Raw genomic sequence first — 144,179 nt, 5'->3', positions numbered from 1 at the left:
AATCAGCCCAGAAAGACTGATATATGTCAGTGATTTCCACTTGTACAATGTCTTAGTTTTGGCCCTGGACTATACTATTTTTTGCGCTGGAGTGTAACACACTGAAGTCACTAAAGATTCCAGCAGCAGCCAAAGGTAAAGCTAGTTATGCTTTTAGGGCCATGCTGTTGCCATGCGTTCATGTTAGCGGTGGCTTTTAGTGAACCTACGGATTATACTGTTATTTAAAACCAACCAAAAGAAAAAACCCAAACCGAATCCGAACCCTTTCTGTTAATTACTTCAGGCCCTATACCAAGCATTTAGTAAGCAGTAACAAATTACCGAAGTGTTCTAAATACTTTAAAGCTGTAAGTGATGGTATTTACATCCACAAAAAGAGCTAGCAGATTAAAAGGATACATTTAGTTGTATTTGCAGTTGTGAACATATATTGCGTTTGACTGCCAAAATTAAGTAGACTCATCATCAGAATGTAATTCTGAAGTCAAATATTTATAAATTTTTCCCCTTCTCCCAAGGAGAAATTACTGAGAACAACTGGAATTAATGGCACAATGGTTTCTCAGGTCTTAGAAGAAAAAGGCTACTTCATTTAAATCAATCAGCAATAGATATTTTGAGCACATAAAAAAGTTAACATCACTTTCTGATGCTCACAACTTTCTGAGGTTTAGCTGCTATACCTCTAAAAGAAATTAAAAACATTTTCATCCTTTTGCTAGACAGCACCTTCATGTGTGAAAAATTTTGGAAATGGGCAACTATATCAATAGAAACACCTCCCATCCACCCTTTTCTGTTGCCTAAATTAATTGTCAATAATAAACATATTGGGGGGGTTGCTTGTTTGTGGTGGGTTTTGTTTTGCTGTTTTGTTTTCTAAATCAGACTTTCTTTTCATATTTTTTAATTTTTTTTTTTTTTTTTTAAAGTACCACTTTTTCCCTTTAGAGTTGAAACTGATTATCGATCGTTTACAGCAGAGCTATATAAACTCCTTTGGCCAACATGCATAAGGGCTGGAGACCCTGTAATGCAGAGGAACAGGAATAACCTATGGGGAAGTGAAAAGACACCATCAGCCGCTATTGGTGGGTGTTGACTTCTTTGTAACACAAGACCACAGACCCAGTGGGGAGTCTCTGAGTATCTAAAGCAGCTGATGAGGTAAACACAAAATAGATCAGTGTCAGCATTCACTGGGTAGCCCTGAGTTTTGTGAACATACACCACAGGTGTGCTGCATTTTTTCAAACACACCAACCTGACCTTGTAACACCATGTCAAACAAAGCATGCCCAAGGGCAGCGGGCTTCACTTGGGCTCTGACCTGGCCACTTCTGCAGTGCAGGTGTGCTCACACACATTCAAGTAGTGACCAGAGGGCAAAGCAGCTGTGGAGAGAATTAGGGAGCTATTTAAGCATCCTGCTTATGTAAGGATCTCCTAAGACCTTAAAAAGTTGACATTCTTAAATCTTCTCTTGTTCAGGGAACATTGCGTTCCTCCATTCAGTCGTCAGCTTGTGCACAGCTTTGCGGTTTTATAGTGTAGCTGTTGAGTGCCACTCAGTTTTGGGTCTGTAATTTATACTACTGCCTTGTCAAGAGAGAGGAAAAAAAGCCCTTAATATACACAGAGGTGCTCACAGACAAGTAGAAGACAACTAAGAAATCTTTATATTGTTGAAAACTAAAAAGACAGCAGCATTAACAAAGCATGTATTAAAACCCAAACAAACACTCACCCCTGTTTCTAACACATGGGAGTACAGAAAAGTTCTTTTGGTTTGTGGTTAAAATTTTCCAGGTTAAAAGCAACAGAAACAACTTTCAAGTAAATTTTTGACTTCTGTGTGTTCTTAATCAATACACTTTATTAATGAAAGTTGTATTATTTCTGAGAAAATTGTCTTTAATGAATATTTAAGGATCTTGTGAGCCAATCAGAAGCAGTCCCCCTCTCTCCAAACAGTCCTCTATCTTTTGCATATATTAAGTTTTCCACTCACTGTAGGGTGTAGGGATACGTAAGCATGATACCGCCCCTTTCTAAATAATAAACAAGGTATCTCTCTCTTTCTTTCATAGACCTACACAATTTACTCATAAAAATTCTGGGCAGAAAATGGTAAATGCACAGCCCACACCAGCTTTCAAAACTGCATCTATATCCACCCATATTATCTGGATGCATCTTCCATCTCTCCTTGATAAACCAGACACATTTGGCTACTTTATTAGCAGCCTCCACAGACGTGACAGAGACTGTAAGAACAGTGCAGACTGAGTTCCCTCAAGGGCTTATCTGAAAATTTTTATCAAACATTTATCAAAGAGTAACAAAACCATATTATTAGAGAAAATTTTTCCCTTCCTCTAGACCCATCTTGATGGTTTTAACCAGTTCTATTTAGCTCTATGGGACAACGACTAAACAACCAAAGCTTGTTTCTCACTTCCCTCCCCTGAGGATAAAAACCAAACAAACCCCAAAAACCTCTTCAAATTTCAGTGCCTTTTTTTGAACAGCAGTAATAATAAAAACCTTTTTGTAAAGAAGAAAAAGAAAATATTCTCTCTATTGCTTTCTGTTTCTCTGTTGTGATTTGTTTTGTGAAATGTTGCATTTTCCAGCACTTCGTTGACGAAATTAAGTTATCACTGTTGGAAAACAAGGACATAAAGAACTTACTGAAGTGCGATAAACTAGTTATTCAATATTTGTGAAATTCAAGGATGTGCATACATACCAAAGGAAAAATAAAGCTTTCTGTCCACAAGATTTTCTGAATCTTCACTGATAAAATGAAAACTACTGTTTATTTATTAGGTTCTATACTGTTATTAATTATATAGCTCTAGATTTATTCTATGCTATACATAGTTGAATTTTGTTAACTGAACTACACTTAAGAGGAAAACCAGATTGAGTTGGAAAAAATTTTTCTTAAAATTATTTCAAACTTTTTCAGTTTTTCTCACTACCTCTTCTTCATGCACACATCAAAAGATGAGTATTCCCCAAGGAAAGTGGGGGTGGGAAGGAGAGATATACTATAAAATAAAGCGAGCTAAACTATAATTAAATGCAAAAGATTATTCAAGCCAAGCAGGTATCTTCCTGGAACAGAAATCCCAGTAAGCCCATTATGGAGCAAAACAATCAACAGGATGAAAATTCACTCATTTTTTAAAGGCTACAAAGAAAAGAAGAAAATCTAAAATAATTCGTAGACATCCTTGTCTATCAGTCCAATGGGTGCAAAGGCACCGCACAGAAATCAAGGCATTGTGGGAGAGTTCCTGCTTTGGGGAATTCACTAACAAACCATGCCGCCTTCTCATATAAAGCAGCTTTGAGAAAATTTGGATGAATAGCTATTTGACTCATTATTTGCTAAACAGAATGCTAGTGAGAAATAAACACCTATTCTTTTTCTTCTCATGAGTGTTTCCAGAGATAAAGTGTCCAAGAGGAGGATGATGGAAGCAGCCTGTGATGCCCATTTGACCTGACACATAGGGAATCTGAATGTTTCAATGCGTTAATAAGTAAATGCATATAAACTATTGTTGCTGTTTATGTTGCTACTTTTTAAAAGTGCTTTTTTATTCCTCCTTTCTGTGAACTATTTCAAGGGAGACTTACAGGAACAAAACCACATCAGACTTAGTAATCAATGTAATTATACAGTATTGGATTCCACCATTCTATTTACATACTTGTCCATAAAAATGAAAGACTCATTGTAATTCCCTTCATCTAGAGGTACGGCTATAAGAACATACAATCTCTTTCTAATGGAAATCAGAATTACAATTAGATCTAATAAAAAAAAAAAAGCACTAGTAGAACATTTTTTCTGCAAAAGATGCTGACACAGTAGAATCAAAAGTTCAAAAGGACACATCAATTCTGTTGACATTTTTAACACAAAACTGAGAAGGCTAGATGGCCTGCCTGCCTGCCTGCACAGGCTTCTGCTGCCGAAGTTTGTCCTGGCCCATTGCCCCTAAAGGTCTCCCCACTTTTGCAAGAAGACAAACTTGCTGGAAATCAACTTCACCTCTGCAGGATGTCCCCCAGATCTCCAGTTGGTAACTGGGTAGTCTGCAGTTCCACTCAGTCAGACACACAAAGGAATGCATGCATTTTATATACATACACATATACACACGCAACTCCCTAGTCTCTCAAAATAAATTTTAACTTGAAGAGTTAAAAGAAACGCCACATTTGGGGATAACTGGTTTTTAAATACAAATTAGTGAACTAGTTTTCTAAGATAACCTGCTATAGATTATGTTTTAAGATACTAGCAAGGAGAATGAGATCAAGGTGTCTCTTGACATTCCAGTTCAAAACTATGTTCATAATCTGGGGTAATTCTCACACTTTTTATCCCACGGGAGGATATTATCCTCTGAACTGTTGCTTAAAAATGAAATACTGGTGCCAAAGGTCTTTCCCCTCTTTGTACCTTCTGTGTTAGATTTGGTGTAATCAGAACATATCTACCAGACTAGGTAAAAAAAAGATAACATAGCCAAAGAAAGCCACATTTTTAAAAAGCGAGTGGCTTAAAAATCAGTCGGACACTTACCTGGTTAGTGCTTCAAGGATTCAGCACCTGTACACCTGCCGAAGAAAAGCAACATTAGACACAGAGGTACTACAAATAACCTAGAGCCTAAGCACAGATCTGCTGAGCGATAGGAAAACCTAAGTGTTCATTGTAGACACCTGTGGTGGTCCATGTGACTGCACCCCTCCCCCCGTACCTTGCAAGAAAAAAGTAAGCTCATTAAGGAAATGAGTTTATAGATTCATCATCTACTATTCAAAGCTAGACTCAACCAGTAATTACTTACATATAACTGTCTAAGCAGAAAATTGATTATTTTTTTTTTTTAAATTGTAAAACCACTGTAAATATATAGCACATGAATGGTACAAAGAGTAAATAAGTCAAGCAGTCATCAAAAGATTAGTTTTACCCCCTGCTGACGTAGAGTTGTTTACTGCCCAGGTAAGTGATATGGCGCCTAATCTATCAAAGAATTATCTTGAGAACACTACTTGTGATAGTGACCAGACTGCCTTGGAAAAGCGGAAAGGAGTCTGGGAGTAAAAGCCTGAATTCTCTGGACCCAGGAGCCTTCAAAGGGAAGACTGACTATAAAAGCTAACACATCCTACTGTAAAGCCAAGATGGAAAAATGTGGGAAGCTCTAAATCTATCTGAGGATTCGCTCTTAGGGGTGCCTTTGAAAGCTGTCATTGACAGAAGCTTTTGAAAGAGACTTCTTTAATGCATGTCTCAGAAGGAGCTGTTTTTAAAATAAGATTCATAACAGGCTGCTTTGCCTGTGATGGTAATACTGCTAATATGTAAGTAGCCAAAACACCTCCAGAATCAATGCCTAACTCTCTTTTGTCATCTCTTGAAAAAAATTACAACAAAATTAAATAAATTAAAATACCCTGAAAAAAACTATGGAAACCAAGTGTTGTGTTTTACTGTTTCATATCTGTCCTCTACTTTACCAAAACCAAAAAAATGCAAAGCCAGAGAAAAATACAATCAAATATAGTGCCTCCTTCTTTCCCTCCCGAGAAGGTCTTACCAGTACAGAAGAAAATCTTTCTCTTTTGCTTTAGAGCACCTGGTTCCCACTTGCTAGCTAAAGGTAATTAGCCTTTAATTATCACCAGTTACATTTTCACCTGTAAATCACTGGAAAGTCAGACTTGCCCAATTAGCATATCCATCTCCCACCTGCAGGCAGTGAGGAAACACTTCTGCACTTCAACTGAAGGATTAACCTTTAATTTACCGGCGTCTTAGCTGCATTCTCAGCCAAACCCACAAAATTAATTTTGTGCGTGTGTATGCAGATTTTGAGGTCAAATGATCTATTCTACTGGAAACTGATGTGAAGGGTTTCTATAACCTTCTACAAGTTAACCCTGGGAAAAACCTTAAAGCATTTTCACAGAAATACACATCGAAGTGAAAAAAAATGAATGCACAAACTGTCCAGTCCTTTCAGTTTTCTCTCAATAGTTTAATATTGCTAAGTGAGCTGGAGGAGATTTCTAGACATTGTTGATATATCAATGAAAATATAAAGCATGAAGTTCTTGTGAATCCTCCTAAAAGTTTCTGCGATACAGGTAATGATCTCAAAGGCAGGTGGTCTGATTCTCACTCCCAAATAAACATGCTTCAGCTCACCTTTCAGCAACCAATTTGCAGCTTTTACTGGGCTTATTATAAAATTTATTCTCCAGCTTAATTTTTGCTTGCACTGCTATTTTTCATAAATATAACAAAATTATTTTTTGCATGTATACAGATTTGATGATGTAAATGTTCACAGGCTAAGGCTTTAATTGTGCAAACAAACACATCCTTATGCAGGTGGCATGTTCCAATGCCTTCAAAAGGACTAACAAGGTGTGTAAACACATCCTTAAGGTGCATATTTTCAGGAGGAAGGCAAAGAACTATGAATTACTACAGAGCAGGACATTGTGGCCAATGCCTGGAATAATATGTGTACAGCTGAAATATAAGTAACATACACCACGCTAATTTTTAATATAGGAAGTCCTAGCTTAGGAATTATTATTTTTTTACATTTAAAAAAAATAAATTGAATACTCTTCACATAAAAGGAAACAAACCATAACGTGATCACAGATAAAAAATACCTATTGTTTAAGTTAACAAAAAGAATGGAGAAAATCCTTCATCCCTGAATCTATGAACCTTAGTTGTTTTGCACAGACGAAAACCAAAAAGCCTCCTCCCAAATGTAATAGGTGAACTGAATTGCTATGGTCAATCTCCTAAAACAATAACCTTGTGCCAAAGTAATAATCCTACTTTTTGAGTATTTTTGTTTCTCGTGCACTACAATGTATCTTTATGTCACAATTTTGATTCAGATAAGACTCTGTTGACAAATCATGCATAAAATATGTATAAAATTGCTTATAAAATATGTATAAAATTGTTTATAAAATATGTTTATTAGATTGGCTGTAATGGGTTCAGCACAACTAGGTCACTGTATCATTTTATTATATTCATTTTATTTATAAAAAACATAACTATAAAATAATATGGAGACAAAAATAATATAAATCACAATTTTGAAATAATATAAAAAACAAACTTAAAAACATAGTCATTCTGTGTTCTCTTTAATATGCAAATAGATTTTCCTTTCTACTACATGTAAATTACAATTTACCAGTCACAAACAAAGCCATCGGTGCTGAACAGGTATTCATGATAAAAGCTACAATTTATCACAGCTCAAATATTTCTAAACATTTTCTAAAAAGAGTTTATCTTTTTTTTCATCTGCAAACAATATTCTGTATTTTATCTCTTCATAGATGCAAAATGTTGGCTATACTTCTCTTCTGTGCTAAAGTCTTGGGACACAAGGATAAACAATAGCTCAGATACTAGTGCACCTTTTCAGCCTTCTAAATTTCTTTTTACCAGTTTACTTCAGATACATGAAATTTGATTTCTGAAGGCTTAGACAGGTATTTAACCCACAAGGCTTTGATTTCTTCTGAATTAAATTTCATATTTGGTTTCAACAAGCGATTCCATCCGTAACTTGAAAAACCCTCTTCACAGAGTTTAATCAAAACTAATTAAAAAAAAAAGTTTTCCTGCGGGAACTTAACAAGACAGTATTTTCCGCTGAAGATAATTTAATCAAATATTTCTGAGCTATATTCATCATTCCTTTCTGTCTTGCTGCATACTGATAGACAAGAGCATTCTGCCAAGATACGTAGAATGGAATATGTGTAAAATTAAAATACTTTAGAAAGGCAAAATGGCTACTTACATTGGAATGGTGGAGCCATTTTTTTCCATGGCTAATAAGCTGAAATTTGCCTTATAAGAAGATCAAACCAGAAACATTTCTGAGTTGAAATACTTACTTAAACCAATGACCATATTTTTCCCCAAATGGAGATGTAGAGATGATGCAAAAACGATAATACTGTAGCAGAGCGCTGATGTTAATGCTAGGATGATACTTCATCATGCTGCCAGATGAAGTGAGGACTGACAAAACAGTTACCCGTATATTTTGTAGATATCATAAATTTGAAACTACAATCTATAACAGGTAATTTCTGTGATAATGCCTGTGGAAAGCACGTCAGCTGTTATAGACACATCCTTGACCTACCATCACCAATGGTGGCATTAAATAATCTTACTTAATATTCAAGAAAAACACATTTGTAAGGTGTAGAATGCCAAAAGAACTCCAGTTTATTTTGGTCGGAGTCTAAATCATTCAAAGATTCAAAAAGATAGTTGTAAGACCGTACTGTAAATAGGAAAGGGGCTAGCAGTCTGAAAAATATTTTAAAGAATTCTAGAAAGCAGATATTAATTAAGCTAACATATAGAATAAAAATGAATAAAGATCTTAGGAAAGCACTTACTGAAAAATCAATGAGAAAACACTACACATATATTTTTTTTTTTAATTTTTATTCCAATTCTTAGAGGAGAGAATTTTATTTTCAGTTCTTAGGACTTTTTTAAAAAAATTAAGCCTAAATCAAGCCATATGAAAGTTACAAAGATGTGTATTTCAAGGCTGAATGTAGTTTCAAATGTAATATAGCTATAAATCCAACCCCTAATTATTAAATTTCTAGAGTAAGAAATTCTAAATGTTTCGAAGTCTCTCATAGTCTACTGCCAGAAAGTAAATACTTAAATAATCCAGCTAATTTTCAGTTTCATATTATTCTATCTCACTTATTCCTCCTCCTTTACACTATCCACTCAGAATTTTGACATCACTCTCTAGCATATACAGACATATATGCACTAGATACTGCTGCCATCCAGAAAACAGCAACGATACCATATATTTTAGGTAACATTGCCATGACACAGAAAAGAGGGTTATGTCTAAAAATATAAATTTACAATATATATAATTCCCTGTTACATAAGTTTGCCATACACACTTAGAGCTAGCAGACTGTCTTTTTATTTGTAGGAGAGCCATCATATTTGCCATGAAGTTTCTTCAAAGCGAAACACGACACAGTTCCTTGTCTTACCTGGATGCCATAGTAAATACATGGTATTCGAAGCACGTTTTCTATACCAAGACAGAGTATAATTATAATTCAATACATTTGGCTGGAAATCAAAACAGCTACCCCCTACCAAAAGCAAAGGCACCAAAAGCATTTGCTTTGACTTAAATGATTGCAAAATTTCAGCACATAAGACAATACATCAATTTCTTGACACTTCCTTCAAATTGGCTTTTAACGTGCAAACCCAAAGAAGGTAATTTATCTTTTCCCTTCTTTAACAATCCCTTTTTAGTTTACTATTACTAAGCTTTCATTAGAATATTCTGCATTAAATTCAATCCTTCCTCCCTAGTAAAGAATCCATAACTTTTTTGATGCAACTGTACTTGTAGATGCCTAGGGTAGAGCTAAGAAACATGAAGTTCATGCTTTCAGAGTTACTTTAATTAAAGCTTATATAAAATCAGGCAAATTAAAGTAAGCTTTAATTACATATATTTTAAGTATGTACTTACTACCTTACATTGACAGTCCAATAAAAACATTTACATGTGAATTTCTTCAATAATCAACCTTTGTAATCCTTGGCTGTCCCAAGTCATGAGCAAATCTCCAAATGTATAACCTATTAATGTTATGATATCTTAATAAAGTTGCATTTTGAGACTTTATAATTCAGTAAGTAATCAATAACGCGTGCCATTCAGGTAAGTAGCTTTTTCTCCCTGAAAATGAAGGTGAAAAGAAGTCCTCAAACAGTAAGTAAAAAAGGCTTTATCACTGTGGTGTCCAATATTAAAGGAATGATTCTGTACTACTTATTTGTGGCACAGAAACATGAATTTCTTCTCAGTGCCCAGTCATGAGAAAACACATGACTGATGCTCATGTGGACAACACATTTTCCTATCTGGAACATCTGAGATGAGCATCTGGGGTTTTATCAGTGCTCAGTAAAACCCATTATTGATGTACTTATTTTCCAGCAAAGCCTGATCTGGTTAATTGCTTCAAGCACCGAACACGGGCATCTTGGATTCTGCCTACAGCTTCACCTGCTAAATGTGCAAAGCGACCAATCGTTCTTTTTCATATAGGTTAGGCACTTGTATGATTCAGTCAACATACTAAATAAAGAATAAATGATAAAATGCTCTGTAGTATGTAAAAGATGACAAATATTACCAAATCCATCAAACAATTCAGACCAGGTTCAGGAATCTTTGTGAAGGAAACATGCATCCATGCCCTTGTGCTTCTTCCTCCAAACACAGCATTCACGCATATATGAAGGTTCTTTTCCAGGACAAGCTGACTACTACAGACAATGGACAAGTATTTTATCATGGTTTCTTTTAAATGCTACAGAAAGTAAAAAGAGGCTTTTTATTCTGAGCTACTAATGCTGCACCAAAGCACATAATTGCATTCTCAGCCCAGTGAACTCAACCCAACTGTAATTAAACAAAGCTGCTAGTTATTAAATCAAGGATTCTGATTTATTGAATTTTTGTTGTTATTGGTGGTGGTAGTGGTGGTGGCTTCCCTTCTGGATATTTTATACGTTATACATGCTACTATTTGAGGATTAACCAGTAATAAAAATGCTGTAGATCATTAAGCATACTCTGCATTAAATTTTAAAGTACTATTTCCATTTACTTTGGCAAACTAATAATGAGGAATATATTGTGGATTTCATCTGAGAGTTAATAGGATCATTAAACTTGGAAAGCTCGGTATAACTGAATAAAAAATTGTTTTATTGTCATTGTAAAGGATGAAGAAAGAAAGAAACTTAATGGAAAAGATAACTAGCTGAACGTCTTTTCCCTTAACACCGTAGCTTCGCCTTTTACCTTCTCAGCTGTTTTCTCTTTGGAAGGTAACGTTGCTAATGGCATCAAGAGGCTGTGACTAGAACCGTCAGGAAAAACAAAGGATTTCCAGAAAATGATTATTATTAAATGATGACATGGGAATCATTTAGTATTTCTTTCCTCATAAACACACAACTCTTTTCTCGATAAGTGTGAATAGCCAGTGCTTTTCCCCACATTTGTGGAATCAGACCTGGAAAGGACACTGGTATACCTTACATCTTCTGTCCAGAGGGACAGTCACCTACATCTGTGCCATTCACAGTAATGGCTGCCTAAAAGTGAGGGCTCCACAGTAATCCCAAAGTTTCACTGCCCTTGCCTTTGGAGAATTGTGGGGTTTATTTGTGATTTTTTGTTTCGTTGGGTTTTTTGTGTTTTTTCCCCCAAATTTTCTCTTTTTTTTTAATGTCTAAGCTGAATTTCTACCTGAAAATTCTTGCCTGATTCATGATGGATACAGAGTTTGTGCTATTCTGCTCTGAACAGTTTTCAAAAACATAAGTGTCCTTTACTATTTTGGAAACTGATATAATTTATCTCTAAGATTATTCCCTACTCCTCTCCTACCCCCCCAGTTTTCTTTATATTAAATAACTCAACTAATTAATTTCTGTAGGTCATGCTACCTGGAGCTCTGATTTTTTTTGTTCTTCTCCTTTGGACTTCCTCCAGTTAGCCTACATTGTACATCTATTTTAAGGTCTGAAAGGATAACAAATCTGACATCCTTTAAATTCTCATATTTTACTCAAACATTTCTTCCGGAATGACATATGCTCTTGAATTAAAAATGGGAAGAAGTGAGGTGATATTTTCCCTCAAATTTTTTGGTGACTTAAAACTTTCAAAAATGTCCATTCAGTTTTCCACCTCAGTGTGTGTAGGAACCCTCAGGTCCTATAAAAGCCTACTTCCCTATTTGCAGACAGTCATTCCATTTAATCCCCAGACTCCATCTCTCATCAGTATCCTATAAATCCTATAGGGTGGCATAGAAAGAGAGTCCTATAAGATGGCAGACTGCTCCTGTATTTCTCATTTCTCGCTTCCTTTGTTGTTTGTATCATCTTCCAGCCACCGCCTTTGTTGTGTTTGTCTCTGGCAGATTAAAGAGCTTCTTGGAACCTTTCAGCATCTTTGTCTTTCTAATACCATATTTATACATTATAATAAAGTCACTTCTCAGCTCCTTCAAAAGAGTGTACCATTAGTCTATTAAGTAGTGAAAGATTGGACCTTTCCTTTTCTTTTTCTTTTTTCCTTTCCTTTTTCTTCTTCTCCCTATAAAGTTTGCCACTTATGTTCCAATGCAGAATAAAAGCAAACGCTGCAATACTCCAGCAAAAGGGTATTTCTTACTTTTCTTAATGTTGCTATGGAACAAGAGGAACTCAAGAAGGGGAAAGAAAAAGAGAGGAGCTAAGAGTCTTGCATAATACTTTTCTTCCAGAATTTATGACTGGCATTGCAGTTATCTATCAACTAAGCAGATGAGGTCTTAGCTTGAATTTTTACAGACTAAATGAAAGGGCAGAGATCTTTCTTTAACCTTTATATAAGGAACCACTGTGAATAACATAAACTGCAAAGGACTACAGAATGTCTTTTTCTGTAGAACTTGTAAATGGTAAATCTTGTAAACTGGATCCTTGGCTGTAACACAACAACTTTTCATTTTTTTAGCAAATGGGACCTAAGCCTCCATTCTTGGTAGCATATATAATTTTTTCCTTCACAAATTACAATAACATGACCATTCAGGGTAGGATTTGAAACATAGTGCACTGTATTTTATTAAAAAGGATGAATGAATAATGACTGATGAAGTGAATAATCTTAAACTGATTTTTGTAATACACAAAACAGACACAAGTTATTACATAAAAATTAGTTCTATATTTACATAAATAATCAGACTTCTGTTTTGCTAGCTTATATGAAAATAGTCTTTTTGCCTATGAATTTAGTTTATACATGTGTTTTCTAACTAGGTGGAATTAAAAATATAGGGCATCAGTAGATTTTTAAAATGATTGAAGACTGCGTACTATGTTTACACAATGCTACTGGTTTAACTATGTAGGACAGAATACTGAATAAAAATAGATGGTATGGAATTTAAGTACTTTTGTAGATAACAAGGAGAAATAAAAAATGCATAAGAATAAAGCTCGTGAAGGGTAAAGCATGCCAAACATAGGATTTTCTTTACGGTTTTGGACATATTCCCTAAAATAAATCTTGAAAAAAGCCATTCTAACTTTTGTTGCTGTGTTGAAAATATTAGAAAAGAAAGGACAAAACTAAACTAGTTCACGATTACTTAAAGTGTAGGCAGTCTTTCACTGTCTATCCCTTGTCATTGGGGCATTATGCAAACATACTCCTGACAAGAGGTTTCTCCTTGTTCTTGTATTAGATGTGAGCACTTTCAGAGGTCAATGGATTCACTAAAACTTGATATAGTAGACTTTAATCCAAGTAGCACAAACTGAAAAGACTCACACAGATGCTACCCACAGGTCCTGATCAGAACCACTGCTTTGAAATCGTGTCCCAGTGTTACACCTAAACTGACTGAAATACAAATGCATTTCAAAAGAATTGCTGAGAGCAGCACAACACCACCGATCTAAAATGAGGAACACAATCATCACAGTATATTCATATAGTTATATATTAGGTATATGCAAAACTGCATCAGTTTTATACATGAGAAGGAGTTACGTAGCTCAGTGTAAGGCATAAGGACTATTGTAGAGAAGTTGCTACAATAAAATTATTCATAAGAAAAGCTATATGTGCTACATGAGAGATTGTCAGTAAGCATCTATCGTCTTATAAAACATGAAAATACAATTGTTGTAACTGTATTAACATTGAGGAATTTTAAAGGGGCGATTTGTAGGAAAAAAGTTATTTTTGAGGGGGAACCCTCTCCTGTGAAGGGAGATAGCAGGAAATAAGAAAGGAGTAGTGTGATATTGGGGGCCTCTAGAGAAATGCTATTGACCTCACTGTGAAAGCATCTCTATTTTTGTCCACAAGAGTAGAAAAATGTAGACTGAAGTCAATAAGAGTTCACATCTAAACTGAGAAGTTAAGACGAGGTGGAAGCCAAGTATAGTTCTGTACTTGTCCTCAGCTGTAGCTGAGGATCAGAGTCCTTGGGAAGAACCACACTGCTGGACTGAATTATCCTGTCCATATCAAACCTATTCAGACTATATGAACATTAATTTCAGTCCACATTAAAACCTTAGTTTTGCTTCCTAATTCCGTTCTCAGGAACCTGAATTCCAGTTGCCTGAACTTTAGTTAACTGGGCATAAGGTTGCATAGGAAAGCATGCATGACAGGTGAATCTAGAGTTCATAAGCTGTTCTAGCATTCATCTTATGTGTTTTTTCCACTTTCTTTTTTCTATTAGAAAGAAATATTTAGTCTCATAATAATAGGACCTGAGCCAAACAGTGGTGAAGTCTTCAACAGCATGAGGGAAATTACTGAATTACTGTTCTCCTCTTTTCTCTGTGCTCACATACAAACTTATAGTACAAGAATATCACAAAATTGCTACCCGCATGGGACTCTCTTATCTTGATTATTTTTCTTACCTTCTATGTGGATTATATTCTATTCCTGCTAACTATAAATCAAGAGGAACTTTTCCCCTTTTTGCACCAGCTTTGACTTCTGCCAATTAAACGTATTTATGACATCAGCGTAACAGAGCTGACACAGCAACTGTGAGCAAATGTCAGATTTACAGCCTCTCAGCTTCCGCAAACTAGAAAAACAGATGAATTATAAAGGATGCATTTACTGCTCAATAATAAAAATAAGTTATAATTGGTCATTTGGGGAGAAAAATGGATTAGAAAGATAGAAAGTAATTTAAATAATTTTCAAATAATACACTTGTAAAATTTAACTGAGCACGAAGGTGCATCTTTATTAAATGTTGAGTCATCCACCTTTCCATGTCCCTTCAGTCAAAACAGTATCAGCACTTTGCACACCAAAAAGTCATACAATGGAACGTTAGTTTTGATACTGACACCAGGAAAAAAAAAAAGATAAATGTAAACATTCAGAAGCTTTTTCTCGGAGGGGTTGGAATAAGTGAAGAGGTAATCATATCTTACCACTTTCAATAATATTTTTCGTAAACATGACACACGGTTTTAAAAAAAAAATAGTCTACATAAGCAGCAGTTACACAAGTTATAAAACTGAAAATAAGTTAAAAAATTGGAACTATTTTCTACTTACCTTTCTTTATTGTATAATAAGTACAAAGCTAAGTATATGCTTGTCTTTCTCCAGAGAACATAATGCTTTTGGCACAAGATTTTACTCTGTAGAAATGGAAAAAATTTAGCTGTCAGAATCTTAGAAGACCAGCTTTTTGCAAGAATAAAAGGCTTTAGATTTTATATGGCATTACATTCTACGGTACTAAAAGTTCACAGACAAATTGTATTTATTTTTGGACTCATGAATATAAAAATGAAAAAGCTTTCATATTCTAAAAATCAATAACTGACTTGTTTTTATTTCTAAAAGTCACAAATTTATTAAGCAGCCTGACAGGAATTACAATACTAGATGCATGTAATTTGTTAAATATAGAAGTGCGGGTTGGAATGAAAATTTGTGCTTTGATCAACAGCAGCCCAGGTCAGCCTTGGCTTTGTCAAGCCAAGTCATTATGGTCTTCAGGGATGGAGATGCCAGAACGTCTCTGGGTTGTCCCCTCCTGTGCTGCACTATCCCCTGACTGACCAGACCAGACCAGACTAGAACAGAATAGAAAGAATATTCTTGCTGCCTGTTCCTTCATAGGAAGTGCAGCTTTCTACTGGACCCTACTCAAATTCTTGATGTGCTTCCTGAACTGGGCCCCAGTATTTCAGGTCCAACCTAAGCAGCAATACTGAGTAGAAAGTAGAGATCATTTTTTATGACCTCCTGGTCATGAATCTCCTAATTGTAGGTAGCTCAGCTTGCCTAACTGCAGTGAGAACTTACTATTGGCTCATCTCCTCTGTAGTATCCATCCCCCAGATCCTTTTCAGCAACCTGCTACTCGGTCAGTCTGGTCCCAGCCTGTATAGATGCATGGGGTTATTCCACCCATAAGAAACTCAAGAAACCTTCAAATGCACCAAATAACAAACAAACAAACCAACCAATAAATAAAATTCCATGATAAAACTACAGCTGTACGCTACTACATTGCAGTGTACAGGACTACAGCGACAATCCATTTTCCTGTCCTGAAACCTCAATACAATAGTGGTATTGCCTTGCAAAAAACCGCAACAAACTAAACCATCATCCTTGCAAATAGAGTTCATAAAGTACATCCAAGTTCAATGTATCTAGAATTAAGGAAATGATGCTCTCGCGGCACAAGTTTTGAAAACAGCTTCTTCCCTTTTTAAACAAAAAAGAACTCCACATTCCCCACTTCCACTGAGCTCTGGTTTGGATTTTCACTACAGCATGAATTTCTGAAACAAGAAAGACTCTTCAAATACCACTGAAGCCAGGCAGAAGACAGTGTAAAGCACAGAGTTACCATGCCATACTCCCACACAGATGCCATAATGCATTCTGTATCAGTTTGCATTTCTCAACAGATAAAAAGTGCTCCATGAAGTCTGCTATACGTAATCTGTGTAGAGCTTAAAAATGGCGTGTACAAAACTAGCTATGAGTACAACCAAAATATTTTTCCCAGAAGAAGCCTAGAATCCTGGTTTCAGGAACTACATCGTCATCTAAAAGCATAAATACATTGATTTATCTGAACGACAATATTATAAGCTTGGATAATAATCTGGCAAATGCATCTCAATCAAGGAGCATGTAAAACTGAGCTTCAGCTAGCTTTCAGATTCACAGCTACTGTGATTTCTTAGAATGGAGACATAGCTGAAATAAAAAGTTATGACTGACACATTTTTACAGCGGAATGACCACATCAATTCACACAAAATGCACTGATACAATGGAAATCACTGTATTTAAGCAAAATGTATCAATGATTACAAACCTAAACAATCGCAGAAGATGGAGGAATACAGAAAAATACTTGAAGTTGCATCAACATATACATCCTACAATGGAGTAAATATTGTAATAAAGAAAGTATGCAATATTATATAGTGAAACTTTTCATAGATAATGTAATATTAGGGAAGTAATAAAAGTGTTAATAGGGGTTGGTGTCATCAGTTCCTTTAGCTACCACGATGACAGATATGTTTGGATAAAGTGTTGCAATAGTAACTGTTGCAATAGTACCTGGTAGCAGGAGGTGAGAACAAAGCAGGGGAAGTATATAGCATCACTGAGTTAAGTTTCTACCTTACCTTCTGCAGTGCGGGTTTGGATAACCAGGACTTGTTAGATGAATGGTAACATGACACAGAAATTCTTACGCTTGGAATGCAATTGTTACCTCATTAGCAAGTAAAAATTTGATGTTAGCAGCAAGGAAACACATACAAAGACAAATAGTATTGAATGAACAGGCGTGAGAGATTTTTCAAAGGTTTCTCTGGAGGGAAAGAATATATTCTGTGTCAGACAACTTAGGGACTCCTGTGTCAAAAACAGAGTTATGAACTACTTTTCAAGTGTGCCCAGTAATGTTGTAATCAAGTGGATAAGAATTGAAAACTACTTACCAGGAATCATCAGAAAATAAAATATTTTTTAATTTGTTTAGGGGCTTAAAGAAACTTCAAAACTGATAGCAAATTGTTAGCTATTGCAAGAATCCAACCAGCAATAAAATAAAAGAGAGACCTCCAGGGTAACTTATTTCAGACTTAAGTGAACCAAAACCCACACTACATAAAGTTCTTAAATTAGAAGATGAAAAATACCATTCAAAATCTTTGAGAAAAACAAAGTAAAAGGTCTATTGAACTAATGGCAACCACTGCGTTATTTTTTGTGGACTATTAAAGAACGAATACAAAAGTTCCATTTTAGATTTTCCTAAATCTATGTTAGTATTCAATGCCCCACCTTCACAGAAACATATAAAAAAATGAACCTCTGAAGAGTATGATTGTTTCCATTTACTGTGCTTTGGAGGATATTTGTCTTCAATTTGCTGTCACCACTCCCGTGACAATACATCTATCCACACACTCAGTTGGGAAGAACCTCTATTGCCTACATTAGCATCTTGCCCCTATTTAGTAAAAGCATGGCAATCTGTTGTTCCTGCATATGTTGAGTATTTGTAGGTTTGGGTTTTGCTGTGGGTTGTGGGTTTTTTTGGTTTTTCTTATATTAAGACACGTTTTAGTGCACAATATTTTTGATGGCATCTCAAAGTGCAAACACTTTAGGGAAAAGCTGAATCTATTCATTTTTTATTGATTTGATAACCAACAACAAAACATTTTTAGACTTGAGTCGTGAGGGGCAAAGAAAGTCTGCAAAATAATCTAGCAAGCAAACTGCAAAGATTATTTCTCCTACTCCTAAAAATTGGAGGCACCTAAGAGTGTCTTCTGAGGTTTTATAATATTGGTGGAGGTAACTGTAACTTTATCATGGAATATATTACTAATTAAAGCAGGATCATAATGCCCCTTGAAAGCACCTGTTGTTTAGCTTTAAAATCTCGTTCAGTACAGAAAAGAATGACATTACATCCTCAGAGCTGATGGATTTGAAAACTGCAAATACTACTGCAGATCCATGGAGCAGGAATGGCCAGAAGTCAGAATTTATGTTCGATGGCAGTTCAGAGAAGTCATAAAAAATTTACTGTAGTTTTGTTCTGTATGTGTAGTGTATGACTGAATGACAAAGCATTAAACCGTGTCCTGGATTTGACATTTAGAGGGTCAGAAAAGGATATAGCCAAATGGGTCATGTTCAGCTCTGACCTAAAGCTTTCCTAGCAAAAAGATATCGCCATGGAAAGTGGCTGTTCACTATTCAAAGAGCTGCATAAAATAAACTGCAGTTCCTCGGCATTTAGAAAAAATACTTATGAATAGATGTTGCAAGAAAAGTGTAGGTTGTTCAGAATTTTTTCAGAATACACAATGGAGAAAAAATTAACAGTTTTTAAGCAATGGAGAATACATCTACCTTAGCCTGCTAGTATTTCTAACATTCTACCAATAGTTGTACAAAGCAGTTACCTAAAAAAGATTTACGCTGGTTTTATTATTTTAAAGTATATTCACCTTTGAATCACATGAACTGCAACAGACTTCACAGAAAGTCTGTTTTATTACAAACAATGAAAAGATGAAAATTAAATGTAAGTGAACGTGATTGACAGATAGATACCAGATGACCAGAAGACTCAAGTGATGGGTATTCTAGATTTGTAAATAAAATATGCAAAGAACAACAACAAAAAAAAACAACAACAAAAAGAAAAGTTCTGTTTCTGCACATAAAGTTTTAATTTATGGTATATTCATTATAGTCGGTCCATTTTTAATTCCCACTGGTTTGGGTGGTTCTTTTTTTGTTTGTTTGTTTTTCTTCTATTTGTCTTTGATCCATTTGATATGGGGGAAACAACAAATGTGGCTATAAATCTTACCTCTGCTATTTAAACCAGCTGGAGGCCCAGGTCTGACACAGTACAGGACTTCAACCCTGCTGTAAACTGCAGTCTTAGAGAGGCTTCAAAATTTATTCCACTATCTGGAATCGTGAAAATCCAACCATATTCATTCTTAGGCAGAAATTTTAAGAAAACTATCTATTCCACATGTGGATTATCTGGTTTAAAAAAAAAAAAAGGTTTGATTTGCAGATGAAAATAAACGGGAAGCAAACAGATTGAAAATCTAGAGCTTGGCAGGCTATAAGGATGGATGGATGCATAGTAATTAATGATTCATTGTATATCTACTTATATTTCTTTAGAAAATGTTAAACTGGTAATTATGGGGCAGATTCTGATACTTTGTTTATGTCAAATGGTGTTGCTGAGAGAACCATTGAAAAGTAATACAGTGCTTTGTTACACTTATTTATTACTATTGTGATGGCTATTGTTATTACATTAAAGTTTGTAAACAAAGGCAGATTTTTAGGAGATCTTTGATGAATCTCGGAGCACAAAAAGCATTACTGAACCATCTCTAGGGATTAAGGTAGCAAATATTTTTCTTGTGAATTTCCAAATGCTTTATAAAATCATATAGATCGAAAATGTCATGAGAATACTTCTTGCTCTAGTTTGATGTCAGCCTTTGAATTCTATTCATAAAGTAGGACGCCATACAATAAGGTGGTTAACGAAACTTTGTCAATTCTTAAGAAGTTGGGAATTGATTTGATTTTTAGTCTCAGTACAAAGTACAGCTTTAATTCTGTTTTTTATTAAAATTTGTTGGTGTTTTGCTTTATCCTACTCTTGTGCCTCTCCACAGATCACAGTATCTATTTGTGTTCTTTTTATTTTAATATTTAAAACAGAAATAGCAATGGTTTTACAAGAAAGGGGGTGGTTCCCCATTTCTTCACATACTTCCCTTTCTTTTATCTTGCTTCGTACAGAAGGAGATTCTATGAATTAAACAGACTGTAAAACATTGCAAAATATTTGATACATAGCACATAACTGTAACAAGATCATCTGTAAATTCCTTGGATTCCAGGAAGGAAATGAACATTTGTACCTCATGCATCTTAGAGATAAGAGAGGAATGAAGCTTCTGAGGTTATTTTCAAGTCAGTTATTTGCAGTTCTTGGTGTTGCATGTTAATATTTTAATAGATGATAACTTGTCACTACCAGACTGCAGTTGATTAGTAAGTTTTTGTACTTGTGCATTTATTTTTCTTCTGTTATCTCCAAATATCTACATGTATAGCGTGCCATCATGTATTCTGAAAGCTTCCAAAGATTGTAAACCCAGTCGAGCTCAGTTTTTAGAATTAACGGGAATTTTGTTAGCGTTGTCAGAACTGTTGGTCCTTGTCTGCCTTCTGCTTCTGGCTTTGTTGTTTATGTATTACCTGTGCACTGTTAGTTCTGCTTGCCTGGTTAGTTAGTTATGCAAAAACCAGAAAAAAATAGTCTTTGCTAATATTTAAATCTTCTGCATATAAAATAAACTGTGTGCTAAGCTAGAGGTCAGTTCAATATTCACAAATGGGTTATAGCACCATTACATCTTCATGATTAAAGCCTGCTGAGATTCTACATCAGTGAGCAACATTGCTAAATTACTCAATAGCCAGTCATACTGTAGTGGCAAATTCTTGCTCCAAGTGCAAAGGTATGAATTCAGGTCAATACTTCGGTACAAAAAAAGGTAAAATCATAAAGAGATCACATCTTTCCTCTCCACATCATATCATAAAACCACTACCCATTTTCAAAAGCTGTATGCTCTTAGGAAAGAGACAAACATATATGTGTACTTGCAACATAACTATCAGACGGTGAAAAAATGAGTAATGCTAAGTTAAAAAAAAAAAAAAAAAAAGAAATTCTACTTTGCCTTATCTTTAAGAAATTGTTTGATTTGAAGAACAGACATATTACTACTGGCAGCACTGAAAGAAATAAGTCCTTGCACTCTTCCCACCTTCTGCTTTGGTAGTGTGAAAGAAACTTAAAAGAATGACATCTCACCGAGGAAAAACCAAACAGGTGGCTGTAAAATATTTCTTTCCTTCATGGGACCATGTACAAGACACAGCTCAAGATTCTAGGAAAAATATTCTCATGGAAATTACAATGACTAATACAAAACTCATTACTTCCCTTGCAAATACCAGTGCCTTCTCAAAGAAGACTTTCTAAAACTGTCAGCTATCTACATATACACAGAGCATGGGTTTGAGAGAATGGAAGAGACTGGAATCACAGAACGAACTTCTGGAATTTAACAGAGAGTACTGCAAAGCCTGAGCTTTATGTGCTTTTTCATCAGTTGAAATATGAAATGTTGGCTAATCTGTTACATGATAGCATGATAGCTTTGGCCACCTTTTAGGTGGAAGAGATCATTTGCCACCCTGAAGCTCCATAGATGCAATAACATGAGACTGTGCCCACGCTGAAAAGTCCATTGACGTTTCAGTGTAACTTACTATACAACATTATTTAAATAACTTCAAGATTTGGCTTACATGCTACCAGACATACATGGAAGTGAAGTAACTAAGAATCTGTCCAATCCTAACCATGCAGTCATATCCTAAGTATGAATTAATAGGAGCTAACACATTAAATTGTGTAACTGTCAGTCTATCAATTATTCTCACTCATCTAGTCTGTAAAAAAGCCATATGTATTTGCTACTATGTGCTATTTATCAATTATTATATAGTTAAAAATACTCTTAGAAGTCCAAAGTATTGCTGGCATTTTTGAGAAGAAACAGTTTCCAAAGAAATGTGCAAGAAGTTTTGTTTATATGTATGAACAATATTTGGAACTACAGGTGGCAGTCTTTTTAATGTGGTTTCAAGACTGAAAGAAAAAGGGCCAGTTAGCCTGTTTCCTTTCAATTTACATTCAAAGTCTAGACAAATATTTCATCCCTGTTCAGAGAAACAAATGCCATCGTATAATCTCTCACAAGTGGTCAACACCTTTGCAGGACTGATTGGTGAAGCTGGAAGACACCTGCTTTTCCTCCAGTGCTTCACCATCAGCAACAGCTTCACAACATCTGTTTTGCTCTTCTCCCTTTCATTTCTTCTCGTGTCTTTGCCTACTTTAAATACCCAGGGGAATGGTGCTTTAAGTCTAACCATCTGTTACCTATCCATTAAAAATAAGTACAAATAAATATTAAAGCCTTACTAAAAAGCAAGTGTGTGTCTATCTACTGATTTTCAGAGTGCATTTTTTTAAAATATTATGTAAGTGGAATGAGTGAAAAAATCACTAAGCCGTATTTTGAAGGTATTAAACATTTTAAAGTTATGTATTTAAAAACAATAGCTGTGAAAGTTAAAATTAAACACATAATTAAGGTCTGTATCCATAAAAAGCCACACAAATCTCCAAATCCTGTTGCCCATAAATAAGCGTCGAAATGTTTAATGCTTAATTACCTCAACTTTTGTCACTTTATTTTTAGTCTGACTCCAGATCTCATTCTGTCTTTTCTATTTGAATAATAAGAAAGCTACTGTCAGAAGCCCGAGAAAGGTAGTTATAGGCTGTCAAGTCACTTCATTTTCTCTCAGAAAAATGAAATAGATCAATCTTTTTAGTACATAACATATTTCCTGGACCGAAACATTCATGAAGCTCTTTTTATCTGAAAATCTCCGTTGCTTCATGATGTATGGACACAAGTAGATAGAATACTCTAATAATTATATCTCAAAGCTGTGTGCAGGTATATTTTCATTTCCTGCCACTGTTTATACATTATTTTTGCTGTTACGTTCTCCCTCACAGATCACGTGCTGCATTGAAAATACAGGCTATACTGGATATCTTTTCTCAACTTTAAACTCTTTTAATCACGAGTATCAATCGAAATTAAAATTTGCCACCTCGTAAGATCTAGGTTTGACTATTATTTTTTTACATTGTCTGACAGTGATTTGTACCATGATTTCCCTTCTTTTATTCTACTGCTTGTCTTGTTTCCTCTCTCAGTTGGTATGTTGTCCTTTTTTAACCAACAGCAATGGAACTGTGATGCCTGGGGACAACAAATAAAGGATCCAACAAAGTGGGTCCTATTTAACAATTCTTCATTATTGATCAATTATTGATTTTATTGATAAAAAGTGTCTGTATTTTGTCGCACAATCTTGTACACAAGTGTTCTCAGTATTTTAATTATAGACAACATATGACCTGACAGAGAATATTTTATGCAAAATAATATAGAATAATATTTATGAATAATTAGAATGCATATTTTGCCCTAATCTCAAAAAAGTTATATATTACATATTGGTGAGCTGATAGTGAAGAGAGCTAAATCTATATTTGTACTTTCTCCAGAATGGGACCTTTATTGCTTATAGATTATTCTATGGATTGAACAATCACTGTGAATAATTCAGTTTATTAGTAAATCATCTTTTCATGTGCAGAGAATTTTTTAGTATGTTTATTTGGTATATGCACAGGAAGATGTGAACTACTCTGCACAATTCTATATTAGCTTTCTATACTTATTGCATGATTAAAATACATTTGTCATTAAGGTTTTGCAGCTATAATGCAACACTTGCTTATCTATTTCTCATTTTTGGAAACACAACTAGGTCTTATGAAAAATTTTACAGCCAGTTCCAATAATTTTTCAACTTTCAATGAGAGATTTAAATAAAGTATTCACATAAAGTAATGCATATAACTTCAAAGTACCTCATTCATTTTGCCAATATTACTTCAAAACATATTGGGGACAAATACATTGGAAAATCTTTTTATTGATAAATTGATGACATTAGATAATTTTTTCAGCTTGTTTCTGAGATAATGGTAACGGTCAGTTACTTGATGGTTCACCAAATATAACCCTGAGCTTTTCAGTGTCCTGGCATGAGTGACATTATTGCTCTTAGATGTACCTCCTTACAGCTTTTGTATTATCAGTTCAAATTATGGCTGACTTGCATTATATCTAGGTCCTGTATAGTCTGATGAAGCTAAAAAAAAAAATACGTGTACGTAATATTTAAAGCTATTTCAAGACAATTTAGTTGAGATATTACCAGAGTGCAAATAAATATTCACTAAAGAAAAAGTAAGTGATTACTATCAATCATAAATAGTGCAGCCATTTACTTGGAAACTACAGTTTGTCACTACGTAATTAATCGCCATCCTCTCCATCCATCCCTTCATCTTCAGGCATTTTTACATTGCACTGAGTTATCAGCCAGTAGATATTAAGACTATTTTGTTGCGCTTAGCTTTTATGTGTATTGGCAGTCTATTTTTTACAGCTTTTTAAACAGATGGCTTTATATCAGTAAAGCTTAACAAGACTCACAGCAAATAGAAATAAAACCTTCACTAGCAATATTGCTTTTCATTGCCCAGTTGCTGCCAACTAAGATATATTGGACCTATCTCTCATTAAAAAGCCAACAAAAAATGCAGTTTCACAATTCCTAAGTGTATACTTACCAATTTACAAGACTACAAATTCTGGGAGGCATTTTGTGAACTGTGTAGTTACAGATTTCAGTCATGAACGTTTACTGTAAGAATTAACACGAAAGGGACTATTGGCGAGTTCTGCTGCCAGATTTGACTTCTGCTCTTTTGTGAATACCAATGGGAATTTTAGTTCATGTGATCTAACAGGCCGTGAGTTTTGTGTTTAGGGTGTTACAGCAGATTGGAGAGGACACATCATATGCGCATTGTGTGATATGACAGATACCAGTAATGACTGGCAACTCCGTCTCTATTCATAATTCCAGAAGCTGTGATTTTAAATAGGTTTTCAGAACTAGAAAATAAACTTTGAAAATTACGTCTATGTTTTTATTTGGTATGTGAGGTTTCCTAAAGAAATAATTTTGGGTACTACTTAAAATGCAAACATACATCCAAAACCATACATTGCACTTCTCAGACCGATCTAATACATTACACTTATCTCTTACACTCAGACAGAATCAATTCACAGTTCCTAAATCAGTAATAGATACTTTGTTTAACTTTGAAGTTCCTGATGATAATGGTTCGGCAACGCTTTTGAAAACCTACCTGTTTTTTCCTTTATGTCATTCCACTCAAATAATGCAAGGATAATTCAGAACAAAAAAAATAAATGTGGAAACATATTAGACTGCAGTCCAACATTTTAGTAAAAATCATTAAATACCAGTGGAGAAGTGACACATATATACCCAAGATTATATAATATCAAATAGTATTGAGATAAAGGAGTGGATCCTTCAATTCTATGGTTTTATAACCATAGTCTGATATAGTTTATAACCACAGTCTGACAGGTGTTCTGTCAGACTATATGTGACCTAAAATCCGTATTATTTAACAAATGCAAACAAGATGTATTTATTTGCAGAGGTGAGAACACATGATGAGCATATATATCTGTCGCAGAGACCATACTTACAATTCATCTGAAGAAGTCTTTTTATCTGATTAACCGATAAAGATTCTTCTTAAATAAAGACTCTTCCTCTAAATTCAACATCAAAAGTTTGCAAATTATTCCTCGTGTCTCTTTGAAGATCACCTTGAAATTCTTGGGGACTTCGTGAAATATTTCCCAAGTTCTAAACATAGCTGCCAGTCAACAGTCACACACTTGCATTTGACACAGATATAAATCAAAAAAATCCTCATAAATCTCAGTGGAGTTATGCTAGATTTACACTAGCATTCCTGAGATACATGTAAGTTTGCATCTTTTCCTAAGTCTTAAAAAAAAAAAAAAAAAAAAAGGGAAGCAGAACTTTGAACATCAAAGACTTAATTTGCAGCCTCTAATTTCAGAATTGTTCAGGGAAATCAGACGATCTAGTCACAATATTGCAAAGAGGGAAACCACAGAAATTCGGGGCCCCATTACCTGACATACAGGAAAGCTATTCCTGTACTCCTCACGTGCCATGGCAATATTTGTCTGAGCAATGCAAGGGACCTTGAGAAGTAGGCCAGTTTCTAAGCACACAGAGAGTTAGTGAAGCTTTAACTAGCACAGCATTTCATTCAAGAAGTCAGCTTCAAGACTTCATTTAAAATTATCAGGGGCACATTATCTGGGAACACAACAAGAAGCAATTATTGGTTTAATTAGCCTGCATTCACCACGTTGTGCTCCTTCTCTTTGTTGGATTGCCAGGCAATTTTGTAAAATCATTAAGCAAGGGAACTATAATTCCATAATGACCTAATCTGCAGCTCCATCCTATCACACTGGAATATTTTAAAGTTATTTATGACTGTCCTCAATAAAAGCTAAGTCCATTGGGCAAGAAACACTTTGGGTCTCCAAAATTCCAAATAGCTTCCCTTATTGAAAGGTTTTTGTTGTATTCAGTAATCTATTCTCTTCTGCACTTGAAAGAGAAGTTTTGTTGTCAAAATAAATCCACATTGCTATGGAAAGGCACAGGACACACTAAAGGATATCTTTCTCTCCCAGAAAAAAAATAATAATTAACTTATTTCATTTTCAACATAACCTTTGATACAATTGACAGGAAGAGAGATTCAGAGCAGTGTAAAGCAAATAAACTCAAAACTTATTATATAGATCTTTTTACTGAGAAGGAAATTGAGTTAACAAAGTTATTTTTCTAGTTAATCGCTCAGATTTTGACAATAGGAGAGATTTAAGAATGCAATTCGCGGCATTTTATGATTTCTTATTTCTTGCTTTCATCATCATCATATCAGGTTTATGTTCTTTCACTCTACCTTCAATGGATGAGACTAGAAGAAAGGTTAGATTTATAAACTAACAATATATCTCCATAGTAATATAATATAGTATCATTGCCTTCAAAAATCCCAAAGCTTCATCATAAAGCATCCAGAAGATTGCATACGAAACATTTGGAATAAATTAAAAAGTTGAAATTATCAGGTGATGATAGCTATTTTTGAAGATACCATTTGCCTAACTAAATTGTTTCACCAGGCTAAAACAAATTTGGGTAGAAAGCTGTTTTGCTAAATAGAAAGATAGAAAAACTAATTAGGACAAAAGAAGAAGAATAAAAAGCACCTTTCATATATTTTGCTATAAAGTAGAAGCTCTTCATGATATTAAGACTTGGGAGTAGTTAACAAACAGTGAAACTGCAATGGCATTTTTCATTTTAAAGGAACTTCACTAGGAGTACGGCATTACCTACCATTTTATGAGCGAGATATGTCAAAAAGTCTGTGGCAATTTAAGAGTTATGTAAAATCTAATATCAAAAAGCAACTGAATTTCTGATTAAGGAAAGCAAAGTTAAAACAGAGAATTTTGCATTATATAAATCAAGCAAATATGATATTTATATTATTAATAAACAGAATAACTTGATCAGAATGTTTTACTCTACTACTGGTCTCAGCATGTTGACCTGGAGTAGGCTATATCACCTAATCCTGGTAGCATGGGACTGCTAGTATTTTAACATCCAAAGCACAAACTCCTACAAAGCAGAAAGGAAACGGGTATGTCTGAACCACCATTATGGAATTATTTAAACCTAGGAGGTCTGATTTGAGCTCATTAGGTAACACATCCAGTGTAGATAAAAGATAATGTCTTCATAAATGTGCTTAATAGATTAAGTAAAACCTACTCTCTCTGTTAGGTTTTACCTAGAGCACTTTAGCACATGAAAATGCATCAGGTTTTGTTTACACTATACACTGAAACACTGAAAATGTGTTCTTTAATACTTGGTTCTTAATATCCTAATATCGCTTCTTTTTAGCCTTGAAAATTAAATGAACATTTAGTTTAGACTCTCGTAATGGTTTACATTTTAAAGCGATGTGTGCTACTATATAATGAAATAAAGGAAACTGCTGTCTATGAAATTCCCAATAAAACAACACAGAAAAAAACCTGCAAATCACAGACCTCACCATTGCAGGAACATAAGAGAAACGAGGCACTAAAAGCACTCAAATGTAAAATAAGAATCCTGGTCAGAACAAAAATTTTTAAATGCTTATCTATGACACTTAGAGATGAAGAAAGGAAAAGAAAACTATAAAAGAAATTATATACGGTTGTACAGTTTTGCTACGCAGAATTGTAAGGCTGTTTAAATACACTCAAAGTTCATTCATGCTTTCAAAAACTGTACTGCAGTGGAAGTGCAAGAGGGAATCAGAAGCAAGAGGAACTCCAGAGAGAAGCAGGGAAATGACAGAATTGTACAAGAACAACATACAAATGTAGAAAAGATTAACTATGCTCTTCTTTCTCATGGTATAACATAAGTAAGTAGTCAGTTCTGCAGAGGTAATACCACTAAAATTTAAACAACTTATGTGGACCTTGTAATTAATGAAGTGACTGTTGGCTTTTCCATAGGTATATATTTTACAGTTACAAGCTTTGATGGATTTTTTTTTTTTAAAGTCATTTTGCAGTATATATGCGGCTCTTTTCCTGCAGGAATTTTCTGAGCTCCAGATATAAGCTGATTTTTAGGCTGAAGTTCTTACTGTATGGAACCTATAGGACCTTTAATATCTTTGAAATTTCCACTTCCTGTCAAATCTGACAGGAATTCCTCTGGGGGCTCAGATGGTACTGGGGACATGGATGCAACGGTCGTATAGCTCTTTTTGTCTTAGGAAGTGTATTAAGCAGAAAAACGTGGTTTATGTGGTGCAGGTACAGGAGTTAGGATAATTGTCAAAGTCTAGAAGGAAGAACACAATAAAAGTAGAGCATCTTTGCTATTTAGAGTCTTTATACTTCAATAAATCTAGAAAGCTATCTAGAATGTTCGATTGGCATGAAGAACTTTAATAAAATTTAAAAAAAACACCCAAACAAGATTATAGATAACATTAAAGTACTTCCACAAATTTTTCATTATAAGATTACAAATCATTATATTGCATAAATTTTAACCAGTGGAACTGTTTTCTGATCCTGGATAACAATGAGCACGAAGCCTCACATGTCTAAGGTAACTACTGCAGATGCAGAATACCACTTGGCATGGCCCCTTCAGCTCTAGTACAATTATCTCTGCACTCTGACAGCGCAACTCTACTACAAGTTGTAAACACATCTGAGACTCACAGCAAAACCTTGCTTCCTAACTTTGATTTCTACCTCTACCTTTGAGACAGAGGGAACTGATCAAAGAACAACATTATATAGTTTCCGTTTTTAATACAATAACCTCAAGGCAATGTCGGTTTTCAGACTTAGCCGGTTCCACCTCACACACCATTGCACCGATCTAGGCTATGTGCTGCCTCGGTGAAGTGCTTTCGCTGTGCAGAAAGGAAGCTTTCTTTTGTTGACTTAGTCTGCTTTTTTAATCACTTTTTGCAGTTGCCCCTGCGCTGCAGTTTGGCAGACTTGGATTCGATCTCCTAAACTGTTTTTCAGTCCCCTTTTACATTGCCATGCCAAACCACAACATCTGCATCTCACATGACCTTCTGCACTGTGCACGTACATCTTGTCAAAAGCAACTGTGACAAAGGAGAGCCTACACCAGGTGACCTGCACTTCCACATGGTGAGAGTTGGGTGATCCAACTTTTATACCTGTCATCACGGGATCCCGTACTCTTCTCAGCAGTGAGGATATTTGCTTTTTTCCCAAACAGTAGAGAGCATTGCACACTATAATCTGATTTCTTACCTTTTATTGCCTACGTTACTTCCAGTGGAAAAAGAATAACATCCCTTGGTAAGATCTTACCGCCTTGTACCCTCAAATCAATGGGTGCGACTTTTTCCTCATGAAGAGCTTTCGGAGATGCCCTGGACATATACCACTGCCAGGGCTCACTTTGGTGCTAAGGGGTTCGCAGTTATCGTTTGAAGCTCAGCCATTCTTGACACCTATCACTCACAGGAAGCCAATTTGCTGTGAGCAAGTACACCAAAGAAGCTCTGTTAGAGTTGCAAGTTCTCAATGTTGTGTTTAAAGTTGCATTTGCCTATGATCTCAAGAAATCAATGGAAGCTGCATGTCACAGTCGGGCATGCACTAGCCTTTAATTTTCAATAATTCAAATAGTATAAAGACAATTCTTAACACTGAAATCGGTAACCTGATTTTTTAGAAAGAAATATTTGCCGTGGTGTAAAAGGACTGAATTTATGATTTAAATTGACTGCTTGCACAGATGACTTTTAGATAAAGTGTGCTAAGAAGCATATTATTTCCACGCATGGCAATTTACATGTGAAATTTCCATTAGTGATAATGGCAGTGGCACGTATAAATCTCCAATTCCCTTTAACATTAATTGCAGTCATCTATGTAAGTACTTGGATTTTCAATGACATTATATCCATAGCTCTACAAAGTCAGAAGGGATCACAGCATGGAGAGGCTAAACATTAAGCACTGTCATTACTGATGGCAGGTAATAACTAAAATCTGTATCTACACCGTTGTTGAAATATAGCATCACATAACTTTGAAAAAATACTAACGAAATATGCTTGCTTAATTTACCAGACTCTTAAAGTAAAACTAGTTGACAGAATTCTGGATTAAGCTGATTATAATTTTAAGTACACTCTGCTAATACTTTGAAAGTTACTAATTTACCATTTATTTCAGTAGGTATGTGGAATTTGAATAGGTATGTAGAATCTTCTTTAGACTTTTCTAAATCTTCAAGAGGTAGTGTTGGATTTCTTGTAAAAAGAAATTATTGTATTATTGTATTTCTTGGGTTTTGTGTGAACTTTCAGGGCAGCTGTTGAAAAATGTAAGTGAACCAACAGGCTAATGAGAGAGCAACTTCTGTGATTTTTGACAGAGTTCAAATAGGCTTCACATTAGATGTTAAGACATTAACCAGAAACAACTCCAAGTACATTTTAGTTCAGCAAATGCATTATTTAAACTGAATGGAACTTCAGATATTTCTGTTAACAAAATCATCAGAAGTTTGGAGTTCTTAAATTATCTGTCATGAAAAATCACTAAGGTGTATTTGGAACAAAATAAATCCAAGTTGTACATGATATCTTTACATAAATATTACGTGACACCTGATATTTGCTTATTTATCTCCAACATGCATCTTTCATTAATTTACTTAATTATGAATCAGATAAGGAAACGACCACTACCTGATCATGATACGAACAGTAACAAAAAGTTATTGGGTTTGCATTCAGTGTCCAACAGAGTCACAAGACTTACTTAATCATCTTACTCAAATCTCTAGTAACGAACAGTGGAGGCAGAATGCTTTTACAATGCAAATAAGAATGAAATGCACATTCGTTTTATTTGCAAAAACACAGGAAAAAAAAAACAACTTCCAAAATCCTGTGGAAACCTATACTACAATAAACTGGCTTACTGCTGAGGGGTCTGCAAAAATTCTTAGAACCTGAAGGAATTTAAAGCAGTGTACCTATGACAGAAGTTATTCAAATGAAATGCTAAACAAGGTTTCTTTCAATCTTCATAATAAAATCCTCAAAGTACAAAACTGATTATATTGGGATGATCTGTGACAACAAAAATGTCAGTCATGGTGTGCTTTGGACTCAAAATAGGCCCTGTCTATACTTGTAACTAATTATCAATACTTCAATCCTGAAATACACCGTTACCAAAATGTTACCAAGATGAATTTCTTCTCATGTAAAGCTAAAGGTTTAACAGTTAATCATCCCAAATATCCCTGAAACATATCTAAGACTCATTACCTGATGGTGCCTATTTCTCCCTGTCGACTCTAAGAGGATCTTGGGCAAGTATCTTAGAATTTGACAGCAATTTTTGGATGTCAGCCACTAGGTGAGAGAACTGCCACCCTTCTTATGGAGTTAACGTCTATCAGAGAATTATTATTTTATAAATAGTTATTCTAGTTCTCCTGGGGGATGTAAAGTCTTACCAGAGAAAGTCAGTCTGTGTTCTTTAGTTATCGTCTTTAACTACACCTGAATTTAACTTTTGCTAGCAGCTCTGCGTTGGTTGGAGATAACTCATCAGATCTCTGACAGAGCGCGCCATGCTGGCAAGTTTTTACAGTAGACCTATCTTTAGATTAGTTTTAACATTAAATTAAATTGCATCAGCCAGTCATGGTTCCCTCGAGGCTGATTTATGAAATTGGGATTACCTAAAGTACTCCTGCTACAGGTACATTTCCTGCGTCTTTCACTCTGCAGAAATACATGGAGGAGAGTGGGGACAATTTAAACATTTCATTGTAAGTGAAAGTCCTCAGCAGCCCTTTTTCAGCTGTGTACAGGCAAGCATGGGAGAAGTGCACTGTGAACGAGGATGGCGTTAAAACACTGTATGTAACGTGGGAGGCAGCATGGTAAGATTCAGCCAGGCAACGAACCAATACCTACATCCAACTGTCCCATCAGTACATACACACAAATACAGGCCAACCAAGAAGACTCAAATTACAGTTTTATTAAAGTCAAATTTTGTTAATTTTGGATGAGAAAGATACAATGAAACATCCAGCTACTCTGGATGAAGCAAAGGGAGATTCAGGACTCTTTTTACCATTAATTTCCAGGAACTGTATTTTGTTTTCTCCCCTATTTCCCTCCACCTCCACATTTTTTAAAGCATTTTTAAATTTCTTCACTACCTGATGTCTAAACCTGTTTACACTTTTTTCATTACAAACACTTAAGTATTTTATCACACTCCCTTGTAAAATTACAAAGTAAAAAGGAAAGCAGTGTTCATCTGTCACTGTTCGGTTTTAGAATGCATCAATTAGTTGTGGAGTAGAGTTAATTTTATGCTGTATTTGAAAACACTACCAACAGTTACCTGTATGTTTTTCCAACGTGGCATGACACACAGATGGAGATAAATTTATATACTTGACACACTAAATTTGCTTCAGGATCCTAGCAACTGAAATGAGGCATAAGTAGGTATCTTTTATATTTTAAAAGGTAGAACTGCATTTCCTACTTTCGTAAGTTTTGCCGAGAAGGAATGTAATGCAATACACAGCCTGTGACAGAGGGGGAATGAATTTCTTCAGGGGAGAAAGCAGATAAAATCTTAATCAGATGAAATATTTCCTCCTAACTGACGAACAACTAAGACTGAAAGTGTTCTCTGTCTTCTACACAGGAAGAGACAGTAAACTACAAAATTTTTTTGACAGTGTAAATAAACCAGTACTTGGGGAAATGAAAAGGAAATATGGAATTCTAGTTTAAGTAACTGCAATGATTTTTTCCCACACTCTTTAGGATTTTTGTAAATTTCATGGAATGAATAACTACCATCTATGTTAGTTTCCACCTTCATGTCTGATTGAATATTATTACAATAGTGAAAATATATGCATTTCTTCTTTATGGAAAAATTCTATTATGATTTTTCTCAACATGTTTGTCTGTTTATAAACACTAAATATTAAATACTTGTAAAGATTCATGTAAACAATCAAGCAATTAAGAAAAGAATTCCAGAAATTGCCCTGAAAAATACACAGGATGGAATCTATGAGATGATGCAAGTTCATCAACAAATATTGTATTTTTGTCTTACTCATTCATCAGGTTTCAGGAGATCTTTTTTCCTTATTCCGTAACTTAAGGGTTGAATTCTTAACGAAATGCTCTTAGCTTTTTCTAGTTGGCTTTTCTGTTAAATATCTGATCCAGAGTTTTGTATATAATTAACACATCAACTGCTCTGAGAGGCAAAGACTTTTCTTGGAAGCATAAATATTTCTTTACACGTCCAATGTTTTTAACAGGGCTTTTGGAGGATTTGCTTTGTTTTGATTTTTTTGTTTGTGTTACCATCTGCAAAATAGATGTCAATATTAGAGTTGTGAAATCCAAAATGTCTTTTGAATGACTTTCTACAGACTATGAAGAGGTCAAATGTTAAGTTAGGCCTTATCTTATAAACCATATGAAGATACTGACTTGTGTCATGCAAATTCAGAATTCGGACAGCAGAAGAAGGGATCCCCAGGAAGCAATATGGCTACATCTTTACCTAGATCTTCTGAGTTGTATTCGGTTCATTGTCTACACTATATTTTCTTAGGGTTATAAAAGAAGTGCTGCAAGTACGTCTGCAAGAAGGTTACAGTATTGCTGTAGTGTCTCTAATAGATTATTTTTATATAGACAATAATTTTGGAACATGCAAGTGCTGTGGCACTGTGAAGGCCGTTTGGAATTCAAGATGCTTCACAAACAGCAACATTCATAAACTGTGATCTGTATCCGGTAATGTTCACCACAAATGAGCTTGCTCACTACTCTGAGTATCATGACTTTAAAGTCGCCTTCTAGCCTCTGGGGATATATATGAGATACAGCTTATTCGAAATTCAGAAATATTGCAGATGAATTACATACTCCCATAAACGCATTAACTACAACTACATATATTGCCACTATATCACATACTGAATTAAATAAATTGAGAATTTACTGCAGCTTACATAGAAATAAAAGCAGAGTCTATTAAATCAGCCATATTCCAAATCAGATACATAACCTACCTAATCAGATACTTAATATATTGGATCAAAATCACTGTACCTGCTGCATCAAATACATCACGCATTGAATGAAACATACCATCCAAAGAGCATATCGATATTAAACTAAATCATGTTGAACGGCTATGTAATTTACTAAATTAAATAAATTGGGCCAATACAGTAATCACTGAGCCTAGCATATCAGATCATAAACAAACACAAAGCTTAGATGTTTTGAAATAACATTCCCAGTTACATCTCTGTAAAGAGTTATCTTTAAAAAAGGTTTTCCAGAGTCTTGGGAAATTAATTTTTAGTCACTGAAGAAACACCTGACTAATTTAGGTATCACACTTGAACAAGAACTGCTATAATTCCTAGATATCCAATGCCTTCAAAAATTATCAAACTAATGGTAAATCAGAGATTCATAAAATTCATATTAAAAATATTCCCTGAGAAAGTCTAGAGAAGATAGCACATTTTGGCTATTTTCCCCACATCATTTCTTATAACAAAATCATAACGAAAAGCAGCAAACACCTAAGTTCAAGACAAGAAAACAAAACTCTTATTGCAGAGTTATTTTTAAGAAATAAATGACATGTTAAAGCCCAGATTGTAAGTTTAATGTGACACAGACCTGAAGTCTTTGCTAAAATAACTTTTCAAAGGCCAGGCACTAGGTACTCAAAAAATATTTATCTAAGGCTAAGTAGTAAAGCATTACACTTCCCGCATTAAATTTAATCAGAGTTCTGCCAATTAGACTGTTTTCTGTCCGGTAAGTTCATAATGTTTTATCGTAATTAATACTGTATATCATTTTATAATAAGCATTTCTGAAGACAAATCTAAATGAGTATAGACATTTTATGCTACATTCAATATTCTTCAATTATAAAACAAAGAACAGATATCGATTTGCCTATTGGCTTTTTTTTTTTTGAATGGCTTACTTCATAGAAAAGACACGCTATGTTTCCAAATGTCGTGTCAGTACTCTTGCCGCAAAAACAAGGATGCCCCATTGCCAAGCTCTAATATACATTTGTATCCAGTTTGGAGACAAAATAAGGTTATTCATAAAGTGAATCTATGGTTTTTAAATAACTAACCCTTACAAAAACTCTGTAAAAGAACATAAAGCTAAATGAATAAATGAAGATTTATGATTAGGACAAAAATGTTTTAATGGGCATTTTTTTTGTGTTTGGTTTGATTTAGTTTTTAAGATTCTCTAAAGCCTGAAGTAAGCAACATGTCGTCGCTCAAATTCATACAGAAACTCCTGCCTTTTATGAATATACTCGAAACTCCAAGCTCATGGGAGGCCCATCCATGTAGTATTAGCAATTCAGAAATTAAGATGTTTAGCTGGGAGCTGTGGACACATGTTTCCTCTGCACTGCAAAGCTACAAAGTTATTCTTTTTATCACACAATAAATATTTAACCTCTGTTTTCTTTAAGTGGAACAGTTTCAGCCAAGAAACAGAAGAACGATTAGAACTTTTATCTTTTTTTTCTCATGTTCCCTCACAGTTCCTCTGATAGTTAGTATCTATGGAAAAACATAAAATCCTCTCCAACTTCTCTCAGCTCCTGAAGAGGAAACGACACTGTTGCTCATTAAACACTTTCAATGCTTACCTAAAAAATAAGGTGGTGTTCTCTGAAAGCAGTAACAAATCCTGGGCTGTCAATATATGGACAGATAGCAACTTCGCAGAAACCTTTTATTCTTAATTCCCCTTGCCTGAAGAACAAGAGATCAGCTGGAGTTTTTCACCCACTAAAGCATCATCTATAACGCAAACCAGCAATCAATGCCAAAAGCAGATGTTTTATGAAAACTTCTCCTGCTTTCTCAGCTTCAGTCCCCTTAACCCATGCTGAGAAGTTAAAGTAAGAAAGAGGAACACTATTGATGTAAAGGGCAAAGCTGAGGATAAAAAAGCCGTGTCAGAATTAGAAAAGGTAAACTACTTTTTACAGAGAAACATTATATAGAGTTCTTCAATACAGTAGCTTGAACTCAACAATTCTGTAATTCTCTAAATTAGAGTGCTTTCATGCAAGGTTCAGAGTCACTGTGTTTTGAAGAAAATACATTTGAATCCTTACAGGCAATTCAACACTGCTTTAGAAAGTCACCTAGTAAAAGGTCAATTGTGAGAACACTGGCGTGCCCATAACCTTTCATTTCTAACGAAATGCTCTGCAGATTCCCAATGCAGAAACAGCTTGTATAGATCCTATAAGTTTTGTTTCCAAATCAGTCCCCACATAATACGTTTCGAGAAGCTTTTGAGTCTACTCCCCCGCCTCTTTCAGGAAAATCAGTACCCTTGGCTATCATCTTGCCTGTGCCTTAATAGCCAAGGAAGGTTATGTTTAAGTTTTGAATACAAGCCCTACTTTTCAAAATCGTATTTCTCAGCAATTAGTTTGTTGTAGGTTGATGTGTGGTGTGCAGTGTTTCAGGACGTAAAAACTTTGTTGTGTTCATGTTTTTCCTAGAAATATACTGGGTATTTTTACATATAGCAGGAATAAAAATAGGGACGATCTCAAAATGCAATCCACAAAGCAGAACTGTGCGTGTAATCCTGCTGATTTTATGGGTGTTTCTTCTAGCTCGGAGGCCCCATTCATGTGGATCTCACTGAAGGCGTGGTGCCATCATTAATTGCAGCTGCAATTGAGTGAAAGACTTAATTGCTTTGCCTTATTAGTAGTTTGGATTCAAAGGAGTTTATCCGTTGCTTTTTACATTAGATGGATGCTAGTAACCTGGAAAAAGGCAAATATTCAGACACTGACTAAAGGCAGGACGCAGGAAGCAGTTTTGCAACAGGATCGTACTTTGTAAGTAAAATATGACTTAGATGGGACAAAAGTTCGTCAAGAAGCCATGTTAGTTCACAAAGGGTTAAGTGTCTAAGAGCGTGATTTAGCTGATAAATCTGTTCCCTCTTCATGCCAGATTACCAAGAAAAGGATCAAAAAGGAGAGGAGGGACAGGAAATTCTTGATAAGGATTCTGTAACTTTGGCATATGCTTATGCATCAGGAAAAGGGCTATTGCGATACAACCATAATGGGAAGTTCATGCCCAGGTTACAAGGAAATATGAAGACTAAAACCTGGATTTCTTTTACACAAATTGTAAGCTGTAACCAAACACACCCCACCACAAACTGAATGCATGAAAATGCCCTGCTTACTGATAAAGTGTGTCAACCATCTCAAAAGTTCTAAAAATATGTAGAAACTCTATAATATATATCTATAATATTATATGTCATTGCCAGTAAAACATATGAGAAAAACCTCAAGGATCCAGTGAGAGTTATAAAAGGAAGAATCCAGGATATTATCTGTCTTTGCAATATTTTAAGACATATGGCCTGCCTGATTGATTTTATTTTAAGCCGACCTGGAAAAAAAAGAAAAAGATATTCCATAGGGAGCCATTAAAACTGTAACTTAAATAATCCAATCATATCTTTATCTTATACATATACCTATATATAATCTACATCGGTATATGTATCTACTTAGTTATATATAGATATATACATATTATTTAAGGTAAGACTTGGGAAGGCCAAATTCTTTCCTCTGTTAAGCATAAAGCAAAAGCAGAATTTGTATCAGAAAATTATAACTGGCCTTTAATTTTCATAGAAACTTAATTTGAATCCGATAATTTCACTTCGCTATGGCGAGGTTTCACGCTGGCAGCATACGCCCACCCTGGGAGGGGCAGAGGACCGGTCTTTGGGCTGGGGAGGGCCCACGTACCCAGGCAGTACCACGCAGCATTTCACACAGCGACTTAGAGGCATCCTCTGATATCGAACACTTTCAGACCGAAATAAAGCGTTATTTCCTCCTCTGCCTGAGCATCAGCCCTGGCTGGAGCCGCCTGCTTGTAGCCAGGAGCTGCAACCTACCTGTCAAACACAGCACCGGGAGCTGCTCTCCAAATCATGCATTTTAAAATATTTTGTGGTCTGCTTTTTTCACGCTTACAGGAATTATGAGATAGAGTCTATCTACTAATCTACCTAACTTGTTAGGTTAACGGTTGGACTCGCTGATCTTAAAAGTCTTTTCCAACCTAAATGATTCTGTGATTCTACTTAGCTCACAAAAATAGGATTACAAAATGCAGCAAAGAAAAATTAACATTAAAAAAAAAACTTGACTTTTTGACTTTCCCCATAGAAATAATTTGAGTCATTTTTAATTTCATCCAGGCTGAACAGATAGCATACTAGGTAGTCAAGTGCTGTATTACAGCAGTCTAGAAAAAAATGCAAACCTACATTTTACATCTTCCCCCCCCCCACCCCCCCCCTTTTTTTAGACTACATATTCAAGACGCTTCAGATTGGACATTAGGGCATCAATACTTTTTGCTGAAGTGGTGTTTGATAGCAGCGTATTGTACTTTTAGGTTGGTGACATGGGTCACAAAAAATAATCCTAAACCATACATAAATAAAAGAAAACATTATAAATATTATTCAAAAATAGACATACATTTTAATAAGCAGCTAATCAAAACTGGTTGTAAGGCATTTTGCAGACCCTTTGGGAAAGATGAGCACGGCTCATTAAAACAGGATGGGGGAAAAAAAAAAAAGCTGTATTTAAATCTGTTTGATGCCAAGGGTTTAATCACAGAGGAGAGCCCCTTCTTACTGTATGAAAACGTTAGGAAAATAAAGGAATATAAAAAAAAAATAATTTGGTCTCCAGATACATATTTTTCTATTAAGACATGCATGAATATATCTTTCTATATTTAACCACCCCATGATCTGCTTTTACTGTTTGAAACAGCTGCATCATCTGCTTTATAGAATTAATAAAAAAAAGAAAGAAAAAAATTATTATAAGGTACATACTGAGTTTTGGGAATAAAAGCTTCTGTGTATGGAAATAACACGCAGGCACACAGAAATACTTTTATTCCATTAAAATGAAATTTTCACATTTTACTCCTGAACCCCTGGAAGGGCAGGGAAAGAGATGGTCAATATTTCAGCCCCAATTAGATATCTGTAGAAAAACTTGAGGCAAAATTGATTCTTATCACAAAATGGGGAATAAGGCATGATTGAAATGCATTTTATATAGAATATCAGACATCTCTACATGGAGATGGTTTTAAGCAATTAGGCTCAAGTGCTGCTATCATCTACCACAAATTTTCTTTATATCTCATCACCTTGTCTATGTCTCTTTTCTGTTCTTCCTCTGCTATAAACTGTTGATGAGTCTTACCAGCGGTCTTTAAAAATGGAATAAATTTATGCAAAGTGGTTTGAATAAGTTCTTAGCAAAATGATACAGGCTGTGAGGGGAACCCTAACCTCCGGGCTGAAAAATGGTACTTGTAAGCAGGTGAGTCATTACCTGTGAGAAATGAAATGGCAGCAGCTGTTTGGGGAACTTTCACATGAAAAAAACAACCCAAGATCTGGAGCTCTTCCAGGTCAGGATGCACAAGCTGGCTACTTTTCTGTTTACTTCCCACAGAGTGCCAAGATTAAGGCTCATTCCTTGGAGATTTAGCATAAATACTTATCAGCACTCTTTGCTGAAGTTCTCCAGGGCTTTGTGTGGGATTTTCTTGTTTTGACTTAGAGTATCACATGTAAATTCATTCTCGTTTCCTTGAACATCCTTGTTTATACTGATAGTGCTAAGCAAGGTTTTATACATCTCTCTCAATTCCTGATAAATTACATTTTATTGTGATAAGCGGGAGACCACTAAGCCTCCTTAGTAGTAGTTTTTTCTTTTTTTTTTTTTTTTTTTTTTTAACTGTCATGCATTACATTTAAAAACAGGGTGAAGCACCTGGCTCATTGTTAACACCTGAAAAAGCACAAGAAGTGCCATTTAAAAACTGAAGCTCTGTTAAAGCAAACAAGCTACTAAAACAAAGGACTCGAGAAATCTGCTGTAGGAATTCTGGGGAACAAAAGGCATGGCTGAAACTAGAGAAGGAGACAGTCAAATTCCTCTCTCACTCATCATGTAGGCTCATGTGCAAAGCACCAGACAGGTTCATGAGAGCCTGGATTGTAACTCTTGCTTTGGCATTGACTTTCCTTGTGATGCTGGGTAACCTCTTTATGCCTCAGCTACAAATGTATCCTCCTCTTGTAAAACGCTTTAAAAAGTACAGTGAAAATTAAGATATAATTATTGTTATTATTAATTTTATTTCCTTTACTAGGCACCTCTAAGAGACAAAGAAATGAGAGGAATATTTCGTTTCCTGGTTTCCCTCCTGAGAACTCAAAGCATGAGGCATGGGGCTGAAAAGTAATAACCATTATCTTCTGATCCTTCTTGGAGTAGGATCTGTACCAAAAAAACCTTGACTGGATATAAAAAAATATGTGAGGGGAATTTTTCTCTTCTGTTAAAAGAAAAAAAAGCTTGGTGTTTGTCTGACTTATTTCCTACTATTGAGAAAACTGTACGTAGAAGAAAATAAATTTCTTCTGAACATTATTAACTGCTAGATTTCTCCTATGTTCATCACAAATGCCCCGTTACGAATCATCCCAATTCTCAACTGCATCATTCTCCCATTTCATGGAAAGATTCTGTAAGAGACGTACCATAAATTCCCTGATGAGGGCAGAAGGCCCTCCAAGCATTCAATGGAATGCCTCAAACACTCACAAGGAAGCAAATAATGCGGGCCTGGCCTTCAATGAACTGATAAGGCTCACGCTTCTGGTGCCTGAAAGCATGTCTTGTGAAGACAAGATAGTTCTGCCGCTCGTGGTGAGCTTGCTAGTTCTCAGTTCTCAAGGCCATTGTGTCCGATGAGTGACCTTTGCTTCATAATCTGTGAAATGCATATGAAAGTGCACATCCCTGCATATGCTAATGAAGATTATAGAGATCCCGCTAAACATGTATGACTGTGGCTCTCATCTCTCCACCCAAATCATGCTACATGTCACCTCGGAGAAGGGAAAAACCTGAGGCAAGGCTGTCCTTGGCAAGGGGGGTGGACTGTGCTAATTCAGCAAACTTAAAAGGGAAAGATAAGTGCCCCTGAGGGGGAACAAAGAAGAAACAAAAGAAGAAGATTGTGCCTGGGAAGATTCTTCCGAAGAAAGAAGACGGTACCTGGGAAGATTTTTCCAAGAAAGAAGAAGATTATGCCTGGGAAGATTCCCTGAAAAGGACGCTGGAACCAGGACCAGTGATCTTTTTCTCTCTTTTTCTCCATCTTTTCCTTTCTCTATCCCTCATTTTCTCTTTTCTCTTGGAATTGTTAAGTAACGGTTAGAGTTGTTAAGTAACTATCTTAAGTACAACCTTAAATACCGTTTGCCATAAGTTGTCCTATACCTGTTGTTAAGTAACACAATGCATACCTCACCATTTGCCATAATTTGTTATATACTTCACCAATTATCGTGGACTTGTTAAGACCTATACTAACCATTTTGGGAAGCTAATAAATGTTTCTAAGTGGACCTTGAGATTTATCTCACCATAGTCTGCGCCGTTGGGAATTTACGAATCTGAAGTCACTTACCCCCTCCTCTTTCCTGAGAATGGGATGTGACAGATGCCTAAAGAGAGAAGTAACCTCTTCTACATGTTTACACAGAAAAAAATTAATCTAAACCAAGGGTGTGACACACAGAAAACACATTGAATTTCTTGGCATTTGATTTTCATTCAGACACATCTGCCTACGAAAAGAGTTGTCAGCTGCTAGTTGACAGTGGGGAATGATTTCAGAAGTCTCTGTCTAAATCTTCACTGGCATTTTCCACCAAACTTTTCCATAAGAGTTTGAAATGCATCACCCTGTTATTTAATCCTCATTCTCCCAAAAATATCTCCAAAGAATTTACTTATTAGCATTTGAAAGAAACTGTTACCTTAAAAGAAACCTTTACAGCCAGAATTTTGAAAATGCATAACACATCTTCCTTGGAAGATTCACTTCTACCACAAAGATGAGTAGATAGTGCGTATTTCACTGGGAACGTTAAAGTCCTTCCCTTGGCATTTCCAGACATTGGAGGCAGTAAGGATAGATAATGACAGTTGTCTTTCTTGCAGTGCCTACAGTTTTTCTTCAGTTTGATAGAACAAATTCTTCTGACCCCTTCTAGTTTCTCTGTACTGAAGAGGATGCAGAGAGATAGGAAGAATTGCCCTCTATAAAATACTAATCGTTATAAGGGTGAATTAAGTTGAAATTGAAGTCTGAGTTGCTCAAAATGTGCAAGACATAAAAGAAACGTATTTTTGAATATCTGGAAATGACAAAAAAAAACATGAGCTGAAAATTAATTTTGTGTTAAATAAAAGAGCTGGAGCATCCTAATAAATAGGAATCAAATAAAGCAAGGAACAGGACACATGCATGCATCTATTGTTAAAAACAGAATACCTGCTAAACTGTTTGGAATTAAGATCGCCAAAAGCTGTTTGGAATGACACAGTAAGGTGTCATGACAATTCCCATTATTGTTTCTTCAGATGCCATAGGCAATATAAAAGCAGACAGTATTTAAACGTGTAGGTTTAACTTTCTAAAGCACTCATATTAGAAATCCTGCAATCATTATAAATATACAATTTTTTTATTTATATCTTCTATTTTACAACAAAGCCCAAAATAATGAAAGACAATGATTGTCTTTTCCATTGCAGTGTAACCCCCTATACACAATGACACATGTGCACTTATTTACGGGGTTTACTACCAAAAAAGATTGAAAATGGCCAAAGCATATCAGATGTCTCTGTCTTTATTCACAAGTCTGAAAGATATTTAGGCTTTTATGTATCAAGTCCACTCCAGAAGACTGGAGCTGAAGCAAACAAAAAGTTCACATGCGAGCACAGCATGCAATACTTTCTCTTCTGGTAAAATAACTCTACGGAAAAAATTACTTTTTCTAAATAATTCCCTGTCAGTATTAGAATTTATAAAACCATTTGCTCCCCAGACAATGCTGTTCCCTACATACTGAGCCTTTGGGGGACATTCTGACAATATTTGTGTTGAGAAAGTGGAAACTATTCCAGGCTCTGGCTGCTAGTGCAGACCCCATTGCAACACTTCAGCTTCTTACTGAGGCAAGACGCAGAAGTACACCTCCTTTGTCTACGACCTTGCTTCCCAGATAAGAAAATCAGGCACAGAAGGAGAAATGATGTTAAAAATAGCAGCCAATTAGCCAAAAAATGTAAGTTCATATTGGAGCTGAGAAAAAGTGTTACCAAATCTTTTCTTTCTTTGAAAAAGCATAGCTTTCTAAAGGCAAAAATTAAATGTTAAATTGAAATACGAGAATTTAAATGTGTTTTTTTCTTCCACAATTTTACATAAAAACAAAATCTAATTTTACATAAACGTGTTTCAAATAGCTCTTTATAAATATTTGTATTTGTTTTATAGAAACACAAGCAAGATTCTGTGCCTTCTCCCATTTTCAGGATGGATTTTTTTGTTTGTTTTTATAAGCTGTACATATATGACTATCTAGTAAAGGAATGATGAACACTGAAAAGCACCATGTCTAGTTCAGGCCGCCAAAGAGGGAGAATTTCTTTCGTTCATGGAGCTGTGGCAAAAGCTTCATAAGCCCAACATTGGCAACGTTCTGGAGATGAGTCTCTAACAAATAGTAAAGAAAAATAAGGAAGAGTAAAGAAGAAATTGTGCTAAACTCTAGCAGGGGTAAAATCCAAACTGGGACAGGGGCATGAAATCTTTGAAACCTTCTAAGCTGATCTACATTTTACATGTTCTTGCATGCAAACAACACCAAACATTTTCTATTCCCAATGTCCTCTGTAAAGCTGATGAACTGCAGATTTTTTTGATGTGCTCTAGCAAAATGTGATTAAAATTAACATTAGGTAAGCGACTTAAACCTGTCAGGAAATCAGGAGGGAGCAGAAGGGATTTCTGAGAGAAGAAAAAGCTGAAGATTTTTATTTTAGTGTGGTTCACCTTAACGGATTAGCTTTTCCCCTTGTTTGACTGTACCGCTGTCAGAGATGCAGTGAACTGCTGCTCCTGTGTACTTAATAAACTTCCGATGTGTTCCAAAGACCCACTGAAAAAAAAATGTTCTTTTTCAATCAATCCAAAGAGGTTTTTAAAGACCTGTATCATTAGGGGAAGTCACAGTTTTCTGCGTATTGCTCAGAAATGGACGTTTTAACTGGATGACAGCTGAACTCCCAAATATTTGGATAGGGCCAGTTTATCCTGTAGTTTGTAATAACTTGCTTGGTACTCTTTTGTGTTTGCGTGTGTGTGTGTGTATATATATACACACACACATATAAATGTCTAAAACTTCTGAAGAGTAGTAATCGCCAAACTCTTTTAAAGAAACAGCTATATATCACGCAAAAGGAGTGCTTGTATATTTATGTGAACATCTCCCTATTACTACTGTTTCTCTTTCCTACGGAGTGTCCTCCTGTTATAAATGATGCGCTTCTTTATACCTAAGATAAATAAGTAGCACACATTTTGCATATAGTAAGTTGCATTTGCAATGTAAATTAATAACACAGCCATCATGGAAATAAGTACCAACTATTCAGGTGACAACGAAAATGCACTTTTCAGCTGATTCAGCTCCCACCATGCCTTTTGTTAACTTTCCCTTCAAGAGTCCAGTCATCAAATAGACACTTGCCTGTTCATTTGATTCACCCCTGGGCTCATTTGTGAGAAAATTAAACAGGAACAGTCTTATGTAAAAAATGTTATAAGGTTACCTTACTCTTTGGTTTAACTGTTGGCAAGGAGAAAGCTTTGCCTCCTCAAGTACTCCCGTTCCCAGGAGGACCATTAACACACAAGTCCATTCACGCAGGAGGCTTCTGCAATGGTTTGTGTCCTTTGACTCCCTGCCAGTATCGACCCAGTCCCGCTGAAAGGAGTTTCTTCTGGTACAGGGCCCAACTAATTTCCATTCCCATTCAGCTCATTCATTTCATGGCTCTTGAGGCAGAGCCTCACGCCTACGCTTTGTCTCTGCCCTGACTATGAGGACTCGGCAATTAGCAAGGATCTATCACAACGTTAAGAGTGGGAAGCAGAAGTCAGAGGGAGAGCTGCGGAGAGCTCAGAGGCCTGCCATCACCCTTACAAACAATTAATTTTTTAAGTATGAAGAGTGGCCATGGCAGTGATGAAATACATTACTGGTCTACACCCATAAATGCTATATATTTGAATGTGCACACACCCAAGTTCTGTCACTTATCGCTAGTTCCTTCAGTGGTAGTGACAAATTATTTCAGAGTAGTATCTTTTTATATGTATTCCAGAAGGTCTGTATGGAAATTAATTTGTTTCCACAGGGAAGCGGAAAATGTAACACTTCTTTTATGGAATAAGCTTACTAAAAGTTGGCTCTTTTATTACTGACTTTCTCTGTAGCCCAGAACAGTATGTGGTATTTATTGATAAACGTGGTGAAAAAGTGAACAATTGCCACTAAGAATAACCTTCTCTGGTCACAAAGAAGTTCCTATTTCTTTTATAAGACAAATAAAGATTGTTCAAACTCTCCAAAAAAACAAATTTTCATAAAGCTAGTGAAAGTAAGGTCACACATTTACTTTTGTTCCACTGTTGTGTAGAAGTTTTAGCAGGGTCATTACCTCAGTCTACGGAGAAAAGGCTTCACTTGCAGAGGCTGGTTCTGAATGGAAACAGTTTAATTTGAGGGATGTAGCACAGTATTTGGTATTATTAGGATTGATCTTCTCCGTAGATATCAATAACCTTGATTTGAGAAATGTGTTGAACTATGATGAAACCTAAAACAGAAGACGACAATCGATACGAAAGGGAGAAAACAAAACATATAAATAAATAAATATAATACATTGAAGAAAGCAGAAGCATGGGGAGCTGTATGCTTTATATGAGTTTTATACAACAGTGTTAAATATTTTGGATACACTTTGCTGTTAAACAAGGTTAGAAATTTGGTGTTTCTTCTGGCAAAGACGTCTTTTTATTTGTACTAGCAAACAGAAGTCAAAAGCAAAATAAACGACAGTGCCTGGACTGGCTTGTTGGATTCCAAAAATATTCCCTTAATTCAGTGTCTTTTGATATAAATGCCAGGAAAGACAATTACACTGTTATTGCAGGCCCCATTTAATTTCTCCAGCAAAACCTGTATTTATTTACAGCCTTCTTATTTTGTTGCTTTCTGTCCCCATCCCTAGTTGAGTATAACCTGTTCTACTTTTGACGAATGTTAGGACATTTGATAGCTATCAGTGAGGCATTTGTGCTTCCTTCAGAGTTTAAAAACAAACACACTGATTGTCTTCTCCATTTCTAACCGCAAAAGAAAACAGTGATTGATACATATTTAAAGTACTAACCTTTTCTGCCAGATAGTATAGATATATTTCAAATTGACATGTTAAGGTTGCTGGAAAATGTTAAAGAGAGTTTTGTCTATCAAGATTTTCGGGACAAGAGCATTCAGCACAGAATACCACTTGAAGAAAACTTCACTGTGTTTTGTTTCAGTAGTATGAATCGTTTACAAAATCAAAGTTTTAATTACCTTTGAGATACACAGTACTGATTTTGCAGATCTCTCCCTGTTTTCATCACAGCAGGAGGAGGTGAAACAGCCTAATAAAGACAGGTAAGCATAATTGTTCATTACACATTCAAGAAGACTTCGAGAGGGGATTTCATTTGCTGTGGAAAAGTTGAGACAAGCTTATGCTACAAGACAAGCTTGTAATAATAATTCTCTCACGTCTTGAAGCAGCGGTATGAAAGGCGAAGACACTCTAAGGTAGCGCTCCCCTAAACCCTGGCTTCCAGGCAGTGTGTTATCAGACCCCTCTGGTGTGGCTCCCAGGTAAAGAACATTAAAAGAATTAAGACTGAGACTGACAGGGAGAACAAAGAATGATACTGATGTCAGCGTGACGCTTGCTGAATATTGTTAAACAATAATAGGAGAAGCTTGGGAGTTGCTGGGCAAAAAAGGTGTTTGTTTGGATTTTTTTTCCTAGTATATTTGTCAATTGTAAAAAAGTTACCTATTAACAACAGTAAACTAAAGAAAGACATTTCAGAATAATACATGGAAATGCTGCACTGGTATCAGATCAGATCTTTTTATGCAGAAATCATATGAAAATCCAAAACTCTATAAAAAAAAAAAGTAATAAAACAAGTACTCAGTGGACTCAAAGAAATATATGTTTAAAGACATTAATAAATACAACCTCAAAGAGCAATCTCTTGAGAAAAGGCATCAGTCAGTTTTGTAAGAAAATAATTCATTTTCTTCTGGAAGAAATGGACAATTCAACTCTTAATTAACAGCATTAACTCAAAAGAAGTATTAAGAAAGAACAGAGAACAAGAACTGAAATGGAATCATTATGTCTATAGAAGAAGATTAGAAGCCAAAGTATTAGAAATTTGTAAGACAAATTTGCAATGTATGATGATCAGAGTATATTTGGGAGAAAAGGGGAGAACAGAGCTGGAAAGGGAAATGGAATATTTATGGAATGATAGAACAATGAACTTAAATGGAACAAAATAATCAGCCCAGTCAGTGGTCTGCTAAATTTAACTCTGAGTGGAATCCTTTTCATTTATATTCATGGTCTTTCAGACTTTATTTATTGGTACCGTAACATGTTTCAGGCTATCACCCTAAAAATGAGGTGAAGAAAGAGTAAAGCTAATAAGAACAAATATAAAAGATAGTGGATGTCAAGCATCTAGTGCAACTAAAGGACTGTTAAATAGGGACTAAATGGATAACATAAGAGTGATGCATGGGTTTGATGGCTGGCACAATCATAGGATTTTATATGGAAATAGGTTTCAGGCAACCACCCTGAGCTGATCTGTCCTGGATACTGCGTGAAGTTCATGCTCGTACTAGCCAGTGACCAGACCTAGGACACGGACTGTTGCTGTGCACTGAAAAACAAATGACACTGAAACTGTGAAAATACTCTCTAGCAGAAAATTCACTCCTTTCAACTAGCATTCTCCCAAACAGTTCCTGGCCCCGTTTCAGGAGCCTGAATAATACCGGCTCCATACCCACTGTCAGTTTGCATGTAGTTATTTGGGTTTGGCAGCTGGCACCTCCATGCCACATTAGCTTCAGTACCTGGGAGGGGATCCTGGACTTGTTAGCACAAATGTAGCCTGAGAGGCTGACTCCAGAATATACAGCAGCAGCATTTACGCTGTTATGTGTCTCTCCTCTTCCTCCATCAAGCTGGGACTCAGCTACAACTTTGTACTACTAGACAACAGTGAAAGGAACAGGTTTCCTCTGACGCACTAAGTATCTTTTATTTCCTGTTCTCCTTCACATTGATCGATGTTAATTCTAAAATTTTCCTAATGTACTCTTTTAAAGCAGTAAAAGAAAAAAAAGAGTTTAATAAAACTGTTCCTTCATATAAATTGTGCAGTTCTAGTACTTCATTAAAACCCAAACCTGCCTGTGCACAGGAAAGGTGGTAGCATTTGGATTCTGAGCCAAGGTGACAACTGCAATGGCAATTTTAGTATATTAAAAAAGGTCACAGTGGTGTCCATAATGTGTGATGCTACAATGATCATTATTAAAACATCCCACTTTTGCCCACAGACATTTTTGCCTAGGGACATTATTGTAGGATTCTCTCTCCTTATACACCATTAGGTATCGCTGGTAATTCATAAAGCTGAGAATAATTAGGCAGTATAAAAACAACAATAAGACATAACAGAGATATCACATCTATTTGATAATCCATACAGGACCATCAATCTGTTGTCGTAGAAGTTATAACTTTATTCAGCCACATCTTTCATTTTTAGATCCTTAGAACAGAATTAAAGCTCTCACTACACTACGTCCTCAACAGATCAGGTAAAGCAATCTACTGCAATACACAGCTGCTTTCCTGTCAATGGCAGCGGGGAAATGCTCGCCTTGTCTTATTTGCTCACCTATCCTACTCCTCCTCTTTTTTCTTTCCTTTCTCCTCTTTCCCAGACCAGAAAGTATACTCACACTTGTGATGATAGCTATTGCTTCTCACTGGTGACTGTGAAATATTGAAAGCAGAAGTAAAAACTAAAATAAAGCAGATAAAGAAATCCTCAATCAACCCCAAGGATAAAAAACAATCAAAACGTTGGTGGAAAGCTTTAAACTTGGTTCTAGTAATTGACAGGCACTTCTACCAGTAACATAATGTGGGTCAAAAGGATGCGTTCTCTTTTCCAGTATTGTGGTTAAGAGAAGAAAACACTGCTACAAATTAAAGTTATTGCTTTGGGAATGAAAAGGAAAGCTTACCAGATTGTTTTCTTGTTATAAAATGAGATATAAGAAACTACTTAAGAATTACGTATCTTCCTCTTTTCCTCCATATACGTATATATGTCTATTGAACTTTTATAATTAAAATTAATATATATATTAAACTTTTATAATTAAAATCTCAGAGTTTCAGATTTTCTTAGGGAAAATAATTACTTATGAAGTGAAATGCCTTCTGTCCTATTTCAAACTGAAGGACATTTGAATCTGAAAACACTGCCCTCATCCTTGTTTTAAAATCCTGATTCCCAGGCTGGGTTTTGGCCTAAAACTGCAGGGGCACATATGACGAAGTTTATTCTCGGAAAAAACCCAGTTTCATTGAAACTAGAAAGTTTCATGAAACAGACTTGATTTGCAGAAAATTTTAATGGGAATACTTCTGAGATCCAATGCTGTAACCTTGTCAAATTGTCATACACAAGCAACGATGTCAGTAATCGCGAGGGCTCTACTGATTTTGCTCTTAACTAAGTCAGAATGTGTAGTCACGAATGTATGTATGCATGGCTGTCCCTCTACTGTTTTCCCCTGAATCTCTATCTGATTCAGGCAGAGGAAATACCTAAATGTACGTGTGACTGTTCAAACAACGTACTCTGTTACAGACTAGCTGTTTTAAAGGAGGAACAAATCACGATCGTGTATATGAAACTAAATGTAATTTACAGCATTATACTCAAAATGGATATTTCATTTTATCAGAAACTTTCTGCCAGCTCTCCCACCAAGATACCTGCAATGCATTGTAGTAGGTAAGACACTGAAAAGCCAAAATATTATCAGGTATTAGTCTACCTGATAAGCATAGTCAAAAGCATACTTTTATTCCTCTTCAAGCAGCCTAACTTTTTACCGCCTCTCAGCTGGAGACTATTGCCCTATAATTACATGCCTTTCAAGTGAGACATGGTAATGGACTGTGTACGCTCTGCTTGTCCATCACAATGCATTTTTGACCACTAGATGAGAATAAGCCAGAACTTGTGAAAACGAAGACACACATTCAGAAGAAACGTGTGGATTTATGTCATGCATGCTTTAGAAAAAGGAAGTTTTACTCTAAACATATCTTATGTTATTTTTATATTTTCCCTCATGTTTCTACTTCTTTTATCCTCCTGCACGCTGTATGCATGCACTATACAATACAAAAATCTTTTAAAATTATCTAAATACAGACTAAAATAAGCTAAAGTAATAACAACAAATATTTCCAGTTTAGATTCAAAATGCTAATGTATTTATTTTTTTACTTATGTATTTGAAAGGTTTAAGTCAATTCTTAGTACTTAAACAGCTACCAAAAGCACTGCTCTATTATCACTTCAACATTATAGCACATGCTGAAATCTCCGGATTCTGGGCACTATAAAATAGGCACACACAGAGTTTCTAGCACTGAAACAGAACGTTCCCAGACCTGTAGCAACATCTCTGCTTTGTTTGCACATGTACAGCATCTAGCACATAACAATAAATTTCATTTCTCACCCTTACTTGCATCACTGTCATGAAATGAATGAATGAACACGGTTATTTCCATTTTCTGAGAATTCAGTTACTCTAACACACTTAGTAACTACAGCTGTGTTCATGAAAATATAGTCTTCTTCATGGAAACTTTGAAAAAACACCTTATTTTACCGGAAAAGACACAGAGGCATAAAACATCTAAACCTTTCTAATATTTTTATAAGTCAGGGAATAGAACAAAGGATTCTTTAGTTTCTGGTATTTGTCTCACATGTGATGGCACAAATATAAAAAATGGTAACTAACCAAGAAAATATTTTTTGAAAATTGATTATTAACAGAAATGATAATACATTAGTGGTGTTAAGGATTAGTCTCTTAGAAAAACAATTACAACCGTTAGCAAAACATTCCTTAAAAAATACTGAAAATCAGGAGAGTATTCTCTACAACTTCTGCATTCTCACTACTTAAAACATATCTCATTTGTAGTTCAGCTCTAATTAATTTATTCCTTGCTCAACACTTAAGTAGCTAAGCATCTTTTAATAAGTCAAATGAGAAATACTGTACCTAGCATGAAAGTTTCTAAAGATCTTACTTCTTAGTTGTACAATTAAGCACTCAATTTAAAAAAAAAAAATCTTTTGAGATGTACCGTTATTATTACTTCCATAGCCTGATACCACAATGTCCTGATGTCAACAACAATTGATACCACAATGTCCAAGATTATACTTGCAGTAAGGTATAAACTTCTGTTTTCTTTCACTTTAATGTCCTGCGTGCCATTCTTTAAAGCTCTATTTCCAATAAATTACTGTAAGTACTTAAGTAACAACATTAATAAATAGCAAAAGTACGGAAGGGTTGCCTGTTGTATATTATTGCTTTCTCTAGTCCTGGCACTTTGGGCTATGTTACTGAATCTAGTGATAAATTTTTATAGCTATGATTATATCTACAGTAAAACAAAATTTATGTACTTTTTATTTGGTCTATAAAAATGCATAGAAGGAATGGACAAAATTACTTCATCTGGTTTACTGCTAAGGTCAGGAATTTAAAGATCATCTCTCTTACTACTGTGGTCCACCCCAACTGCGTATACTGAGAACAGGGAAGAAAAATCTCTTCCCTGATAAGCATGAATGGACAGTTTGTTTTAGCCTGTCTATAATATAATTGTGTAAGATAGGTGAGAAAAGGAAAACGGCTGAGTTTCAAAGCATCCTTTAAGACTGCATCGAATCTAATTGGAAAAAAAGCTGTGAAGAGACTTCTAATGAATAAAGAAGCTAAGAGTTATAACTTCATGTTTCCTGAATATACGTAATTTCATATACCATGTATGAATTTTATGTGTATTGCTTTAACATATTTTTCAGCATAAGCTAAAACTCAACTGTATTGTTCCTATATTCACTTGATCACGCAAATTTCAAAGATATAAGACAATTCATGCCTGTATACCCAACAGGCTTCTGGGGGTCTACATGTCTAATGTTTATTTGTAAACGCAGCACAGGGGAGGCGATGGTGGTTTATGACATTTATCCATTTTTATCAATTTTAGTTTAGGCAAAAAAACCAAAGTTAGATTTATTTCCTTTAATTAGTTCTGATAGAAACACTTCCATCACAACATATTTCTAAAAGTCGACCTTGAAATCAGTGGATACTCAGTCCTCTCATACCAACATGCCACCAGAGTAGCATTTTGCTAACTGTCACAGGGTTATTGAGAATTCAGTAAAACTGGTAATGACACTCTTGCCATCCAAGTCACATATTCCACCTGAAATTCCAGAAGGCCATGGTGGCTCTATTTGACCTAGCATCTATCTGTGCTCACAGTGAAACTCAGCTGACCCTCCAAAGAATGGAAATGAGCTTTACAAGCGTGTCATACTTACAGAAAGGTACCTCACAGACAAGTACTTTTAGTCTTACTGGAAACCTTGGAGTCTTTTCTTTAGCATAACATTTTATGGTTCATAATCTCCACGTGTTACGTGCGATGGACAAAAACGAGGAGGGAGGGGAAGAGCAAAAAAAGCTAAAATGATTCCCCTGCTTCAGGGGAAGATCAGAATATTGGTGAATCAAGCAGTGAATAATGCCCTTCCAGCCATTTAAGCAATCTGAAAAATAAGAGATCACTACTGCGCCTGGCACATCCCTTTGTCAAGCACCTTCCTTTTCTAGGAGAGAGCGCCTTGCCAGTTTGCAGCCCCCACATACTTCTAGTACGCAACAGAAAAGCTTATGCACCATTTCTAACTGACACAGCAGAAGTGTGAGATGAGTGAAAGATATTGTATGCCTGGATTTTGCTTGTATTTGGGAAAAATTCTGCCTCTGATGAAAAAAGCAGCCCTGTTTCTGATCAGGCTGAGCTTCTGTGTGGTGGTCTGGAGAGGGGAAGGACTTTGTTACTGATGGTTTATTTATGTTCGGTTATTTTTAAATGGCAGCTGTCCGAAGCTGTTCAGTGTTTGGAGCGTGAAATTAAGTCTCAGGAGAGATGGATTAGAGGACAGAATGCCAGGGAGACAATCAAAAGTTCATGATATAAGTGGTTTACCCTATAGCTCTGAGAATCTATCACAAAGCTTCCCAGTCTGTCATTTGTTAGTTATAATTGTTTGGTAAGATCCTGCACTGTGTGTATCTATCTATCCATCTATATATATGGCACGCCGCTTCCTTTCATACTGCTGGCATTCACATGCATGCAGGTTGAATGCTGAATACTATGGAATATTCCCCTTAACTACATTATGTTTTGTTCTTTTCTAATAAAAATATTTAATAAAGACAAAATTACCTTATAAACCATGCAAATGCCGAATATCATCTTACACCACATGCATTTGTCATGAATTCTTGCCTGACGCACAATCCTTTTTCCAGCCAGTAAGTCTGCTGCCGTACACTCCATTTTTTCTATTATATTATCTTTAAATAAAATCTTAAATGATACTATTCTTTCTGAGACATTTTTTGGAAGGCATGGGGAAAGAGAGACATTCTAATTAAACGTACTCATTGTTGATGGCAACCGAACACTTTCACTTCCAAAAACTCCACTAAAAAACTTCAGATGAAACATGATTCTTAATAATCAGAGACACAAGAGCATTGTAGAGCTGATGGTTCAATATTATTCCTTGACTTGACACCATTGGGGTATACTTTTTCCCCCGAAATATATTTGATAAAGCAATAGCAATCAAACTGCTATAGTAAACTAATAGATGTAATGAAACTCTATTGGCACCCAGAGACTTCTGAAACTGGAAGAAGACAATAGATTAATTTGGAAATCACTCTTTCATTAATTCATTTGCATTCCTCTTTTCATAATTCTTACAAGCAATCATGATAGAGCACATGTGAAAATGACAGGTGAGAAAGCAGGTGGGATCATTTAGGATATTATTCATCAGTACAAGGAAGAGTTGTTGATCTTCGGGAAAGCATCATAACATGTCATTTCTGATTTCTCCCTCTTATTCCCCTCCCTTTTTGTATTTGAACCTTTATAAACCTCTAGATGCTTTATTTTTTGGGAGCGGGCATTGGCTGTCACTGGGAAGAACTGCAAGAGGCATGACCTATCAGTACTTTAGCAGACCGTAATGGTTTTTAACGTGGAATGCAGTGATGGGATCCTCCTGTCGGCAGGGGCGATAGCCTGGAAAGCTGACAAAGCGGCATAAGCAGTAATCATAGACTCACCCAAGTGACTTCGGCTGAGTAGACTCCATCCTAACACAAAGAAAGGGAACGAGTCTCAGAAGGAGCACAAACTGATCCTCACAGAAAAATATACATACGGAAGGCAATGACAAGGTTAACATTTGTGCATTTTAGCATGTGATTAGTTTTTGGTTATTAAAAAGATATGTTTGAACAGGATGACTTTCTGACTCTTATAGGGACAGCATCTTTATTGGACGCAGCAGGGCCACCAACTCATATATGGTGCCTGAAATGGAATTTTTATCTATTTTGATCTGAATAGAGCTATAATCCACCAAGGAACCAGAACACCCCAGCAAACGCGTACTCAGCAAATAGCTCCGAAGTGCCACCTGCCAGCAGGCATAGCAAGCTCAGTAACCAAAGCTAAAAGCCTCGTCTGGCTCAGTCTTACTGCACAGCATGAAGGAGCAGAAACCACGGATGAAGACTGTAAGGAGTGAATGCACAACTGACTAACAGCTCCGTTAGATGTTGCTCCTGGAGACACTGGCAAACCTGGGACTGATCTGCAGGCCACGGCTTCATTGATAACTCACCTCCTTTGGCCAAGTGCTGATCTAAGTGCTCTGCCTGACCTCTGAAAGGCGTCTCCTTTTGTTCGTGGCTATCAGGGCACAGCAAGGGCCGGCTGCTCCCGGTGGGGCTGGCCTTGAGCCCTGAGGCTGAGGAGTGAGTTTGTCCCCATTACTAAGAAAACACAGCTTTGTCATCAGTGCAGACCACTCTTACTTGGGGGGAAGGGAGAGAATTCCAATCCAACAGTTTGGTCTGACGCAAAGTTTGATCCCTGACTTTGCGTGTTTCGTTAGCAGGCTGGGAGATCATGATTCACGCAGCTCTAGTTCCAAAAATTCTGCATTTACTATTTGATGCATTGATCCTTTCACTTAATAGCTAGCCCTTAAGCCATAATAACTTACAGATATATGCATTTATTCTACAATACTCTGAAAGGTCTTTTTAAATATTCATTCTATTCTGCTAAATAAGCAGCCCTCCTTTCCAGGAGGCCTGTGATTAACGCTCCTTTCATCCGTCACCACTATACACTGCCTTTGGCAAAGCCTGATCCTCTTGCCACTCCGAAAATGTAACTTGAACCAGAACTTATTTTCCATACTTCTGCTACTGACAAGCTTCAGGACTTTAGGCAAATCACTTGACCTTACTGCATCTCACTTTCCTCTCCATTAAAATGGGGATAGTGCCTAGCTTCATAAAGTATGTCAGTTCTACAGATTAAAATAAAATGCTATGGATGAACTTAATATAATTCTTCTACACACAATGGAAATTTCATCCTTTAAGATGATGCCAATGACAAAGCTGTCAAACCAAAACTGCTCCTGGCAGACAAAATCTTCTATCAGCACCGCGTCCCAGTGCCATCAGCAGGGCCATAAATAAGGGAAGGGACACATTTGTTCAGCTCACTTGACAGGATCATCATCAGTAGCTGGACTTCCAGGGCTGGTTTTGTGGTTTTGTTTTTTTTCCCCCCAAAATGAACGTGGCACATAACCCGGGTGTTACTTTATACAGCTAACACAGGAAAATATAGGATGTGTACGGAGAATTTTCTATTAAAAAAGCAAGTTGACAGCACAATACAGTGTTCAGAAAGAGTTCTAATAATGTCTGCTAATGGTGGTTTAAAATGGTGACCTGCCTATTTGACTAACTATTCTGAAGGCTGTGGGATAATTATTTCAAACTGGCATCAAATTTAATTGTATGGTAAATTAATGAGTAAAAGGCTTCTTACTGTTGTTTAATAAGTATGGAGGAAATACACTTAACTTTTCATATAAAGTAGTCAAATTGCATAAGCAATAAGTGCACATTAGATGTCGTATTTATTACATCAAATCTGTGAACACTGTTAATACATTAACATTTAAAAAGGTAGCCCATGGCAAGTCAATTTCACAGCAATTAAAACTGAAAAACTGGTAATTGACATTTGATAAGTGTGTTAATTGATATCAAGCTTGCAATAGCTAACATGTTAAATGTCAATTAAATCCATGTGTTTTTACAATTAGAATTTATTAATAAAGAATCTAATTACAAAATGTTGGTTATGTCAATTTATGTTAATTATGCAACAACTAAATTTATAGTGGAAAAAGTCCTCAACAGCACACTAAAATTTTCCCTAATTTCTAACGTTTTACATTTAACGTGTTGTCTGTTTTTTCCTGTTCTAGCTGCAACAGAGGGGGGGGGGAAATTAGATTAATAGTGTAGAATCACTGTCCAACCTCATAATATTGAAAAAAAAATTAAGATCAGTACTTCTTGCATAGTTTTGATGATGACCACCTATTCAAGCCTCTTTATAGCATTTAAAACAATTTTTCTATAGTTTCGTGAAAAGTACAGTTATGAAAATATTCTGTATCAAATGTGGTAAGTATTCAGTAAACCCAAGAAACCTGGTTTCCTCATTGTTCCTGTGCTGTTGCTTTCATTTATGGGCCAGCGATTCTGGGCACTAATCATACAACCCTGCCTGGACTACACAGATCATAGGTATTTCCATATGCCCTAAGTTGGAAAAATGCCTATGCAAGGCAAGCAAGGCAAAGTAGGGGATGATGGGGATCATTTTCTAAGGTTGATGTGTAGTCACAGAGATGGACTCAGAAATGTCTAGATATTCTAACTAGAACAAGTTGGAGTATTTATCCATCCCTGCATGGGACAGGAAAGTGACCAGCATGAAGCCTGCCCCAAGCAGAAAGCAAGCAATCTGGAAGCAAATACAAGATTTTACACTTGTTCTTGCATAAGAGCAGAAACATTTGATACCTATTCTCTCTGACGGAGCATCCGGAGAGCAGGATATGGCCCTAATGTACATCACATCTTGCTGCAAGAGTCAGCAGCTCATCATTAGATGAGAATAATGAGCAAGCTCCCACCCAGCTGCAGTCCACTCCCCAAATTCCTGGCTAAGCATCTCTCAGATTGCTTCCAGACTATCTATGGAGATCCGTTCTACCGCATGTTTCTGGTTCCTACTCCTGCTCTTCCTAAAAAGCCTTCCTACCAGGCTTTTTAGGCTGTCATGCATTGATGGAAGCCAGGAAGAGGAGGTATTGCCACCAAGGGCTTGAAGAGAGGGATGAAACTAGAGCTGCTGTAAGTGACAGGAGGCATCAGCCAGAACCATGAGCCACAGTGGGAAAAGCGGTCAGCCTGGAGAAATTAATGTAGAGAGCGAACGTCAGGCACCGTATGCAGGGGAAAACACAAGGTAGAGGGGAAGGAGAAGGAAAAAAAATAATAACAAGAGATATTTAATATCCTCGAGGCACACAGAGGGAAATGAGAGAATGACAGGAAAGGGAAAGAAGCTGGGAAAAGTGAAAGGGTGGAGAAAAATGAAGAAAGCAGATTTCTATGCTATTTCTTTTTCATGCAAAGATTTTTTTGCATTTGTGAAAAGGTAAAAGAGTTCAAATCAAGGTGAAAAGGACAGCAATTTTTTTTTATGACATCATAAACTGCAAATCTTAATGACAAGTATATTGAGCTATATTAACAGTTTAAATTCTGTAAAAATAATTTCCCATTAATTTTCACCATTTTTATATCTTTGACTTCCTGCCTGTTAACGTGGAGCCTCTGGCTGCTGCTTTGGAACTTGAGCAGATGCTCTCTTGTGCATTGTAAGATCACCAACAACAAAGGTCCCTTTACCTAACAAAGTTAAAATCGATTCTCTATTGGTCTTGTTTGTTTGTTCAGAACACTTGTTTCAATTGTCACTTCTGCTATTGCAACTTCTACAGCTTACTTTGCTTTTAATTTGACACTAATAGGGAAAAATTGATTTTATTTCCACTTATTTCCCAGTTTGTCACATGTTCGTCTCCATTTGGGACAACATGCAATGCTGTCTCCCTTCGCTGTGAGAACGAAAATTAGGTTTACACTAAAGAAAGATTTTGTCAGGAAAGAATGTTTTGGCCTGACAGTATCTGTAATTAAATTCTTAAAGAGAGGAATGCTGAGCTGAAAGTATTTAAAAATTAACCTCCTTTGAAATCTGAAGTGCAACACCTTTTGGTACCTTTAAATTAAAATTGATCTAGTAAAGCAGAGTAGCAGATTTGGGTTGGGTTTTTTCTTTGTTTTGTTTTTTAAGATCTGAGTCCCTTTGTCAAACAAATTTGAAATCCAGAAAAAGTCATACTTCGCAATTCACACACATACCATAGCACCATTCATAAAAGACAGAGAATGACAGGATGGGGGGGAAGGGGAAGAAGAAAAAAACAAACACCCCAGAGTTGAGAGGAAGTGGTAAAAAGCCGCTCTATAATCATACATAATAACAGTTTCCAATATTTGTTTAAATACCTGTTTAGTAAAACCCCATGCCTTTGCCATATGGTTGTTCTATAGCTATGTATCGTACGCACAGTTAGCGGAAACATTTATCCGTGGCCTTTCCCTAACATCACGACAGAACCCCCACCTTCTCAGTTTAATAAAACAATTTCTCAGAAGGCTTTGTTTTATTTAGTTCTGCCCCTCTAACTGTGCAGAGCAGTAGGTTTGGAGGCTCTCTTGAGCTTACTTGCAAGCGGTTGCGTTATTTTGCTCGTACCACACAACATTTCTCTGTGTGACCACAGGCAGAAACAGAAAACCTCTGCCTGCTGCCTTTACCCTGAGTGAGGTCTGGACAACTCAGGGTCCCTCATCAAGGTTAATATATATAGATATATGTATATATACACACACACACATATATAAAAAAATTTACAGAAGAGATTACTATCTCAGAAACTATTATTTAAGGATAGGTAGACCTCCTTGATTTATAACGACATGAACAGCTCATCATACAGCCTCAAAGCCTTTGTCCTCCTTTCATTCTTAATTCCTGCATAGCATGTAAATCCCAAAAGCTGTGAACCCTCTGGTGTGAAGGGGAGGAACAGAGGAATTTTGAGATGTAAAGCATAACCCCATGGCGTGGGCTAGACTGCTATAATGGTACAATGTGCTGAGAGGTTCGAACCTATTTTAAATGCATTAAAAAAAAAAAAAAGCTGCTCAAAAAAGCAACAGAAAACACTTTGAGGTATGGGTTCACAGTTCATTACAGGAAATAAATTTAAAGATCCTCTTAAAATTCTCTGGAAAAGATTCCTAGTTGCCCAAAGGTCATAACATTTGCCCAAGAAAAATTTTCGTTTATTTAATATAGATATTTTTCCCACAACCTATACAGATACTGCCAACTGCCACTGTCTTACTGTCCTACTCCTTAATAGGATCTGTTTGCATAAAGAAACAGTCACCGAAACAGAAAAAGTGGACCTATAGCCTTGGGACTTCTGTACTTACAGGAGTTATGCAAAACCCGGTTACCTGCTCTACCTGGTCTGAAAGGAGGCTCTTGCTCTTGGGTTTGCAAACTAATCTCTTTGCAAGCGGCTATTTCAAGAGCTCCCTCTTCTTACCCGTACTCTTCTTGTAAAGTCTCCTCATGATTAGTGAAAACCAGTATGAAATAAATCAACACGTTCCTAAATAAATTTTCCTGGAATACCTCTGATCAGATCTAGACAGCTCCATCTGAAGATGAAATCTGCAGCTTTGATTCCTGTGCAGCTTCGAAGCACTACAATAGCTAGCTTTTTGGGCCACTCTTGCATCGGGAAGGCTGAAGGAAACCTTCAAAGCTCCTCTGTAGCATCCTTTATATGGCATTTCAAGTATCCTCATGAATTCTGCTTCTGATATAAAAACGCTTGAGATACTAAGCTCCTCCACGGATCCAAAATTCCATCTTATATACTACAAGGCAAGACATAATCAATCAAAAAACGTTACAGCTTTTAGCAGTGGAATTCCAGTGAAAATGCATGTAGACCTATAATATTCAAGTAGTTATTTCAATTTAGCAACAATTTAATAGCACTTAGAATAATGGCTTTTAAAAGTTCATTTTTAATTCTGCTGATTATAATAGGGGTGATACCAACATAAATACTGATTACTCAATCAGCACTTGACAAATTCTGTCAAGAAAAAGATATTTTTAGCATAGACTTCAGGCTTATGTTCAGGTTTATTTCTTTCTTTAACCTGGACACCCCCCTGTCCTCATATACGTCACCTAGATCTTGAAGGCTCTTTCTGAAGAACAGCTAAAGTAAACAGCCTTTCATCTTTCTGTGCATAGATGCAGGTTTTGCCCAAGGTCTCGTCACCCATTTTCATTTATTGCAGCTTCCATCTCAGGAAGAATCAGGACCCAGGAAGAATCAGGCATCAGGACCCAGACGGTCAACGCTAAACCCAACACCCTAAGTTATCTCCTCTGGCTACATTACTTGCCTTTTTGCATCCTTTCTTTTCCAAAGACCGAAGGATAAACCATCTTCCTTCCTTCCAAGACCTTTCAGCAACATTTCTCAGTTCTGTTGAGGGTTAAGAATCAAAAAAACACATTTCTAAAAAATTTTGTATTGCACAAAACAGGAGGCAGATAAAAGGAATTATAAGATCCATTAACGTAACATCAATTTTAAATAGAATTGGCTTCCTTCAAAATTTTCTTATTTTCATCCCTAGATTTATTCTTTTTAATGACAGAAAAGTAGAAATACTTTTCAATATTTTTTTTTCTTTTTTAAAGTCTTTGGAATAATTTTCTGGAGTTTAATAAAGTTGTTCAAAATACTTGCAACATTATTAGGCCCAGCATTTAAAGTATTCAAATGAATCTTCAAAGTGCTCAGCTTATGAGATTTGCAAAATTAACTTTGTAATTACAGTATGCAACAAAATACAGTGCTGATAGGCATTTTCCAACTGAATGGAGTTCATTTCTAGCATTAAACATTATGTATCCTGTCTCAGATAATTTTGGCTTTCCCGAGGATGGATTCTGTAATAGAGACAGATTTCCCAGCTATTACCTCTAGAGAAAAATGTCAGAAACTACTCCATTGGCTGCATAGTGTCAACCTGCTCATTTCAATATCTACCTAGTTTTGAGAAGTGAATTTTGAAGGACAGATCCTGTTTACACAAACTCGAGTCTTGTTCTATTTAAAAGCCCTCTTTGAAGGCTGCCAGGGTCGTCATCTCCTCCCTCCAGTTTTGACTGAAAAAAGAACCTTTGAAAAATGTAACTTTCTGCTCTATAATTAGGGAACTTGGTTTTGTAACGCATCAGGGAAAATGTGCAATGGCTTTTTGATTTTAAAACAAAACTTCTTTTATCTTAGTGCATAATAATTTTATTTAGAGTCTGGGGTGATTGGCGCTTTTTTTATTTTTATTTTTTTCAGACATGGCATTCTTACTGTTAGTAAAATGAGAAAGTCAAATTTAAATCTTTATAAGGAGCTGATTTGAGCAAGGATACTAATTTGCTTTTCATGTTGCTTTCTACTTTCTATTTTTTTCCTGGTTTTTTGCCCCTCCTTCAGGCAACTCTTGAAGCGTAAAAGCGACAGAAGGCACCACAGTTAGAGTGCACGTGGGGCAACACCTAGTCGCATGTTGGAGAAGGCAACATCTGGTTTCGCACCTTAAATGAATTATATCAAGGAATTAAGGTGATGGATTGTTAACCAAAATCCTACAGATCTGTACAAAACTTTATCAACATTTTAACTCTCATCCTCAATTAAATAATTTACTGGAATAAAAGCAGGGAAAATCAGTATAATTGGAGACCTATTTTTCATGTTTCATTCTCTCACTTTTGAAAGACGTTAGAGGTTTGGGAAGAGGACAAGGAAGATTTTAACATAGAACGCAAGGACCTGGAAACCTTCTGATGCACATTGCAATTATCTGGTTTGTTCCATTCATAGCCATTGTATGGTTTAATAAGCACCATTAGCAGTTCACTATACGAGCGCCTGTTTACTAAGCTTCACACATGGAGATCTAGATCTAAATGTTCACACCAGTGTATCTTTGACACTCTGCTGAGGTTTTAGCTAGCAGGCACAATAACTGAAATTCTCATGACTAATTTGCCAGCACCTTGGAAACATTTTCTCCTTCATACTCTGCAATGAAAAGACATACTGTATTCTCGTTCCACTTAAACTCTTTCTTGAAACACACTTCTCCTCAATCCTGAGAAGATGCGTTCCTGAATCCAGATGAAATAATTAAATGAATATGCTCACAAGAAAACCTACTACAATTACCGCCATTTTTATTATATTGGCTACGTTAACTATCGGAAAAAAGAATCAAACCCAAAAATATGCATTGCAGTGGATTTGTTTAATTAAAGATCTGTTTGCTTTTATTTCATAGCAGTGGTATCTTGAGAAGGGTTGGGAAATGGAGAAATTCAGTAATCAACTATGACATAGCTAGTAAGTATAATCTCTACTGCAGCTTGTTTTTCTTTTCTGTCTGCAAATTAGCCCCCTCCCACCAGGGAAATTGATTCTAATTTAACAGCACTAAAAGCCTCTTGATGTTCCTGTCTGGACACCCTCCAGTCTTTGAGGGAATTATGTCATGTGTATGGCTGTTTTCCAGCTTCTTTCTGCTTTCTAAAACTATGATATCCTAAAAAGAAAAACTTCTATTTCTTGCGAGCTTTTGGAACAGATAATTAACTACCACTTTCCTTTCGTGCTAATTTTGGGATATTACTGCTCTGTATCTGAGTCCACATTTGAATTTGGGACATTTAAACAAAAGAATATGCAATCTTGTAAAAATATGATTAATTTTTGCATGACATACAGGAAAATGAAAAGACAAAGCTCTCGGTACTTTATTCACTTAGAAAATAAAATATAATTTGGGCCCGTCTCAGTAATCCTCATGATATTTTCAATTCTTGCATTATGAAAGGTGGAAAAAACAGGATCTGTGAATAGCTAAACATCGTTTTCAGTAGATTGAACCTGATAAGTAAAATAAATTTTTTAAAAAATCAATAAAAAGTTTTACTCAAATTTCAACTGAAGCCTTTCATGGTCTGTGCAAGGTCATCAAGCTTTTCCATTTTAAACTTACAGGTCCAGAAAAATACCCTTTATTCATTCAAGTACTTGTAAACTTGAAAACACATAAATCTGTGACTGAATTTTAACCTTGGAAAGATCTCTACTAGTTTGATAGGTTTTAATAAACAGAACAGTTGATGTACTTTCTGTGGTGGTTTATTTTTTTCCCCCCTCTGGCCTGGAACTGTAAATATTAAAATATTTAAGCAACGTAAGAAGTATTGTATGATCTCCGAGAACTATTATAGCTCTTCTTGAAGAGCTATCATATACATGTTCACACAGGACACATCACTAAAGAAAGGTTTGGGGCTTTGTTTCCTTTTTACTGTTGTTTAGAAGCAGTTTCTTAAGGATATACAACAATTTCCAGACCTAAAAGATACAGGGATCTGGTGAGTAGTTATCATTTAGACACACAAGTCACCTACAGAATGCTTATTTCAGCCATTACCGGATATAAGAAATGTGGCTTCATGAAAGAAAAATCAACATAAGAGTAGAAAGCTCCAGATACTTATTGGAAAAAAGGAACCATTCTTATGGTAAAGATAGCAGAATAGGAGATTTCACCGACCTACTCTGGGGACAAAATTTGAATAAGCCACAATAGCTGGGCTAAACCCCTCATAGTTTCAAAGGAAGGAGTAGCACCGTGAGATGATGATCAGAGGCGAAAATACCCACTTTTACCCAGATGTAAGTTAGTTCTATTCAGTCTAGATCTAGTCCTTCCTAAAGATAAAACATACTTTAATATAAATTCTCAGACTCTTTGATTTCCTTGAGAAAGCCAGCAGAGACATGAAAATTGTGCATAAGTGGAATGAATTTTTTTAGTCTACACCACATCAACCCAAGACCTAGATAAAACTGTAGAGCTGTTCATCTCCACCACTTGGGAAACTGACTCTGTAACTGCTGCATTTTCTCAGACATTTCCCAGATTTTCCCCACATAATCAGGCCTACAGCGAATTCACATTTATTTCCAAGTGTTTTCTCTCTTTTTACCTTTACCACTCTCTTCTCTTTTTTTCAAGTGCTTCTTCACTGATTTACCATTTAAGTGTTCATTACTATATCTGTATAGGCAGTAACCCCTTGAACTATTTCTACAATACATATCAATCATAACAAAGTAGAGTAGGAAGGACCTCAAAAATCAGCTAGGCTGCATGTTAGATCAACATCACAAAAGGATAAAAAAATTAAATAATTCGTTTCTGATGGCTGTCAATGACACGAACTATTCGTTATTGTAAATGAACTAAAATCTCTACAAGAAAAATTAATGCATGTTTGGAAGGCAAATAGGATCTGAATAACTACAATTTAGCTTCTTTTCACAATTTAGAGGAACAGAATATTTTTCCTGTCTTTTTTTTTTTCCCCCCTTCTTTTTTCTTTATGACAGAACATTTCCACTTTCAGTATTTGCTTTTTTTCCTAAACCTACTCACAAAACCATTTATATTTTCACACCTTTAGTAGGTTCTGTCAAAATTCCTGTGTACGTAAAAACAAACGTACTACATGTAACACCGAAGTATTGTATTGTTCCATTTTTAAATATGGAAGTCATTTAGGACCCGTCTTAGATAACTGCATTTTAAGATTGATTTAATCGTTTTCTAGGCACTAGTTTGACAATACATTATTTTGGGGGTTGTTTCCTTGGGATATATTTCATATGTATACCACATCTTGTATGTATAGCACAGCCAATGGTGATGCCGATTTTTTTAATCTGCTAAAAAATAAAAAGAAAAAAAAGAATGCATAACATCTTAGGGTATTTATGCAGGATTGTGCAGTTGGTTTCTAGGGATTAAAAAAAAAAAAGAAGCAAAAAGCTAAAGTTTCACATCAAACGCATACACACAACACATCATATCAAATAACTGAAGGTGCTCTTCTATTCTTTTAGTCTCAAACTTCCTACTTACCCTGATTGAGGTCAGACAGTCTCCTGTTGAGCAGCTTGCTCTGCTTTGCAGAATCTCGGTTTATCCTTGATGCAGGCAATGACTTCCAGCCAGGCTGTGAATTGCTCCCCGTGGTGATCCCTGTCCTCCCACTGCAATGACCAGATCACTTCAAATCACTTGGAAAAATTCCTCCCAACTTACAAAACGCATCGCTTCAAACGAAATGTTCTTACGTAGGGCTCTAAAAGGGAGAGTAAATGCACGAGTACGGGAATCATGCTTCCACGCTGGATTAGCATATTCAAAAAGTCATTTCATTGTCTCCGTAAACAGTCACGTCTGCACAACCTTACACCAAAAGGTGCTGCATGTACTTGGTCAATGCTGTGGAGGTATGTGTCTTCACCATAGGTCTTTGGTACTGAAGATAACCTCAGTGTTCTCTTCTGCTCTTTCAAGTCTAATGCTTTTTGACACATTTCTACAAGCAGTGTGGGGAGCAAGTGTTACACTTAGTCACCTAAGGAACCTCACAGTAAGTTTTTAAAATTTTCCCCAAATCCTCTTCATCCTTCTAAGACACATTATATCCCCTCCATTGCACAGTGCGTTACAAGCTCTGCACAGTGTTTTTGCCTCCTTTGACTCAAAGCAGTGGCTCATCTTCTCCAGGGGGATAAGCAATAGCGAGAGACCTTCTGGATAAAGAAGATACTTTCTGAATATTTTCTGTCTGAGCTTGCACAGACCTCTGATGAAAGAGGCACCAGAGCTGGAGCTGCTTGGACAGCAAGAGAGCAGATGGCAACAGTCCTTCTATGCCAGAGCGGCATCTGTTTGTGGGTGAGAGTTTGCTGATGGAAAATCCATGGAGGGGACAAACTTATCCTGCTGCGACTCTGAATGATACTCAAAGAAACGCTACAGAGTTCTGAAGCTGTAAAGCTTCCCCCTGGTCAGCAAATGGCAGTTAAGACGACTGTTCTGGCTACAGATGCATTCACATCAAGATTTATGTGATTATGGATGAAAAAAAATAAAATTCCAAATTTAAAAAGACAAATAAAAATCACATGCTCAAAATTAAAAAAAAAAAAGCACGCATACCGAGAATACAGTTCTAGCCCAACTTGTTGTGGAACGGTGGAAAAACGCTATTAGAATCTCTTAATCTTCTATCCATATAAATATATGGCCAGGGACATATTATATGCTAGAAAGTGTTTTAATGTAAAGCATAGTTGCAAACAGTAGCAGGTGCATCATGACACAAACGTGACAAAGATCAGGGCATAGCACTTCTTCAAAAGGCTGGGAGTGTGGTCCCTACCAGGCACAGCGATGGTGCTTTTTTAATGGACTGTCAATAGAAAGTTTCTCATGGGCAGGGAAGAGAGAGTGCAGTAGTTCAAAGGACATCACCTGAAATAATATTTAGATTGTTAACGAGAGATAAGTGCAAAATTTGCAAAAGAAACTTATTTCAACAAGGTAAAAGGAAACAAGTCATTCAGAAAAAGGCACTAATTCTTTCCTGTATTTCCCAGAAAGTACAGCATGAACTTGATTCATTCTGAACTCAGGAAATCTCACTTCAAAACTGAAGCATGATAGTCTCTACTTACACAATTTTTGCTTGTTTACAAGTTTACTCCTAAACCCCATGTATTTTGGGCCACTCCTGCTCTTCCCTGTACACATGTACATTGTTTTTATGACTCTTTTTTTCCACATACTTTTGATTATTATCAATGTATTGACCTTAACAGGGCTATAATTAAAGGGTAACATTAGTTTGTTCCCAAAACTTAGACCTTCTATAATATTCCCAATCGTTCTCAAAGACAGTGGTATTTAAACAGTAAGTATTTATGCACATGCATTCAAACGTGCCTTTCTTTATAAAGGTATAGTTTTACAAGCCTTATCGTATTTTTGTGTATTTTACATTATTCACGTTAAAAATAATCAAAAGTAAAAAGATCACATTTGCTCTTGAAAATGAACAAACAAAAACAGAATCGAAGAAGAATATGAATAAAAAAAAATAACAGCACGAAGTTAGTTCCAGTAATACGGAGTCCTACCTTTAAACTCTACTAAAGTAGAGTAATCCACATCCATAATGAAACTGATGTCATTAAAAACCTCTTAATAGACTAGACGTCACCCATATAGATAGCCTTATATCTCCAATCTCCGTCTTTACCTGTGCAAACATGATTCGGAATTTCACACATGTGGCTGGGGGAATTTCCCCTCTCATTTTATCAGGTCTTTCAAGACTTTAATCTTATTGAACAGCATTATAGCTGCCTTTGTTGTTTGATCATGTAAAAAAACTGAGCCTGTTGGTTGAACAATTATATTCTCAGTGATGCAAATCAATGTTTTCCAGATGGACAACTGAAAGGACTCAACTCTTTCTGTTTTAAAAGCAGTGTCTGTTGTGCCATATTTCTTTTTATTGTTTATTGCCTCTCCCTCAAAAAAAAAAAAAAAAGGTGACGGTGGTGTTTATAACTTTGCATTTATTTTGTAACATCAGAAACCTACAATTCTGACTGCCAAAAAAATAAGCTTCAGAGAGTTCAGAAAGAAGCCAACTCCAGGGCAACCTGATAGCACCTACAGGAACACTCAGGCACAATTTTGTATTGGGCATGTGCCAAATCACACATATTGCATGCACACTAATTGATCGTTACAGAATACCCCTTAACTACTGGGGGAAAGAAGCGATGTGACAAACCCAGACAGCGTTACAGCTCCAAAGAATTCTCTGGAGCAATGACAGCGTTACCAGATGCCTATCTGTCCTTGTATTTTACAACTTGGCTAAAGAAAAACTGCTTTTTCTCATCAGTTTTCAGGAGAAAAAAACACGCCAAAAACCCCAAAGTAAAAATGCCTAATGGATGGAAACAATCTCATTTGCAGTGAAAAGTTCCTTCTACTAAGAAAATGATTTGAGGAAAATCAGCAAGTTAATGGTTTTGTCCTGGGAAATGAATTTCCACCAATGCTAAAAATGTTTTTATTTCCAGTTTCAGGCCAGATACTTGAGTCCAGGCTTACTCAACTCAAAAGGTTCATTTACTTTAATGGATTACATGCTAAGAGTCTTAATTTACATTTACAGGCTTGTTTTAGTTGTACACTTAAAACAAAGTGGGCATCTCTAAAAAGTGGTAACAGGTAATGTAGTTGACAATCTTGTCTGTTAATTCCATATTTTGGGATACCAGCTGTGGCCTGACATAAATATAAGGACTCCGGAGAAAAAATGGTAGAACTTTTTACAAGATCATTTCTTGCTACTTTTGTATCGCAGCACTACTTGTATAGTAGTCCAACTTTTTAACAAGATACATAGAATGAAGAATCAGCTCTCACAAGGCATGTATTATTTGACTGCTGTTACTGCTTTTGGGACTTCAAAGATATTTAACCTTCAACCTTACCAATGCCACTTACCTTTCATGAGACATCTGCCCAACAGCTGAGCTGTTAAATCACAGCTGTATCTGGAAAGTCACAGCTATAAACGATTTGAAAAAAGAGCTTCTATACAGATTGCGTATTTGAAATATGACAAGGTTACTGTCCTAATGCCAACAAGAAATCTCAAAGTCTTTGTGTGGGAAAATAAGTATTTAAAACTTTAGAGAGAGCAAGAGAGATGGTGCTTTTTCTTCCACTGTAGAGCTTCAAAGTAAACCTTTGCAGTCTAATAGTTCAAGGGTGCTATTTAAGCAATTTCTCTCATTTGAACAAAAAGAAGTGCTCTAACTCAATCCCTGGTTTTGCTACAAGAATATGATGTTTCATTTTAACTTAATAAAATAAATGGTTCTCGTGTTGTACAGAATTTATACACATGCTGCCTAAGGTACCATTTAAAGACAGAACTTAGGGCAATACACTGCAGGGAGTTATTAGCAGGTCTAATATCAATATAAAGAATAGTACTGTAACTACCATAGTGACGTTGCTGATTTATTTAGCAGGAGCATCAGCAATTTTTTTTGCCCTTCTATCATTGTGTTATAGCCTACTTCCTAATATTCATTTATCTCAGTTCCCACAGAAAAAGTGTTACTAGTTCTTTTTGGTCGTCTTCCCAGTTTCAACATCCTGTCTTGATCACTGCTTGGGCCACTGACAGTAGCAATATTTTATACAAAAATGAAGCTCTGTCAACTACTTGTTCCAAGTCAGTTGCTTTTCCTTCACGCTGATTTCAATTAACAGGGAAGAAAAAAAAAACCCACTCATTTGTTATCAAGAACCTCAGATTTTCCTGTTCATTTCAAGCTGACTTGTGAATTCCACCTCGTAAACAAAACCTCTTTGTTTATTCTTTAGACATCACTGAACATCTCATTTTTTTTCTTAGTAGTATGCACAGAGTGAGAGGAGGGAAAAGCAGCAACTGAAATCTAACAGCAAAATAAAGCGGTTAGAGTTGTGCCATTCTGGACACCAGAACACAAAGAACCCATTTTACTGATATACGTGATGGGAAGAGAACTCTATTGTCAAAGTGTTACTATTTTTAAGGATTGTATTTCATCAAACATTTGAAATTTGCAGAACGCCTTGCACGCACATTCCATTTTTCCAAAGGCATGCTGTCTTGCCAGTGCAACCATAGGTTTCCCTTGCCCAGATTACTTGCTTAGATCACATTTTTCCCCACTAACTTCTACAGCTTTTACTGGTATCAGCTGAACTCTACTGCTATTAGAAAGGAGATGGAGAGCAAGGAACTCCGACACTAAAAACTCAGCAAGAAAGTCTCATCTTCTGCCTCCCATTAAGGCACTCGCCTCCTCAACAGTAATGCTGGTAAGCACGCTCTCCCGGTTCTTCCGGTCTTCTGTGGGTGTGAACACTATTGCCTTCTTCCCTAGGTGTGCACATAGCGGCAGCTGAGTACCTTCTTTCTCTTTTAAAATTCAAGTTGTCCATTTCTTTCCTTTCATCCTCTTAAAAACCCGTCTTTGTTCTGTCTTATCTCTGCTTAGCAATCAGGAGTCAGAGGACAGGAGAAAGCACCTTTATTCAAGCTTGAAGAGCAGCTCTAGCATGGTCTCAGCCCCAGAGGTGCACTTCCAGGGCCACCTGGATGCAGGTGCTTTGCTTGCACGCTGCATTTCCCTGTCGTTTCTTTCTGTACCATTTCGGTTTCTCTGTAAAAGATTCAGCAATAACAATAAGATAAACACAAACAAGTCTGGTAAATACAGGCCCTACAGATGCTCTCTTCAGGTTGGAAGAGAACTGTATACTTGATGTGAATTTTGAGAACAACAGATAACTTCAGTTCTGTGGAAAAGTTGGAAATTAATGAAAAATATTGTTCATTCCCCCCCTCATTTAAGGAGAAAAAAATCTGTAAAGTCTAACAGTGCCATCGTTGCCAGAAATCTTATAAGGCAGCAGACGGAGGGTCTGGCTAAGGCCACTAAGCTGATTGCTGAAAAGGAGCACGTACTTTACACCCAGCTGAAGCGGGTGGTAGACATGCAGTAACACATTGCAGCAGCACGTACCTTTTTTCAAACATGGTGCTTCTTGGAACTGCTAGCTTTCCCCACTGATCTTAGTCCTTCCAGTAACTTCAAGACTTTACCGAGCCCATAGCTTTACGTAATCCCCAAAAAAGGATGAAACATCATCCTACGTTTCTTTAAATTTTACCCTTTCCTCCTCTTTCCCTTTCCATACAAGCCTGTGCAGAACGCTTGAGAAGAGAGGCTAAACCCATGACCTTTATTTTCACCTAGTAGTCAGGGGGGGAGAAGTGCCCCCACTTCGCCCCGGTTGGGGCTGGTAAAGGTGACACAAGATTTTGAGTACCTGGTCCCGTAGGTGCATTCCCTTCTGCTTCGCTGGTGCCACCCCGACACCCCAGCTGAGGCCGATCAACCAACTGCCAGCCACAGTTCAGCCCTACAACCATGCTTCTGCCCTTTCTAATAAATACCTTCTATCCTGTGTGATAACAGGCGTCATCATTCAGTATGACTTTATTCTATAATGCTTTTCTAGTGATTGAGGAGACTAACCCACACTATTACACCACCTCAGCAGAGGCTGGTTTTCCTCCCATTGAAGTCAATAGCAAAATTCTTGTAATAGAAAGAGAAACTGACTGCAGATGAACATTAACCATATCCTTTCAACGTTTTTCTCTGCCTAATGGAGTATATTAAAGCTTCTCTGCATAACTTCTGAATAATACTGTATGCAATTTCATTATTAAATTTTCACTTAATTTAATTCTGCTTTGAGGTTCTTGGTTAAAAATAAAATATGATTAATGCTTACAAAGGAGAATGAGAAATCTGGGTGTTCAGAATTCTGATAATGGCTACAGTTTCTGGGTAAATTGCTTCAGTAATTTTCATAGTAAAACACGTTAATGTTACCCTTGCTTATTGCAGTTCCTTACCCTAACAGACACTGCTCTTCCCTATGATTCTTTTTAAAATTAATTAGCATGGCATTTGGCTGCTTAATAGAACACACTGAAAAAACACTAGTTTTTCCTGAAGGTCATTAGTGGCTGTATACAACTGAAGGAACATGAACACACAGTTGTAGGCGTTTATTCTGCCTGCATCATGAATGAATTTCAGTTTTAGAACAAGGAGAATTACCAGATCTCCCTCTGGCTGTCTGCTAAACCAGAGTTTTCAAGAGAAAAAAGCTTATACAGGTTAGGAGGACGAAGGACAACTGTGATATGCTCCAGGTCCAGTCTGAACAGGGAATCGGGATGCCAAACGTTTGATGATGCTATTAGCAGATCTATTCCCAATAGTGATTTAAAAAAATCTACCAATAGTGTTTTGGATTAGGTATTTGCCTAGGAGCCAAACAAAATCTGAGACTGCGTTTCCAAAAATGAGTTTTATAAATTCTTGATCTTCTCAACCCATGCAGGCTCATATCCTGGCTTCCCAGTCAATCAGTGGAAGCTTATTAGGATAATCAGGGATTCATCAGAGAAAGAAATTTGATCGAATGAGGTAAAGAAAGACAGAACCTGGAGCCTTCCTATGCCCTTCATGCCCTATGTTTTCGTTATATGGATTTAGCTGGAACTTTTTTCAGGTAAGATGCGTGTGCTTTCAGAGTTTATCTACCTATTAACATGCGGTAAAATATAATATAGTAATTAAGCACAGTAGATGTAATATGACAAAAAAATGGAAAAAAACCCTGTTAATTCAACAGAAGTGCCTTGGCCATACACCAAGCTAACCAGTCCATTTTCTTTATTAATTATTATTGTTATTACAGGAGATTCATAATATCTTTCCCAGTGGTAGTACGTCTGTAGGACTTGAATGTAACGAGGTGATTTGGAATTCACAAAGAGAGGGGTCACCCTATGATTAAGGATGCAGATAATCACATTTTCCAATGGGTTTTGTTAATTCACATTTGGCCAAGACATTAAAAGCAATTACGGCATTAAGCTCTGATGGGTTTAAACGAGGATCTTTTTAGATAAATAAATGTGCATGATAATAGGTGCTTTTTAAAAATTGAAATTTATTCCACAGATGATCTCCCAAGAAAACTACTGAATTCCAAATGCTGTGAAAATTTGAATCTGACTCCTAATCTACACTTCCCAGATAAATTTTAACTGAGCTTTATTAACTAGAAAGAACCTAATAAATGTGGTCCTTTTCCTAAGAATTATGCGATACTAGCCCCTGACCCAGAAAATAATCACCTTTGAGCATAATAAGTAGTTCTATTGAAATCAATAGAAATTCCCATAAAAGAAAAATATTAACTTAAGCATGTGTTTAGATCCTGTGAATAATTTGGACCTTACTTTTTATTTGAAACCCATCTTGAAAATAACAAGCCATAATGATCTGGAGAAGGAGATAAATTACAAAAAAAAAATGGAGTCAGCAAATAACTGATATTACTTGCTGCAGCTACAGGTTAACAAATCAAACCTAAACCCGTTATTGCCCTTCGACAATAGGGAAATTCAGAGTAAGATCTTAGTCATGACTACTGGAGCCAGGGGTACTATTATTGTGCTTTGCTAAATCTCTGTAGCCTTCATTTATAGTCACACATAACTTGGCATAAAGAATTCTCCTTTACAGTCATGAATAAAGATTTAAATATTATTATTGACCATAGAAGTAACAAGAAGATTCCTAAAGAATAGTAATGAGATCCCCAAAGCAAAACCCACAGATAAAGAGAACATGTATATGACTAAAGGTTTGTTTCCCAACCTACATCCAGCTCTACTTACAAAAACTTCACATCCTTTTTGTAAATGTGGGTACAAAAAAAGGCAAAACTCTCATATACACTATATCTATCTCCTTCCCGCTCAGCATATGCTTTGCTTTTATTTTTCAGTTATATCTTTCCACTGAAGTGGGTATGTCCCCTACGAAGAAAATTTTTTCTCTAAAATAAGGAGGAAATGGTGGAAAAAAAGAAGATTTGAGGAGAGCTTCAATTGCTAATCATAAAATGTTTTGGTTGGCACAGGATAGTTAACAAATAGAAATTAATTTAATTTCAAAATGACAGGGAAAGGAATATTTTGTTTCTTAAGAAAGTATCAAACTGAACTATAATGTAACTTTTTATAGAGAAGCCAGACTTGCTTATAATTTGCAACTCTGAATATCACTTTGAGCCTTACCAGTGCAAGACTGGGGTTTTGGTTTATGTTATCCTACTAAAAAAATGTGATGGAGACAATTACAAAATCTTATAAAATCCCAAAGGCAAGGAGCTATTTGTCAAATTAGTTAACATAAGTCATGGGGACACTGCTGCAGGCATGTATAAGTAGTTTCCAGAAAGCAGATAAATTCTCCTGAGCAGAGAGGGGTGTGAAATCAGCAACAACCACCTCCCTCAGCTTGAAAGCTATGCTGCAAAGGACTGCAGGATGCAGAAGTACGTGGTGCCTGCCCGAGCACTGCTGAGAGTGCGAAGGAAGGACTTAGAGCCATTAACAATCCTTCCTTTTTTAAGATACCACACATCCAGCAGGGAACAGAGCCAGTTCTAGAGCGCTCTCTGGTAAACATAACTTCTTTACTATTTGTTCCTCTAGAAACAATAATTTTCCATCCAAGTCAGGAAGAAAAGTTACATTCAGTAATTTAACTTTGCTCTAAATACTTCCAATGGCCTGTAATCAAAATTCTCACTTCAGTAAGATAAGGATACAAACTCGGATCAAGATGTTAAAGAATAAAGCGACGAATACCAATACAATTTAAACAGTTGCTGATAGAGAACAAGCATTGCTTTCCATTTATAAGGCTCAATACACTTACAAAAAGGAAGGGGAAATAAAACCAAAGCGCATGAGTGCATGGCCATGGAGGGTTGCTTAAGCTCTTGATATTTAACTAAGTTTTCTTTCAGGCAAGCTTGCTTTGCCCACCACCCCCATGTTTCAATTTGCATCTCAGATGCATAAGGTATTTTACTTTGTCAAGAGCTCCTCTTGCCCAGGTCTTGAGGACTGCATTATGGCAGAAAACAAATGTCAGAGTTCTTCAGTTCTGTACAAATCAGGTTTGAACTTTTGCAGTGCAACAAATGAGAAGCTCCTCATTACTAACCCAGTAACCCTATTTTGGAAAAAACTAAATGCACAGCCAATAGCCTGTTTTAGATTTCAGACTGGAAGCTTGTCAAAACTCTAATGTAAGCTTGTGGCTTTCTGTGAGTAATAAAAGGGACACAGTGACATGAATCTTTGGCTCTTGTAATCTGCATCATTCCAGCACAGAATATCCTTATAACCACGGTCCTAATACGTTCTACAAACTCTGTGGACCATTGTTGGGACATCTGAGTGTTAAACGAGAGACTAAAATGTGAACCGCATGGATTAGTTAAGTAATAATGATGTATTTTTGCTCTCTTTCTGTTCCAGGGTACGAATCTTGGGTGTAGACAGAAATTCATGAGAGTCTTCAGACCAAATCCCAATATGCTGCCCACTTTACATAATCCATTGGAAGCATTCCTATAGGCTATAAAAACAGATCTAGCCAAATACTTGCCATGCAAAAATATGAGAAAAAGCTGGCCTTTTGACACAGAAGGCACCTCTTGGTTTTAATATAAGCCAGAGATAAAACAGACTATGCTGAAGCAATCTGAAGACTTCAACAAGAAGGACAAAGTGCAAACAGGGATTTACTGCACATGGTGTATCTGATGAAGTCCTGAATGAAGGGAAAATACTAGTTCTGCAGAGCAGTCCTCAGCTGACATACAAAATGGGTGCTGGACCCAAATCTTAGGAACATTTTCAAATAAGACACGGATTTAGAATTGACAAAGCTGGAGCTATTAGCACATAGGACTATAGTTCAGCAGTCATCTCTACTAACCAAAGAACACCTGTCATCGTACTACTTATCCTACTGCATAAAAAACCTGGTGAAAGACTTCTTACCATTAACTGGGATAGAACACAGCTCTGCCAGCAACTGATGCGCTCCAGCAGAATGCGAATCAGCCTCCACCCCTCTCACATCAGTTTGCCTTTCTCCACTCGCGAGTGCAAACACCTCAACCACTCTCAGAAACATCTGTTCATCCTCTAATGAGGAAGGAGGCAATGCTCTAATTTTATAGGTGCAATTCTATTAAAAATTTGATCTGTTCTCCAACCCACACCCTTGTAGCAGCTCAAACTACTAATCCTTCTCTTAGAGTTAGGACCTGTGATGGTAAAATACCACCCATTAGCTTCTGGATTACCCTGCTTCCAAAGCTTCCCTACTATAGTTTGGAAAACACTATGACATTTGGAGTTGCAAAAGTTGAAAAAGCAAGGATTCTCCTCGGAGATAAACTTTTCTCTTGCTTTTGGGTTGCTACCAGGAAATCTGCAAGCCTCTTGATACCAGACCTACCTTCCCCCTTTTCTTCCTTTTTAATATTATTGTCTCTCTTTTAATTATAGTGGCACCAAGAGACCCCAAATGCAATCAGTGACTTGTTCTGCCAGTCTCTGTGAAGACATATGGTATGAGACAGTCCTTGCCCTGAAGAGCTTACAGTTTAAATAGGCAAGACAATAATGAGACACATTAGCATTGTTATCACCATCTCCCAGGTGGGAAATCGAGTCACAAAGATGAAAAGCAACATGCTCCAAATCACATGTCTACACCATACAGTGAAGCACAGTTCGGTCCTCTCGGAGTTAACAAACATTTAAGCTGATAAATTGACAGGGTGGAAAGAAATGCTGATGTGCCAGTTTGGGTCCAGAAGCCCTACAGATTGGAAATGCACCATTTTGGCCAAGACAACAAGCCCTGAAAGGCAGCACTGTATGAAGCACGCTTACAGTACAACCAAGTCAGATGTCTGCACCATGCTTTCATTCCCATTCAGTCTGGGCAACTCCGAACACACTGCACAGGTACCCATGAAAAGTATATCGTGCAGAAACAGAAATTATTCGAGGCTAGATGAAATAGATTTCTTTACAATCCTCCTTCTGTTCTTTTATGATGGTGTCTGTCCCCAAGATGAGAAATGGACCTTGTTTACAGATTTGCCTTCTCAGCAATCCTGTTGAGCTGGCCTCCAAAGCATGAGCAGAAAATCCCCATGTTTTTCATAGCAGTAAAGATCTGAAAGTGAAGCCAAATGGCATCAGTTTGCTATATATCAGTGAGGGAAACCTGTTTATAATGAAGAATATTGCACATAGTTGAAAAATAACACCGTAAGCTAAAGAGCAAGTGACTGCGTATACTTTTAATTCCTTTGCGGAAAAATGTTTCTGAAATGAACTTATTTAAAAAATATCATACCAGAAATGAGAGATTTCCCTTGTCTTTCTGAAGCTAAGTTACACATGGTATATGTGAATGAATAATATTTAGTGTTATTCATCAGTTCAGAGACCACTGGAAACGGAGTTATGCTGTCATATTAGTCTCTTTTCTCTATTGCTCTTTTGTTTCATCTGATGAATAGCATAGTAAATTTTATTTCTTTTATCAATAGATTTATCAATTATCCTGAGCTTTGCAAATTTTTTATTTGTTTTTGTCCAAATTTAGTGAAAAAAAATATATAATTTGCTATAGTGCCTTCTTGTGCATGACTTTTTTTCCTGATAACCTCAGGATATCTGGTGATCTTTTGTAACCCTGTTGAGTAGTCTTCCATTATAATTTCGAAGCACAAATTCGTTTTCATAAAACCACTAACAGTTATGAAATAGATTCCCCCCCAACCCCCTGAAATTAGCACGGACTGGTGTGACAAAAACACTTACTGTATCACTTCTGTTATATTCGATGTTTTTCATTTTTGGCTACATATGATATATTATCCTTTACTTATTTAAAAAATACTTGAATACACTGTGGAGCACGTAGATTACTGCGGCTTGTATTATCAGACAAGTAGTGTGGAGGTACTATAATAGTACTTGACGTTTGTTATTTATCTTGATCTTGTCTCTCCTTTCAACGTTTTGATGAGAAAATTCTGCATACCAAGCTGGTTAAGATAATGCAATACTTCTACTCTTAATTACTAGTTTCTCAAACGCACATGCAAAGCTTTCACGTATTAATAATCTATTATATAAAGAAAAGTACCATAGCAGCAAGTCTTCAAAAGCAAAGTAAAATAAGCTAACGTTTCTTTGAACAGTTAGTTTGCCTGAAGAAGTGATACGAAAATCAAAGGACTAAAGGAGATCTCCTGGAAAAGGTCCATGCCATACCATAGCCCTTTCATAAAGTCATCCAAACCAATTGTAAAATTAATTGTTTTATTTACCACCCTTTTGCATTACTACGTTTGGTAATGCCTCTTGATTGTATAAAATGAATGGTAATTTCAATTTTTTCCAATTAAAATCATGCTACCTGTCATTCCTCATCTATAAAGTCAATCATTTCTTTCCTCAATTCAAAAGAGTATCACTATGTAACATAAAGATTGCTTTATCTGTCAGTCAGTTACTTAAAGCAGTAGCTACATGTTAGCTCATTAATGAATCCTGAAAAGTAGTCTGTTGGGGAACAAAAATGACGTCCCATTTTGCAGACAGGAAGAAGACTAAGGGAAAAAAAAATATTTAATTTCCAATTCAAGCATACTGAAATCAACCTAAAAGATTCACATTTTACTTTCTAAGCTTTACTGCATCTACCGATTTAGAAGATCTGCAGACTGCGCACAACTGTTACCATCTCCGGAGTTCACTTCTTACATATACTCAATGATCTACTAAAAGGTTATGCAGGAATGAACGAGAGAATATAGGTGCTCTGAATCAATTAGAATTGGCCTGAGAAGACGTGGTGTTCACGCTAATCAGTTGTGATAGTCTTCGCTCAAATAAGAAGTTTTCCCATGCCCTTTTATATAGACTTTTACATTCATTGAGTATTCACATCATCTCTAGAATAATTTGCATATCTATCTAATATTTAAGGAGGTATATGATGGCCTCTAGTGGTGCATATCAGCATGAAAATGCCAAACTACTGCTCTATTTCCTCATAGTTTTAAAGATAGCATGTAGGAAAAACAAACATACATTTGAATTGTCTCTTCTGAATTAGAAGAACAGCAGGATATGGCATGCAGCAAAGACTGTGAATGTTTCATCACTTTTTGCTTGGTATATTCTTTAGCTGGAATTAGCCCTTCATATTAAAAAGACTTTCATCGCTGTATTTGTGAAATATTTTGAAGAGAAAGACAGTTCTTGGTAAATTAATTCACAGCAATGAAAACACCAAAATAAAATTTTACCATACTAATTTTACCCTTTTCTTACAAATACGGCATCTCATAACCCAGAGAACTGTAAGAAGGCTCACACGGCGGATGGGATTTGCTATCAAGCTACAAAGTACAGACAGGCAAGCAATTAAACACTAATGGAGTCTTTAGTAGGTTAAATATTAAACAGCTATCTCTCTGTGCACGTCCTCTTAAATCTATTTGTTGCGATATTGCTATTTCTATATGGCCAAAAACTTGATTTTGTCTTTCAAAATGCTTAGCAAAAATGTCAACAGTTATAGGCTGAAGTTTTAGGCAGGAACTTCAGCCTGAAAAGTTTCATATACTCTTGGAGTTTAGGAGAATTCACAAAAGTTGTTCTTAAGCAAGGATATATATATATATATATTTTTCAACAAAAGCAATTAGCAATTTCCTGGCAAGTCTCTCCATCATGTTTTTAAAAGAAATCTGTTAATTAACAAATAAACTCATAAGCATTTCTAGTCATCAGAATGTGAATTTACAAGAATTTGAAAGGCAGATCTACCGATCTCAGTCAGCGTCCTCCGTAGCTCTGCTTCAAGTAAGTTTTCAGAAACTAAGTCATACGACAGATAATTGCCATTGCTCGTTCCCAAGGAAAATGCAGAGATAAAAGGATACAGTGAGGCCATTCAAGGGAGTTTCTGAGTACGTATCTCTCTCTGTTATGCCAACCTTTTACAATAGCATCTTTCCCTATCCTAGGCTATCTGCAGTTAGAGGGACTAATTGTTTTTCCTTTGTTCTGAGTCATTTCGCAAGTATTGTAAGAGAGACGGAAGACAGTAATGTCACAGACCCTTTTCCTGTAATTTCTGCATCTTTGCGAGGAAGGTTGTTCAGGTGCAATCAGGTTCTTTTGACTGGAAAACAGAGTTTGGAAATCTCAGCAAGGCAAATGTTGCAAGATGCCTGTGAACTGCACAGACTGACAGTAAGCAAGACGTTTTCACATCAGAACAGAGCAGAAAACTATAGGCACGGAAATACCTAAGCATACGGTAAGTAACTGATTAGGTCCTTACTGTCTATGAGCTGCTTCTCAGTGCAAAGGGTAGAAGTTGAACGATTTTTTTAAACACTTCTGATAAGTTTTCAAGTATATACGATTTTTCAGCTGTACCTTTTTCCTTGCAGTTTCTCACATTTCCCCAGGGTGTTATGAATTTTCAGTATCTTACTGCCTCTTTAGGTACACACAGCTACTTCTACTACAGTCCTCCCCTAAGCACTGTATCCCCAGTCTCAGGGTTAGCAAACCACATTTTCACGGAGCCAAAGTGAGTCTACTAGATGAAAACCAAGAAGCGATCCTTTCGACAAGGGGATTTTTCTCTCCCACATTCTTTCCTCCTCTGCCTCACGCTCCCCTGCCTCGGCTCCTCAGCACCACATCCCCACTCTCCTGCTCTCTCTCCCTGGGATCTGGTTGCCCAACACAGTGTGAAATATTAACCAGATAATGATTTTTATTTGCCTTGCAGGAGATCAGAGAAGCTACTAAGAAAACCACCGCTACGAAGCAGAATGCAGACAGAGCCATCATCTGAGGAGCAGTCACCAGCCGCTCTCTGTGCAGCAGTGATGTTAATGTACAATGCTATATCTTAATAGCCATCTCAATTGGCTATTAAAATGCAGCACTGCACATTAAAATCACTACCCCACTGCTGCAGGAATACTTACCAAAGATGCAGTCCCTGAAAATTACCTTTCAGCTCAATGGAATGCTGCCATGCCAAATGAGCTGTCTCAGCTCCTCTAATTTTCTGCTAAAGAAATAAAACTCTTACTTTTTAATTTTAAATTTACATGATTATGCTGTATGGCATATTCTGCCAAGACAACACAGATATAGCACGGGTGTGCTGCATGCGGTGCCTCAGAATTCAATAGCAGAAATACTCTGAACCTCCTCAAGAAAATTGTTCTAACTTCCAGAGGAGTTATTATTCTCAGTTTCTTTAAAGAATACCTTTTAAGAGCATCCGCTTGCAGGTGTTGGAGAGGGGAGAACAGGAAAACGTAACTGCTAAGAGTTTGTTTCTGGAAACTTAGAGGTTATAAGCAAGTGAATTCTGAAAAGGTGGGATAAGAGAGATGATGAAGGCTATAGTATGAACGTAGGGGTAAAAGACACGAATGGAATACAGTCAAAAAGAGGAAGTGGAGAGGCTGGTAGGCTGTATAATAAAGGGGGAGGACGAAGCTTAAAAAAGAATTGAGTCTTTTGATCCAGAGAGATGGTTTGTGGGACAACTTTGTCTCATCTTCTGAGTACACAGATTCAGGTGAGAACAAGGAAAGCCACAGAGGCAGATGTAAAAGACAGAGTAATGTGGTGAGCTCATATTACCCTCCCTGAGTCATAGCAGAAGATGATCAGAAGTCAAAGAGGTATCTGGAATATAGCAAAAATATGTTTCAATTGCATAAGCTTCAAAATGTAAGGCAGAGTCTCTCCCTGCTTCAAATATCTACCAAGCTGAATTGATCTGATTTGAAAGGTAAAAAAAATATATGTTTGATGGGCTTGAGCATCTTACCTCCTCTTTAGCTACACAAAGCTTCTACACATCTGCTGCACAGTCCAGCCCTCACAACCATACCAGATCTGTCTGATTTGGTTTGAAAAGTAGAACTAGTTAGGGATATTAATATGAAACCAGGTGTCTGTCTTCAAAGAGCTGATCCATAAACATGTTTTAAGTACACGGGGCAACATCAGTTTTGCTTAACCTTTTACCTGGATTCCTGATGTCTCTGGCCCCCAGGCAGATACAACTGCACCTTTTGGCTGAAGTCAGACACAATTCATTAGTCTGCCCCAGAGCCAGGGCCTCTTGAAGCTGCAGAGCAATAGCCCCAGGGAGTCTGCTAGCAGGGCTGTCCTGGATCTTGAGACCTCGAGGGAAACAGGCAGCTAGCCCAATGGAGTTGACAGTGTTGGCAGTTTCATTACTGGTATCATCTGGGATGCTGACAAGGACATCAGTTGTAACTAAAAATCTAAAGGGACAGAAAGTTCTTATTTGTCAGAGAATTCAGATGTGTGATTTCTCAGATTTAGTCTGAAACCATTTCTCCTTGCCCCTCAAATCCACACATGTGCAAACTAGGAATTGCTTTTTTGACAGCTCTACTGCAAAATAGAAAAACAAGGATCAATTTAAGTCTTCCTGTAAGAATATAGAACTGATCAAGCTGTAAAAAAATCACCCAACCAAACAAAAATGTATTCTGAATTACTTGGATGGATAGGATGACAGTTTATATAATCTACTGCTAGAATTTGCAAATACCTGACATTACGGTTAAGCAAAATTTTGAAAATGTCTTATAATTAGCTCTTCAAATAGAAGAAAGCAAAAACGCTGCTCTGCAGCAGAGATCACTCTCCCCTCTTTTTAGTCTGACATCCTCCATCAGTCTCCCGAAACACAGCAACACACCCGACTACAGAGTGACATCCAGCCTACACAAGTGTGTGGGAGCAAGAGTCAGAAGCTCACTGTGCTCAAATGGAAGAAAAAGGTTTGATCAGAAAAAAGTCATCTGGGATTTTGAACTTCACAGGATGGTTGAGGTTGGATGGGAGCTCTGGAGGACACCTGGTCCAAGTTCCCTGCTCAAGCAGGGCCACCTAGAGCTGGCTGCCCATGACCTTTCACTGGCAGGTACTTCTTGCCCTTGTAACTTGGTTATCCTTTTCAAACTTGGTTCAGAAAAAGCAAACACTTCTGAAATGGGGGTGGGGGCCAGGATTAATAGTGCTCCAAATAGTCTAACAGGCTATGGGCTGGATTCCCCATTACCTGCCCCATTACATGCAGGCTCCAAAGCCTGCATGACTTGAGGAAAAGGGTGACGGTTGCCATGTATAACAGTGTCCAGCTGTCAAAGGAGAGAACAGAAGAGCATCTGCCTTTAAAAACAGAAATAAAATAAGTCTTACCTAAAACCCAGAGTCTCTGCAGAAAGGAACATCATGCTGCATCATGCCCTCCCCTCCTCCTTCCCCCTCCCTGCCCCGCTCTGAGCCACTGCTTTATGCAACACCAGTACTAAGCACCAGCAAGATACTGCACTGGTGACCTTGGATTTTCCAGCCCATTACTCCTGACTGGTCTCCACAAGGCTGCTACATTGCCACCTGCCACATAACACCTCCTCCAATGTCGCCAAGAAGTCAAACTCTGTTCGCGCTTTCCCCGGTCCCACCCCCTTTGGGTCACGGAGCTTTTTCTGTCGATCTGCAAACGGAAAGTGATCCGGGGCTGTCAGCGTGCTAAGGATGCTTCCTCCCTCCTATGACTGCGTTTGTCACTTATCTGATAGCAGGTGCAGAAGAAGAGAGAGGAAGATGAGTGGAAATATTTTTATTTTCAGCCCGGTTAAAGGAGTATTTCAAATCAACAGATGCTGTGAGCTTTATAAAGAAATCAAAAGCCCAGTAACTATTACAATTTTAAATATATTTTTGTAAAGAAACCTAGATACTTGCAAGGCATAAAGATGCATACACAGTCTGAATGATTATGTCCAGAAAACAGGGTCAAAACAACGTCCTCGCCACTTGTAGCAATTTTTACATGCAAGCCATATTTGAAGTAATTAGCATAGTTGTTTGCCTTTTTATTTCTACAAAAGCAGCTGACAGACTACCCAGAGACCCTAAAGAAAACTGCCTCGGGGAAGACAAAAGCTGTCAACATCAAGCTGCAAAGATCTCTTTGAGGAAGAAAACAAATTCCCAGCAAGAGAAGTTGATATGCCCGCTGATGAGCTGTTCAAATATGAAACACAGACACTTGGAGGGAGCCTGCTGCAAACACATCCACAGAAGAAACAGAACATTTGGCAAAAAATTTGGCATGAGAAAAAATGAAAGCTGAAAGCAAGCATAAGGATGTGATGGAACTAAGAAATGCTGGCATGCCATACAGAGAAGAACTGAAGGGAAAGCAAATATGCCTAGCAAACTAAATACAGAAACATGTGCCGACTGGCAACAGCAGCTAAGCCCTGGCTATTCCCGGCTAGTAGTGATGCTACTTGATTCAAGTGTTAAGGGAGCACTTTGTGTCACACAGAAAAATGTGGTAGATGTGTTGATATTACTGTATTTTATTGAACCAATACAACAGCAACAACAAAAAACGTTTAATAATCTACCCCAGAGAGTTAGTAGAGAATTTTCTGTTTCAAAAGCTTTTTCAATTCCTAAAATGAATTTCCCCACAAAAACAACATTTCCCGTAGGCATTGTTAATTTTTGTCTAAATGCCTCAATTTTCTATTAGATGGTGGAAACTAAAACAAATCATTTGGACCAATTCAGGTATTTTTCTGCTTTTGGTTGAGCTTCTTGTCTGAAGCTGACATTTTGTGAGAGCAGCATTACTTGAGATCTTTAAATACCTCAGCAAAATTTAAAAGTAAAAAGCATGAACTCTGCATGCTCTCAAGGTCATAATTTGAACCTGTCACCACCTAGTGGCGAGAGAGTGGAGAGAGAGGTGGACTCTTTAGTAGAGTCCTTGAGTGTTCCTGTGAACAATTATTTAGGGAGACTTTGCCAACTTACCTACTCTATTCCTTTCTATGTCCTAGTGGAGACAGATAAATCCTGGCATCCTTCAGAGGACTGCCCCAGAGGAGCCAATCATCTAAGAATGGAGAAAGTTTCAGTTTCTGTTTTGGGAACTTAAGTTTTCTCTACAGTCACATGGTTCATTGAAAAACGAGGATTTGGCAGAGTCCACAAGTAGAAACTTTTATGTGAATGTATGTATCCTGAACATACTTCAAAAATAAAAATACCTCCCCCTGCCACACCAAAAAAACCCTGCAACACACATAAGCAATTAATGAAAGCAACAAGATGTAAAAATACTTAATCTATGTAATTTGATCCCTTTTAGCTGCTTTATAAAGTAATTCAGGCAGAGCTAAGACAATAATTCCACTGCAGACAATAAGGCAGTCATAAAACAGGGCAGGTAAAGCTACGACAATAATGAAATGATCTGAGTAAAGCCTATTATCTTCATTAATTTTCACTCACTTTCCACCACAGTGGGAAGATATTAACTTGCTAATATCTTTTATCCTGTTCAAAAAAGAAATGCATCCCTTGAGCAAATAAGCTAAGTTATTAATTTCTTTGAATCAGGATTTATAAAATAATAATTATTAATTAAATGTGTGCATAAAGTTTCTGGTTGCAACCTTTAGATGCAAAGTGTGACTGCTGTTTAAGAGAATATCCCTGCCTGTTATTTTAGAAACTCTGAAGTCTGCTAAGCACCTTGAAAAAGCCAGATGTTTTTTAAAATGCATCCGTAAAAAAAGCTTGACTCATTTTACTAAACTTGTCTATTACTATAATTTTTTAGATATCCTCCAGACATTTTCTGTAGTAAAGCGTGCTGTACAGGTAGAATTGTCACTATCAGTTTATTCTGTTAAACGAACTGAATAATGGCTCTGCCATACCTAAAGGAACGCAACAAGAAATGATTCATGGTTTTGCTAAGAAATTTTGCCTAATAGTTGCGACTGGGGCTCAAAACCAGTTTCTAAAATGAAACAATCAGTTGCCATATTCCTTCTGTGGAATACAATGTGATGAACTTGATCGATGCCATTCACTTCAGGTTTCAAAAACACTTTACCAATAAATGGAAAACATTAGGAGTTAATAGGCACAAATCAAAGATCTAAACCCATGTTCTTTCATACACAGTTAGACTAAAAGTGTTGCAAACATGGGATTTTATTTTTCACATAGGAAAATAATTGCCTTCTGTAAGATTCTTGGGCCTAGCAAACCTCTTGTTACATTTATGCCTGAGAAAATCTACAGCTTCCTAAACACATGCAAAGCTACAGACAAGCGTTTAGTCGTGTCGTTTTCTCACGTGCTTTGAAGTCAGTTATTTTAAAGGCAAAACTGAAAAGATGCAACGATCTTTAAAAAAAGGTCCCGGGTTTTCATAAAAACCTTTAGAACACCAATTTCTTTCATCTTTGTTTCTTTATTATCCACAACTCTCCTTTATTATCCTTTTAGTGACTTTCAAAAGAAAGTGTGTACCCATTCACGTGAAGCATGTAAGAGAACTAAACAGCTCGATTTTACTCAAGAGATCACATTAAAGCAAATTAAAGTTTCCCTATAAATTATAAAACCTGTAATATTACTACAGAAGCTACTGAAACCCCCAGTACGTAGAAGACCTACTGTAGGACAGCTCAAAAAGCTTACTATTTATATGAACGTAAGAGAAAAACCACCAAAAAAAACCCACTAAGAACTCAGTCTCTTTTCTATAACTTGTAAAGTAAAAGGCATAACATGCTCCTCAGAAGTCCTCACTGAAGAATTTGTCCGGCACCAAGAAGAGTACACCAAGGCATCAGCAGTAACCAACGACCACATGTTTCAAGTATTTTCAGTATCTGCAAACCACCGACACAATCAGTCAAAAATTCAAATGACAAACTAAAATGCCTGCGTTACCAACAAACGTTAACTATAGCAAGGTGAAGTCTCTCACAAGATCTGTCTGCGGCAGATGATTAAAAAAAGTTTATCAAACTCTATATTCGATACCCTAGAAAAAAGATCACCACAGAGTTCTCCTAAATGTAAAATTTTATTTCTATTGCAGATTCCACTAAAACATGAGAGACTAGAATCAAGATAAATTTCAACTTCAATAACTATAAAAAGACTTAAATCTGTCACTCTGAAGCCATACAAAATAACTAAAAGAACCACAGGAGACATGAGAATTATGACTTTGAGGCAAAGCACACATTCAATGAACCCCAACTGACTAAAGTAGATTTAAACTGAACAACAATATAAATCCAAACCAGAACATTATACATGTCCCAACACATTTTAAATTCATAGTAACAATGTTTTTGTTGTTGATTATTTCCAAAATATCTGAATTTCAACATCTTTAAAAATAAAAGTAGAACACTGAAAGGACACCTTCCAACTGTCTCTAATGTACTAAAACTTCTTATAGCAATACTAGAGATCAAGACTTAATTTTGTCCAGAATCTTACTCAGCGAGATCAGTAAGATCCCCAGATCTTCCTCAGCGGAAGACAGTAGGCAATAGAAATAACTACCGTGGTGTACCAGAATTTGATTTAAATTGCACTCTAAGCTACATGCATGGCAATTCAAGACCATACACACCAGTGATTATATTCTTCAAAAGCAAAAGAATAACGGCTTTGTTATTTGCATTCAGGGAAACAAAGCACAGTAAATCTCCAAGGTTATTCCTGATGCCAAGACAACTGAATGAATCAAGTCCTTAATAGAACTTCAGAGCCATGAGTTTTGCATGACTACAAAACCCAGACAAATAAATCTGGTTTCTCTAATAGGTTTTGCTGCTTTTAAAGGTAAGGGCTTGCCTGTCGTGTCAAGAGAGTTAGACACAGTGACTTAAAGAATGGACTAAGGGAAGTGGAATAAAAACAGTTATCACTTTTAAAAAATCTAGTAACGTGTCCTTGTATAGGATCAAGAATTATAATTTGTTTGTCCCAGGGGCCGGTATTCCCCAAACAGATGAGACATGAGGCAATGCAGGAAGCAAATATGGGCTCAGGCCACAGTTTAAAATATAAAAGAAGCTTAGTAACGAAGACCTACTTGAGAACAAACCATCTGTAGTTAATAGATTTCTTGAAGCAATTCTCTGTTATGTCCCAAGTATAACGTGCTGAAGGTTTTTACTATTGGTAGCTGGTCTCCAGAACAAGAACTCTTCAGATGTTAATTATCTAATATAAAAGTTTAAAAAAACCCCATAAAACCCCAAACCCAAACCACTAAAAGAGTGCAGCTAGCAAACAAACCAACCATCAACTAAAAAAATAAAAAGAAAAAACATTTTAAAAGAGTAGTAGATGACACACGCAACCCAAATAACTACATACCTCTCCTAAAAAACAACCAACCAAACCAATCTCTCTACCCCCCCACAAACCAACCAACCAAAACACACCTATAAGGCTGATGCATAGTCCTGGGGACACCAGGAATCATTTCATCCCTGATATTCCAGCAGATTTTTCATTAGATCTTCCAAATATCTACTCAGCATAAGCCCTTTACCACCTCATGTCTTTCTGGTGTATGCTGCACAGGACGTAATCCTGACAGACGCCTACTTATTCATTTATTTTCCGTACTGGTTACCATTAAAGCATGGACCTATGTGGCCAGCTAGCTATACGTGCCTTCTGAATACACAAAGCTAAAGAATATCATTATTCCTGGATTCTGTAGAGCAAGTACAGCTTACTTAACACTAATTCACGCTAAAATAATTTTCATGGAGCTATTAATTTGATATCACACAGATCGACACTTAACTCATTGTGTAAGAGCTGGCTGGAAACGGTTGTAGCAGGAGATGCAACTGAATGGATGAGAACTCAAACACTGAGGAATGAGGCAGACCTTTGACGAATTACCCAGTAAAGCTTACAAAGACACTGAAATACTTTAACCTCATGTAATTAAGATTTAATTTCAAGCAAATAATGTCAAAAACAAAAGGAGAGGTTTTTACCTGGTATGAACTAATGAAGCACCATGAAAGCCAAGGACTTTTAAGAGCAAGGGTTAAAAAAAACCCAACCCGCACAACCTAACAAAAACTCACCAGAACATAAGAGGAACATCACATCCATTTAAAAAAAAGAGAAGGCAAACATTAAAGAAGAAGAAAAAAAGATAATTCCGACAACTCTGGCTGTACACACCACTTCCATGATCATACATGATCCAAACAACCAGAAAGGGAATTTGGGCCTCTCTAGTGCCATTCTGTTCCCACTTACTGAGATGCAACTACCCTTTAAGTCTCCGGCAGTGAAGTCAGAGAGATAAAGGGCAAGCTAACTCCTTAGATACATTAAAGATCAATGATGGGAGTAGTCTCTAAGACATGCAGAGTCAGGGAAACTGTTACTGACGACGAGTCTAAGCGTACAAGTTGGCAGCTGGAATTTTCTAAAATTGCCACAAAATACACATTCACAAGTCCCTAAGAGCTTCTTCACCAGCTGAAAGGATGAATGAAAATTACATGGTGGAAGCTGCTGTTGCCGAATAGCAGTAAACATGAATGATAGCACATATGTAATATCATGGTACAATACACATAAAGCTCCTTTTAAAAAGAGGGAGGAAAGAAAATGAAAGAATTCACCATCGGGAACAAATACCAAAGTTCTTTTATCAAAACTTCAATGGAAGTCGAGTGATGAATTTCAAAAGGGAATTTTGCTTGGCTAAGGAGAATTTAAATAAGAAACGAATAGTGGGTCAACAGCTTCACTTTTTATTAGGTACTTCACTGCCAAAAAAAAAAATAAAAATCCTTCTGTCCTTCGTTTGCACATTCTGCATTCTGAACAGAACGAAAACCTGCCTGAAAATTATAAATTCTCTTAATGCTGCTATTTTACATTAATATATTATGTTAGCTTTAAATTATCGTAGTGGACAAACTAGCTGAGCTGGCTTGCTTTCTATACTGATGCTCCCAAGGGGAAAATTCTGCTTGTTAAAGCTAAAATCTCTTCATGTTTCCCCGAACGAGAAGATATAGAGAGCATTTTTAAAGCATTAACAATGTTCTTATTATCCCAATATGATGTTTACACAGGATAATGACTGTTACCATACAATATCTTAATACACAAACTAACGCAAATGTATTATCTGCTAAGAAAATGGAATCTTTCTCACGCTACGTTTCAAAAGCAAGTATGCTGTCCAAACCCATTTATTCTCATGTGGGCTTAGGAACTGTTCAAACTCCACTGTTTACTTGACACTATTTGATACTTGGAAAGCCAAATATTGGAAGGGAATATTTACTAAGTGGGGTTCAAGAAGAACTCAGAAGTGCTGCTGGCTTTGACATGCACTGTGCCACCTTGCAAGAGTGGCGGAACCGCTGGTGCAGAACAGCAGCTTCGGAAGGAAGCGAGCGAGAACGCCCACACGCAGTTTTTCAAAACCTGGGATTTGCCTTTTTAGGTACTATCTAGATCTGCACTGATTCAGTGAATATATTTTTAAAATAAATATCGCTTTCGGTTTCCTGGATGCCCGTCAATACAAGTCCCTAACATTCTGTGGGAGGAAAGATTAAAAAAAAATAATGAAGTAACTAAATTGGAACTAGAACAGAATGTGGGTGTTTAGTATAACAAGTACGCTTTGACAGGAATGTAAGCAGTCTGCAGGAAGTATTTAACTTGATTGGCAGAAATCTCTTAGAAGCGAATTAGTGATGCAAACTATTTAAAGGAAAATCAGAAATACAATTTAAGCATATTGGGTACCCATTAAGGACTGAATTATTTAAAACCCATCATACAGTATGATCCAGCAGTCCTCAAACGTACTAATTGTATTTGGATCATTTATTTCCATCACAATTTAATCAAAGATGTAGTTAAAGAGCAGGTTTGACGTGTCTGTATAAATCATACCATGAATTAATCGCCAAACAACAACAGTTAGGTGTTCATTGGTCTGCAAGAAGTGAAGCTTATGTGTCTTCTGGTGTTTGACTTTTGTTTTTGCCCCAAACTAGAATATCTGCATCGGCCGGAGAACTTTCTGCCTTGATATCTCAACAGCCTCTTGTTTTGATTATGTGTCAAACTACATTAATTATAACGGTGAGAGCAACATGGGGCAAGAAGTCTAGAATCCATTTCTTTTTTCCTGAATAAGATGTCTTTTTGTTTCTTCCTCATTGTTACAGAGCAATAACCCAAAGAGATTGCTAACCTACTCTTACAGGCCTTCCATTTTACTGTCTCAACAAACTCTGTACCAAATGGTCTCATTTTTCTGGGTAGGAAAAACACCTACTTAATAGCCACGAAAATCTGACTGGCTATCAGACTATTCAACCACTTCCTTTCATTTTCTTTACTAAAAAAAATAATTTTTTTTTTCCTATTGCTGTAAAGAATTACTAGTTCTAGTACCATTATCTAATTTAGAGAGGAGAGACTTTTTGAGGAGTTTTATTGTTTAACTTGTAGAGAATTTATTAAAAAAACCCCAACAAATCCACTAACTAAAGAAACCACCAACGCCCGCCCCCCAAAAACGCAACCCAAACCCAAACCTACTCCATGCACTACAATTCAGAAAGCTTTCTATGAGTAAGAATACTCGAATACTCAGAAAGATCAAATCTGAATTTATAAAAATATGTCCATTTCATCTAATACTTTTTCTGATGGATTCAGAAAAAACAAAGCCATGAATTCTAAGCGATTTCTGAAGGTTGTTCCTTACAGTGCTACTGCAACATCAAACAAATTTGCCTGGAGGGAGGTGGGTAGAAAGGAGGAAGAGGAGAGAAGCTAGTAAATCCCATGAATCTCTGGAAGTTCCTAGAATCTCCATGAACCAGAAGCTCCATGAATCTTTGTTCATGGAGCTTCTGGTAAAAGATGATAAAATACTAACTCTCAAAACACAGATGGAAGACATCTCCAGGGACGGATCTAGGTTAAGTAAAGACCAAAACATTTGCAGGAATGACCATCAAGTGATTTGTCTCATAACCATGAAACCAGTAAACCTGACGCAGTCTCTTATTAGCTGTCCCATCAGATTACTGTTGATGAATATCAGAACTGAAACGTGTTGACTAAGAAACGTTATTTTCCTGCTTCACCGATCTTAAATGTTTGGAATGCCAGATTAAAATAATTTGTGATATTGTATTTAACAATCCAAATTGATAACTGTGGTTTACCTGCTGTTCCAAGTAAGAAACACTTTATGACAGAACATAATATACTGGAAATAATATATCCACTTTTCCCTCTTCAAACAATTGCAGATTAACAGTTACCCATATTTTTTAAATAGTATTATATACACGCTAATTTTAATTTTTCCAAAGTCAAGTAAGTCAGGCATTAGGCTCACTTCCTGACCTTTCATGTCATGCACTCAGTGATAAACATATCTTGTATTTATTACATTTAATTAGCAGACTGGGAACACGTATTTCACACAAACTATTATTTATAGAAGTATCTGTACACTTTGTGTATATTAATTGAACTAGGAAAGGCAGAAACACACCAGTCAAGAGAACTGAATGAGATAAAATTCCCAGAGGATGTACTTCATTTCAAGTATTTGTACTTTTCCCCTTTTCAACAAGTTGTCTGAAATATTTTCTTTAAATAAACCATTTCGTATTGAGTTCTATTTCCTTGTTCCATAAAGTTTCTGCAAATAGCAACCCCGCAAGAAAACCCAAAACATATGCAGAGGGATCATTCCCTTCTTGCCTCATACTCCTGTCTTTATGTGTCTAGTGAAAAATCAGTGCAAGAAAGTGGCATCTAATTCTACCATTTTTTCCTGCTTGAGAGACAGAGAGAGAGAGAGAGAGAGAGAGAGAGAAGAGACCATACAAGTCAAAAAGTTTTCTGAAGAAACAATTACTTTTGATTCCTTTATGAGGAATGGGTAGTGATTAAGCTACAAGGGTGAAATGATGGAGCAGTCTCTAATAAAAGGAGGAATCTATGGTGTTCAGTCTTGCACAGTTACCTAAAGACCATTCTACTTCATATGTTAAAATTTCTCACACAAAAATATTTTTTTATGTGTAACGGGCATCTGAAAAAATTGTACAGGAATTCCAGTACTATATTAATTATTCTCTATTCTGTAATAATAAAAAATGAAGATATCAGAATAAAACATGCCATTTTAGAAATGCTTTAAAGAGACAGCAGCTCTGCTTTAACTGATGCACTACGGATATGCAAATGAACATCTACATACCATTTGTAATTCCTACGGTTCCCAAGCTGCCAAACACAAAGGCTGCTACGGTACTTCAGCTCAGCAGACTACTCTATAAAAACACATCTGTTATCAGCACATTAATGAAAAGGCCTTTCCATAATATACATTAACACGTTAATATGCTCAATGTTATTTTTAACTTCTGTCAGTTTTCAAGCAATTTTCTGACAAAGAAAAACACAGGAAAGAAAGGAAGAAAAAAGACAAAAATTGTGATCTGGGACCAGAGAAATCCACAACTTTGACAAATATTCAGTATTTCCTGGCTTAGTGTGTCTGGGTGCATTTAGCAATTTAATGTAATCTAATGAAGCTAGGCTTTTTAGTTCTACTTGTGAATACAACCATCAGAGTACAAACTAAGTTAATTATCGTGGTGAATCTATAAATCATAGTAGTGTGACCAATTATCTTAACAGGTTTGTAAGCTCTTTTAATGCTTTCTGTACGTACTTAGTTCCAACTGCTCCTGGTTTTTTTTTTTTTTAAGTTAAAGGTAACCTTACCCTTATCCATATGAATTTTGTGAAGCTGTACCGCTGCTGACCACACATGCTGTGGCACCAGGATAACCTGATTAGTTTTTACCTGGGACCTTAGCAGACAAAGAGAGAATAAATATTTTTAAAAGTGATGGTCAGCTTGATAAAGATATGCCTGCTATGTTTTTTGTGAATTTGCTGAGAAAAAAAATTAGAGGTAATTTCTAACTTTCTTGAAAACCTATGTACACCAAGTTACCAGTCAATGAGTAAGTAAAGGAAAGACAAGGTGTTTTCACTGTGCAGGCAGACAACACAGTCAAACAGTGTCACTCAGCTCATCCTCACCTTCAAAGAGGAATGATGGCAGCCAGAGTGATTGTGGCTCTCTTCATCTGTGGGTAACACTGGATAATTAGACATTAATATGGACTAACTAGACAGGAACTCTAACTGCAGAATGTAAAAACTTCGCGCTCTTGATCCAATATTCTTGCTGATCCTCCCAGGGAAGCCTGAAACCAGAGAACAGAAGGTATCTTGATTTTGCAGTAGAAGGGTTCTCGGTACAGGCAAAACCAAGCATTGTCTTATAGTTGACAACAGCATGCGAGATGCATCCTCCAGCTTAGTCAGATATTTGACTAAGAGATGCTCCTCTACACTCTACTACACATTTAAACTGAGCTGTGGACTTTACAAGTCTTCAAGAGGAGAAATAGCATTTCTAGTCACATACAGATAATTTAAGAAATTGTTCTATACCAGACCCTAGTAGTTATTTCTCACCTTCCAGCCGTGCCCTAATCTAGACCTGTAAGAAAAGGTCAAACAAATTCAGTCAACGAGAGCCCTTTCTGTGCAGCGTGCACAGACAGTGTATGCCCTGGTGCACACACAAGGAGCGTAATGGTGCTATCCTTGCACTGATTATGCGCTACAAACATCCAGCCAGATCAGATTTTGCTAGAACAACATATTGATTACGCTTCTGCCAGTGAAATTGTTTTTCAAACTTAAAGCATGCTAAATAGTCTATATGACTTAAAAATCTATTAGTTTTCCTCGCTCCCCCCCTCCTTTAAGGACCCTAGTGAAAGTAAAAATATTAAAGCAGACGTAAATCCCGGCATATTTATGAAGGAGTTAAGCTCAGGGTTCCTCCACGTTTTCAATCAACAGAAGCAAGCATATAAGATTGAATGAATGACGAGCTCATGTTCAGCTAGTACAAATTTCAGATCCCCAAAGCATACCTATACATACCACACGTACACGCACTGCCTCAGGGTCACAAATTTTCAAAACCCATTTTAGGTAACAGATGCACATCCAATACAGTGCAGAAGATATACGCAGAATTACAGTAATCACTCCATGGTTCTTTCTTAATCCTTTATCTTTCCATAAAACAGAAACTAGATAAACCTAGATTAATCTAATAGGTTGCCCTAAAGTTCAGCAGATTCCAAACATACGATGGAATGCTTTGCAAATTCAAAGACTTATTACAAAGAACCCTGCCACAAGCCCTTTTAAAGAAATCAAAAATCAAAAGCTGATCACTGCATTTGTATTGCACAAAATGTTTAAAGAGCCTCAATAATATGGTGTAAGATCAACAATTCAAACTAAATAAAAATAATGAGAAATTAGTAAGGATCTAACTAATAACCTCTCTTAGAGGGTAACTTCAATGTAAGATTAAAGAATAATACTTGTTTTCAAAATAAGGGATGTATTTAAAATAGACTATTGCCAATAATCAAAATTGAGTATCAGTCCAATAGTTATCAGCACAATGGAAGGAAGTACCATACAAACTGCCCCCTTCATATACCACCTCTAATGCTAATTTGCCTGGATTTTCCAATGTCACTTTTAACTTGTACAGGACTACACATCTGAGTGCTTCCGTTCTCGATATTTGCAGAAGTTAATATGAAAAAAAAAGTAGAGATTTTGCCACAAACATAATTGTGCCGGGTAACGACCATTTAATTTACACTGACTATTCTGTCTTCTCAACTGTAAATGTAACGGCGTTGATCCCTCCTATCTTACCCATTGCTACAGCTCACGAGAAACTTCAGTGTGAAGAACAGAATTACACACATATTGATGGGAACAGAGGATCAAGTGCAGTACAAAGATGAGATATTGATCAATAGTCTCTGTCCAGGTACTCATTAAACAGACCCTCAGAGCAGATAACCAGAAAAGCATGTTCTAAATGGCAAAAGGTATTCTTCCCCAATGCACAAATATTTTAAGTAGCTCTTTATGTCATAAGTTAGTTTAGTTGTCCCAGAGAAAAAAAGTTCAGATATGACGAAACTTACTTCACCTTGGAAAATTTCATTGTATTTGAACACCAAGTTTTTACTTTCAAGAGATATCCTACAGCCCGAGCATAGCACCAGAATGTCCTGTTCCCACCTTGCATCCAATTCTTTGTTCTTTTCATGTCTATTTGTCCTGCAAAAATATTTCTTAGTTCCAGCTGGTGTTAAGGAGACTGTATGGGTCAAAGGACATGAACCTTTTGAAGCAGAATGAAACTTTGAAATTAAATAATTGAATGTCTAAAGAATACAGTATATGTGGCAAAGAGGCAGGGGGGAAGAAGCCATGCTCCGTATTTTATATTTTCTATATTCCATCACCCCCCCGACAATATATATCTCACTGATTGTACTAATTGTCACCAATATAATACCAGCAAAATTATTCGCTACTGGGAACAATTTTAAACACCTTTTTTTTTTTTTTTAATAAATACTCAATCACCTTTCTTCTTCATTTATTATTCTAGCACACCCCACCCCCAAGTTTTAGTTCAATTGAGATATGAATTAATTTAAAAGTTTACAATTAAAGAATCAACTTCTAATGCTGCAAACATTAACATACATGTGCAGCGTAAGTACAGGGTAAACCCACAGGCACCAGAGAGCTCCTCATCTAAGGCTAAGAGTTTCCTACTGCAAATCCCTTAACTGACAAAATGCAATCCAAACATTTTACATCACAATTATTTATATGCATGAATATCTAAAGGGAATAACTACTCACATATATAAAATTACTTTAAGTGAGGGGGGAAAAAACCTAATCACAATTAATGTCCACATTATCATTTCTAAAATACTTCTTTTCAAATATAATGCAATTCAGTACATAACATCTAATTAAATTTATAAAGAGTTGCTCAAAGTTAAATATAAACAGAGAGTACAAAATACGTATTGTTATCAAATAATTTTGATTAAAGTAGTATTATTTAAAATTATACAATGAATACATAGATCATAATTTGATTTAGATGACTGTGGTGGAAAATATTTTGAACAAATGAAATATATTAATGTGAAAGACTACTCTTATGCTAACTGAAAATAGATATTGAAAGGAATCAACTAATTTTTAAAAACTAACTTTAAAATATTCTAGTTTTTTCCAATTATTTTGAGGTTTGCCTCTGAATATGATTACCCAGTGATATCACCTTGTGAAGAGATTAATCTCCAATAACACAAACAAATGCCAAAACCAGCCCTGACAAAATTAAAAACCAATCAACATATAAGAAAACCTGTGAAACTCTGAAACACATAACACAAAAGTCTCTTTTCTCTGACTGGTTTCTTTAAAATATTGCTGCTTCTTCCTTGATATAGAATTTTTGAGAATGAAGAACCAAACAAACTCAAAACAGTCATATGAATAAAGAACAGTAAAGAAAAGGCAATTTCATTTAAGGAAAGAAACATAAGTAACTGGTGTCATTGTTCAGATGATTTAAAAAAAAAAAAAAGAAAAAAAACCAACCCCCAAAACCCCGGTACGGTGTTTTCTTACACTAAGCAGCACAAACTGCCAGCCACCAAAAATTGAGAAGGGAGGGGGCCTCAGGCTATGGAATTAAAATAGAAGCCCGAAGAAAATGAGTAAAAAGCCCGAGTGGAAAGCTGAGGGGAAAAAATTCATAGGACAGCCAGAAAGCAAGGACTGTATCCTGGGAGCAAAGCAGTGAAATGATGCATGCAAATAAAAACTAATTGCTTGAAGACCTAGAAAGGACAATATGAACAAACATATAGAAAGAATATCTGAAAGTCTGGCACAAGCCTAGCATAAAGCATTGGCTTTTTCAGCAAAATGAACGGTGTTCCATCAGGTTCGTGTAGAAGACAGTTTTCCAATTTTAAGTCATATAGTGGTTTTTCCTTGCAGAGATTTAGATTAAAAATTGTTGTAATCTGTAAACTCAGAAGAGAGACAAGGTATACAAAACAGGGGCTTTCCAGGAGAAATAGTCTGTCCTGGTGAAATCCAGCAAAAATATGAAGCCTACAAAACGCCTTAAGCTAAGAAGTAAGGGGGAGAAGAAATTAAAAGGAGCTTCAAGCTCCTTTAAACCAGAGATATTTTGCTCGGGGTTCCAGCGCACTTCTGTTTCTCAGCCTCCCTCATGTTGCTAAATTACAGGCACTGTGGGTAAAGCAGGTTTAGTTGAAGTGATGAATGAGCAGAAAAAAAGGGAGTAAAAATTCCTCTAGGATGCAGAGACAGGACATTAAATTCAAAGTCTCAGAAACCTTGGTTCCTTTCTTTGTTAGAACTTCTGAATCATTGCTAGTACACATATTTTTTTAATTCACCGGGGAGGGTAGTTTACAATGATCTAACCCACAGAGCAAGACATTTGGCTTTCTGTCGGCAGCTTTGTTTTGAATTAAAAAAAAAGAAAATACATACTCATAGTGATTGCCACAGAACACACCTACATTCAAAGATTCACGTGAATATTGTCTCCAATTAAATCAAGGCTGACATATGGAAAGCTTTCTCTCCTTCTCTTAAAATAGTTCAATATTCTACCCCTAAAAAGTACAACTATGTATATCTGCAAATTAGGAGCAAAACCAAAGAAATTTAAAAACAAAACAAAACAGGACAACTGATTCTGGCCACAGCTCAGTGTTGTGGCAAATGTAGAAGACAGAGACCCTTAATTAGCCAGACCAACCATGCGTTAATAAATCAATGTTGAATATCCAAGAGGATGGCAACTTGCAGTGACTGTCTGAGTCAATGATTCATAGAGATTATCCACACAGAAAAAAGAAACACCTTTGGAAATGTGAAGTATACGTTGCATTTTTGAGCTAGAAATTGCCTGTAAAATTAATTACAACACACTAAAAACTTTGCAACTAAAATTAATTTCTCCCTTACCACGTGTGAAATGGAGCTTAACCTAAAATAAAAAGCTTTTTGTACATCAAAAATTTTGTGAAGGTACTTCTTCCTTTTCTCTATAGAGATTTGCACCAAGCATAAGCATCTTGGATCTCTCTGGTATCAGTACTTTAATCTACTGGTGTTTATACAGAAACCTCCTCCCACCCACTCACTCAGTCCCATCCTCTTACTTGAGCTAAAAATCCCAAATTGGAAAAATACATACAGGAAAAATTCAAAAGCAACCAAAGGTCTACTCATTTAATCACAGTGGCAGAAGCATAGGAATTTCTTCAAGGACTGGGTTCAGGACTTCTTTTGAGGCGACACAATATTTTTAGCGGGCTAAAGCACTGTGTTTATGTACCTGAAGAACGATCAATTAAAAACCAGATCTAGTGTGGAGTTTGTAAATATTCACTTAATGTTTATTGCCGTGAGGTAAATCATAAAGCTTTTGACTTAACCGCTGTGCATATAGGCATTTCTCCAAGGATCAAAACCCAAACTGGGAATAATTTGGATGACAGCATAGCGATGCCCACAATAAGTTACCTTAAACACTTGTAAGAAACAAGGAAAGGTTATATTTTTGTGTTGTGTTCCAGTTAGTACCACCTTTATTCTGTAATTAGCAGCAAAGTTTCTAAATCATGTTTTAACACTTTGAAAATTCCACAGGTTGCATCAAAGTGAAAACTCATGAAAAATATCAAAATGGCAGAGTTAATCCCTCTTACTAAAGTTGCCTCAACACATTGAGGAAACACTTGCAGGATTTTTTTCTTTTTCTTTTTTTTTTTATTTTTTATTTTATGACTGCAGTGTTTTTAACTTCATACCATCAATTCATCATTTCCCTTTCAGCCACAGGAAACTTGTTTGACCCACAATGACGGATTGATTTACTTCAGACATTGTGTGGCTTATGAGTGTACGGACTTATATTTTATATGAGGGAAAGTTTGTTCTTCCTCAATCCCTCATCACTCCTCAAGCCCAGCCATAAAACAATGATCACCACACATAGACATAAAATTCAGACCAGGTCTGCAAGGCAAAACTCTTAGCTTTACCTTTTGTTCTTCATTGTCCCTTTTTGTCATCAAAACAAATGATACATGTAGTACGCATAGCATGAAAAATGACAATTAAGAACTTACAACAGAATACGGAATAGAATGGAAACAAGAAAAAGAAGTCTATGCCTGAATCTTGATTATTCGAAATCATGGCAAGGAGGAAAAAGTATCAGCTATAGCAGAAAAGAAAATTCATTTTGATAAAGGGTAACCAGTAACACCTGCTTTAAAACTGCATTTTATTAAGTTTTCCACAGAACACAGGGAAATACCCAAATATTCAAAAACTATGTTCATGTTTGACTCATTGCTCACAGGTAAGAGTACGATTTTTCAATGTTTAAAGGAGCAATCACAACAGTCAGGGTAATAATGATTTAAACAATTACTCTAGTAGCATTTCATCAAGGGGTGCTGTAACTCTTCTGCATAACGACTTCAAATTTTCAAGCAACGCTGTTTCCCTTTTTTCTCAGCCTGAAGCAAGAGCGGAAGGAGATAGAAACCAATACATTATAATTTTATACTTTGGAAAGCACGTTTAGGTCAGAGAAAAAGGAGTTTCCTCAGGCTTTTGTGACCAATACCAGATATGTTAGTGGCTGGAAGCAAGAAAACATACATCATGCTGCTGCTTGAGTCTAGAGGTGATATCAAACAACAACAACAGAAAAAATCCCCGAGTTGCCAAATATGTATTTTGGCTTTCTGATTTTATTTAGTTGTCAAGAAACTGCAAAGAATCCGAGAGCAGCCCTCTTAAAGGATAACGACTCTTGACAGCAAATACTTGTCTTTCTTCAAATTGTTTTCCTCTTGCTGACAGCTTTCCAATCTTCTCCAGAATTAGCTTGAATTGGTTTTCTTTCCTTACAGTTCCAGTTTTCTTCAGGCTTGTGGTTAGCTGAAAGGTAGTATTGTCTATGGTAAACTACATTAATGACTGCCACAGGAAGAGCTGACGCTACAGACTACAGTACCACGGCACGGTCCGGCACTATGTGGCAATTAATTGACCTTTCCCCACCGTTCAGTCCACGAGAGGAGTTGAGGGCAACACTCCCAATGGCCGCCATACCTCGGGGTAACAGTTTGAGACCTCAAGCATCAGCCTTGCTATGTGTTCTCTATGGATGGCCATTGAGATGGGGGCTGGGAGCTCTGCCTTACAATGCCTTACCCAATTAAAAACCTTAAGAGGGCGAGGGCTCATCAGTTCCCAGGGTCCATTCTCCAGTCTCCACCACACTCTCCACAGACTTGGGAAACAAAGGAGATACCTGCCTCCACCCAATGAGCAGTATACCCAAAAGGGCCACACTCCAGGGACACAAGCATCCGACCTGTTAAGAAATTGTAGCTAGAAAGACACTTTTCAGAATCATAACTGATGTAGAAATTAGACATTTACTTAGAAAGTCAGGACAACATGTATTGGAGGTAAAAAGGGGAAAAATCCACAGCAAATAGATTTATTAAAAGTCATGCATAAAGGAAACCGCAAAAATCAAATACATGATGTACCAGAGGTAGAGCAGCAATGTGAAAACACAAAAGCAGAAGACAGCATGAAAGATAAACAGCTGTATCACAACGCTTCAGTAACAAAAGGGCGAAACTGTAGGACCACATTATCAAAAAAGCCTGAGAGCACCCTTGGTTTCTGTGGAAATGAAACCCTTTACTGCAGCTGGGGAACCTAGTTAGTAACATTTGCAGGACACCTTAAATTAATTGAGATCACTGGAAACAGCAGTCAAGCTCATTGATAACTTTTCTCATAATGAACCTTCTAAAATAGCAGTAGAAATCCAAAACACAAGGTAAGTGTCCACAAAAGGGCACTTTATTCAAACTGTGATATAGACTTTCTTGTCATCTTAACAAGCGTGAGATATGCCCTCCATGTAAGAAAACATTCAGTATTCCAGAAATAAGAGTACAAAAGCACCTTCTTCTATACTTTTTTTAAAAAATAAAATGCTAAAACTGTTGGCAAAACAATTCTGTTTCATTATAATGAAAATTTTATTACACTATATCGAAGATACCAAGGTTAATTTATCCCAAGTTAAACAGAGGTAGCGTGACTAGCTAAAGCTTCCTGGTTTTTTTTTTGGTGGTTTGTTTTTTTAATGTGGTAGACAAGATAAGGAGTAGCTCAGAAAAAGGAAAGCTTTGAAATAGCGCTTTTTTTTAAAGCGGTATACTATTTTCTATGAAAAAACAAGCACATTAATAATGATTCAATCTTATTTTGTAGAGGGAGTCTCTGATGCAGAATTCCAGCTACAAATCTTACTTGGTGCTGCTCAGCCTTTTATTTTGAAGCTTCTGGTTTCTTATTAAAGAAAATGTAAATTGCTCTGAAAATGTTCTCTGTGTACAGGAACAGGCAAATCTCCCAGGGAACAACCTACATCTCTCAGGCTGTGACCAATCATTTGGCTGTTGAAATTAAAAGATACTACAAAGTCTCAACTTTTTAGAAAATGACAAGCTCAACTTCAGAAATATAAATTGCCAAATACTTGGGTTTTATTTACCATGGAGGAAAACAAATTCTTTCCTACTTTTTATATCCTCTTCATACCCCAAAGGATCTCTGGCTTTTCTAGGCGCATTGTATGCAGTGCCCTGAGGGTACTTCTATTTGTATTATTATAGGTGGCTTTGAGAGCACAAAGGGAAGCTGAGCAGTTCTATCCTGGGTGAACTGTGAATGAGTCGCCCTGTAATACAAACGGAGGCACCCTGAGGGCACCACTGAATTTGTGTGTGTGTCTATGTATCTCTGTGTGTGCACGCTTTAAAACATAACCAGGGCAGAACGCTTTCAGATGAACTGATCTCTAAAGGTTGGAGTCTTGAAAGGCCTTTTTTTCTTTTCCCCCCCCTTTTTTTTTTTTTCACAGGCCTTGGCTTGCTTTCAGCATTACCAGTTTCTCTGATAACAAAACTACCTTTGTTTTTTTAATGTATTCAAGGCCTTATGGTTTCAAAATTTCCCCTTACAGTGACTGATTGTCAAACTTGTCATAAAATGCAACCTTAAGAAAAGTGATTCCATTTAAATGAATTAAAATATAGCTCTTCCATTAAAATTCAAAAGGGTCTCTAAAATACTTGTATTGAAAGTAAGCACCTATACTTTATCTTAACTATTTCCTTCCATTTCAAGGGTACGAACAAACATTTACATTGGGATTGTTTGATATTATCAATGTAGACTCCACTTTTCCCAGCTTGAGACCAGCTGAAGCATTTTCTGCCCTCATTGTAGATATCAGTTAATAATACTTGTTCTGTCCAAAAAAATATATAAATATATTCTACCCAAACCAAACTATAAATTCCCATACTGCTATAAAAAGTTGGGTTTTTTGTTTAAAAGAGGACTTAACCTATCATTTACATCACCAGAGCGTTTCAAAAAATCCAGCTTAAAAATTAAAATGGCTTTAACGTTCTTTGTAATACCGCTAAATAGAAGGATTTAAAAAAAAGAAATTTGATCTTGCAAATGTCTGCACTAATAGAAGCCTAACTCTTACAAATAATTGAATATGAATGGAACAAATCATTCCCTGTAGCATACACAGCATTGGACCCCAGGTTCATCCCATCTTCGATCTAGACCATGAATACGGACTTCCACTTTATTTCAAGTGCAAGTGGATGTGTTTTATTTATCAGCAAAGACAAACAATATGTTTTTCTTTGCTGTTGTGACCTAGGCAGCTGTTGGCTTGTAGAGCTCCAGCAAGGTCTTATTGGGCCATTGTGCACAACTGTGCCTCTTTCTACCAAAGAATAATTTGCATTCTTTAGGTATTTATGATCTTGTTTCCTTAATCAACTAAGGTGAGCTCATTTCAAAGTAGCCTACCTTTTACATACACCTAGATGACCCAGTGATGCATCCTCTGTGAAAATACATACATGAAGCTCTTTGTGCCCTCAGGCTGCAAAAGGCCATGGAAGGCACAGCTGTTACTGATAGTGGCTATTGGTGGCATGCTGTTTGTAAGGTACCTCAAAATGTCTAAGTGATTTGAGAATGAAGCAGTTTTAGGACAATACAAGTAACAACTTTCTTTCTAAATCTATTTAAGTCATAGAGCACAACTGCTAGTAAAAGAATCTGGATAAAAAAAAAAAACTTTGCGCCAAACTTGGGATCAACCACCGTGAATGTAACTCGATTACTTTTAATTGAAAAAGCAAGATATGAATGTGGATTCTTACAAAATAACTGATTGCTCCTATAAGAATGCTAAAGAGTTTCTAGGACACTAGAATAATTACAACCAAAAGTAGAAAGCTCATCCTTTGCTTTGTGGTTTTATATTAACAAATCAGTAAAGCAGCATGAGAAGTTTGGTCAATATCTCTGATTTTTACAGTCATTCATTCAAAATGGTGCCATTTGCATTCAGTTATAATGCACATTCAGTTATAAAGTCAGCAACAAAACAGGCATTAATTCTTCCTTCCATTTTTTCTGATTCTTTGTTGAAGTGCTGCATTTTTCAATTTTCGAAGAGTTGACACATTGATTACACATCCATTAACACGGATGGACTTCAGCAGCATACAACAAACACTGTGCAATAGAGCTTACGGTCAGCTTAGACACAGACAGACATGCTTAATTATTGTTTTTCCTCTTAATAAAGTCCTCCTAAAAGGGTACTGAAGTTTGTTCACAAATCCTAAGGGCTTTTTTTGTTTTATATGTTTTTTGGTGGTTTTGTGCGTGTTTGGTTTTGGGTTTTTTTCGGTTTCTTTGGTTGGGTTTTTTTCGGTTTCTTTGGTTGGGTTTTTTTCGGTTTCTTTGGTTGGGTTTTTTTCGGTTTCTTTGGTTGGGTTTTTTTCGGTTTCTTTGGTTGGGTTTTTTTCGGTTTCTTTGGTTGGGTTTTTTTCGGTTTCTTTGGTTGGGTTTTTTTCGGTTTCTTTGGTTGGGTTTTTTTCGTCAATGAACAAAATACATCTTTAACCACTGTTTTTTTTCTTTCAAGACAAAAGATTAGTTACCTCCAATTACATGATACTATAGAATAATAGCACTTTGATTCATTTTACCTGATAGTAAACACACTCAAACCCAATATTCAGCATATTTTAAGCTGTTTATTTAAAACAGCCTGGAATTTTCATTCATAATATGCTTTTTTAAATATATAGACAAAGGTTTTGCTCATCTGGGTTGAAATTCATTCTGTGCAGAGTACTCATTTATATCTCTCTGAAAATTTAAACTAAGCTTCTCCCTCTCCCCTTAAGGAATGTAATTACTATCCTTCATTTCTAGTAGTTCCCATGATGTGCCTGTCTTCCAAATAGAGAATAATGCATTATCTGTGCCCCAAGGAATTTATATTAGAAGATAAACCATATTATTGTCTGTAAAATGAATTATTTTAAATAAAAAAAGATGCTAGGATGCAATTACTATGTTCAAGAGGACACATTTAGTTCTGTTTAAATTGATGTTGAAAAATGCTGCATGCTTAATGGCACAATTCAGCTAATAATATGCTACTACAGGAACTATATTCGTGAAGTCAAATGTAATTTGCATACAGATAAAATATCTATTTAATCTACTGTCCATATTCTAAAACAGAAATTATACATTGTTATTTGCTTCCAGTGTGACACAACTGTGGATAAAGACTCAAACCTTTCCTTGATATTCACACCACTCGCATATTAAAAAAAGCAACATTATGCTGTATTTTTTTTTATGCTTCCTAAAACTCATATATGCTAGAGTTTTGTTTTCAAAACACCAATGCTATCACACGTGACTGAAAAAGACAAAACCAAAAAATGAAGACCCTCCCCGCTCAAAAAAACCCAACAACCCAAAACTAAAACAACCACCAAAACAAACCCCAACCAAACACAAAACAAATATTCAGGTTATTTTACAATATTGTTTAAAACCTCAATTATAACAATTTAAGTACATAATTGTAATAACTAAATACCATTTCTGCATTATAAGAGTAAAAATAGCAGATAAAGTAGTATATTAGCGCAGACCCACATAGATCCATGCCATCTTTTGAATAAGATGATAAAGCTTTTAATTATTTAAGCTTGCTGCTCTGTTTCATAATCATTTTACACGTCTATTTAGTGCTCCTGGCTGCCTGTATTTATTTGATAAAGCAATATATTCTTCCATTTTCCTCCTAACCCTCTTCTGCTCTTTTTACATAGTGATCAGGAGGAAAGATATCAAAATGGATCTCCATACTCACAGACCACAGGTGAAGAAAATATGCTTTTAAATATCAGGATGCAAGATACAAGACAGATGTGAGCAGAAAAGAATGCAAAATGCTAAAAAAGTCACCTAGGAAGTGTTTGACGACTCCATCGCTAGCAGGTATTATTAACAACTTAGTCACATTAAGCAGGCATTAGTTGTACCTGATTCTGTTCAGAGGCAGAGGGATGGATTGGATGGTTGCTGGAAGCCATTCACAGACCTATTCCTTGCCATTTTTCATGAAAATAAGTCTTAGGATAGATTCTACCTTCTTAATTACAGCACAATATAGTTTCAAGTGAATGAACATGGCAACAGAGATGTGACACATTAAGACTAAATTCCATTAAAAACAGTCTTTTATAATAACAGAATGTACCTGTTTTGTATCGGTATGAAACCTCACAGATCGTATTCGCACACTTTTTTTGTTTTGTTTAGACTGCCTTACGTGTCATAGCCAGAAATCCTTGATCACTCATGCAAAACCTAGACCTGAAATTCTTCATTTTCAGGAAGCACTGATGTGCTGTTTTTCTCATATACTAGAAAAATGTTAAATGAATTGACCTGTACAGGTTTCATTTGAGTGAACCTACGACAGCTACAATTGCAGTACAGTTTCAAGCCTGACAACACATCTGTATGTTTTCAAATGTTGTAGTCTAAGGAGCATCAGCATATTTTTTCTTCGCTTGTTTTCAGATCCCGATTAACTGTTTACCTCTTTCTTCCACAGTTACTTTAACACTTTTCAACCAGAATTAGCAGAACACTTTTCACAATAAAATGTGCAGATTTATTCTACTGCCCTGACTGCTGAACTCTTTTGTATTGGGACTAACGACGCTTTTCAATTGATTTGTACGTCTTTCCTACCATGCATAAAACAATATCACATTTCAGGATAGTTTCTGCCTATTTTCTATGCCTTCATATTCCAAATTTGAAACTGTTCCAAACAGAAACTGCTGCTGATGCTGGATAGATGGGAAGAAAGATGACATCATCAAGCATGGCGGATTCAAAACTTTAGGTCTCCTCTTACATGAGTAAGAAGCAGGTTTTGTCCCCGCATACACCAAGTGACAAAAATTCACTTTTGCCTATACTGCTGGAAAGCCTTTAGCTGCCTGTAAGACAGGATAAAATATTTTTCAAAAAAAAGATATAACCAAGCAAAAGACAGCAAACTCGCTCTCTAGATAGGAAACGGAAGCAAATGCCAAATTGTTCCCTTGGACTAGATTAAGTAAGACATTTGCCAAGCTCCAAGGCACGTGTTATGGGCCACTCAACTCCTTAGATCACAGCAAAAGCTTATTTAGGCTTCTAGTTGACCTATTTGACCAGTGCAGGGCTTAAAAGCAGCTGAAAGAAAATTGCAGTCAGCCATTTAATCTATGTTCCAATTTAATCCATCTTCCCAGTTTCAGAGTCAGTGGTGCTTATGATCTGTTATCAGAACTGCAAAGTCCTATAAGTAGACTGCCTCTCACATTTCTTTACAAAAAAATTAGTTAACGCTAAAAGCCAATTTTCCAAGTCTTAAGGAAAACTTCACAAGCACAAACGTAATCTATATATTTATGTACATATGTGTGTAGAAACTACTGGTTCTTCACATTCATTTTTTCTGTATAAAGATTAATATATATTCCCTTCAAAGGCTATCAGGATCTAATGTGTTTTGAGCAGATATGAGTCCAATATTGCTACTTTATAAAAGTGAAGATATTTTACGGACAGCTATAGTAAGGTCACTTGACACACTTCGAACAGGTAACTAAGTTAAGAAAACTATTTAATATGGAGATTTTAGCCTTCTTTCTGGGATTAATTATTCTTTCAGAATTTGATAAGGAATCTTTGAATATTGTTGGACAAGAATTTCTTCCAACAATCTTTGGACAAGGAAAGGTAAACAGTCTTCAAGAAGGGATTAAGTCCAAGGATTCTGTAAGAGTGACTTAATTAAAAAGGCTTAAGAGAAGAAATGCTTTAATACGGGAAATGAGTACCATTTGACCCCTAAAGGTTGACTGAAAGTTATCACTTCTTTGAAGATGAGTGATCAATAAAAACTCAAAGGAAGAATTATCTTTAAAGGGGTCCTAGGAGTTGTTATTGGTAGAAAAATAAGGAAAATAACTTGTGTTGCATGAGCTTCAGGCGCCACACAAAGCATCCCGCACACAGCAGCGTCTGAACACTGAGATTACACAACTTCTTCCATCTTTTGAGGACTACAAAGAATTAAATGTAAGATCTCTTAAAAATGATACACAGGTTTTCTTTGTGTAATTAGTTTGTCATTGCTTCCTTATGATACATTCACAGCTGCACACCTACCCCTTAGTTCTCAAAAGATGTTGGTCAAAACCTGTAACAGCTCATGGGATTCATCTTATCTTAATGAGACCAGAAAGGAAACCAGAGCCGGCACAAGTTTCTGGTCAAGCATTACTACTGTTCTGCAACATAACGATAAGGCTTGGATGTCAATAAGTCAGAGAAGTTATATCAAAACCAAGGTAAAGCCCTGGATCTCTATGAAATTATCTAGAATATATATAAAACTGAGAAGTAAAAAAACAGAGGAAAACCAATGGGAGCCAGTAATAATTTGTGAGACTGATCCATCCAAGATACTCTGTTCTAGCTTAACTAAGTTTATAAAACTGTTACAGATGCTGGTGAAAGCACTGAATGAGGGAGACACAAGAGGAGTGAGAGAGGACACTATGGGGTTAAATTAAGACAATTAAAACAGAATAAAGACAATTAAAACAGAATATATCAAATGGCTAAAAAGTAACTTGAAACAATGAGACTTGTATTGGAGCCACTCTGATGATGGCAAGTTATCAGGAGATATCATATTAGTAAACTGTAATAATGCTATTTTAAGGGATACATACCAAGCACAGTAAGGGAAACAAATGGATGAACACAAGTACAGATACAAAGCAAATACCTCAGTAACCATCACATCTTCAGCGTCAGGCATACGAAAATGCAGAAAAGCAATTTCTTCCAAAGATTTCAGTGAAAACTGTGCATATGTGATCTGGGAGAAGCATTAGCCCAACACATATTTAATCTGATTACGGAAGTGCTATCCGCTGCTTTCCTGGTACACCTGGATGGGGAAAAACCCAACTTCAAATGAGTCGATCAAATCAACCTCAGGCAAAAATATAACCCAACTTCCTTGCTAGAAATATACTCTGATTCTGTGAATCATGCAGAGGCATTGGCATAGCAAGCACACAGTCTCGAACACGCAGGCCTCTGTGAACAGTTTATAGTCACATGGAGATCAGCTGCTGTTGTTTGTCATCTATATTTCTGAAAAATGCCATATATGCAGCCCGACGACGCACTGAGAATTTTTTTTCAAGGAATTAGTCCCCTGCAGTTTGAAACAAATGACTCCAAACTGTTTTGTAGCAAGCCGAGCTGACATTGCAACAGGTAAATTACGTGAGCTATTTGTTTCCACAAAGGTAGCCTTTTTGTGTGTCCAAGCACGGGAGGAGCAGCAGTGCCTATACCACAGCTGCATTGCTCTTAACTCTGCAAAACTCGGAAACACATATGTCAATACAGCGCATCAGACTATTCCCAGTGTTATCTTCTAACTAGACATGGTCCTAAAGGGTCAGGAAAAACCTTTTATCTCACTCGAAAACCAGATTAAAAAAAAAAAAAAAAGGGAAAAATCCAACCAGAAAAAAAAACAAACCTCAAAAAACCCCCAAAACACGCATGTTACTACACATAGGGAATAGTAACTTCTCAGGACTTAGATGTAGAACAATGCCTAGAAATTTTAGGTTTTATTAAGACTCTACAAGTGTCTAAATTTGGTTAACTTGCTCTATTGAGCTTGAACTTATAAGTCACGGATTGCCAGTTGGTTTCAAGGCATTAATAAATTCACAAACCACTTTGATCCTGATTTTGGTCTGAACTATTTGAACAGAGCAGTTTTTCCTCTGTGGCCGAGGCTGCTACCCAGTTAGTAGATACCACACCGTCTGTTCTGAGGTCCCCTCTCAACTTAAGTACTTTGTCCAGCTACCTAGGGCTGGGTTTTTTCAGGGCAGAAGTTGTATTGAGTCTGCCAAACACTTATGTAACACTGCCAAAATTTGCATTTTATTACACAAGAGAATAATTATGTCATAGACACTATTTACTTATTCGACCCTGCAGAGAACATCAAGTTCTCTTGACCGGACACCATTTTATCAAATTTCAGATGCAGCTACATCCTCCAAAGTTACAGTGCTGCCAGTTTAACCTTTCTTCCAATTTTGCTTTTCCTGCCTGTAACCTTCAAACAATATCTTCAGTTTTCACTAAGAATACATTTACTTGGATAAAAAAAAATTTTCAAAGCTATTGCTTTGGAAAACTTTCTCCCGTTATTTAACATTAAAGTAAAATGCAGTAGAATAAAAAGCAAATATTACATTTGGCAAAGTAAGAGTTCTTTTACTTCTCATGCCTCATTTAAGTTAGAGAATTGAAAGTTACATGCATACATTTCTGTTTGTAGACCAAAACTCAGTATTGCAAAACTAGAAATACTTGAAAGGAGAACTTCAAGGTTGCCAGAAACATGACAAGTTGCAAAATCCAGAAACAGCTCTGGATGGTTTTACCCAGCCATGGACAGCATCAAGTCACCTTGTAAAACAGAAGCCCCCTATATTATAATGACATTTCAATCCTTGTAAAGGATTTAAAACTTGTCCTTTTTCTCATTTTCATGTGTGTTATAAATGTTATTTCTTAGAATTAGATACCAGTCCTAGCATTTTTCAGGGTTTTGTTTTACTGGCAGATTAAAAAAAAGGAATAACTCTAATCAACTGTAAGTAAAGGAAAAAATATTGTTCTTACCAAAACAAGTGAAAAGTCAGTCATGTGGTAAGAAACAATACCAAGTGTTTCATTTAGAGGAACTTGTCACTAATGGTGGAAGACCTGAGCTAGATTTGCAGCATGATATACTCACTGCATAGAAAAGTCCCCTTGTGGAACAAGATTCCCCTTGTGAATCAAATTTCTTCCATCTCATTTTAGTTTTTCAGCATCTTGGCTATTAGGTAGAACTCTACAGCACAATTCCTATCACTTCTAACAGATGCATTAACTTAAACGTGTTTCTTTGATGGTTGTCATACGTCTAAAGAAAGACTGAGCTTCCAGGCTTTTTCCTCCAAAACAGAGATTTCTACAAGTTTGTCTTTTGAACTTTGACAAAAATACTGTCATATCCCTTTGCTGAAACCAGATTTTCATTCATCAAATAAGCATCCATCCAGATACGGTTTGTCAAATTAAATACCAACATCACAAAAAAAATATTTAAAGTTCTTTGCATTTAGGACTTTCAGTCTGAGATGCACAGGGCTGTCACAAACCAATTAATGAGATTTCTCCCTAATTTCCTTTAGGAAAATTTAGCAATGTTAATTTAGCACACGACAGAAAGGTGTGACCTTCCCTACCAAAACAGCTGCACCTGAAGAGGACTGCTTCCCAAAGCCTAAACAAAAAAGCTGTTGAGCACTGAGGTATTTAGACCTGGGAGACACTTTTACAAATAAAGGCTTCCATATTTCCACTAGGTATCTATTTGAATCAAAAAAGTTTTGGAACAACATGGAATACAGTTAATAAGCTCTTATTTAACTTAAGGCTTTTAATATAAAATAATATATACCCCCCAAAATGTAACTGTATTTTACGTAAAAATATTGAAGATGAGAGAAGCACAACAAAAAAAAAAGGGGTGAGGGCAAGAGAAAGAAGCACCTGGAAGTAAAGACTCTTTATACAGATCATTTTCTCTCCTGTCTGGGAAAAAGTATTTGCTACAAGCAGCACTGTAGCGATTTATTGTTTGTTTCTCTTGGAAAACTAACATTTCAAGAGAATTGCACTCTGGATTGGACTAAGAGAGAACAGGCTGCCAAGAGAAAATTATTAATTGAAAAGGTTATTCCTAGCTGGACTGAGAATACAAACGCAACCTCTCTGCCACCTTTTTTCTGCGGCAAAGGAGTAGGTTCAACTATATAGCAACTTCTAAAACCCATCAAACAAATTTTATTCCCCACTTTAAATAGTGGGAGTAGGGGAGGAGGAGACTTAAATGTTTCTTACGTGCCCTAAACCGCACAATTTTTCTCACAGAACTAGCAAGTTTAGACTGAAAACAAAGGAAAAAACTTAAAGAAGAAAAGAAATAGAATCACAAATCATCAGTGTGCATACAACCTTTTCTAGCAGCAGCTTGCGATATCCAGGGATATCTCTTTCCCATGTTGATTTCCTCTCCTCGTCTGTCATTCAAGGTAGAACTCCACTGCTAGTTTATTGGTCCAGCCCCAGTCACCCTTAACACAATGCCTCTCTTCCAGTCCTACAGCACCATCATCTAATTCAGATGGAATGATTTCGGGTCTATTTTAATGTCAGAAAATAAAGATAAAAATTAGGAGGAAGAAGGTCCTCAACTTTCTAACTTACTCTCCTCTGCTGACTGCAAGCCTACTAGGCACAATGTTGTCTTAAATCATAGAACAGCCCAGGTTGGAAGGTACCTCAAAAGATCATCTGGTCCAACCTTTTAATGGAAAAGAGAGCCTCAATGACATTATCTAGCACCCTGACCAGTTATGTCTTGAAAACCTCCAGTGATGGGGACTCCACCATGTCCCTGGGGAGGCTGAAGGGCATGAAAGTCTTCACGCTCTTCGCTTTCATTATCCAGGGGAATACGACAGAGATTACAGTTATAGTTATTTTCCTTACTCAGGATACATTAAATATATTACTGTTGTCCAAAGAGGCACATAATAACAATAGTATTTCATCACAATAGGGATAGAGTCTTAAGTTAAGCAAAGCAAATTATACAAAGAAGATATTGTGTTTCTTGTTCTAATTCATCAATAGATGTAGACAAACAGCTCCTTTTCCTCTAGAGATGACTACACAGAGAGGTTATAAAGTGTAATATTAAGGTAATCAGATCAGCTGACTGCAAATAACCAGCAGTCATCCAGAAAATTAACATCTGTCTATTACTTTTAAAAGTAAAATTGGTTCTACTATTTTCTAGCTATGTGAACATAGATGATTCGCTTCACCTGTTTTTATCTCGGTCTTCTCCCCTATGAAAACTAAGGAACAGATAATTTACTTCCTCTGTGAAGAACCGGGATACCTGAACAGGGCTGTTCCCCCTTAACTGATAAGTGATTTTAGTGTATCTGGTGTTCTTTTCCAGAAGAGAAACACACTAATATAGGTTTCTTGGGGGAAAAATGTTCTTTAAAAAAAAATAAATAATAATTTGATGTCTGAAATCAAACATATAACAAGAAAAAGTCTGAGATTTCAAATTTCATTTACATTTTTGGAGCTACTTGGTGGCAGTGAAGTACATGTCCTTCAATCAACAATACAATATCACTTCATGTTTTGGGGGGAAAACCCTTACTTCTTTTAAAGTACTTTGTGACTTAAAAAAAAAACCCAAAAGCCAAGAAAACCACAACCCCCCCAAAAAATACACAAAACAACCAACCAGAAATACTGAAATACTTTAAGAGATTCTTTGCCTGAATGCCTTAACTTGTTTCCTTTTGTGAGAATCGGGATTTCTGACGTCCTTTCTACAGACAAATAAAAACTTTCTCTATGGGACCATTTGTGGGTCTACTGCATATAATTACTGAACTTTATTGATATGGTTTCAGTATTTTTTTTCAAATGAGAAAAACCATTTATTTCCATTTTCAAAGGAGAAAAAAAAACCCGTTAAACTATGTCCACGAGAAATCTTATTTGTCATGCCTTTCCTGAAAGTTTGGAAATATAATAATATGCTTTTTACTGCAAAACGAATTGCTAGAGATAATAAAGACCCTCTGGTTGAACTTCAATATTCTTTTCATTAGGCAAAAAGGAAAGAAAGGAAAACAGCGAAGCACCATTCAGTAAGATTACAGCATAAAGTCTGCCAGAGAAATGAACTCCAGTAAGCAATCGTCTCCAAGATGGTGAGATCCCAGCTGTTCACCCATTTGGATCAAACTGATGAGCACATAGAAAATCACGCAACTGAGCTGCCAAACATTTCCCACTGCTCCAAGCACAGAGCCAACAGAGCTGCTGAAACCATAAGGTGATGCTCAAAATGAGCTCATTCACAATGTGCTTCTCTCTTCTTCTCAGAGTGTGTGAGAAAGCATATATTTCAGCACTGAGAGACTTCGAGACACACAGAAACAGAGATAAAGAAAAACTAATTAAGCTCTCTGTATGCTTACAAGCATTGCTAGTCATTGTAAACAACAAAATATCTTGCTCACCAGCCACATTTCAAAGAATCCCAGAGGGCTACTGCTATCACCCAGGTAGAAGAAAGGAAGATTGGAAGTATGACCAGCTGCATTCCCGATTTGCAGTGGAGAGATGGGATGCAAGGAGGAAGATGAAGGGAAACATTGCATTAGAGTTCACAGTAGAAGGACTGTTAGAACAAACTGTTAAAAAGAACAGTTTGTTTAGTGCTGTAACCGCAAGTCACACTAATAGACATAATTTTCCATAATCTTCATGTGATCTTCTCTAATTTTCTCCCCTTTAATGCTACTTAAAACAGTTATTTTAACATCTTTTGTAATTTCTGGATTTCTTTATTGCATGCATTTCCCTCAGTAGGAAAAAGCTATCACTTTACTAGACTCTAGGCATCATCTTTTCATTATTTCCTACCTTTGAACTCTTGCTTTTATGTAGATTTCAGAGGCCATCTCTGCAGCTGGTTAGAATGGTAATGAGTGAAGAAAACCACCTCCAGACAATAGCTGAAACTCACAACAATTTAACTCGGACAAGGCCTTATGTCTTTTTCTTATTTATAGCAGGTTCCTTTGCTCCAAATCTCTTTTTGTGCTTCTACTTTTCTAACACCGTGAAAGTTTAAGAGAACTGATTAATGAGACGGTGCAAATTTTTTTTAAATGATACCTGAATGACAGGTCCATTCTACTTATCTGCAAGAGAAAACTAACAATTATCCTACCCCGCTCACAAGGGAGGCAAACAGCATCGCTTAGAGCTTTGCCTCAGAAGGGCAGAGAATTCAGGCCATTATATAGGAATTTCAGATTTTACAAGAACATATCTCCTAGTTCTCTACACTTGTTAAGTACAGCACTGCTTGTAACAGGGAGATATATATACTTCCTGGGGGTTTGTGCTATTTATTGTCACAAAAATAAATTTGTGGGAAGAAAGATATCAGTGAAAGATAGCTATAACAATTTCTGTATAAAATAATTTAAAATCAGGATGGAAGCACTTGATCCATGTATACAGACAATATCCTGCTCAAATGGCAAAATAAGTAGCTGCTAACAAATGGGAAGTAAAGACAAAAGAGACACTTGGAGGAAAAATTTGCTGTTCTAAACCAGAGAAAACTTACACTGACTTAAGTGAAGGTTTTACGTCAGTAAAGACTGCAGTATTAGTTTCTACAAACGTTACCGAGAAGCTGTTGAGATGCAGCAGTGGGGAGAGTTTGGAAACTGGTTAGAGCAAATCCTATTTTCATTAGCGAAACTGCCACTATTAAGTAGTGAGATTGCATGGCTACATTTTCAGTAACTGACATTAACAGCCCTTTAAGGTTTTGCAGCTTTGATTTTTGTTTGTTTGTTTTAATCTAAGCAGTCCCATCCCTCAATTCTATGTTACAAAATGCTGAAATAGGGCTTGTCTGTCTATAGTCAATCAGCATCAACGCAAGTTTTCCACGTGTTCTGAAAATTAAAGGACAGGAAATTTTCTCTATCTCAAATTAAATAACAGAGTTAAATATTCTTCTTCAATGTAAGTACTGGTATGAAAGAACAATGTAGAAACATGAGAGATGACAGAGAAATGTGCAATTAAAATGACACAATTCAAAGAATGCTCAGTAGCCAAAATATGAGGAAGCTTCCTGAGAAAACTTTCTAGCCTAACATGCAGAATGAAATTTAGCACACTGGAAAAAAATGGTTAATTGAAACATTTGATAGTTGTGGCTGTTGCATTAATTCTGAGAATATTTAATCATTTCCCCTCTAGTCATCTAATTTCTGCTGCTTTTCCACAAAATAAATACTTCCCAAATTTCCTTTAAGGAGGTTTCTTATCTTCCATTGCCATAATGTTTTTCCTTTTCAGTATCCTGTGTATCTTAGGATGCAACACAATTTGTTCTTTTCTATAACGGAATGCCTCACCATCAGATTTAATTCACCTGAAAGGAAACTGTCATTGCACTAAGATCATAATCCTATTTGACTTATATGATGCGTTTCAGTTGGTGTTTTATTTGCATGGAGGGGAAACCTCTTTTTATGAACAAAGTCTTCCTCCCTCTCCTTCCTCTGTGTCAGCTGCTATTCAGTAATTTACATGCACGTCCTGGTTACAGATTTTTTGCAAAGCAACATCCTGCAGTTACATGAAAAATACTGTTTCCACAATATTAAGGAGGATAACAACTTTAACACAAGGACTGAACCTGGTTTTCTCACTGTTGTAAGGGGAAGGTAAATTTAAAGTCATATGTTTATTCTGTTTCCCGTGCCCTCCGAACAGATTATTTCATTTACTAATATTTTTACATTTACTAATATTTATTCTCACCCAGTTACTTGAAGTACACATTATTTAGACTTATAAGTTACATGACTCTAGATGATTCTGCTATTTAGTTTGCTCTCTTTTGTCTCTCCCTTCCAATTTAGTACCAACAGCACTGAACTCAGCCGTCCTTACAGAACAGAAACATTAAAGAAAGAGAAACTAACTTCATTTCTTGTCCAGGAACCCCATAAGACAGAGAAATACAAGGGAACAGTGGCAATTCTCCTTGAAGCCAGACCCAAGTGAAATTTCCTAGGATAGCGGGTTGACCTCTTAATTCAATTTTTCATCATTGCTGAGCAATTTTGACAAAAGTAACTCCTCAGACTACATAAAAGTGCTCTACAGAGGACAGTCTGAGAATCACCGTCCTAGATTACTGGCAAATGACAAATCCAGGCAATTTGAGAATTCTATTTCCTTAGAGAACTTTCTGCTTTCTCTTCATTTTTTTAATTTGTGTTTTTACCCCTAAACCTCTTCTTTTTGTATATATAGTTCAGCGTATTCTTACTTTCAGTTCTAGGGATCACTATTCCCTTCCAAAATAGAGCCTTCACAGAGTAAGAGATATGCCACAAGTTTTCACACACATAAATGATTTGTTATATTTGGCAGCACTAAAAATCAAGAACTGACAGCTTTCTAATCCTTGTGCTTTGTAACATAGGTCAAGTTTGATGAACATACTGGAACATTAGTACTAATGAGAACAGCATAAGTAGCACTAGACAAGGGAAAACAGAGGACAACCTTTTAAATAATAAAGAATCATTTGGAATACAATGACATTAAACTGAAATGAGAAAAAAATATTAATTAAAATAGCCTAATCAAAATCTTGTCAAGAGGTTTGGGAACATCAGTGTAGACCAGGCTTTCTCCTGGCCTCTAAAAAGTTTCCTTTCCTACAAAACTTCCATATGGATAAGAGGAAGACAGATAATGAAGTGGGATCTTGCCTCTCCTCTAAAAAAAAAAGATAAAACCCCCCCCACAAACAAACCAGAAAACATTGATCAGACACCTTTCTGAATCCCATAATTTAGAGATACAGTGATGGAGTCATTTCAGCAAGTGAAGGAGGCAGTTTTGCTTCTATCAGACACAATTCAAGAAAGGTCAAAAATATCAAGAGAGAGACTAATTAGTCTTTGCAAGTGGTCCTGATTCAGGTGTTGTGATTCTCCACTCATTTGATGTGGAAGCTTAAGCTCTCTGCCATTTCCCATAGGGTGTGAACCAGCCTTTAGTAAACCCTGGTTGCTGCTGAACTTTGTCAGCCTTCTCACAGGAACTGGAGATGGTACTCTATGGCCCATTGATAATGTGGGCAGACCAAGGTTGTCCAGATGCTTCCAGACTGGAAACCGTCACCCATCTGAATCCTTGTACCACCACAGTACTCAGAGTTTTACAAGTTTCTAGTTTTTGTTGTGGTTTTGCATTTGGGTTTTTTTTGTTTGGGGTTTTTTTGGGTTTTTTTTGGTGTTTTTTTTTTTTGTTTTTTGCTGGGCATGGGATGGGGGAAGGATTTTTCTTTACTTCTTGATTAGGCTTATCTCAGATAAAAACATTTGATTACTTTAGGTTACTGAACTTCATTCTTCTAAGATCAGACAATATTTGAGTCTCTTGGCAATTCAGAAGACAACTGGCACCCACATAAATTAACTCAGCCTTGAACAACAACAGCCGAGAAGAAACAAAAAAAGATGCAGCAGACACGGTTTCGGAGAACAAATGTTTGGGATAGTAAAAAAATCTTTTTTTTTTTTTGTTCTCTTGAATTCTGCTATCTGACATAGAAACCCCCTTAATTCCAGCCCTAGAGAGCAACATAAAAATCAGATGCTATGTTTTCCAACAGAATTTTCAATGAATTCTTCAATCAGGAAAGGATTTTAGCAGCTTCTTCTGAGTACAGAGAAATCTCAATCCAAGTTTTTTTTTTTCCCCAGGTCTGTCTCTGCCAGGAGATGGCAGAGAAAGAATCAAATACTGAAGGCTTAGGGGAGAAGTAGGAAATCAAGCTGCTCAATAACCACATATCCACTAAGATGTACAAAGCATAGCTGATGCAACTAACTAATCTGTACATTTTTGGAGGGCATCCTAGATTATTTAAAAACCAGACACTTTTAGGTGGGAAATATAAAGTTGTTTATACAGTTTTGTCCTCATCTTTATAGTTCTCTCTTTTTACCTAGCACAGAAAAATGTTACACAGGTAGAAAAGAATACACACATGTAGTCAGTGCATTATGCCAATCCATCACTCCTCTGTGTGCTTTTTAAACATGCTAGAAAAATATAATTATTTATCTGCTATTTAGATAGCTCGGTGTTAGGCTGTATCCAAAGGAAAACCAATGCTCACTATTCAGTTAGTTGCCCAAATTCCTCCTCCCCATGATTAGTTTTTGAGCAGAGGTAAATTGTCTGCCTCATTCCTACCCTTCAAAGCACTTAGATTTAGTAGCCTTTATTTATTTCTGATGCTTCCAGAAGGAAGCACTTTAATGTATTTTATGGCTTCTGTGATTCCAGAACTCTCTTTATGATAATGAAATAAACCCTATTTCCCCATTGTTTGTTAAGGGCATTTTGGGAAATCTGAAGCCTGAGACTGCACTGAGTAACAGTTTCTGGATGAGTCCTAATGATGAATGGGAAGAAAGGGTCTTGGTTCAAATCTCATACGCATACAGTTTCATATTGATACATATTACGTGACTACCAGTATTTATATTATAAAAGCAATTACATTAAATAGGTTAAGCAATCAAGTGGAATCCTACAAAGCCATTCTGAGTAACTACTATAAATCTTTCTGATATCCTGTGCTATCCTATTATATATAGGACATTATATATCCTGATATCCTGTGATATCCTATTTCAACAAATATTTGTAAGCTTTCCTCTACACAAGTGAGTTTAGTCTCATCAACTGCTTGTGGACCTGAACAACAATTTCAGATTTACTTAATTTCTAGCCTTCTGTCATTTTAAACCTTCAAATCTTCCACACAAATGTGACCAGATTTAAAATAATGTATTGCGTATAGTGTAATCTCTGTAATATGTGAACCTCTTTCACCCCCCTTTTGTAGTCAATTTTTTTAGTTAGAAAGAGCTTTATTTATTTTTAAAAGTTTGCCTTGAAGAGTCATTTCAGAAGTTGCAACATTGTCCAGACTCTTTCAAAAATAGTTTTATTATTACTGCCCACATTTATAACTGGACTGAAATATGTTTTGAAGCCATTACAGGACAGAAAATCCACTTGACTGTTCTTGTCCTTATGAACATTTATTTTCTTAGACGCTGTGCAATCTTAAAGTTATTTGAAAAAGACTGATCTTTTCACATAAAAAACCAGAATTTCATACAGAGCTTCAGAAAGTAGTGAGGGAGGGTTGCCTAGCTGTACCTATCGCTTCAATATCTTAATGATGCAATAGAGAAAGAAAGGGGATATTTTGAAATAAAGATAGTTTGGGTGTCATACATGTGATTTATGGTGAATTTTATGATCTAATTTGATTATCAGCATTGTAACTATTAACACACCAAATACAACAGTTGCAGGCAAGACTATACACAAAATTTAAAATATACATGTACTCCAGTAGTCCTTACAAGCTCTAGCTCAAATATCATACTGAACATGAGACAGTACAGGAGGAAAAGCACTACCAGTAAGTCAGGTATCTTTTCTGTCAGAGACTTTTCCTCCTAATCACACATTCATTGAATTTAATGTGGAAATGACTTTGATTTGAATATCAATCTTTACCTACTAATATCCTTCCTTTCACTTATTACTCAAGGTACTCAAATTTGGCCTTGAAACCAACTTACCAGCCCGAAGTTTGACAGCTCCACCTGAAGTTGCACATGCAGCCCATGAGTGTTTGCACAATGAGCTCAGAGAGATATGCAAGTTATTTAAGAAATTTGAGGGGGAAAAAAAAATAAAATGAAAAGATTACAGCAAAACCAAAACCCACACCAAGAAAACCAACACACAACTGTTCAGTTTCATTTTTTCTTTTCAAACCTACATCAGACTGACTAGTCTCTGAATAGCTTAGGATTCAATAGGTGCAGCATAGTATCTGAGCAGAAATCCACACAGCGCACACTCGTATCTCTGCAGAATTGCTAATACTAAATAAATACATAAACCTGGAACTCAAACCTGGTTATATTAATCTTTGGATCTTTGCTTGGTTTATTTGGAAGTCCAAATAGGAGCTATTTCTTCTTATGTTTTGGAAATTTGAAAGAAAATTACACACAAAATGATCACTAATTTATAAAAAAAAAAATTATCCATTTGTCTTTATGCTGCTACTCTTCCGAGTATCTCTTCTCAAGATCTATTTCACTGTGATAGTTAAGGTGAACTAGCAGTACACTAATAGACACTGGAATATTAAACCAGTTGTTTAGGTCACAAAGTTATGAAATTACTTCTTTTCATTCTTATTCTAGTCCTCCCTCCCAGTTCCATTTTATTTATTTTCTACCCTATTTTGTTTTCAGGCAAGATCACAGCATAATCCTGTTTCAGAATCTTTTGGATTGCAATAGAATCCAAGTCTAATTTAAACCCAAGACTATGCAGACCAAAATTACACTGATCACCTTGAAGTTAAAACCAGTATTGCTTCATCTTCAAGCCTATTGTCCTAATGTTATTTCTTAATCAAAAGCATGGTTACAATAACAACAGAAACTGCAAAAAGCAGAAAAAGATGATGGTTAAAAATGCAGGAAATGCCTTTTTTTTTAATAAAACAAACAACAACAACTGATCCCCAGAACAATAAAAAGGTGCAAGACAAAAGTGTAAGAGCAGATAACCACAGAACAGAAGGCACAGCTAACATTACGCATAATATTTGCTAACAGGGAAGATATTTCACTGTGAACAAAATAGCTAAAAGTGTCTACATCAGTGTCAAAGCTCATTTAATCTTATTCCCAAACAGTTTTGAAAAAAAAAAAAAGTGGCATCTATAAGAAGGGAATGCTTGAACTCTCTGTTGAGGTCAGATTTTCTCCTTTGGCATACTCAACAACCGTGATATTGTGACCTGTCGATCTGGCTGGGAAAAGTTAAAACAGAGTACTTAAAGCACACTAGCAGTTTAGCATGATACGAGTTAAAGTATTGATTAACCTATTGCTTTGCATTTTGATAGGTTAAAATTAAAATGTATCTAGTTTCCAGTATCTTTATCAGAATAAAATTTGGTAATAACAGGAGTCCAAAACATATTTGTATATCTGAACTTCATTTCCTCCTCTTTATTGGTAATGATTAAAAATAACAGATTCATAGCTTTTGTTGGAAGACATATACTTTTTAGCGACATCTAGAAATACATGTCTTCGTGCTTTTAAAAAAATTGTTAGACCTTTCAAGAAGTAATTTTGCTACAAAATATCACCCTCAGGCTCTTTGTAGGACAGTACAGCCATTAATAATGCTTTGTTATTGCATATGATATGATTTACTCTCAACTCTAATGACTTACAATCCTTTTTTTTTTTTTGGCAGTATGAGCAAATTAGCTCTGTTTTCCTGGCACAATTAGTTGCAAGTCCTTCATTTTCATTCTGCTGAAAACTGAAGGACAAATCAGTGATAACAGAATCAAGCACTTGGGTAGTCAGCTAAGATTGTTGTCTAGGAGCAATTTATCATGTAAATGGTGTCTGCTTTGTTTTATGGAAATCTGAAAACAGCTTTCTGCATGATTGAAGCCTTTGTCAATGAAAACCCCTTCAAAATGTGACAAATGTTTCTTATCTCTGGGAGATGCTGAAAGGACTTAAGTGATAAAAACTATATATACACTTACTATTTTTACCCAGGGCACACACATATATAGCATTCTGAGGATTTAGCAGCCCTGCCAGAAATAGAAGATTTTCTCTGTATTTTTTTTCTCTATTTTAGGTGGAAATCAGTTCCATTCCAGAGGATTCAAAAAAGGTTCTTTGTTTTGCCCACACCATGTATAAATATTAATTACCATCATCATAAATAAACAAAACACAGTATGAAGTGGTTTCCCAGAGAAAAAATGAAGTGTATTACAGATGATTCCCAAGCCTTTTTGGAACGTGAACTGTATGCTTATTAATTGTCACATTTGTCACACACCTATGTATGTCAAAGAAGTCACTTGCAGGCTCTCATTATCTCACAGACCTCCTCCTTCCCACTCTGCCAACCTGCAGTCATTTTCCATTGCACGTCATGGCTACATTTCAGCTCCCACAGGTGAATTATGATATATATTCCACCGTGAATAAACGACATCAAGATGGAACTTTACATACCTCATAACACAGACTTATGCTTTTTTTAATGAAACTGAAAAAGTCTGCTTCGCAGAGTCCCTTCAAATACATTTAGCTGATTGCTCATTTAAGAAAGTATCCTTAAACCATCTGGGATAAAAAAATATGTTACCCATAAGCCGCATATGAGAGTAACATGAAAACAGTTTCTAAGAACAGTGGCATCCAAACCAAATCTAAATTCAGCAAGCACTACTCTGGGATGAACAGGAACTTCCCACCTTCTACATTACAGATGATGCAAAGCATTCATTTTCAACAGAGGTCATCGTACTTTAAAATGTGAGTGAGTTCCACCAGCAAATGAAATATGGCTTTAACTACGCCATTCACCTTCTGTTTGCTTGAAGAATCGAAGATCCACACAAAGACCCATTTCTTATTTTGCTTAACCTATGCAAAAGCATGAGTATCATCCAACTGATGACAGAATGCATATCTCAAAAAAAAGTCTGAACTCATCCTTTTTTACTTGGCTTTCCTGAGTTTATTTTATCTCTCTTAATTGCTTAAGGAGATTTTGGCATTCGACGAGTTTTTTGCTTTAGAATGTATACTGTGTACACACACAGAGATATAAACACCTTCTCCCCACAGAGAAGGGGAAAACATTCGCTTAGGTTTTTTTTTTTAAACTCCCCTCACAAAATTTCATATTCTTTATGACCTAACAGACATCAGCAACCAGAGGGCTTTAGCTATTTCTGTCATTGTCTACTTCCTAAATCTACTCCCTTGAAACAATGTGTAATGTCTCTCCAACATCTTTTTTTTTTTTTTTTTTTGGTGGGGGGTCAGGGGTAGGGGGTTGTCTTTGTTTTTTCTGAACCACCAAAACCAAAAAATTGTTATAGCAGCAAAGAAAATACCCATTATGTGTCCTTGTCTGAGATCTCAGGAACAGGAGCCATTTTACCCAGCCATTGACACCAGCAGCGTAAACCCCTACCTCTCAGCAAGATCTCAAGATGCACCTAAGTTACCCATGTCAATGGCATAAAAGAGACCTTGGTTCTTGCCCTCTGAGAAAGAAGTCAGAGTGAGTTCAGTTGTACCTACCTACCCATTTCTAAAAACCAAGATGAAACTTATCCCAAGCCCCAGCAAACTTTTACTCTTGGAAACGACATACAATGTTCTGATAATAATTTTCAGTTATTGACCTTTCTGAACTTGCATCAGGAGAATAACAACCTTAAACTATTTACACAGTACAGTCATTTTCAGTTTCTTCATCAGCAGTATGCAAAAGACCAGTAAACCTGGCTGCTTTCACCTGGAAGATGTTGGAGACAACTCTGGTACTGATATATTTCTGTTTCAGCAAGAAGCAGAGCATAGAGGCAGTAATTGAAACAGAGATAAAAGTAACAGCAGAGAAAAAAAATAATTCTGAATGACTACCACTTTAATAAAGTCATTGCAAAATTCTTCTTTCAACATGGTAAAATCTAAAGTACTTCAGAAATCTGTGTCATCCCACCAGATAAAATGTGTTCTTGGATGGGGAAGATTCCTGTGTTGTACTCACATTCACTTGAACACACCCCCACCTCCCCCAAGCACTCTACCTGGTACAACTCAACCTGGCTAACCAAAACCCAGCTGTTTCACTTACCATATTTAGTACCCTGAAATTCCTAGCCGGTCTTAGCAGCAGTGTTCATCTCCATTGGTTCAGAGCCACACCGTCCTTTCTACGCAGCCTGTATATTAATGTTGGTTGATCTGAAATCTACCGAACAGGCAGAAGTATTTGTTTACTGACACTCCAGAGTAAACTAATCCAGGCAAATATTTAAATTTTTACTTTACATATTTACATTTATTGGTTACAGGTATCCTGTAACATATCTTTACGTACCATCTTCGGGTTTTGTCCTTTTAATATTGAGTACATAGTATGAGTCAAAACAAGTGAAACAATGCTGAGAAGTTATTCCTAACTGGATATCTGCTTTCCTTTGCGTCTGAGTTCTGTCATCACACCTATGATGAAGGATGATATGTGCAGCAGATTTTAATCATGGAAGTTAATTTTCAGTCCTACAATCTTTAACACTTAATTACTTTCCTTCAAACCACTTTTTAACCTCAAGCCATTTTCATATTTAGTTTTGGAACACATAACTTTTGTACAGACTCATCTTTGTTACTTTCCCACACACACACACACTATATCTGAGTTACACTTCATTTTAAAATTCATTTTTTTTCCTTAGCTTCCAATATATTCAAGTTTGATAAAACCTAATGAGTTCAAAGGCAGTCAGATTAAAGTGCGCATTTTTGACATAAGCAATCTTCTTTAATAGAAGGCGCTTTTATTACCAACTTTGCATTCACTTTCTGGGCAAGAAAAGAGAGTAATTTTAATTTCAATGGGTATGGATTTTAATGGCACTCTCTAAAGCTTTACCAAATCTCCATCAGCCTGATAAATTTGGTCAAAAGGTTCATAGAAATGAAGTCTCAGCAGAGCGAGAAAATTTGCCTGGATTACATACTAGTCAGAAAGAGTAGTTTTGTATTTTCTTTACCATTTCAGCAGAGATTTGATTTCTCCCCTCAGGTTAGTATAACTAAAGAGACTAGGTGATGGGTTATGAAGGACAGGGTTTCTGGCTCAAATTGAAAATAACAGTGGACAAAGGCTTCTCAGGTAATTGAGTGTTTATGCCTGCAGCTGTATTCTGTTCAACCTTCATCAGACTGATAGTATCTCCAGATAAAGCCTCTTAGTAAACCATTTTCATAATTTGGAACCCATCTGCACTAAGAAGAGACTGGTAGCCAATTGAAATCTTTTTCATTAACCTGAATGCTCTTTTTCGGGTAAAGTTTCAAGGTATGAGAGAGGGGAAAACACTTTAGAACAATTCAGTTATAAAATATTCCTTAATAATGCTAAAGAATAGACTTAACACATGTCATCAAGTAGCTGTCGGGAGAATATTACCACAGAACAACTTGTTTTTAATTTCAAAGAAAATCAGAGCTAATTAAACCTTTAAGGAACAAAATATAATGGCTTTTGATCAAAAATATAAACAATATTTTTTCAGCTTTTATTATTCTTCCACCTAGCTTTATCCCAAACATTACTTATATGAGGGAAGCTCCAGGGAAAAAATTAAGATATATATAGAGATATACATAGCTGAAACCTTTCTGTATCAAATACTACAGCAACACTACTTATTTGAAATGCTCTGTTGTTCTTTAATGAGCAGATAAACTCACAGAAGCTGCCTGAAGCAAATTTTAAATGAACATTAAATACTTCCATACTTTTAAGCACTAAAAACAAAGCTTAGAAAGTCAGATTTATTTAAAGAAAAAGCCAAATGGGTATTTCTATGGTCACCCAAACAAACACCCCCTCAGCCCTAACATATTCCAGTATTACTAAAAGGGAAAATAAAATTGAAAAAGAATCCTGTGTTTTCCCCTGATAATTTTTTTTACAAGTGTGGCGGTTGAGGCAGGAAGATAAAACTTACGAAGTAAGAAAGAAAATATTATTATGCTATTTCATAATAGCGTAGAGATTCCACTTGACAAATTTTGTTGGGTTGAAAATGCACAAGAGTATGAGTTCAAGTCATTCCACACGGAAGCTGATAGCTTTGCATATCATGTATACTGGGAGAAACAAACAAAGAAATCCCTGCTTTTAGAATTTGCTATATTTTAAATGCACTAGAAACTTTTTAATACTTCATTTCAAAAAAACAAGGGATCATAAAGTGATTCTTCTTTGAGCACAAAGGAAGATATAATCAGCTCAGTGACTTAAGTTTTTAAAATCAGAAGATAACAACGTTACAATGCAGTCTAACCTCCATTGTAATGTTGATGATGTCAGCCCATAATTCCTTCATCATATACACGACTTCTGTTTTCTTTTCTACAAAGTAGCTCTGTCTTCAGTGCATAGATCCCAGAAATGAAACACATAAACATAAATGTATTGCAGGCTTAAAATCTGATCTCTTTCTTTCAAGGTACGAAGTAGTACTGGAAAGTTAGGGGTGATCGCTTTTCCATTGCGTAAAATTGTCATTTTTAGTCATGAACAGAAACACGGTGTGGTAGACATTCAATTTTGAGTAACTATAAAGTTTACTGTTCAGTGACTTTTTTTTTTTTTTATGACTCTCAGAGAAAGTTTTGAATTGCACTGGCAAAAATAAAATTAAATCTGCAGTATATTTCCCTCTTACTTTAAAAGTTATGATGGCTATAAGACACTTAAACTGCCTAGTGTAAACTTTAAGGAAATACAATTTGGGGCTAAAGGAAGAGAGAAATATTGTAAGTTCACAGTGAATTAATATCAGTATCCTATTTATATAAAGTTGTTCACATTTGTACATAGTTTTTTATTATTTTCTCCCATATTTCTAAAAGATAAGATCAGGACCCCAAGGAGGTAGGAATCTTATAAACACGTTGAAAGGACAATTACTGCAGAGCCTACCGAAACTACAGAAGAGAGTCAAATAAATGAGGGTTAGAAATTGATGTAGATCACGTTAAAGAGCAGTAAAAAGGTTCCAAAATTGAACTCTGATATTAAAAGCCACAGTGTACTGCCCTGCACATTGAACCTGCTTAAATTTAAAACAATTAGTCTTTCCTAATTTCAAAGGATCTTTTAGCTGCTTAAAACGCACAGAAATATGGAGAACTGAACAGTATTAAACTGCTCTGAACACATTAAAATATTAGGCTTTAGTCTTAGTTCTATGACAATTAATGCTTTGCAGATTTAGAACTTCATCACAGTATATTAATCAAGCTGTAAAAATACAAATTAGCTCTTTAGTATAGAAAAATGCTTTCTAAAATGATTTTAATAGTAATAAATTTCCTTCCTATGGTGCTTTAATTACATGTCTTAAATTACACGAATCTGTCTTATTCAACCTTCACGCTTGTGTTTATTTCTATTTAATTCTTAAATAAAAGTTCTGCATACATAGAAATGGCACACATGGAATAATATTGCTCTTCATAGTACACGCACTGTCCTATCAGGAAGTCAGGACAGTACTTTATATTTATTGTGATGAATAGGACAACATATTTATCATTATAAAGGTCATAGTTTTTGCCAAGCAATCTTTATCCCTCAGCCTGATAGATTGGCTGGTGAAGACTATAACTTTAGACGGCATTGCACTTTCCAAATGACGCTCAATACTGAGATAATAAAGTGATATGTGAGCAGAGCACAGGCAGGTCTGCGGGGCAGCAGCAGGGTAAAAGGTAGCCCAGGAAAAATCCACACATCCTGCAAACAGCAGAAGATATTCAGAAAAGGTGAGAGTATTGGAAGAGGTGCAAAAGGTAGAGAGATGACAGTCAACATTAGTAAGTCAGTCTGGGGAGATGCAGAAAACAAGACAGAGGCTTCCAAACAACATACCCCCACACCGCAGCTGCTGGCAAAAGTGCAGAATTAGGAGCTACAGTTGAGGGAAATATCTGCTATGAGGGCACTAATCACGGTCAGCATTTAGAAAGGTTAGATTATGCGACCTTGGAGAAAAAGAGATTTATCCTGATCCAGGGGAAAACCGTTTAAAAAAGATATGCAATGACAGCTCTACCACATACTTATCCTTACCTGTATATTTTCACCCAAACATCATAAACAATAAACATTACCAAGGAATTTCAAATGGTCATACTTAGAAACATAATCAAAATATGCATAAAGTACTAAGTATTAAACTATTAACTATTTAAATGTATTGCACACACAAGGAAGTAGAGAAAGGATTAAGCTGAGAAAGTACTAATTTATTGAAATAAAATAGCACTTCAGTTAAACTGCCCCTTAGCTGCATTGTAAATGCATGTCTAAAAGACTTATCCTAAGACAAAAGATAATAACCAACAGTAGGCACTCCCAGCATATCTTAGAAAAGGTAAAAATACCATTTAAAAAAAACTGCCAGCCCTACGCTAACTTAACAGAGAGTTCTCACCCAGTTGTCATCTTTCAGTAAAGGAGTGGTATTTAATAGCTGAGGTGTGGCAGCTATCTAAAATGCTTCAATATTTTAAGAACTCAACTGCTATATTTTAAGTGCTGCGTTAACTAAAGGTTTGGGTTTTGTCCCTCCATTTCACTGCTATATTTCTGCCACTTCCCTCTCGTTTTACTGCAGGCTCTGAACACCACTTTTCAATAGCAGGTACCCTAATCACCTTAATGGTACAGGATAAGCCTGAAATACCATCATGCGGTGTGTACAAGAGGAAAGGGATTTTTTGGGATTAGCTAGGATAATGCTACAGGATCCACTACTGGGAGAAATCCACTGTTTCCTAACAGACAAGAGCTGCTCAAACTGTGTCCAGTCAGTACTTTGATAATTTTCTACAGGTTAATGGACAGAAGATAGAGCCTGGTAAAACTCCTAAAAAGAAAAAAACACCACCACCACAACAAACCAAACAACCCAACAAAAAAAAACCCCAAACACACAAATCCAAAAAAAGCCACACGAAAAAAAACCCCACACTGTAACACGGAGAGTAGGAGCTACCTCATCTGTTAGCAAACATAAGCAATAAAAGCATGGTACCGGTCTTCCAAGAAGGTTTTTTGTTTGGTTTTACATTGAGCTTGGTCAGGTTAAGTGTTAAAGTGAATTGCTACCAGCTCTTCATACATCAAGGAGACCCCCCCAACACTCCATTGTTCGGCACACACACATCATGCACTGCAATCTTGGCGAGAGATTCAGTTAAACTGTAAAGGCACCATTAACATACAAACTTAAATATTTATTCATCGACAGACACCATATAAGTAACACTCTCAGACATGGACAATTCCCTGGTTAAATAAAACTACTCCATGGCTTGCTGAGCCTGCCACTGCATCAGTCATGCGTATCTGCGTCAATCAAAGCAGGTCAAGGACCTGAGTGCGTTTTGGGGATCTGCCTTCCCACGTCACTTCGTCTGACAAGTGATTTGCAAGGTACGTTTTGCCTCTCCTGCGTATCAAAGATTACAAGTTACATTAGAGAATGAGCACAATGGATCTGGATAGTTTGGACGGTACAAAGGAAAAAAAAAATAAAAAGGATGGGGTGGGAGAAACTGATGAGAAAGATGAGCACAGTTATGACTTTCCTCTTAGTTCGTTCTAGTTGCAGGGAGAGATGTTCATTGTCTTGGATATTTAAAAGAAAAAAAAAAAGATCATAAGTGCATGAGAAATAGCTGGGTTTCATACCAAATAATGATAGAATTAAGTTACTAGAAGGATTTTAAATACTTTCTCTGCAGGTTGTAATGAAAAAATGTTTGGGAATTTTATATTAGAAGATTCCTTTTTGGACAAGTTAATTCACCAGAGGTTTGGATTCCAGAGTTTGGTCATCTAGTAATTTCCCTGGGAAAAGCGCTTGTTTATGTAATAAGTTTAATCATATCATATTTTTATCATATAAGATAGCCCTTCTTTTCTCCATACTCAAGCTAGAAACTCCCTTCCCTGCCTGAAGAGAAACACCTTCCATTTTTATACTTGTTTACTCTCACCTGTCAGCATGATTCAGCCAAAGCCTTGGAGGTTTTAACACTTCAGGTTAGTGTTTCTTCTGAAACTCTTTTATAAGAGTCTTTTATACAAACAAACAAAACCAGAAAGGAACTGCTGAGTTTATACCAAGGCCGCACTTCGCTTCAAATCATCTAGTGACGGAAAAATCTCACTTTCTGCTGTAATTTACATAGTCATTTATGCCATTATAGGATTGATGTGAAAGATGACTGTTCTGATTTGATAGCATTTTACATCTTTTTTCACTTTTTTTGTACCAGCTAAGCGACTGTGTAAGGTTCAGGGCAATGCCAGGCAGGCCCACTGGGCACTGATGAATTTGTATAGTCTCGGGAAAAGGATTAAGCCATTGACCTTGCGGAGAAAGAAAGAGGTGTTCTTTCTGGTTTATTTATTCTGTTTTTGAAATACTTTTGATTTAGGTACAGCCTGGTCCACCTAAAAGTTTTTTTGCTTCTCAGAAATGAATGGGGGGCTTACAATCAGTCACAATAAATTCGCAGTATCTGGGGGATAGACTCAATCACAAGTTTAATAAATAAGTAAATCATCATTCTAACTATCCTCAGAATTTTAACAAGTTGCTTCTGGAGTGACAAGAGAACAATAGAAAGAAATTGTTTTATTTATTCAGAAAGCAAACAGCTATTTATGAAATTCCTGCTATATTTATTATTGCTCCTTTGTTGCAAGATTTCATTTACTTGTAGGAGTTATTCTTGTGCATAAGAAAAAACATACGTGATGGAATACCGTAGATCAGATCCACAAATCGAGCGTATTTACATAAACTCAAACAAAACGTGGGCAAACTGTCATTTGATTTGTTCACACAAGATAAATCAGCATGGACATCTTCAGAAATAAATGCAGAATTTCACAAGAAGTGATTATTTTTTGTCTTTCCTTATGGAGCTCCCAATTGAAGTACATTCACCAACAGATTTGTTTAATTATATAAACAAAATGACTCAGAATTCCTCATAACATGCTTCTGACATATTTCACAATAGTGAACACTTATGCCTTACCTAAAGGTTCATTAGCTATCAGTGGGCATCTTCTGTAGATAGTCATTAAAGAGAGAATACAGTTATATCACGTATACTAACAACTCCACCACTTTCTTGTCTACCATATCCTCAACCTCCTCCAAATCTAGATAAAAAGCAAATCAAATAAATAAATCCAGCAAAATTTTTAAAAATAAAAACAAAGGTTAGAAGTTTTTTTTAAAAATTAGAAAACCTTACAAGATGGTACAGACAGAATTAAAACGCACTGTATGTTTTCCAGTAACCCCCACATGATTACAAAAGGCACAAATTACCAACCTCCTATGGACACAAAAGCGTGCAAGGCAGTTTTATCTTAATCCCTCAGTTATGGTTCTGGTCAATGAATATAAATTACATAATGGTACCGATTCATCTGATCAAACCACCTTAGATAGCACCGTTCTGCGCTAATATAGTTTACAGTACTCCAACAGATAACCAGGAAGGCGGAAGTGTAAAGACAGAAAAGGAAATAAGAAGCAAAATACCAAGTCTTTTGTTTGAAACACATTCCTGACACAACCACAAATTTGTTTGTTTTTCATTATCTTTGATGTTGTAGCCAAGTCATTAATCCTAGAAGAAATACCTTTCTAAAACATTTTTCCTCATCCTGATGTACTTATTCTATTTAAAAACCACGGTAACATACAGAAACCAGTGTCATTTCAGGGTGATTACTGTCCATAGCTGTACACTCTATATAAGGTAGGTTTTAATAATTTAAAAATTCACTACCTGGACAGACCATTTAAACTACTTTCATGGAAGACCCTAAAAAACCCAACCCAACCTCACCCAAACAAAACCAAAAAAACACAACCCCAAGCCCCAAAATTCATAAGACATAAGTGATAGGGAAGAACTTTGCAGATTTCCCAACAATTACAAAATAATCTTATAAATATCCATTTGCCTGAATTATTTCTTCATCTGCCCTCATCTTCTTTCTCAAAAAAAATAGATAGAGATGTAGGAAAAACTGGTGGAAGAATGTAAATGAGTATCTCTTCATCACAGACTGTCTACGCAAGAGGATTATGAACAGGAGGGTGAAAGACACAGGATCACTTTTCTCTACTCGTTAAGTGTTGCAATTTTTAAATGGCACTGCCTTGAATCCTCGTACTTTTCTCCACCCCCTTCAGAAGCCTGCATAAGATTTAACATTTGCCTACAGATTAAGCATCTGAGTCCCAGCAAATGGAGAAAGGGAGAGGAAACAAACCCAAACAACCATATACAAACTTGCAAGAAAACACCACCAGCGCCCTAGACAACATCAACCCATGTACCTGATCACCAGCAAAAATTAACACACCTTCAGCTCCTCTGCTCCATCGGTACTTGTCTCACTTCTTTACCACAGAACTGGCAAATTATTATTTTCAGGTCCCAGAGACAAGGAATGAGATGGACAACACACAGCAACCACCAAGAAACAGATCCATCAGCAGGCTGAATTCTCACCCCTCATCCTGAAACTGACTGCAAATCAATGGGAGCAGCTGCATCACATTTTCACCACTTCAGGTGTTCTTCATCCACACTAGGGCTTCAGCTGTCTTTTTTTTAAAGCCTTCTCTTAGAATCTTGCATGCATCTGAAGGTTTCCAGGTGCTATGCTTTAAGGGTATTTGCGGGTTTCTTTCAATTTTTCCCCCTCCCCCAATTACATCCCTCTTAGAAGCTGACATCTAGTCTCTAAGAAATACAGCTGATGTCTGGGTTGATTTGCCACCCCTGAGGAGGAGCTTCAATTAATTTTTAGATAGTCATTGTTCTGCTGTTAAGTAGGAAGGCCTCACTGCCTTTAATGCTTGAAAGCTAAACTCTCTAGTGTTGCTCACTTACCAATCAAATTAATGTTAGCCACTCCTGTTAATTACATTGACTGCCAGGTGCTCCTGTTACTTGAGTTCTGTATTAAACCGTCTATTTGTGACAGATGCAAGGAGAAACTCGTTAACCTTCACATTAACAAGGATTTCTCTTGGTCACTTCCAGAAACTCTGCCTCTCTCATCTATTTACCCAAAACACTCATTTCCCTCCCTCTCTCATCTGCTATGTCTTTTAGGTATCTTTTCAGACAGACTCAATGATTTCCTAGATGCATGCAATTTATGAAACCAAAGGAGGACTTGTAGAATTGGATACGCTCTGTGCTTTCAAAAAAAATTTAAACTCTTTTTGTCCTAAGACTGATAACTGTAGTAGTCAGTAACTCCTCTGAGAGTATCACAGTGAACATACTGCATCAGCAGTACCCCTTACCTGATTCCTTTTCAATGTACAGTTAGTGTACAAGTATAAAAGTTCTGGTCAAAACATCAGCATAAGTAAGCAAAGATACAATATTGGAATAATGCAATGACCACATGCCTATAAACATTTATAAATATCCACAAGTGGCGCAGATACAACAGGGAATCGGCAACATACTTTCTTCTCTACAAAGCCACAGAAGATCAATACAAACAATGTGAGAGCAGTGGCTGGCAAGAACTTCTAGGGGTGAAGGTGCTTTGCAGCACCAGTGAAGGAACCACTTTAGAACCAACACTTTCACTTCAGGTAGTAAAATGTTCTCTACTGCTAAATCTGTGGTGGCTAGATTTACAATTTGTTTTCCAAATACAGAAAATTTATACATGTAGTCTGACAGACTTTTGTATGAAAAAATGATTTCTTAGTCCTGTGAGGGAAACACAGGAATATCTTTAGTGCAAAAGTTATCTGCATAGATGCAAGAGGAACTGCAGGGAGACAACCTTGCTTTTGAGCACGTTTCTGAAGCCCAAGGAGTCTGGGCAGCAGCTCTACCACTACAAGCATCAGAAATAAAGTGGATGCATGACACCAGCATTACTAGTCTACTGATTCTTTTCTGGTGGATCTCCAAGAGAATTTTTGTAAACTGAGATTTTCACAAGCAAGTGTGCGGCAGGCATATTTTCAATATAAGTTTCAAAAAGCAAGCATGGCTAATACCAAACGCCATAGATTCTAAAACCTTCAGGTTGAACTGAGAGAGTAAATCCACACAACCTGATAATCCAAGAAGAGAGTCAAGTGGATTTGTGATGAAACGCGGATTACATCGAAAGAACTTCAGTATCCCTGAACTGACTTCACTATGGTCAGAGGACTGAAAAGTCACATTTTGGGCTATTCTGGTCTCAGCTGTGATACCTCAGTAGCATTTCAGAATTTCATGGTTGTAATTAAGAAATAAATATGAGGTCATCTGTGCATGACTGAATCCACAGTAGAATCCCTTCTAATTTACAACAAAAGATAAAGTAAATTAGGTGTTTGTTGTAGGTGAATGACTTTTCAATAAAGCAAGGTTTCAATCATATCCTCTGCTGCCAGCAGCTTAGAGAAAAAAAGAAAAAGAATTAAAAACGGCCTCCAAGACTGGCTAGCTCTGCCTCTCGGAAAAGTGCTGCACATTTATATAATTGTGCATGGATATAACAAAATACTCTACCATATCCTACATACTATCATAAATAAAATATTTAACCGAATTCTACCACTGACAATGTTGAATGTGATAAAAGAATGTTATTGCTCCCCTCCAACCTCCAAAAATGTCATACACGATTTGAATTGACTTCAGAACAAATTAACTACAGGATCAGGGTTTTGAGGATCTGGGGGAGGTTGTGTGTTTTCCTTTGCATCTAGTTTATGACTTGCCTGCCTCTTGAGTCTCAAATATTTCGCCATTACATCTGGGAGAGAGAGATGTGTCAGCAACCTAGAAACAAAAAATATGAGTTGTTTCTAAGACCATGAACAGCTTGTTACCTGAATTATTAGTCTGGCTATAGGAATAAATGCCACTCACTCAAGGAAAACTGAAATTGTACAGTTTCAGATAATAAAAAACCCACAAAAGTCAGCAAAAAAAAAGTGAGAGAAAACTAACATTAGGATTTTTTTAGACATCACCTGTTGTTGATGTACCTCAAGATGTAGCGATGTGAGTTTTTTAGTGAGACCCCGCAACCCTGGCAAACAGAATTATTCAACTCTTTCAATGCTGAAGCATTGCATGTGAAAAAACTTTCCCCTAGCAAAAAGGCAAACATTTCAATAGTCTCTTTTTTCCACTTAACATGACTTAGCAGAATCCATACTGCTTTTCTCAAAGCCTGAAACAAGCAGAGAAAAATCTGTACTGTTAGCGAAAAGATAAGACAGGAAATTTTTATCAATATTTTTTCAATTTTGTTTGTGTTTAAAATAACCCAAACTTTTAATATTGTACTGTATAGTACTCTATTATTTATTTTTCTCAAGTTCCTTGTTGGGAGCAATTAATCTAAGTCACTTCACAGTGCACAGGGTGACGGATTAAGACTTTCGGGTAGATAGTTGGCTGAATGTGAGTTTCTAGCATGAAACTGTAACTAAGTGAGAAAACACAATTCCCCGATGTATAAAAAGAAGAGCAAGTAGGAAAGTGCAATTTTCTTTTTAGATAATAGATTGAGACTTTTATGGAACAAGGGTCAGGAAAGTTTTGCAATTCTTCATTTATGATAGACAAAATATTTGAAACAGATTAGTAATGAGCTGAGTTTTGGAAAATGCATCTGTTTTGCTTATTAAAGAGAAATTTAGGTTGTAGTTTCATGATAGTCTACACATATCTGCATGGATATGCAAAGAGCTATGACAGTTTTTTTCTGTCTAGCAGACAAAGCAAGATTAGCAAAGACAAAGCAAAAGTCAGTGTTTTGCCTTTGAAGAAAACCGGAGAAGAAATAAAGCACTTTTTTTTTTTTAAATTATGTCGATGAGACCTTACAGCAACTTCTCTAATAGTCCTTCATTCTAAACAGAGATGCTGCAGCTGAAGAAGAGTATGAACTTTGTGCAGAAATTACCGGATAATGCTCTATCACCTTAAAATCAGCCACGTGACTGTAATGCTACCTTATTTAGATGCATGCATTTAATAAATTTTGCTTTTCGCTCTCATTTTACTATTTCATTCTTTCTTATTTTAAATTTACCACTCCAAATTATTTTACTATTATGCTGTGATAAGTATGAGTTCAGCCAAAACGCGGTTTGCATCAGTCCCATTGTAGTCAGTGGACTAGAGAAACATTTCAAATTCTGTCCAGTGAAACCAAGCAGAACTAAACCACCTTGTCTAACAGTAGTGCATACCTTCGATCTAATTATTCTTCCACTTATATTACTGTTGGCACTTCAAATGACTACTACGAATAAAAGAAAACTTCTTCAGACATGTCATCAAACATATGCTTGATTTGCCCCATAATTTATATCTGGAGGCATATGACATACCTAGGACTAAGCATTTCCATTTTTGGATCCTCTACTCCAAAGAAGGAAAATGAAAAAGTAAGTTAATCTAAACATTTTAGAACTGCTTTTCAGGCCTTCCTGAGGGAGCTTCCAGGAGGCGTAAGGATATAGAAAGGTGTCCCAAGTGGTTTACAACTCCTAAATCTTCAGTACCATCTCATAGCTGAAAAGTATTCCTAGTGTTTACAGAGGAGATAAAATTTAATGTTATGAGTTCTAATGTGACAGTAAACCAGGGAAGGAGATAAAATATCGACTGAGCGTTGCTAATCTCGTATTTATGATACTATTACAATAATTCACTTTCTACTTCATAGTGCTGATGTGAAGTATTTAAGTAAGAGCAAGAAAACCAAACAAAACACAGAGAACAAAAGAAATATTAATTCATTTTGAATCTTTGAATCAATTTGAATCTTTGTCAGATCTACATTGGAGGTAAAAAGTGTTGGAAACCAATACGCAGGCTCCAGGTTATTTTTTATTTATGTTTTCCTTTAAAATCACTAAAAACTTATTTTTAAAAATAGTTTAGGAAACTAAATATAAAAGTACATCTTGGAAATTCTGTGTCTAAAGATGTTATCTTAAAAATTGGTGTCTGCTTTCAGAGGGGTCATAGGAAAGCAGAGCTTTTTTCATAATGTCCTGAACACTGTGTTATTGGTATGCAATCTGAAGCGTAATAGTATACGTGTTCTTAATCAGGAACGGAAACAATAAACAAAGATTCTAAAAGAAATACCATCAATAATAATTACAAGGTAACTGAGTCTAGATTACAAACTTGCAACACACCTTGAAGTAGCATTTGTTTTTCTACAAATATATGTTGTTCTAATTATGCCCTTGTATTCACATTTACAGCTTTGTATGATAGCGAAAGACAAAATCTTTCTAGAAGTGTTTAATCAAACCACCTCACTTCAGAAGAACAATCACCTGAAGTAGAGATTTTTAGACAGCAAATACCAAAGCCTGGTACCATAGAAAAAATAGTGAAGAATCCCCCAAAATTTTCCTTCCTCCTTCTTGCAAAAACATGACAGCATAGTTTAAAACACTTACACCTTCAAAATGCATGCTATATTGCCATCGTCTATATAATAAGATTTCACTTAGCAGAATCACAGTCCTTATGCTTCCGTCTCAGATGCTCTTTACGATTATTATTCATGCCAATGTAAACACCATGATGTAATGCCAAATTAAGCAACGATATACTGAGGTTACTTCCAGCTTTTTCAGATAATATCAATCTTCTAAAACTCATTCTCTGCCAGAGACTGTTGGAATAACAAATAATTTAATAAGCATGTAAACAAGAAGGCTCTATACAAATTTGGAAGACATTGGAAAGATGTCTGGTAAAATCACAGTACCTCGGCTTCTGCTATGATGGTGCTGACTGAAAATTTAAATTTCTGGGAAAGAATTACCTCAATAATACGTTTTAAAATATTCCTATATTCTCACCCACAGTAATACATTCTATTTAAATCTATAAAGAAAAATGATGGGCAAAAATGAAATCACCGTTTTCCATCCCCTTTGTTTCACTTCTTTTTACATCTGAACTCTTCTCTACAGGTCTGCTGTTTGCTGTACTGATTTATTGAGTCACAATTGACAACACTGTCCAGGTTACAGCTGAAGTAACACAAACAGCAATAAATCCATGAGATAGCCAGAAGATAAAACATGTGAGGAAACGACAATCTGAGACCCCTCCTGGACAGCTTGCCTAATAAGACCAAAACATTAAATCCAAGGTAAAGTTTACACATGTGGCGTATTTGTTCTTCTGCCTGATTAAGCCTTGTCTATGAAAAGATATTTTGCTAAGTAAGACCAATAGTGGCGTTATATTCAAAGTTATATAAAAAAGAATATGCAAGTCACATACGCATTTGACGTTTTATGACATTAGCCTGAGCAAAGTATTAATCAGATTGCATATACTTTCCCCTTGTAAAAAAACCATAAAAATCTGAATTTGCCATTTTCTTCTAGAAATAAAGAATTAGAATTCCCTAAAAATGTTCTTTCATCTTAAAGCAATTTGTCAAAGTATTTGTAGTGACGAGAACAATGGAGCCATCTGTACAAATGTATACAGAGGTTTATCTTTCCACTCTCAGGAAGTTCTCGGGAATTTAACCTTGCACTGTGAGGCAGCTGGTCTGAGAAATCCAGGTAGCACTGAATAGCTTTATGATTTGTGATTATTTTCCCCGGAAATCATTGCAGAGGAATATAGTGTTCAAAACTTGACTTACTATGCTGATATATTACCTATCTAGTTTCTCACACATACTGCCGATAGGCCAAAAAAAGGCAAAGCAAATGAGTTAATTTTTTTTCCTACAAGTAGAGACGGACAGAGGTTTGTGAGATTTGCAGCACGACTGACCCTGTAATTCTGTTCTCAGTTGGCAGAGAATTTCATGTGTCTGTAGGAGGTGCTTCTCTAAGGCTAACTTAAATGTTAAACTAACTAATAAAATAAAACAAATTCAGTTACAAATAAATTACCTCCAAGTTTTCGGATGATGACAGAAGCAAACAGCAGAATCTAGACTGCAAGTAATCTTAAATAAAAGAAAACTGAATTAAGCTAAATATTTTATCATGTTAGTTGAAAGCTTAAGACAGTTATTTGCAAGTCCTGTTTCTCATTCCTGTCATTTCCAGTAATGTCTGGAAAAACATAGAAAAAAAGTTTTTTTGCTTTGTGTTGTTTTCTGCCTACAGTTGAAATCTGTAGAACTGCAGAAATTTTGCCTTCAATTTTAGCTGTGTCTGGTGAGAAATTTAGCTAAATAGATGAACAAATTATTTATATTTTCTGCAGTTTTTTTGAAAAGAGCTTAAGAACATTGGTCTGCTTTACAGAGAGAGAAAAGAGAAGGCATTTAGGGAGGACACACAGCACGGCCACTTTGTGCAATCCACTTCCCCTGTATTCCTTAGCATTCACGTTGAATTAGAAATGTAAAAGATATGTGCTCGCCTCTGCCCACTATTACCCGTCCAGCTCTAACCCTGCTTTGAATCTACTGATAGTGTTTACTCTGCAACCTGCTGTGGCCACAAATTCCACAAGGTTACTTCCCACTGAGAAAAAATACTGTCGTTTGTCTAATTTAATCATGTCTCCTAGTAGTTTCAGTGATTGCCCTCTAGTTTTAGTTCTGTGAAATTTGGTGAACAGCAGTTCTGCGTTTACCACCTTCCTGATTTTGATCTCGAGATCTTGACAGTATCCCCTCTCAGCTTTCTTCTTCTCAACTAAAAAGTTCCCCCAAAATGCTTTTAACCAAGCCAGTCCAGAAAGAGCGGTAACTAGGACACTTTTGCACAAAAATACTTAGAATTGGGAATACATAGGAATACATATGACTTTTTTTAAAAAGCTGAGAACATAGTTTTGCTAATACAGTGACACGTAATGTCCAATAGATTTTTAAATTCAACAGTTACAAACTCAAATCTTCTGAAATTACAGAAAACAAGGAAATGAGCAAAGAGAGTTAAAAGGTTGGCTCTGTTTGCTGTAATTTGATTTTATTTAATTCAGGGCTAGACATGCCTTCTGGCTCACAGGACTGCAGAAACTTCCAAAACAGTCAGGTTTCTATAGCTGAAGCTGGAGTGTTTTGCACTGCTCCCACAGTCCTGGTTCCAGGATGCAGCATGAGTATGGGGTTGTTTCATGTTTCATCATCCCTTCAGACTTTTAATTTTGGCTCTACATTTGATTTGCCTACTGCATTTTCTCTGGTCAATTTTCCTCTATTTGATTTTGGCTTTCTTTCCCCTTTCATTTCCATTCTCTGCAGAGCCTCCTAAAAAATCCTTAAATTGAATTTTCTTTTTATATCAGAATGCATTTGAAATTTGTCAGAATGAGTAGTTAGCATTGTTAAAAAAATTAGTAATGCACAAGAAGCTGATGACAGCTCTACGAGTACACACCTATTGTAAGTTATTTAGTTTCATTTGGATCTCTAGTAGATAGGTACATTCTTTTTGGAAAAAAATGAAACTACAGAGGACTAAAATCCATGACACCAGATAGGACAAGCTGCCTCTGAGACATTCCGTGGAACGCCTAAGAGTTTGTACCTGAAGAAAGGAATATGCTGTGCCTTAGTGGAATTGATCCCTGTCCCTCCAGACTGTTTGGCTGGGACATACTGTCCTCCTTTTGGTTAGGATACAGATCTGCCACATGAGAGTTGTTAGGGTGCTTATGAGAAAGTAATCGAGACTTAAGAGAGGACCCCAACAATGCATAATTGGTAGAAACAAAAAAAGAATTTAAACAAGCCACAGGACAGAAAAGAAAATCAAGACAAAAGGGCAAGGAAGGATCAAGAGAAAATCTGCTTTATCCTTCCCTCCTACCTGCTGCTGTGATCAGGCTGCTAGAGCGTCAGTAACAAAAAGGCTGAAATCAGCCCCCAGGGTAATTCTTTAGCCAAGGGCCAAAATACAGATTATACGTATCTGGCAGCTTTCAGCCTCCATTTCTTTAACATACAGAGAGAAGCACCATATGTTTTGGTCCAAGATTGAACAAAAGATTTTTGGTTTGGATTCAAATTTTTTACCAATCCAAAACGTCATTAATCATAAAGGCTCTAATAATTACCCATTCAAACTGTTCCTCTAGGACTGAGACAGAATTTCTATTGCTGAATTTTAAATTTTTAATTTATAACAAAAATTTTACTTTTTCCTCTAAAAGATCTGCTTGAAGCGTAAAACATAAGGAGGAATCCTGTGGTCCATGATATTCAGGAGCTCTAATTTGATGATTGCGACTAACCTAATCTCATCATTTATGACTCTCTGATTTATACATTGTGCCTTAGTTACAGTGTCCACTACTGCTCAAAAAGAAAATCTATAAAGCCTAATAGTTTCATATTATCTCCTACACCTGTACAGAATCTTCTACTTCTGAATAGAATGAATATATACTATCATGACAAAAAGGTAAATTGTCCTTATACTGTTCAAGAAAGGAACCTATTAGGAAAAACAACCCTGAGTCTTCTCCGTTGCTTGTTATTTCATTTTTTATTTATTACTGAATGTTTTTTGTCTAGTACTAGATGTCTCTTCCCTCATATACTCATTAAATGTTTGATGTTGGTCCTATCATTTTTCCTTATTTTAATCTATGTGTCACAATGGTGGCTACCCAGCTATCTTATTTTTACAGTTTATTTTTATGGCTTCGGTTTACTCTCCATAGACTCCATTTTAAGCAAGCATCTATCTGCTGGTTTTATGGAAAGATAGCTATGTTGTTCTTACTGACTCAGATATTTTGTAACAAAGGCAACATAGATTATATTTAAGATACTGTGTTTATGTGAAACAGTGTACCTCAAACACCTGATTTCATCCATTCAGGGTCCTTGGAAAAACACCAGTTGTAAT

General features: G+C 36.3%; 1 long non-coding RNA gene across 3 annotated transcripts; it reads right to left on the bottom strand.

The window, feature by feature from the left end:
- Window positions 1-69,147: 69,147 nt before the first annotated feature.
- Window positions 69,148-134,821, bottom strand: LOC141743961 (uncharacterized). Of its 3 annotated transcripts, none has more exons than XR_012587290.1 (4): window positions 134,667-134,811; window positions 95,342-95,508; window positions 94,488-94,560; window positions 69,148-71,951 (listed from the first exon to the last, which is right to left on the bottom strand). It is a non-coding gene; the product is annotated as an uncharacterized LOC141743961 (long non-coding RNA). The 3 variants fall into 3 exon arrangements; XR_012587289.1 differs by lacking the exon at window positions 69,148-71,951 and adding an exon at window positions 75,306-78,434 and having other exon boundaries at window positions 134,693-134,821; XR_012587288.1 differs by lacking the exon at window positions 69,148-71,951 and adding an exon at window positions 75,306-78,434.
- Between the last annotated feature and the right edge of the window lie 9,358 nt (window positions 134,822-144,179).

Source organism: Larus michahellis, chromosome 5 (genome assembly GCF_964199755.1).
Source record: "Larus michahellis chromosome 5, bLarMic1.1, whole genome shotgun sequence".
Classification (NCBI taxonomy): domain Eukaryota; kingdom Metazoa; phylum Chordata; class Aves; order Charadriiformes; family Laridae; genus Larus; species Larus michahellis.
Note: the sequence above shows the minus strand (reverse complement) of the source record. Positions and strands in the feature narration are given on the sequence as shown.